Here is a 143,150-nt window from a genome sequence, read left to right on the forward strand (position 1 = left end):
AGCTGTAGTTGGTTCCTACCGTACTCCCAAATCATTTTGCACCAAAGATGTATCTGGAATATAGACAATGACTCTTTACGAAATGGAATCGTCCCCTGGGACTAGCCCAATATCTTGGAATCTTGCTCATGAGAAGCGAATTTCAAAATGCGCTTTACGTGGAAATGTCGCTTGTGAGTGAACTTTTCGCTTGATTGGGGTTCATGAGAGGAGGGGCTCAATTTCTGTATCCTGTTTGTGGATTATACGGAAACGTTTGTTGATACTCGTTATGTATGGAAAGCAGGGTGGAATAGTCGTATTGCTTTATTTACACTATTTTTCGACTATATTAGTCACGGGTAAAAACTTCATTCAAATCTCTATTACTGAGTCTCGATACCCCAGAACTAACATCACTGTAATGATATCTGAATGTCTGTCATAATTTGAAGGTATGGTTATAATATTTCATTGCTGTGCCAAAATCTAGTCTAAGTGTTCTATCAAAATGTGTCTGTGCCATTCCATCTGAAGAAGAAAGAATCATAATATCAACCGGAACCCATTAACAATATAATCTCAAATTCTAACGCACAATATCTCGCTTCCCTGCAATCCAACAATACTCCGCCCCACAATTGGCATTTAAGAATGCTTCCTCATAAACATAGGATGGGATCGATCAACCTCTGCCCGCAAGCCTTGGTCGCACGCCAGATGTACAACTCAATGACTTTATCAGAGAGATCATACTTGTTGTTCCCCCTCAGAAACTTCTCATTTCCATTCACCAAGAAATTCCTCGTCGGTGACACATTCAGATCCTTCCACTCCGGAGTAAATCGAAGTCGAGAAATCCCTCTGCTGACCAGTTCATCGGTATGCGCATACCAATATGCTTCGGCTTTTAGGATATCATCTTCGATCATGTCGGCCCATTCGATAATTTCCTTAGATGTTGCTGCTTCTTCGGTTGTCTTGGCGCCAAGTGGAATTGATAGAGGAAGCTCGAAACAGAGAAGTCTCTTATTGTGCGCGTACTCAGCATATCCGGTCTCTGGGACGAAGTCTTTTTTGACACATGCGTTGCATGTACAAGTGAATTTCCATCTTTCAGAAATGTTCGTCGCTCGAAAAGAACAGGTGCCATAAACACCATAATTAATGGTGATTTCATCTCCTTTCTTGATATCCCGCATTGCGCGGATCGATATACTATGCTCAGAATTGAACGCACGAGAACAGTTGGGTACACAAGCATGATTAATCCGACATGCTTTATCGTAGATACAATTGTTATTAGTTGTATCGCCAACTTGAAGAAAAGGATTCATCTCGAAGGAATTGACGGCCCAGCGTTTCATGAGGGGGGTCTCGAGACAAAGTTCGGGTTTCTTTCCGCAAATGCACATTTTGGAAAGAGAGTCGACAGCTGCCTTTTTGGAGGACCGAAGCATGTTGTATGCTGCTTCGCGGCCGGGCCAGGTAGGTCCCCCGAGAATGAGAGGCGCTTCGCGCAGGATCTCGGTGTTCTTGGAGATGATCTCGGTGGCGAACATGCCGAGTTGTTTTCCTCCCATGGTGGGTTTGATCTCGAAGATATGGGGAGAGAAGGATTCTTTGGGGTGTGTTAGTTGGAGCTCAGATTTTAGGAAGTGGGTGGGGGGAGATTAGATGTTTACCTCGGGTGACCACCTTCTCTTGGAGTATTTCCTCCCTTGGAGCAGGACCAGCATTTCCATTCGTGCCTGCGTCTTCATCCTTGGATGGTTTGAAATTGTCGTTATCCGTGCTTCTAGTGACGGGTTCCTCATTACGTCTACAGTACTAGTCAACTGCTATCAGCCGAAATCCATTTTCACACCAAAAATCGACATGTTGCTATATTTTCAGATTCAAAAATCTTTATAAATAATAACTTAAATTTATTAAAACTTTGCTTTTATAAAGTTTATATAATAATAATTGATATTTTCAATATTTTAAAAATCTAAGAAATTTCTAATATTAAAATTTATAAGACTGAATTAAAATATTAAAGAAGTTGCTTGATTTTCGCTTATTTTACTAACGTGTTTTATCAGTGTGCGGGTCATATCAGTATGCGGGTCATTTCGAAAACCATCTAAATCAAGCTTTTTAAAATATTAATATTTTAATAACCAATCATTATTTTCTTGAATAAAAGATCTTAAAAAATAATTAAAATCTAGGTTTTCTATTGATCTAATTTTTATAAAATAATTTCATTATTTTCTAAAAGAAAAAGGAAATTGTCACGATTTTCGTTACAAAAAAACTATTTTATAATAACAACTTTATAAATTCGAATTTCTTAAAATTGATTAGATTTTTAAAATTTTTATATATTCAAATATTTTGTATCAAATTTTCAGAAGATTATATCCATAAATAAAGAAAGTGCACGGTTACACACAGACGAATTTTGTATGTAAAATAAGTGACCCGCATACTGATATGACCCGCACACTGATAAAACACGTTAGTATATCTAATCATTTTGAAAATACTCTAATTTCTAATCTATATAATATAATCAAAAAAAATTATAAAAATATTTAATCTTATTTTTATTAAATTTCTTATAAAAACAAATCAATTGATATAAGAAAATATTTATATTATATAATTTATTATAGAGAAATTTATAAATATAAATGATAAGTTTTGATGCGAAAACGTGTTTCGGCTGATAGCAGTTGGCACTTGCTGTATGTTGGGACAAGATTTTCCCATTGTCCCTACTCATCTCAACATCTCCGTCCTGTTTCTCGACAAAGGCTTTCCTACTTTCTTCGGCTACGAGTGTAGCTCCTGGGGCCGACTGAGTTGCAGAAGTCTCTGCTGCGGCTGCGGCTTCTCGAATTTATTGTATAGGATGATCACATAGATTGAAGGAGACGCAATGTATAAAAGTTTCTTCCTCATCGAGAGGGGGTATAGATATAGCCTCCGAATAATTTTATATAGGTACTTGTTATGAAATCAGACAGCTACTTATTCGCTCTCATTATGTATTTTTTTTCTTTTTCATCTCTTCGTCTTTCCTCTTGTCCTTAAAACTCTATTGAAGATTTCGACGCTATAACCGCAGGTGCGTATGGGCTCTAAACTTATGTATCTGATGAGAAGTCTTGATCAATTTTGAATTGATGATTCTAGTTCAGATATTGGAGTGGGAACTTCTGATTCAGAGTATGAGATGTCTTGTTGGTATTGAAGGCGTTCTAAATCTAATTGGGCGTCGATTGTTGTTTGGGATTGTGAAAACAAGCTGATATATTGCTATTCTGCACGTCCTACTGAAAATCAAACATTTTCCAATATTCCCCTTTCAAAAATGGTAAGAACAATATTTCAAACTCATCAATCGATATTCTTACCTGAGAAACGTCCAAAAATCTTATAAAAGTCGAGATCTCATTAGAAATTGAACTATGATTTATTTAAAATTTAAGATATAGTAGTCCTGGTGGTCAGAAAATTTGACAGTCAAGATTCAACTCAAAGAGAAGTTCTGTATCTATTTATGGATGAACTCTAGCAAGTAAGATTGTAAATACTCAAACATTGATCTTTATTTCATTGCTAGTTTGACAATCTTATCTGGTAGCCAGTTGCATAAGTGTATGAATTGAAATTGCTTTGCTGAAGTCGAATTATATGATTGAACAATTAGATGACATTCAACCATCTCATTACGGGATCTTCTTCTGAGGTGCCATGCATTGAGGAGAATCTCATGACCTTAATCAAATAGCTGGATATGTTCATTTTCAAACGCATTTGGTCTTCTATACTAGATTCTGCCTTACATCCAGTCTAGTGTTCGGAAAGTAGCAAATTCGAGCAAACCTCAAATGAAAACGGTAAGAAATTTCGGGCCAGAAGGATTTTGTGTTGGGCATTGTTTGGAGTCTTTGTAGATGATATAATACCACTGCTTGAATAGATTCCTAGTCCCATGACAGATTTTAATCCATGGATATTAAATCTCTGGAGATAGCTTTCTCAAATGATCAGGCCAGCGTCCTTTTTGTTCGTTTTCAGATTCTCAGACAGAAAAACAACTAAGTTTTTGTCAAATGAAATAGCTACTTGCTTTTTTTTTAAACGAGAAAAGAATATAGTAGCTCAAATGAAGTCCCAACCCAGTCAGCTGCGATATTTCCGCCTAATGATCTATCGCACTATTACTTGAGGCTTAGCTCGAGCTTGATGACCGCTAATGTGATAAAGGTCTGGGTTTTGAGTGGCGTACATGTCAAAAGGTAATAGTTTTGTAAAATTGAGATGCACTGTTGAGATTTTATCCCAAGCGTGACAGGAATCAATTTGAAGGTGCACGTCCGGGAATTGGTAATAGATATTGTATGATCATCTGGTAGATGTGTGAATAAGAATGAAGAAGCATTTTTTGGAAGCTCGATAGACTAGACTACCCTTTGATCGCGGCTTCGAGTTACGTATCTTTCTCAATCTCCTACCAGAATCAGACTTATGTCCGTTGTCTTCTGAGGTCTTTGCTGGAATATTCTTGAAGCAGATATAAAAAGTTCGTTCTTGTGTGGTGTGACATTCTCAATGCATGCCAGACACCACTCTCCTGCCCATATCATTGAATCAGCCGGTAAATGAAGAGAGAGTAGATAGAGGAAAACACCCAAAAACTCGGGAATCAAGATCTAATCTACAGAAATGTTTCGGGGCAGCAAGACACTAGTCATCAATGCCCAGTCAATCAGCATGACTGAAATTCGAGACAGTATCAGAGACATGTAACTCTAGCTTTCAGCTTCCGAGACAGATATAAATGTTCAAAAGCAACATAGATTAGACTTTGCATATTCAGCAATGCTCAGCGAGAAAACTTAACCCGGGTTTAAGTTGCTTTCTTCGAGCTTCCCTGATGATTGTAGCTATTTTTACATCGCAAATGTGTGTTTCTCAATCACATATTTTACGAAGTTTGAACAGAACATGTTCTCCTACTGAAACTGAGAATACTCCTTAATCTTCAAGTGAATTATTAGAGGTCATGAGATAGATATTAACAGAACTCGATTTCACTCCGCCTCTGACGTTGGAATTATAAACGCATTAGATATCATCAAGTGAATGCTGTTACCCCAATTTTCTTTCGTTCGCTATTATATAACTTGCAGGTCTCTGGATCTAAGAACATCAACTAAGCTCAGGGAAAAAAATACAATTCCTGGCCAGACTAAGCTTTCTGGTTTTGTGATCAACCCCTGATACAAGATCCATCCCCTGAGTCCACTCAGATCTGGTAGTATCAGCAGAGTATGACGGTAGTTGACTGATATGAAGAGGCAGTATACTGATAACGACAAAGAATTCAGCTGATATACGATTTCCACTGTCAATTTGACATTCAAGTGCATTATTGTGACTAATATCTCGACTCATTTACTCATAGTTGTTGTTATCCAAGACTGAGCTCTAAATCTACCCAACAGCTTTTCACCAAATTTTGCTAAAAGCAAGAAATTTGATGGGAGGGCGAGATCGAATATCCATAGTGACTTCAGAGAAGTATAAATAGTGCCGGAGAGAAAATACAGTTCCATGTGCAAGCCATTGATGTCAGGGAAAATTCTCTGGCTTTCCATAAATTCTCTGAAGTGAATCTAATCACTTAAATCTCAGCCAGCTCTCTGTCCCTCGATTCAGAGATCTGATCATGCGGATTTCTGATTCTGTCATGTGCTAATCCAAAAACCAGTGAATTGATTCATTACCTCTCTGCATTAAATACACAAGTGAGTCTCTAGCTTTCAAGTTAATGAGGTGTAGACACAGATCAAGGTCTCTCATGGTCATTCAAGAAGGGCGTAATATAAAAGTGATAGTCAAGGGGGGCTTAGAATGAATAATAGACCAAATTCCAGCAATATAACTTCCTGAAGTATGTCTGTGGAGTGAAGATCGTTACACAGATTATCTCTCCAAAAGGGTTCGGACGATATGAGCACAAGCGTGCTAATAGTTTAGGAATCTGGAGTAAAGCATGTTTGAGAAACAACAGCAACAAAGAAAAAGTCGACAATCAAAATACCTAAAAGACAACAACAAGAAAGACTAACAAAACATCATACAACATCATTCTCGCAGAAACTTTCTCCCTCCTGGAAACGAATTTCTGATCGCATTTAATTTTTCACGACTTTGACTATCCTAGTCTTCAGACAACTGCAGACAAACGTAAGTGGAAATTGCGAGAATTCCACTGATTTAGATGTTGAGCAAAATTACCTACCTTTGATCTCTTATGTAGCCCAAGAACGTTTCCTCTCTGGCCCCAAAAGATGCTATCACGGAAAATATAACTCCGCTGGCCAAGTGATCTCTCTAAAATCTGCCTTACTTGAGAATTCACTTGGACTCCTGAAGATACCGAAGTCTACCCCTCTTTCTTGTAATTGATTGTTGCATCTTCACCCACAATTACCGCAGTCTATATATAGCAAGAAAATTGTAGACTGCATTCCACAGATCAAGTGAATACCCAAGGGGCACTACCCATGCCACCATGAGAGTTTTTCTTTGCAAGTATTATTTAAGGAATCAAAAGGTCAATTAAAACTCCCATGATGCTCGTCAGCACTGCATCTTGCGCACGAGACAGATCATTCTCATCAATCCTCTCCACGCGAAATGCGTAGATACGAACACCGCGAGTTCAAACTGGGCGACCTGGGCAAGAAATGCGCCTGTAGTAAGCTGAGAAATGTGAAGTTACCCGCCTGATGGACCAAGATTTACGGGTTATTGATCAGTTGTAGTAAAATAGAAGTCAGATGAATCGACAGTATTAGTAGAGAGATGACAACCAGATGGTAACGATGACAAGAAAAACCTACCAGAAACAACAATTGAAGTAGGTGGTGATGATAATTATGGTGGGGCCGAAATATTTCAGATGCGTTTCTACAATTGGGTCGGTAACCTTACATAATCGAAATATTTCGAAATATTTGGGATCCATTGATTGCATTGGCTCGCTAAAGTAGTTAGTCTCAAATATTTCGGATCCGTTGATTACATTGGTACACCACATCACTAGCTTGAAATATTTCAGATCCATCAATCGCATTGGTCCGCCACATCGCTAGCTTGAAATATTTCAGATCCATCAATCGCATTGGTCCGCCACATCGCTAGCTCGAAATATTTCAGATTCATCGATCACATTGGTCAGCCACAACACTAGCATGAAATATTTCAGATCCAACGAATTGATTGGCCAGATTATGTCATCGAAATATTCTAGATCCAATGTGTCTATTCACACCCGTGGACCCCAGGGAATCTCAATAACAAGTTCAATCCAACACTGAATCGTCCTTGAATACTTTCAGACAGGTCATCTATGATCAAACACGATCCGAGAGTGTTAGGTGCGATGACAAATGATATGGCATTGTCTCCAGAAGATAAGACACCAAATTCCAGCACCGAAATCAAGTTCTTGAATTGCTCGAATACGTGTACAGCGGAGTTTTGATACCTACATGAATTCTGTTCATTCCCCCTTGAAATATCGCTGAATTATCCTTTACTATCTACTTTTGACACTTTGATAGTCAATTCTTTCTTTTTATCGATTTCTATTTTGAAAGATCGAGCTCCTGTTATAGAGAGAATTGGGGTTCTACCGCCTCTCTAGGCTTCCTCGGCCTACTCGTTCTTTAGTATCTCAATAGATGGTAACGCGGGTATGATGAGTTTAAAAAATCTGAGATTGATCAAATTCACTAACGGAAACAATATCTGTGTAACACATTATTAGGACTCTCAAATATCCGATGATGAACATGATTCGATTGACGATCAAATCAGGTCGGAGAACACCTATTGCGCAAACACGAACACCAGACTTAGCAGTACCAAATGAAGCTTGTATATTTCAAGATCTCTCTGCCATCTTTTCATCTTCTTTCATAAGTTTCGTTGTCAGCTTATTTAAAGAGTTTTTATAATCTATTCATTAATCAGTAAAGTTCATGCATTGTCTACGAGTGCTGTAGTCTGGTCCTGGCTCTGGTGATATAGTAATGCACTTAGATTAGTTTATGGTAAGCAAACTCACTAAACTTCAGTCCGTTATTCATTCACATCGAGTTCAAAGGGTCTTTATGCTGTTGAGGTCTAGCTCTCTTTATAGACTAAATAGTCTATAGGAGAAGGAATAAACCTAGTTCTTCGAGCTTCGTCATACCCTTCTCCCCTAGAGTTCCCAGATTCTTAACCAACCATCCCCATCCGACTTCTCCCCACTCAATATTATCTTATATCTCATGCTGTTATGATCACCATTTAGATCTTGCATCGTCTCACCTGGGCCCTCGAAGTTCAAGCCATGATTTATGATAGGTGCTGAGGTGGAGCTCTGAAAGCCGAAGAATTGCTTGCGAACCCCTCGATTATGAACCCCTCGAAAGACTAAGCCTCTTTTATATTCATTCATCATGGTTGAGTCCTGCGACATAGGCGCCTCATCATACACCTTACCATCGTAGTGGGCTAAGACACATCAACGTCCATTGATCAATTTTTACTTCCCATTCACCAACATCACGACTACAATGTAGATAACGCTGGGATGTTTAGTGCTTTAGTGTGACCTCATATTATTGATAAGCTACCAATAATAATCAATATGACTTCTCTCCGCCTATCGATTCTCAGGTGATAACAATTCCTTTTTCCTGATTATGGCCGAGAGATATTACGGAGTCATGAAAACTCACGGTCGAAGTATTGATTACTGCGGGGTATTGTGAATTATTTCCATTGAAACGAGTGAACCAATGAACCGTCCAAGAAATTCATACATTTACTGAGATCAAAATTGTAAAGTAAATAAGTGAATGGATCATCTGAGTGTGACTGAATCTATCTTCACCATTCATGCTCTAAACTTCGAATCCAACGATGCTGGGGTATATAAACACGACACCGTCAATATATATGCTCTCCATGTTATTAAATATACATGACTATTTCTAAATGTATAAGGTCTCGAATTCTTGGGACAACCTGCAGAGATTTAGCAACTTCTGTCTGAAAATGTCATGGAAACTGAAATCACATGGGTGGAAGAGGGTAGAGAAGGACAAAAATGGTGAAAGTCGTAACAATGCGAGCTCAAACAGTAACAGTAACAATAACAAGAAAACGATGAAGAGCTCAAAACTTTGACAACAAAGAAGAGGAAGAATAGCGCTATCTTGTATTTGCATAATTTGGAGTATAGTCATTTGAAAAGTGCAGAGATCATACCAGTATTCCAAATGATTTATCAGGTTAACTTGAGTGGTCCAAGGTTTAATAAGCAATGCAATATCTTCAACATATGGAATCATTCCAGGTTTGTTTCACTTTAGAATACCAAGTCAAGATCTATAAAGAGAAGAATCTTATATACCAAAATTTGTGATCGTTTTAGTGGCTTCCAAGTTTGCGTCACGCTTAAACTTTCTGGGATGATGTCACGGCTGCTTGGGCAGGGATCTACGGCTTCGGCGATCATAATACACAAAAAAATTGGAGATATAGGAATAAAAAATTTACTGTGAGATAAAGTTGGTCTGGCCTTCATTAGTGGACCCTTGAGACATCAGACTCAACTCTCGACATGAAGTTCAGAATCATGTAACTCAACCTCAGACTCTTGAATCGCCTCCAGAAATCTCATGAAAAAGGAAGCCATGATCTCACCGCGCATTTCGCAGCCAGAAAAACATCTTCTAACATGAAATTCAAGCTAATCACAAGATTCATTGCATGGAAACTCCAATTACATCAAATTCAAAGTAGCAGCTCACAGCACCAGACCATCGACTCTACATCTAGACTTTCATCTTTATTTCAATATTCGCGCAAACACCGACAGATAATCAAGTATCAAGATACTCCAAGTCATTTAAAAGTATCGGTTAAGTTACCCAGTGAGATTCAAAGATAGTCCAAGCCCCCAAAATCCGTAGCGAACTATAAAAACCGTGACATTTCCAACCTTTCTTCTCCCTTCCAACATTACAAGTCCTTTCGATAAATCTTCTGATGAGAGGTAGCAATACTCCAGTAAAACTCCTCCTGGACTTTCACTCAGAGAGCTACGGGTGTAGATGTATCTCTTAACCCGATATCTCTCCAAAAGTAACATCGCAAAACCACCATCCTGACGAAATTGACGATAAGTACCTACTTCAATATAGCATAATATGAAAATAATAACAACAAAACTTCTCGTTCGATAATCAAATTTTGAATATTATAAGACCAACGAGGAATATTCATGCATTATCTGTCGAACTGATACTTCTTATAGAATATTATCAGAACCATCGTACCCACGAGTTGGGACACTTGGATTGCCAGGACAATCCATGACAACTTTATCAGCTTCTGTTTGTTTGCTGCTGGGGGAATGAAATGAACTTCTGGACGTTTCTTATATGGACCAGTCCTTCCTCCCTAATCCACTAACCTCTTTCTCTAAAGCTTTTCTAAGTTTGAAATGAGTGAATCCATCATTCACAATCAATACCATAAAAACATCGAGAACTACCTACCACTCAAGGAAATTGAACAAGAAACTTTCACAATGTAGATGAGTTACATCTGCGGAGTTATAGACTGATACCCATAACTGCTTCCCCTCTCATTCCCCACACCCAAATCTCTCATCAAAAACTTATATAAACACCGTCTTCTCTCTCTACAATTTCTCCATACAATTTCTCCATCAAAGAATATCAAGATTGTTTCGAAACGATGATTGGGTGGTGGGAATGTGTCAACAAAGTATCCAATTTCAAACATCAAATTAACTTTCCAATATAATATCTCTCTCATTTCCCATCCATCCAGGAAAACTTCTCAGCTTCATCATCTCGATTCTGGAAGTGTAGAATGGAGAGTATAAATGTAATTTGTAACAATAAAAATGAAAACAATAGCAAGAGAACAAATCCGCGACAGCAACAGCAACACACTCTCCGAGCCCCTAGTGCCTAGCCCCTAGTGCCTAGCCCCTCCCCCTTTACCATCTCAGATCGCTTCTTTATACTCACGCCATCCTCTAGATAAGAACAAATCCTTTCTAAAAACAACAGCAACAACAGCAACAACAACAACAACAACCAAGAAAAATCGTCCCTCCTTCCATTCTCCCACTCTCCTCTTCCCCCATTCCCCCCTAATACAAAAACAAAAAACCTCTACCACTCCACCCCATTTCATACCAACCTCCAATCGATTCTCAAACACCAGCACCAGATAGAGAACTACGCATTTTCTTAGAATCCTGCCATATTTTGATCAACATATTTTTACAAGAAAAGAAAATCTGAATGGAGAGGAGAGGAGAGGAGAAGTTTATATAATTACCCGGAAGTTTCTGGAACTATTTGAAAAGAGGGGGAAGGAAGAAGAAGAGGAATGATTCGAGGGTAATGAGTTGGATGGAAGTGAATCGATGAGTGAATAGTTGAGGGTAGAGGAGTTGGTACATTTAAAACATATATTTTTAGGGGATGGAGATGAAGTAGATAGCTTTACTGGATTTACTATATGTTTCCAGGTTTGTATTGGGTTGTGTTGTGTTTGTACGGTTGAGATTGAGATATGTAACTTCGTATTGAGTTATGGTGGAGGGATGGTTAGGGGAGATTGTACGTATATGTATGTGTGTGTGTGTGTGTCTATATGTATGTCTATGTCTAAATGAGATAATTGAAATACCTATATCAGTATAGATTTACGACATATGATCATCTTATGGAAAAAACAGAAACAAAAATGCGAAATGGAATGGGAAAGAAGAACAACACATCTCCATCCCTCTATAATTTACACCTACTCATCTTAATCCACACAATACCTTTTCATCCCACATCATACACCCATGAATTCAAAAGCCATGTATCATGAATAAGCTCTTCATTAGGTATCTTATCATTATCCCGAGATCCTTCATCCCCTCATCTGCAAATTCTCACAGAAATACGAAGGGAGAAGATTTCGATTCCCTGGTTCTTGATATCCTAATCTCAGTCCGCTATGATAATAAAATGCTATGATGCTGTTGAAAAAAAAAGGGCTCCGTATTTTATTTCCACCGAGTTATCCATTTCGTGTCATCATCATATTTTCAGATGCCGAGTTCTTCCTGGAACTTGAGCTTTACAACCCACTCCCCAATATCAACCCTCACCCCTTACTTCCTCCAACTTCCTCTCTCCCCCTGCCCCTCACGCTCACGCTCACGCTCACAAACAAACAATCCCAACATCAAAAATCCCCTCTTCCCCCCTCAACTCCTCCTCCACCTCCCTACCCACCACCCCATCAATCCCCAATATCATCAACGCCTCATTTTAATCTCCTCACCCTGCATTCTCTCATCCCCATTTCCACTCTTCCCTCCCTTCTTATCCAAAGCCGCTACACTCATAAACCTCACATTAATCCCCGCTCTACCCAGAATCCCCCCTACCACTCCAATCTTCCCGGGCTCATCATTATTCCTCAACAAACACAATGTTCCCTCGGGTGCAAAACTCGTATTGAAGCGATCAAGTCTACTAATGAAAATTCCGCGATCACTTACATAACCACTTATAATCTGATGACCATTTCCATTCCCATTTCCATTTCCCGCACCCCCACCCTCAACCTTCAACGTCACCAAACTCGCATAAACCAGATACTTACTCTCACTAACATGCGTCTCACTAATCACAATCCCCCTCTCCTTCGCCAACAAACTCGCATTCACAATATTCACATCTCTTCCTCCGCGTTCACTAATACTCCCCACCAATCCCTTTACCAACGCGGCAAAAAGCGGACGCGTATTAGCTATCCCCGCAAGTTCCCCCTCATAAATCACCTCGAATTTTTTGCCTCCCACGCCCTTTCCACGATAATGTTGCGTGTACAAGCCTCCCATCTTCTCCATCAATTTGACAAACGGTTGGAGTTTTTTGTATTCTTCAGGGAGAATCAGAGGTGCGTTGACAGCAGAAGTAGGGAGACCTCCAGAGAGAATAGCACGAACTTGTGTGCACACATCCACCGAAACCGATTCTTGAGCTTCGATTGTCGAAGCGCCGAGATGAGGAGTTGCGACGACTTTAGGATGTTGAGTGAGTTTTTGAGCGGGGGAGGAAAGGGTTGGAGGTTCGGATGTGAAGACGTCGAGACCTGCTCCTGCGATGATACCGGCGTCGAGAGCATCGAGGAGAGCTTGTTCGTTATAGACTCCTCCTCTTGCTACATTGAGTACCTTTGCAGTTTTCTTCATCTTTGCCAATTTCTCTTTCCCGATTAGATCCAACGTACTAGCAATAAGCGGGGTATGAATCGTCAAAAAATCTACCACCGGCAACAACTCTCCCAGCTCCTTCACAAGAAGCACATCATTTGCCTCCGCAATCTGCGGACTAGCATACGGATCCATCGCCCAAACCTTCATCCCCAACCCCACCGCCATCCTCGCAACTTTCAATCCCACCTTCCCCAGCCCCACAACCCCCAAAATCTTCCCTCCAACTTCCGTGCCTACAAGTTTTCCTCTCTCCCACCCTCCATTCCTCAACGACCTATCCCCAGCCGGCACATTCCTCGCCACCGCCATCAAAAGCGCAATCGTATGTTCTGCCGCCGCCGCAATATTTCCACTCGGAGAATTAACCACGATGATTCCATGTTTCGTCGCAGCTTCTACATCAATATTATCCACACCTACTCCTGCTCTCGCTACCACCTTGAGATTTTTCGCAGCAGCGAGAATCTCAGCTGTAACTTTTGTTTCTGATCGAATGATGAGAGCAGAGTAGTGAGGAATTATTTCTAGAAGATCGGCAGGTGACAGGTTTTTAGGTTGATGGATTTCGAATCTATTACCTAAGAGAGTAAGACCATCGACTGATACCTTTTCTGGAATGAGAATCTTGGGACGATTTGAGGATTCGGAAGAGGTATTGTCGAGATTTGGTAATGTTGATGGTGCCATTGTGAAGTTTTTGTGGTCTCTTTTCGAGTTTGATTAAAGAACAATTTTAAAGATTCTCGAAGATTGTATGTATAGTGACCAAGTAGTATTTGGGATATTCCACAGTAGGTTTGTTGAGTAATCGTAGATACTATGTACCTTGCACTTAGTGCTCTTTCTTTGTTTGTAAAGGTCAGTATAAAAGAGAATTGAAAAGTCAAGAAGTCAGAAGAAGCAGAGAAGAAGCAAGGAAGAAGCAAGGAAGAAGTGAATAAATAATACCAAAAACAAGAACAGGAAAGGTTGGTCTTTTGTATAGTACCTACCACCAAGAACGAAGATCAACTCCAATTCGTTCATGAAACTTTCTGAGATCTGATGAGATGAGATGACACGGAACCCCCCACCCCGCAATTGAACCCCGCATTACGCTAATGTACGTTATGCGGAATGTCGATGAGAACCCGGCCATCTAAGGAACCTGATTCGTGTGAAATCTAATCATAATTGGTAAAAAGAAGATGTCACAGAAGTTGCAGAAGTCACATGAAATGATAGAATCTGTACTGATTCGTCTTCTGTGGTTGATAATATAAAATAGCTTCAATTTGCTATGATATACTAGATGTAAAAGTATTGATATACCCCCAATCCTGTAATCTACTCGACTATCCCACTCAAACTCTTACCAATTAGCTCTCTCCTTCAATTTCTCATTTTGAATAACCTCAATCCAATAATTATCAGGATCAAGAACAAATGCCACGTGTTTCATACGACCATCAGTCAATCTCTTCTTCCAGTTAACTCCCATTTTCTCAAATCTCTCGCATGCTGCATCTAAATTATCAACCGACACGCCTATCATGAAATTAGTCTAGCCCATATGCGGAGAAGAAATCATTAGATAACTTACAGATGTGACCAAAGCCTTGTGGCTCATCATTACCGTTATGATATTTGAAGTTTTCTTCTTTCTCTGTACCGTAGTTCCAGGTCAATTCCAACAAACCTTCGCGATTAGATGTAGTTGATGATGTAGGAAGACCCTTCTCTCCAGGATACCCAAGGAAGTAAAGATCGAAGTTGGCACCTGGGTTTTCAGCTGTTCGCATGAGTGACATTCCCATAATTTCTTGATAGAACTTCAATGACTTTTCTTTATCCTTGACACGAATCATAGTGTGGTTCTACAATTCTATTAGTTACACAGATGTCATTTTGTAGAGGAAAGCAAAGATTACCATTCGATATGTCTCGGTATCAGTAGTTGTGATGTTCTCAGTCTGTTCAATAGGATTTTGCCCAATGATCTCAACCCAATAATTATCTGGATCCAACGCAAACGCAATATGCTTCATACGTCCATCGGATAATTTCTTTTGAAATTTATATCCGGCATCTTCAATTCGTTGACAAGCTGCTTGAAGATTGTCGACAGATATGCAGGTATGCCCAAAACCTTTGTGGGGTTCAGTGTTTCCGTTGGAGACTTTATAATCGGCGTCATTCTCAGTTCCATAGTTGTGTGTCAATTCGATTAATCCTTCGCGATCGCTGAAATCGTTTCCGTGTGAGAGAGCTTTGGGGGAATCGTAACCCATGAAGTAAAGGTCGAATTTAGCTTCGGGTTGTTCAATCTTGCGAATCATTTTCATGCCCAAGTGTTCGTAGAATTTGACTGGATAGATAGTTAGGTATTGTAACTATTTGAGTGCATATATTTGAGGTACAAACTTACCAGATTCCTTAGGATCTTTCACTCGAATCCTTTTGGCGGATTAGCATCATCCAATTGTAAAAGATGTTAATGTTTATTTTGAATTCGTACATCGAGTGATTAAATTTATAAGTGTTGGTATTGGTAGCCATTGTTGCGTATGATCTACTTGCTGTAAAAGTACTTGAGTATTAGCAAACTGTACAAGGTGGAATTGAGAGGAGTGATTGAGCTGATTGATGTATCCTCGATAGCGCTATGGAGAACGTACCTGAATCTACAATTCTTTGTCGTAAATAACTTGGTTTAATGAGTCTGTTTAAATTGCGAAAGGAGTACATGGAATGAAATGCGAGAATAGTTGACGTTGTTATGAATGGATAGAGACAATTTATATTGAAGAGGGGTACAAAAATACTTCGACAATAATGATGTTCCCACGCCCCTCTCTTCGGCTAGTCTAGGGAATTATGACGTGGGGGGGATTGTGAAAGGTCCAATATAATATTTCTAAGCAAATGATATCTTGTCCGATGGAAAGCTATGGATTGAGCATATATCCGAGCTGCAGCATTTAGAGAGTATTTCGGTACCGACTGCTTTGGATAGGTATCAAAGCGAACCGGATTCTCTTTTGCACGAGTTCAAATAATCCTATCAAAAGATTATACACACTCAAGTTCGTATGTATATCTAGGTAGATGACCTTCTCATACGCTTACTCACACCTAGGTACGCAAAGATATTCTGGACCTTACCATCACCCAAGCCTCGAGCTCACATGAAAGTTATCCCCCCTTTCAAGCTTAGGTTAATGAAAGAGCTCTTCTTCGAAAAAATCAATGAGATCGCTAAGCTCTTCAACTACCACCACCATGATATATTTAAAACCAAACATCCATAAGGTATAAAATGCCAATGAAAATAAGAGATAATGTAATGAAGGGGTCTCGGGCGTATACCTTTCCATCCAATTTTCAAGAATCGTCATGTTTGCCGATGTCGATGCTGCCTGTCTGTCTGTGCTTGTAATAATTCCCGTCGAAATTGATACTGTCGAGAATTTGTGAACTATCTATGGATCTTGCAAAGAAGGGAGGGTTATTAAAGATTAACTAAATGATATTAAATAATAAAGTAATATTCTATTTTGTTAATTTGATACAATAAAGATCTCAGTAGAATAATTGAATACCTAGTACTTGAGTAGAGAAGAGTACTTGGGTATTTATAGTAGACACAGAAATCATCAATTATCGATTTGTGGGTGCTAAATGTGACCGACACATTTTAGTACTCTCTAGTAGATTGCCTGGTATGTATACTTCACAATAGTAAGTGCATAACGTAGTAATAAGTATATTCAAACCTTACATACAAACTCTGGAAATCAAAACCAATCATCAAGTCAATCTTCATGACATATATACTCGAGCGCAGCGAGCTATGGGGGTTTGGGGGCTTGCCCCCATAATTAAACCGATTAATGAATGGAAATGACGCTCCGCTGGCCCTCTGGGGGCTACTGCCGTGGAGGCAGAGTAGCTTCTTCAAACGTATCCATACATAGGTATTCTCTACTGTTTGATATAATATACAGATTAGATCATTTCAAATAGATGGGCGTGAGATGTGGTTTCAAAAGTATGAATTTAAATGTTTGTCTATAGAATTCATGGTACTATACGTAGGTACTTGCTTGGTATTGACATTTTATATGAGTCTATTCATACATACAAGTTTCATATTCACAAACTCCAACCCTTCTGTGGAAACAATGAGTATTGTATTGAGTCATGATGAGTTACAAAATTGTAAGATCCTACCACCCTCTTGCTGCCATAAATATAAATTCGAAGTTGTAACTATGAATCTTCATGGCCTAGACTTTACCGAGATCATCTACAGCTATACTACTCAGACCTTCCCCGCCCATGCCGAGCCACTGAACAACCTCTTATCAGCTCAGAATTGCAATTCACTTCTTTTTATTATTATTATCCTATTGTTGCTCACTCGATTACTTTCACTACAGCTGATTCATAATATTGTATGTATTGTCCTGAATTAATCCAATTGATTTTTTCCATCTCTACAAACCTTGGAAGACAAAGACAATCAATCTCATACGAGAAATCTCTACTAACAATATCTCATTCAATAGAACAAAATATAACCAGACCAGATCAAACAATAACCATGACGTCCCATCCACCACAAAGTCAAACCATGCTCCTGAGCAAAAGAATATCCACCTTCCTACAGAACAACATATCACCACATCTGCATACACTAATGCTGCTGACACCCACCGGCAAGCTTCTGAGTACCTCTTCCAGTTCTCCAGCCTCAGTACTGCGTCATCAAGGTACTCTCGCCCTCTCACTCTGGACACTCTACTCACCTTTCCCGGCGCAAACCGTATCGGACGCGCTTCCTCCCAATGGCGAAGCATCCAATGGTCGCACTCCCAAATCGCGAGAAACAAAAAGTATATTGATACAAATGGAATTGGGCATCATGGTGATACGACTATTAGCTTGTGGATTATTATTCGTCGCGATCGGACCAACACCCGGTGCATCAGGAACCACCACACCGCAGATTCAAAGAGAAGGGGGGTTGGTTTCGATATCGCAACCAGCATCACCAGATGGAGGGCACGAGAGGGAAGTTATCAGGAGTGGAGAAGGGAGCGAGACGGCGAGTTTGAGGAGTGCGAGAGGAGGTGGAGTGGGTATTAGCGGTATGAGAAGACAAGCAGAGGAATTGGGAAAATGGTTAGAGGGTGCATTAGACGGTTTGGTGTTGAGTACAGCGGAACGATAAATCCAGCGCGATTGATAGATGTGGGTGTGGGTAATAGGAGAAGCCACTCAATCGCATTCCGACCACTTTGCGACAATTTACCATCGCGTCGCAGAACGATCAGGGGAAAAAGTTTCAGTAATCGATCGATATCATTCGACGGAGCAAAAATAAATATCAAACATTAATTGGGTTGGGTATAATGGAATAAATGGACACTGTGCATAAGATGGGAATCAGGACATCAGCACTTGGATTGTACGGATTATTCATCAGAGGATTGGTGTCAGGGGATTGGAGTTATGATACCACAGCATTCGATTCTGGTATACTTTTTTTTCAATATATATCGATTCTCAAACATATAATTAATCTTGTATCATATTGAATAGTATTGGTTACTGATGCGATTGTGATTATAGGGGCGTGCGGCTCCGCCAAATTGGTGATTGATCTTTCTCGATGAACAAAATATCAATAATATTCATGTTATTTCGAGAACCAAAATTGACTTAACAGTCACTTATAGATCTAATAATTTAAATCTACAACTCCGGCCCGTTCAATCCAAATTCAAAATCATTGGTTTTGATTTCAGACCTCTCTTCACATTTTCGATGTCCTGCAAAAAATACCTTTCCCTCGAGGTCATCATCACCATCATTCTTCTCACCAATTCCTCACATTCATCCTCCAGTTACATACCATACCATCACGACAAAAAGAAGCGCCAAGAGAAAATCTTTGTCAATTCCTTCCGGTTCCACCCATCATCTCCCCGCGTGTCAGAAATGCGTCTTTGTCTATGTGCCACTAGTGTTGGTTTTGCTAGCTGTAGGGGTTTGGGGTACAAAGAATGAAAGAATGAAAGAAAGGAGGGAGATGAGGATGAGGATGGGGATGGGGATGGGGGTTTGGAAGGAGGGTTGTGAAAGAGTGGTCGTGGGCTGTATACGTATACTACTGATCTCTGGGTGTATGTGGTGCTTTGATTAAAACAAGTTATTGAAGAGAGTAGCAGGGAGAATTCTGTTATTTCTCGAAGTTTACTTTTTTAAGAGATGAGATATGCGGATTGAGCTTTGGAGTTGATTAGTATATCATATCGTTCTTCGTTATATATTGTACACTTTCTATTTTATCCTATCCTATCCTATCATACCCTTTACCCACTACCCCACACCCATACACCCCAACCCTCTCAACAAACAAAAATGTCCTCACGAACCCCCAACCCCTTCCTCATAAAATCCCCTTTTTCCTCTCCCTCCCCCTCCCCCCTCCAAACCCACAACCACAACTTCAACCTCAACTCCCCTCCCCCTCTCCCAAGGCCTCCTCCTCTCCTCCTCCTCCGACCCCCTCGTCCCACTCGAACTGCGTCTCGTCTCCCTCCTCTCTTATCCCTGCACCGCGATCGTAAATCCGATTTCTCAATCTCCGGCTGCATATCCGCTTATGCGCGCGAAGGGTTCGATGACTGGGGTTGCGGATTCTGGACTCGTGGATTCCGGGCTCGTGGACTCGCCTTCCAGGATGGGTATGACTATTGGCACAGTGACACCACAAATAAGTCTCCCAGGCCTAATCGATAAAACCGCCAGGGAGGATCTGGCAAGATGGAGGGAAAAGAATTGGAAAGAAGGATTGAATGCAGGAGCGTGTGGAGTGAGTGGGAGTTTTGGATTGGGTAATGGTGCTAAAGCAAAGATTGGCGAGGGGAAGAAAAATGGGAAAGCGAGAATGAGAATGAGAGAGGAGGAAACATGAGAGACCGAAATTCATTATTCATACGCATGCGCCGAATTTTGCGGATAAAGCGTATAGTACGCCGTTGGTGAAACAGTTGTTGGTTAATTGTTATCGGGGGACGCTGGTGGAGGCTATGGGGATTGCAGAGAGGGAGGAGGAGGAGGAGAGAGAGAGGATAAAGGGAGGAGATGAAAAACAAGAGGAGGAGGGAAGAGGGGGAGAAGGAGAAGGAAATTGCTTCAGATATTGAAGTGAAAAAAATGGATGAGAATCCAATATTCTCCACGAGTACAGGCGAAGATACAATTATGGCGGATACAGAGCCAAACACGGATGAGAAAATGTCAGCAGAGCAGGAGACAACACCGGAGATATCAAGGAAAAGAGGAATAGGAAGTTTCGGCACCGTTAATATGGCAGGGAGTGTGAGTGGTCCAGCAAGTCTGGCGAGTCCAAAACATGTGGATTTAGATGCGTTTGGTGTTTCGCCCATTTCGTCTCCGTCTATTCTGCCAAGTACATCTATCCCGTCGATTTCATCGATTCCGCCAATACTACTCCCATCATCCATATCATCCACATCCGTCCCTTTGATTTCCCATGGCCCTTCGAAGCATCATATTCCGCAATCCTCTCCTAAACCTGCAGGTATAACCATTGCCTTCCCCGCCATCTCCACAGGTCACAAATCCTTCCCCTATCGTCTCGCTGCTCGTATTGCCGTAGGCACTGTAAAGGACTTTCTGCATCATCCTATTTTTGGCGCCGCACGAAGAAAAAGGCTCCGGAAGGTTGTTTTTTGTGTGTGGCCTGTTGATAGTCCGAATAGAAAAGCGTTGCAAGTAGCATTTGGACTTAATTTTCCACCACCTTTACCACAGAGTGCACCATTGAGTCCGGTGAGTAATCAGCTTTCTACGCCGCCGTTCTCGCCCAGTGTGAAGGGAAGAGGGGGTTTGATTTTAAGTTAGGGATGGCGTTGCGGGATTTTGAGGGGCAGGAGAGCGGGGTGCCGAAGATTGTGGTTACCCCACCGGTTACGCCGATGGTGGGGTCTGGTCTGAGTTTGAGTTTAGGTTCTGGGGAGAGAGATATGGATTCGTCTGGTTTGGGAAATTTGGAAGGGAAGAGATTGAGTATGGAACATGAGGATCTGGGAGATGAGGGAAGTGAGATTGTGGAGGATGTGGGAATGGATGTGGATGTTGATGTGGATCCGGAGAAGATGAAGGAGACTGAGAAAGACTTGAACGTAGAGACGGGAAGAGAGACGAGTGAGGGTGATGGTATTGGTGTTGATAAGAATCTGACAGCGGAAGTTGGGCAAGGAGGAGAAGAAGAGGAACAAAGAGAGAAATTGAGACTACACAAAGCAGAAGTAGGAGATGAAGAGAAACTGGAAGAGGAAGAGAAACAGAGAGAGGAAGAAAAACAGAGAGAGGAAGAAAAACACAGAGAGAAAGAGAAACAGAGAGAGGTGAGACTACTCAAAGCAGAGTTGGAGGAGGAACTTAAAAAGGAAGTGAAACGACTCAAAACAGAAGTGGAAAAGGGGGAACTGAGAGAGCAAGTGAGACGACTCAAAGCAGAAATAGAGAAAGTGCATGGACGTGGAGATAGTCGTGGTAGAGATAGAAGAGGGAGAAAAGAAAACATACAGACAGAGAAAAAGGCAACAAGGGTTGAGATTGGCTGCTGCGATGAGAATGAGGAGAGAGAGGGAGAGGGAAAGAGGGGGGAATAAAGGATATTTGGGTTCGGGTGAGAGATGAGAGTTGGAGAGAGGGATACGAGGACACCAGAAAGGATGCCAGGAATTGGTGATGGGAAGACAGAGAAAAGAGTGGATGAAAGAATAGGAGAGCAAGAAGTAGACTCAATGAATGTGGCTGATGAGGGTGTTCGAAGACCTGAAGTAGGAGATGATACCGGCTCACCCGAAAGCAAACTAAGCATCGGAGAAGGACAAGCAGAAAGAAGTCAATCTAAGGATGATGAATCACAGGAGAATATAAAAGTTAGTGGATATATCCGTCGACATGGAGGAAGCGAAACGAGAATCAAACAAGAGAGAAGATATCCGGAACAAGTTGGTGGCGGCGATATTAATGTGGGTACAAAAAGAGGAAGGACAAGTAGAGTAGAAGGAAGACGACCAGGAGGTGTTGATACTGAACGACGTGGAGGGAGGCAACTGAGAAAAAGGGGGAGATAGCGATGGGAGGTTGGTTTAAATGGATGGAGTGGAGTTAGTCCGAGGGGAGTATTTCATAATTGTGTAAATGAAATTCTTGTTGAGATTGGGGCTTATAGTTATTTACCCTTTGTTGGAAGTACGATGGAAGGTAAAACAATCATAACCCCCAATCTACAAGCTTGTGATTCGAGGGGTGTAAAATGTACTCGTATTGTCTGACCTTTTGTAAGAGAATGGATCATACAATAGAATAAGAGTCTGCTGTTTGATTGTATGGATGATGAAACTAAGATAAAGAGATTCAAACTTATCGTAGAGAATATATTATTCATCCTATTGGATACTGGATTCAAACTCAATCAAACCATGATACTTTCATGTGATAGATGAGTTAAGTTGCCATATGAGACATCGAAACTGTACTCTCTTGCCAATATCCAATATCAACTCTAACACTCGGAATCAAAGTTTCACATGTCTCTGACTAGGAATTAATTCAATTACAAATTATTAAAATCTAGGTGCTCTCAATGTGTACTTCTATTTGATGATTTGATGTCGGATATCTGTCCACAAGGTTAATAATAAGATATCTCCGCGAAAGTATTCCACACATTCCGTTTGCTACTGAGCAATTCTCTAAGAAAAAATTTCCGACATGGAAGGACAGCGCGTATCTTCAAGAGCGCTACGGATACTGGGATTTTTATCTGCTGACTGACAGTCATGTGTTACATCACTCCTCGTCTTCGGGCACAAGACTTTCATGTCGGAAGTGTGCTTTATCGTCAATTAGCTGGAGAAACAAGCTTGATTTAGCTATGGACTTGGGGCGACAGGAATGTTCTGGAAATGACGAAATCACTGCCAGTACAGAAAGTGATTTATTGTGTTAGACTTGTGCGCAGAGTCTCTACTTAGATGACGCATGTCCTGGGAGTACTCTTTCTATGTGCCCAAAGGATGGCAAAGCTGGACTTCATTTTCGGACCTGGATATCTTCCGATGAATCTTTTAAGGGTGGTAGGCAAAACAAAACCCGTCCTGTCACCTCGCCATTTTTGCCAGAGCTATCAGATGAGTGCAGATTTTGCTGCAAGATCAAAGCCGAGTTCGACAAACCTTCCGGTCCGTTGGATCCTGGTAGTTACCAACAGAGCAGCCCAGCTTTCAGGTGCAATATCTATGGGTAGAATAGTGCGAAGACTATCGAGACACAAGCTATTCTTCGTACTGCAGACTAAAACGCTCAAACTTACTCTCTATCATGATCATCATTCTCTTGGAAATCACCTAGTCAAGTTCTTTAATGCGGTATCGTCTTCAGGTTGGTAATGGCACTGGATTGTATATCTATGCTTACTTCAGTGATAGATCTATGTCGAAAATGGCTACGCATCAATAGAAGCTCACTAGAAGTAGAAAGCAGGTTCACGGAAAGGAAAAGTGAAATTGTCCAAGATTCGGTCGAGACATGCATTTTTGATTAAGATTGTTCCGGGATTTTGACCCGTTTGCGTCATCATTTATTCCCTCTCAGCTACTGAGTATCGGAGTGAAAGACAATAATGATTGAATGATTTTCCTATCAGATTAATCGATACAAAGATACTTAGTTTGTCAAAATATGCTCCTCAAATCAAGTCTATTGGCTTGAGCTAATGCTGGGGCACTGATGGACAACTCCTCAAAACCACCCATGAGAAGATGGAAAATACAAAAAGAACATATCCGGCAATTCCAACATGCCACTAGTTCTCCGCTATGCGATATCGGTGGCTAGGAAGCTTGACGTCCGATGTCTTTGGATTGATTACCTTTGTATTATTTAGGATGGTGACAATGGCCGATACTAAGCTGAGAAATCAACAAAGATGAGGGATATTTTTATTCACGCATGGATGACCATCGGAGTTGCTGCGCCATCTTCTTACCATGAAAGTCGATATTTAAACGAGACAATAGGGAAGCCAAGATATTGAGTGACAGAACAACTAACTTGAACGCGTCTGTATTTACAGATAGCCCTTCAGAGCCATACATACCTGGATTTTAGCTTGTAAAAAGTTTCGCTAGCCATTTCCTCCGCTAATGGAAAGGACCATATTTCAAACGCCGCTCTTCTTCTTAGCCCTCACTACGTCGTCCAAATAAAGCCCATCCCATATGTTTCATACTAAATTACCAAAAAACCAACAGAGTCGGCTCAGGTAGCACAGCCACAATTTCTTTGGCCTAGAATAGTTTCATCTTCGATGACACCAGGAATTTCAGTTAAGCGAGAGCAAATTGTTGGCGTTGGATAATGGAGGAAGAGGCAAAGTCTAATTGTTTGGTTTGCTATTGCACTATTATCACAACTTTAGAAAATTTGGAAGACTGAGGAGGGAGTTTTGTTTTCGTTATGCAGGTGGAAAAGTTGATGCCTGTTTTTATGTTTCGTGGGCTCTAGGGTTCTAAGATTTTGATAACGGGAATGAGTACTGTGCCTCAGGGCTGGGAGTCAGGCTTTCTGATCAGTGTAGTATGTGTGTGACGTGTGGACTTGGCGGCCAAGGGATATTGGTGTAAAAGGAAAATCACCTCCTATCATTCTGATGGAGTTAGAGATACTTTGAGGAAGTTTATAGTGAATCCGACATTTCCATGTCCACTACTCTTTACGATGAAATTGGATTACGAGCTAGTAGAATGAACTTCTCATTCATGAAATTGATAGCACTAGCTACTCTTCTCACCTAATTCCACGCTAGGGACTGTACCTTTATAAATAGCACCACCATTTTCCGCGAACCTGCTCAGATTACCAATCTCTTCAGCTGCGATACCTTTCCCACATCCGTTCAGATCTCTTCCATCTTCTCAGGCACATTCTCCCTACCCAATATTATCAATATCACAGGCTCTATATGTATCTACAAAGAACTTGGTCCGCCTACTTTGACTTCTATTTTTCTTGATGATTTACAATTTCTGGGTAGTCTGGATCTAAACCAAACAACCTGGAACCTGGATTTTGTGTCTATGGGAGCCTTAGAAATGATGGGGAATATAACGATTAGTTCGATTGAGAAGAGGATCTTGAGATTTCCCGGGCTAAAGAGTGCGGGAGTCGTGACGTTGAAGGGGAATGTTTCTACGTATGTGATTTTGGTTGGTATTGGTTGGATGTTTGAAGTTTAAGTATTGGCGGGCTATTTGAGCAGAGTTCAGGTGCCAATTTGAATTTTCTAACATAGTATAGATTTTGGATCCTTGATAAACGTATCGCAGATTACTATTCGCCAGTCGGTCCTTGTAGGTCAATTTGCCATAATATAGATGCCGGCTCTGAACGTTGCATTCCCAGCTTTGAAGTCTTGTGGCTCTCTCACCGCATGGGGAAACATATCAGAGTATATATGCTTGAACTTCTCTTATCTCTCTCATATGTATGTAAATAAAGAATTCTCTGACAAAATTACAGACTATTGATGCCCAACTTCATCGGTGGTAAAGATACACACGAACCCATCTCTATCGATGTGCAAACAATCTATAAATCGTCTGTGCCTATCAACTTCGACGCTCTCACTAATGCCGCCGATATTTATGTTAACAGTTTCGTTGAACCGTATGTTTTCTGTTCAATGATACTTGCTTTCTGAATCTTCAAAACTAATATTGACAATTTCAACAGTCTCCACATGCCTGTTCTGGCAAATGTGAGTTCAATCTCTGCGGCAGTAAATGGGGATGTAACTTTTTCCAGGCTGGTTAATGCTACAGATATATTGGTCCAAGGTCAAGTTTCCTCGTACGTGGCTCTTTACTTTTCTCCCTTCAGATTCATAAACTACCTATTTCGCCCCCCCTCCCCTCTGCCTTCTTCAATTCCAAAATCTAACCAAATTATAGCCTCTCCCTCCCAGCCCTCCAATACCTAAACGAGTCCCTTCGAGTATAAAATATATCGCCCTTTCGACTGCACATCTCTCCGTGCAGTCTTTGATCACACTTCCACAATATTCGCAGCGCAGAATGGTTACAACTCACCAGAATATGAAAGTCGGGTATTTCGATGTCAATCTTATTTTGTGGGAGAGCCAAAAAGGGGCTTTCCCAAGATGTGCAAAATAGACTAGGGTTTGGACTGGGACTTGGAGGGGGGCTAGCGGCAGTTATAGGATTTGTGTGGTTGTTGAGATGGATCAGGAAGAGGAAGGCTGGGAAATCACCCAGAAAAGAAGGAGATAAAGGAGGTGAGAATGCTGAAGGTCAGATTAATGCCACTACGAGGAGCGAGACAGAAGGTGATAGCAATGAGACCACTAAAGTGGAGACTACTGTTAGAAGCTCACGTGAGCTAGAGATCAGAGTTAATAGTATAGAGGAAGTGAGTCGAGCGGTTTGAACAACTTTTGGCCTAGAGATCGATATGAGATTTCTGCGCTGATAATCCATAGAACAGTTTCGACGAGCGAAGTTCAAAAACGGGTTACCTGAGAATACTATTCACATTGCCCAAGTTTATGACCAACATTTACATTATTGCCTTCTCCTGGTCACAGTTTCCAATAGAAATATACTCATTCAACAATTTTATTTCAGATTGGATTGAGATTTCCTAGTGATCAGAATTTAGAGTAATAACAGTCCTTGGCACCATCTACGAGGTGTTGATCATGGCGCTAGGCACGTCATATATTTTACTTACACTAAATCCTCCATTTCCTCACCACAAAACTTCACAAGTAAAGATGATAATACCTGCTGTATTACCGACATCGACAACCCCTGGCGAGATTCTATGCAAATCATCGCTCTCGTTACGTTAGTTGTCTTGGGAATCTACAGTTTTGTCCACCTTATCATTTCTCGGTACGAAGTACATAAACTTGAAAAGAACCTTTCTAGTTTGAGGTTTGAGACGATGGACGATCGTGTAGAACAACTGAGGAATCATGAGCGTAAGATTAGAACGACACTCTTCGAGGACTATTTTCAGCAAGATGCATCACAGCTAGCGCAAATACGGGATCTTCAAAATACAACCATTGTCTTTGAACGAGGAGCTATGAATCATTTTGCGGACGGCTTTGAGGCGGCTAAAAGAGAAGCTTGTGAAATATTACAACGGGAATTCTCTAAAAGATATGAAGTAGAGCCGTCTCAGGTCAAAAGAAAGCGGCATGGGGGATTCGGTCCGGTTCTGAAGTATAGTCAAAGAAATCGTCCTCTAATGACAGATTTGATGGATGTTGATGAAATATTTGATAGTCTGTAACGATATCGAATATTGATCACGTCAATGTTAGAGAGGGCACGTATGCTGTTGATTTTGATCTGAATACTCATTCTTTCAGATACGAATTGTTTAAATGTACCAGATTACTTCGTGGATCTGAACCTAGAATAACAATATACACAATATCAATCAATACATTAGTCCTATTATGCACCGCAGGGGTGATACCCATAGATTTGTTAATTATGTGAAATGCACATTGTGACCAGATGATTACTTATCAACTAACTCACCATAAACTCACAATAAGACAAGGTAGAGTCTCTCATCGTTTTCCAGTTCAACCAGCATAATAAATTGTCTAATAAATAGAGGTTCTGATTGTTCCGAATGATTTCAAATATTCCTTTAACTTGATCATTTATTTCCGCCTGAGATTCCGACTAAAACATCCCAAACTGATTCGTCTCTCCGCCCTCTCAAATTCCAAACTTCTCCTTAAACCTCAAAATTGCATCCGAAATCTCCTCAACGTTAGTCTCCAAAGCGAAATGTCCTGCATCCAAATACTCCACCACCACATTCTTACTATCCTTCTTGAACCCCTCTGCCCCAGCCGGAACAAAAATCTCATCATTCTTTCCCCAAACCGCTAGAATCGGTACATTTGACGCTCTAAAGAATTTCTGAAACTCCGGATACAAGTCAATATTCGTACGATAATCGTAGAAAAGATCGAGTTGGATTTCCGTGTTTCCCGGACGGGACATCAGAGCATAGTCTAAGGTATAAGACTCTGGTGCAATTTTGTGAAGATTAGCTTCTGGGGTTCCGGTAACGTATTGCCATTTGGTAAAATCAAGGGAAATAACTCCTTTGAGGGATTCTCTGGATGAGGCGAGTTCTTCAGCTGTTTTGGTTGCCCACATCTGTTCAAGAGGGGCCCAGAAACCACCGAGTCCTTCGGTATATGCGTTGCCATTCTGGGAGATTATTGATTGTATGGCGTCTGGTTGACGAAGTGCAAGACGTAATCCGATTGGACCGCCATAGTTGAAGAGGTAGATTGAGTATTTTTGAACTTTTAGTTCACGTAAGAAAGACTCAATGGAACTGGTTAAAGAATCAAATGTGTACTTGTAGTTGAGGCTTTCAGGAACTGTAGTAAACCCAAATCCAGGGATGTCTGGAGCTAAGATGTGGAATTTTTTAGATAGAAGAGGAATTAAATTGCGGTATTGATGAGACGAGCTAGGGAAGCCGTGAAGGAGAAGGAGCGTAGGAGCATCAGAGAGCCCAGCTTCTCTGTAGAATATATCGACGCCGTCGGCCTTAATAGTTTTGAGGTGTACGGCAGTCATGCTTGAGTATCGATGCATGATTATATCAAGCAGATGGAGATCGATTATGTGGCTCATGTCTTAACATTTATACACGTCCGTCTTCAGAATCGCGGGGTACATTCCGCAACCCATGTCTAAATTATGTCAATATGGAGAGCATATAATGGCCAGAGTTTGTTAAATCTGAAAGCAGCCGCGGACTTCCATTCTTTTGTCTTTGTCATCTGCTTACAGGACGCTGACGACTTGGTGATAAGTGCGTATCTGATTGGTTGATTTGCCGAACAAGGGAAGGAACAACAAATTTAGAGCATCCTTGATTGAACTTCTCCGGCGAACTCAGGTCTTTCTCGAATATTTATTCGTGTTCACATGGCATTGATCAATGAGAAGGAGCAGAGCTTCGAATATCGAAATATTGCACAAGATATCACAAACTCGGTGATTAAGTAAAATTAGCTCAAACGCCGAATGATATCATTCAGCCCAGATTGGGACATCCATGGTTTATGTTTGAGGTTGAATGAGCAATGAAAGTTGCCAATAAGATAACGAAAGGATTGTTTCCACAATTAAACAATCAAGGCTCTGCGAATGGGATTGTGCTTCATGCAGAGGCAATGATACTCACTCTACAAGGCAGCCCACCCTCCATGGGCAAAGTAAGACTATTCCTACTAATTCTCTCTTTCTGGTCGATCAACGAAAAGTTAAAATTGACAACTAATGTTGCAATTACTTGAGCAGCCACAGCTTCTGCCATTTTTTTTCCTAGACAAGTACGCGGTCCCCCATTGAATACTGGATACTCAAAAGCAGTCTTCGAAATTATGACGCCGTCTTCTAGCCATCTCTCAGGTCTAAAATTATCAGCATCCTCACCCCAAATTGACCTTGACCTGTTCATTGCCCATGGACACCAGACTAGTACAGCGTATTTAGGAAGAAAGGTTCCATCGGGTAGTGTAGTCGCTTGCTCGCATTGCTTGATTTCGAATGGCACCGGTGGATAAAGTCTCAGTGCTTCATAGAAAACAGCCATAGCATACGGGACAATTGTGGGCTTGTATGTCGTTGACTGTTTGCGGGTACTTCCGTTAGTAAAAGAGGCTGCTTCTTGACGTACACTGTCCAAGACTCTTGGGTGACGCATTAGAAGATAAAATGCCCACGTTAAAGCTTGTGCAGTAGTATCACGGCCTAGGCATCATCAGCTGAGGAATGGATACACGACCATTCGATGTGATACGTACCAGCAGAAAGATAATTCAGGGCTGCATCTGCTACCATTTGATGGTCGTCAATTGAATCCAAGAGAGAATTGATTAGACTGCCGGAAATAGAATCCAAGGAGTTTTGCTCGTTGTTCGCCCGAGACTTCTCTTGTCGGGCCTTAACAGCATTCGATACAATCTCAGTACCAAAGGCTTTGACTTTTCCTATTGATGATCTAAAACGACCACCAAATACCATCTCGGTGACAGGCCAAAGGGGATTTTGGAACCTTTCTCCGGTAGCTCCGGATGCGTATTCGAAAGCTAATGAGAACGGGTCACCTGAACGCATGTCCATCTAACACTATCAGTGGAGAGCCCAATATCTGAACTATGAAGGTTACAATCCTTACATCGTATGCCATTCGACCCATAAGCTTCGTAGTCAATTCATGAAATACGGCCTCCAAATTGATGGTCCTGCCATTTCCTGCATTCCTAAGCTGTACCAGCGTCTCCTCTAGATATTTTGGAAGTGCAACATCGGTAAGAACTTTCAGATTTGAAGCATTGAGAAAATTCAAGCCAGCTTTTCGCTGAACTTTCCATAGATCCCCATCAGCATTGATAATTCCATTGCCAAATAAATCCCAAGATCTGCTTTTGAAGAAGTCCCCTTTTGCAAAAATGTCTTCATTCTTCAAAACGTACTCGAGATTTTTCGGATCATTTATCACAACACCGGGTGGCAATGAAGGAACTGAAATTTCGAATGTTTCCCATCCAAATTTGCGCTCGCACTTGACGAACCAGGAAAAGAGCTTGTGACGAGCTTGGAGAAAGAGGATACCATTTCCAACTAATGGTAACGTATTTGGTGGTCGTCTGAACAGTTTATTAGTTTGATAGGTGAGCGGGGAAAGACCTTTGATGTAAACATTTGTGCGAGATTTGCCAGATGTCAACACGAAGGGACAAATGAATGTACACTCGTACGAAATTCCAATGTGATGTAGTATCATCACTGAAAAGATGCGCAACCTCGTGATTTCGTGCCAAGTTCGCGTTCACGTACCTCAGTTTCTTTCCATTCCTCCTAATCTCCGAACCTTTATACAAAGAACTCCCCAAACAAATCGCAATGACAATTGATATAATTATCGAGATGAACATCCTCCTTCAATTCCGTACGACATCAGACAAAGAATCATGAACGTGAAAAATGTGGTGATGCAATATGCATAAGAATGGAATGAAGGAACCTGATTTTGGGCTAGTGCTACTCGAGTAGCGTTGTGAGGATAAGAGATAAGCTTCCTGTCTCATATTTGGGATACGACATCATTCATCATTCGCCTTTTACAACTCGACATTATTCAATCGACGGCACTTATCTTTGACCGTGAGATACATATTGTGATCCAATTGAAGATACGAGGAATAACAAAGGAAACATGGTACTCATTTGTCCACGACTTCATTTATTTGAGATCAATGATCAACCCTGGTATGTTGGCCCTTGCAGCTCAAGACGAGCTCTCCAAGGTCCACACTTCTCCCATCTTTCATTGATCCTTCATCGTCATCCCACCTCTTGCTACAACTAACGACGCCTCTTCACAGGTTTCCCCAATACCTCCGTCTAAAAGTTCAATCTTGCCTAACCCTCTGCTGGACCTTCCGCGTCCCCATCATCCAACCCTCCTCCCCCGCCCAACTAGTCGCCACAACCCTCTCTCGAGTGCTCTCCAACGACGTCACATCCTATACTTATGTCGATTTCTGTGCCGGGGCCGGGGGTCCCACCCCTTATATCGAAGTGTACATGAATGCACATTTAAATCACTCCTCTACTTCTACTACCAATGCCTCGACCTCATCAATCGCAAACCATGAAGTCTCATATGCCGAAGTCGCAGCTACGCCAAAAAATCAGATAGACGGACTCGCTCTGCGCTCACCACGCCCTGTTAATGGCGATGATAGATATGGAAAAGTACAATTTGTTTTGACGGATTTACATCCTCATATACCCGATTGGACAGAAGCGTCAAAACGCAGCGAGAATCTCAATTTTATATCTGAGCCTGTCGATGCAGCAAATGCGCCGAGAGATCTATTGAAGAACGTCAACGGCGAGACAAATGGTGTACATGGCGAGACCAAAGTTTTCCGATTGTATAATTTGGCTTTTCATCATTTTGGTGATGAATTGGGAGGCGATATATTGAAGAACACGGTGGAGACTGCGGATGGTTTTGGGTATGTTTTCCCCTGCTTTCATCTCAATATTATTTTTTCCCATTGTTATTGCCGAAATTTCTAACACATGGGTGCAGTATATTCGAGCTCCAAGAACGCACTATTTCCTCCCTAATTACCATGTTCGCGATGGGCATAATGATACTCGGAATTACTCCCTTCTACTTCTGGCGCTCTCCCGGTCATCTATTTTTCACATATATTATACCGATTATTCCTTTCGTGCTAGTGTTTGATGGAATCATAAGTTCTGTAAGGACCAGGAGTGCAGGTGAAGTGGAGGCATTGATGAAGAAGAGTGGCGGTGATACGAATGGGTGGAAGGTGTTGAGTGGGAGGGAGAGACACACATGGCCCACGGGATATATGACTTGGGTTATGGGGGTTAAGGAGTAGCGTGATAGCGATGGATTCCGGGGTTCGGGACACAAGGCCGACCGTAGTAAGGTTATTATGAAATGTCTGAGTTAGCCTCCAGTTTCTTTGGAATCGTTGCATTGCAGCAGTTGTGGTTATGAACCCACTGCTACGATCAACGAACTTCTTTCACTCGAGGTGGGATTCGTTAGGAGAACATATGGATTGTGATCCGGAATTGTAAGATGGTTAGATAAAAGTAATGAATGTACAATTTATCATACTTGCTCTATATATGATTCTATTGTGGAATAAATCCACCACCCATATCATCGTCATATTCATCATATGTATACGTATCGCTCAGCTCACTGCTATCATCGCTCTCCATAATCTCATCTTCTCTTACGAAACCACCCCCTTCATTCCCATCATCATTTTTATCCTCCTTCACGAATCCACCCCCATTCTCTTCCTCGTCATCTCTCACAAACCCACCGTCATCCATCTCGGGTTCCGCTTCCTCCTTCTCATCATGAGCCCCGTCCTCTTCATCAACCTCAGCATCGTCCTCCCCTTCCTCATCATCAAAATACCCATCCACCGTCTCCTTGATCCTCAACCCCAGTAACCACTTCCTCCAAAGCCTCAACACCACTTCCCTCTTTTCCTCCTCTATCTCTCTCTCCCTCTCGTCCCTAAATCCCTTTACGACCTCTTCTACTGCCTCTCCATACTCTTTCGCCACCACAATTCCCCTTAAAACCGCCGTTCCATGTCTCCCTCTAAATTCAAATCCCGTAAGCGCGGCTGCAAAATCTATACCCAACAACTTTGCCGCATATACCGATTCCGGTGCTGAGATATGAACGCCCCCTTTAGGAACCATAGATGGTACATATATATCTATATTTCCGAACGAGTTTTTGGGTACTCGGCCATTCACTATTGGGGGTGGAATGAAGAGTTCAGTTTGTAATTGCGTGTACAGGGATGTGCCTGCTCTTTCTTCTCTTTCTTCTTCGTCTGCAAAATCGTTTTTTCGTGGGTTTCGAGATGGCACGACTTTCACGGGTTCTTCGCCCATCTTGACCTCGCGACCAAGTCGATACCATGCATCTGCACTTTTGCATATGTGAACGTCTTTCCTGCGATATACATTTTCTAATTTCTTGATTCCACTCGCATTCGCATTCCCGGTGGCGACTTTTCCACTTTCTCTTTCCGCAACGATAACTTCATTTCTTTGTAAATGGCGTTCAAGTGCATAAACAGGGTGATCCTTGAAATCCTGTACGTTCTTTGGCATAGGTTCTCTTCCTTCTAACGCTGCTAATTCGCCATCTTCGATTTGTTCCACATCTGTTTTCCAACCCCGGGAATAGTGGGAGAGGACTTTGTTCCACCATTTTTGTCCTCCAGGCGTGGATTCGATGCGTTGTTTGCGGGTTTTGGAATTGGGAGCCTTGGCGTAACGACGTGTTACGTCCCGTGCGGATGAATCTGAGGAAAAGGCAAGGACATAAGAGAGCGCATTTTCTTTATCTGTGAGAGGTGGCTCAAAGGAGCGGGGTTTAGAGATTGTTTCTGTGACTAGGGGGTCGATGGGAATCCATTTCTGGTGAGCAGAGTCGAGGACTTCGACCCAGAATATGGGGAAGGGAGATTCGCGAATAGGTTTTGCTTTTAGGGTGGGTGGCGTTAAAGGTGCGGGATTGATTGTAGGAATATTGTAGCCGGCGGCCCCGGGATGTCCGAGACGACTGCGTGGATTTGAGAGAAGGGTTGAGTTACTGGGTCCTGGTGAGGGTACGGGTGGAGGTGGAATGGTTGGTCTCACTTTCGGCTTGGGTGGTTTGGGCATGGATGGGCCGCCGGTGGTGAAGGATAGGGGTTGTAAAGAACAAACTAAGCGGGCTTCAACATCTACGCTTCGTAATAATGCACAGAATAGTTGTGCTCCTGAGTCTCTAGAGCCTTTTAGTTCCGTCGCCGCGTTCCTAAAATCTGCCCTCTCATATGAAGCATCTGCATCTTCAGGCAATTTGTACTGTAAATGTGTCAGATTTTTTCTTGAAAAAAAAAAGCGAGAAATCTTACATTTTTAATATCGTCCTCATTATCCGCCCACAGTGCCCGCCTCAATCCCCTCTTTGTAATCTGAAACTTTGTCCTCCACAAAACAGCCACCATATCCAAACCTTTTTTCAACGATTCAGCTTGACTGAATTGCGATAGATCCTTTCTCGGCCTCAAAAATGACAACATTTTCCTATTTAAAAGCGGTCTAAGAGAATCCTGAACTTCAGAATCGTTACACCATTCATTTCTTCTATGAACATGTGACAGTAAACATAAAAGATGCAATTTGTGAATCTCTAATCGAAGATTTCTGTCTCCTTGAGTGAGAGTTTTACGTCTGGGGGTAGCCGTTTGACGTTGAGGTGCTGGTCTGGTAAGAGTTAATTCTAGATCTCCTGATGGTTCATCATCTTTAGTGTTAAAATTAACATTTTCCCAGTCAATTTCCACATCTACATCGCTCTCGTCTGTTTCTTCATCCGAATCTCTGTATGCAGTCTGCTGAGGCCCATTCACGTCCTCCTCCGGACCTTCACCGTTGAAACTCGTTGGTGCCGTCATGACATCCTCAAATTCGACATCTTCATCATCTTCAGCTTCGTCATGTGACTCCGCCACAGAAGGTTTCGAAGGCCCTGCTTCTGATGCCGTAACTACAGCATCTCGTAAACCAACTCTCCGTCTCTTTAAAGGTCTTTCGGGTACTGCTGACTGCGGACGGTATGGCCTCTTCCAGCATATCACGATATACATCTGGGACTGCATTTTGACTCGCAGCTTTGCCTTTCCCCTTTGCTCTTCCCCTGGTTTTTGGAGGCATTTTTGTTCGTCAGGTCTTGTGATTGGAATTTCAGTGGATGTTGATATCGATTGCGTATATGCGTCGTGCTTGGTGATCTCATTGTCCGAGAAAAATGTCCCTAGAAAGTGTTGCTACCTGGTTTGGTCGCGATGCCTTATCAGGGCTTTGTGGATTAATGATCGATCATAGAAGGTACGTTAAAGCAAGAGAATGTCAAGTTCCAAGCCATATATAATAAATCGGCAATCAATGCCCGTACATAAACTTATGCTCGAACAAGAGTCTTTACAATGTTGGAGCACGCCGAAGCAAGTAAATTCAGGAACACCAGAACTTGGATGTTGATTAATAAGCATGAGGTCGTTACTGGTGTACTCAGTGTGTATATTAAAAGTGGGGATGGGAATTTATCAAACTGCATGTTCCGCGCCGACAAACATCTCATCCGAAGGCATCATTCACGTTTGAAAGCACACCGAGGATATATCAAGTACATGATGGTTCAGCGGGAGCTAAATGTTTGCTTCGTCGATTTCAGCTGTGACCTCCATCTAATTTTTCGGTACTTAAAATTCAAACATCAGTATCATGGTCGGGCAATGTTTAAAAAGAATTATCAATAATATCAGTAACTAACTATTGACATATTAAAGCTACATTCAGCAGGTCGAGCGAGTTGCTGGATTTTCCTCGGTTTCGTCTATATGGTCGAAAGACTACCTCCCATTTGAACGTTGGTTGTCTTTCTCTCTTTCACACAACATTCATGAAATGCCCAGATCCATATGAGCTGATTTGAGACATTGAAATGATCTGATATATCAACAAATGATTTGATAGCAAAGGTACGACCGAATCGAATCTCGTTCCTCACAACTTACTTTCCTCATTGCTATTTCCCCTTCTCAATGTATGTGCATAATGCCAATCATCTCGTCCAATATCCATGCGTACCTTGTAAGCTTCTTCCGCGTCTTCTAATATTTGCATGTCTAGTTCTACCACATTCATTCCTTCTTCTCTTCCCATTTTTCCTAGAGCTCCTTGGAATGGTACGGTGACCTGGCTGATTCCCAAAAAGCCAGAATTCTCTTTCCCCTTTCCTACAGGTGCTCCAGCGTTGCAGAATATAATTCCACACGTATTTTCAAAGGCTCTAGATACTAGTGTAGATTGAACGAACAGTTCTTCAGAAAGCGAGTTTCGTGCCAACCCTGCGGGGGTACAGTCGCTGAGAGTCCAGAAGGTTGGGATGATGATGAGTTTCGCGCCTTGAGAGATGAGCTCTCGGAATGCTTCAGGAAATGCGGCATCCCAGCAAATAAGCATACCGACTTTCCCAAGAGGAGTATCGAAAGCAGTATGTGGATCATTCGTAGACGAGGTTAGATGTGGACGTTCAGGATGCCAGAGATTTTTCTTGGTATAGGAGGAAAGTATTTTGCCCTCAGGGGAAATGAAGTGAGCCGTGTTGTGGAGATTAGAAGTCTCGGGGTGTAAAGTGCAGATAGTTCCTGGCACGATAGATATTCTGAGTTCGGAAGCGAGAGACTGATAGCCAGAGAGATATTTAGATGTGATGTCGTGGTGACACAGTGGCAGGAATTCAGGTTCATCTGGAACCCATGATGTGAGGTGATATTCAGGCAGAACGACAAGGTCGCAGCCATTGGAAGCGGCTTCTCTGATAAATTCTACTGCTTTTTTATAATTGTAATCAATAGCTAGAGGCTAGTAGAAAAATATGAGCTCGAGTTCTTTCAAGAAGTTAGGAAATCGTGGATATCGCATGTTGTGAATATCACATGCGAAGAGCAATCAATGAAAGGAAAAGAAAGAAGCAAAGCGAGTATTGTCGAACAATATCCCTCTTTTGTATCGAAATCGCTGAAACGAACTATATAGCAATGATGACCGAAAGCCAGAGCCCCCACATTGAAACCTATCTTGACTGGCTAAGCTCAAACAGTGAGAAAATGAGGGACGGAGACGCCTCTAACTGCTTCTAAATGGCACCATTGTGATACAGATCCATCACTGACAGATCTCTTCCAAAGAATCTAAAACAGGAATGCCAACAAACCTTTGGGCAGAGCTGCACCAACGCGATCTTATATACTGACGCCATTTTCTGTGTTTTAGTGTTCTTAAATTTCTCTTTGCTTTATCAGTGTTTGATCTTGCTGGGCAGAAGTCAATACTTACGAAGGAGTCTGCTTTACGTTTGCTGTTCGCCAAAAACCTCTCAAGTCGGCTGGCTGACGATAGTCTTGAGAGTAGAAAGCAACAGAGCGACGAACGTGGGGGTAGGGGAGGTAAAGCGGGCGCTAGCGGAGAATTTTCGCCCAATCGAAACTAGCGCAGTGTTACGCTTGCGGGCAGGTAAACTCACAGACTCATAAATCTTAACGACAAGAGGGTCCTTGAGAAACGATTCATGACAGGTTCTCATTAAAAATGATATTGCTGGATACCTAGTTTATGTTTGCTATATATCTGTAAACAAAACGATGGAATTCCATCCTGGGCGTTTTGGTATCTTTCGTTATTAGCCGGGGCTTCATTTGGCCGATGGAAATGATGACTTTCGTGGAACATGTCATGGGGGTCAAATCCCGCAGCCTTCTTACGACATTGATGTTGTGGTACCTGTAGCTGAACCTCCACTTCTTTTTAAAATTCTCATCACTAGTTCAATATCTGTTCTTCGTCATCACAATGATGAACCCATTAGACGCGTTGTCATTGGCAGGAACCATTATTCGATTCGTGGATTTCAGCTCGAAGGTGTTGGCTGGTACTAATGAACTATACAAATCGGGCGCGGAAGCTTTGGCCGTTCACCAACAATTGGGTCTTGTGGTGGATGATCTAGCTAAGATGTCCAAGAGGCTCTCGGATTCATACTGGGGCTTATCTGGGATGGGAGTCGTTTCTACACCATCAGATGACGCGTTTATGTTCATATGCAGAGATGCATCAGAATTGTCCATTGAACTCAGTAATAAGCTAAACAGTTTAAAATTGACAGCCATTGGCAAGCGTAGGAAATGGGAAACTGTTAAGCAAGCGCTGAAGTCTGTGTGGACTGAGAAGGACTTGACGGCTTTAACGAATCGACTGGCATTACTGAGAGATTCTATTCAGATGCATATCGTCGTGGATCTTCGGTAAGTAACTCAATGAAGTCCTCTATCAATAGAAAATGACGAGCAGAAGAGATCAGCTCGATTCGATATCATCAAATCAAGGAGTTCGCTTCGATCACCTCGAATATAGTACGAAGACTATTATTACTGCCCTCCTCACACATCAGGATGAAGTCAGCAAAGGGGTCCAAGATCAAACGATAGCAATTACTCAGTTACTCGGTAGAATTGAAATTCTGGCTGAGAAGCACACATTTCCATCAGGTATTGTGCAGCAGATTGACAAGATTGAAGTAAATCAGTGAGTTTATTTGGTGTTTTTTTTTTCAATTCGCATTATTCAATCCCAAGCCATACTTTCAACAGTCCAGATTGTTGTCTGTCAACTAAAGCCTCTCGACCCGCGAGTCGTTTAAAACATTCGCTCATTTGCCTATGTATTAGGAGCCAAAGTTTGATACTCGCCGAAGAACAAACATCTCAGAATCAGGTTCTGCACAACCATGAGTGGCACGAAAAAGCACTCCGCTTGCAGATTGCTCAATACCTTGTCCAAAATTTAAAGTTCCCAGCATTGAAAGAACGAGAAGAAACTATCGCGGATGTATATCGAGGAATATTTGAGTGGTTATTCAATGATAGCCATGAATCTACGCGGTGGCCTAGTTTTGTCCATTGGTTAGAACATGGGTCCAGTATTTATTGGATCAATGGAAAAGCTGCTTCGGGCAAGTCAACACTGATGAGATTCATATATGATCACAGTAAAACGAAGGTACTTTTAGAAAAATGGTCTGCTCCTTTACCCATTGTTATGGCCAAGTTTTATTTTTGGAAGAGTGGGACTCTTGTACAGAGGTCTCTAAGTGGTCTTCTTCGAGCTCTTCTTTCCCAAATTCTGGGACATCTTCCTGATCTTATTCCTGTCTGTTTTCCCCAAAGATGGGCCAAAATCTACACTGATTCGGTTAGACCGTTCTCTGAAGTACACCAAAAGTTTCATCCGATGGAAATGGAGTACTGGAGTTTAACCGAATTGCAGGCCGCAATGCGGAGCCTCGTAAGCCAAAGCGTACAGCACTTCAAACTTTGTTTGTTCGTTGACGGTCTTGACGAATATGAAGGGGAACCTTCAGCTATAACCAAATACTTTAGTATGCTCGCTCAGGTACCGTGGCTAAAAATATGCGTCTCCAGTCGTCCTTTACTTGGATTCGATGATGCTTTTGGATCTGGACCATCACTTCGGCTGCAAGATCTAACACGTATCGATATTAACCATTATGTCAAGTCGAGTCTCCAAGAGAATGTTAACTATCAACGCTTATGCGTAGAACAGCCTGTTCAAGCATTAAATCTCATCAAAAATATTGTATCGCGAGCAGATGGGGTAAGCTTGTGGGTTAAGCTTGTATTACAGGAGATTGTAAGAGGTCTCGACAATAGAGATAGCCTGCAAGATTTGCAGGAACGTATGTAAATATTGCCGCAAGATCTAGAGGAACTTTTCTCCTCGATGCTTGGAAAGATTGAGCCCTTCTATAGTAAGAAAGCTGCATCAATTTTTCTCATTGTCCGAGCGGCAAATGTACATCAGAGGAGCGTTAAATCATTGGACACACTGATTCTGTCCTTTGCTCTTGATTACGGCACCAGTCGTTTCGCAGATATCAAATTCAACTTCAGGACCTGGAGCTGAGAAACAAAGAGATTAGTGATCATCTAAAAGTGAGATGTGCAGGATTGCTCGAGACCGGACCGAAATACTCCCCAGGATTTGAATATCTTGGATATCGCGTCACTTATTTGCATCGCAGCGTCCGAGAATATTCAGAACGTTCAGATATACATCAAAAATTCATGAAACATAGCAATGGAAGAGGCTTTGAGCCCCACACTGCCCTTATGTGCTCATACATAAAAGAACTTCAGATCTCCGAACCTCAGAAAAACATTTTAACCCAGCCTTCGGGCCTTCCTTTATTTGTGGCAACAGTCCTCAACTACGCCCACGATGCTGAAATTGCGGGATCAAATGCTTACGTTGAACCATTGGATACATTTGCGACATTGACGCACAGTGCGAGGTCCAAAAGCATCATTTGGGCACCGGCGAAGTTCTCTTCTTTTCTACACATCGCAACCAAATGGAATCTTTGTGCATACGTCAGAGTTATTTTAGAGAGACTCGCCTCGGAAACGAAAGGAATTGTTGCTCACAACTTGTTAGCATATGCGCTTGCGGGAACAGATGAATACTATGTGCATGGCATGGAGCAGATGGAAAACTCGGATTATCGGCGAGATCGATTTCCTCCTAGTAATCGCATGATAGGATTACTGTTGGAACATGGAGCGCAGCCTAACAAAAAGCTAAAAGACTTTCCAGCTCTTTGTTTTGAGATGGCCGTCCGTGATGTTTGCGCAATCCTACCGCCGGTGGACACGGAAGAAAGTGAAAATCAGCAATTTTCCGAGGAGGAGAAATCTTTGGTCTCAAACCATTTGGCAATTGTCAAACTCATGCTAGACAATGGGGCAGATGCGAATACAACCCTCAATCACCAAGGACGAACAATCACCTCCAGAAAGTTGCTGACTGAGACTATGAGAAAATATTGGAGAAGCAAGGAGTGGACTGTAGATGAAATGTCTAGAATGAAAGGTGGTAAATTGGAGCCATCGATGATTAGGAAGTGGATCATGACTCTACAAAGACTTTGTTCAAAAACTTGAAGCAGACATAAGATTAAATTGCAGGAACTTAGATTCGTCCTTTATGCAAGCCTGCAGAGAGAGGTCCAGAAGCTCAATGTCCCTTACAGAAATGGACTAATGAAAAGCCGCGCAAGACGTAACTTTCAATATTTAAGGGCGTAGCGAAAGAAACTTGTGCATCGGATTTTACGGAATTTTTGTATAGTGTAATATAGATTATATTTTCTATACCTAGGAATTCAATTTGTATATGATTAGATTTGTATATAGTTATATAATATCTTTTATTATGAATTCAATTATATAAAGAATTGAATAATAAAAGAATTGAAAAAACAAAGAATAATGTTTATCTTCAATTCTTTAATATTAAAGAGTTATTAGTAACTTACTAAAAACTTATTATTCTTTTTATTCTTTTTATTGTTTTTATTGTTTTTCAATGAATAATCTAAATTATCTAAATCACCTTGATCATTCAAATAATCTAAATCACCTGAATCATTTAAATAATCTAAATTATCTAAATTGTTTAAATTATCTAAATTATCTAAATTGTTTAAATTATCTAAATTAAAATCTAGAAAGAATCATTTCTATTATTTCTATTAAAACAATAATAAAAATAAAAATAGTAAAAAGAATAGAAATAATAGACGCTCTAAAAAACTGGCGAGCTAGCTCGCCCTGAAATTTTGAGAGATGTGTCAATATACTCACTGAAGCGTTTACAACACCTCAAAAGTCAAAGATTATGTTTGATTTAGATATTCACTCACAGTACCTAGGCTGTTTTGGGTACTCCGCTCTATTGAATTCTTGTTACATGAAGAAATTGGGCAAGCTACCTAGCGGACTATTACGCTTTCCACCTGGTTTCTTAAACGCAACCACCTGGAGTCAGCTTCAACTTTCTCCCATAATCAACCTCCTTTCGACACCACCATTCTTCTACATTGATACAGCTTCTTCAACTTACGTCGGTCTGCAACGACAATTTGCAATCCCATTTCACAGAGGATGCAGTTCCTCGATTTAGCACCCGAGTTGGTCCATCAGATTTTACTCGAAGCCGTCCTTACTCGCGGGATCCATAGATCTATCATATTAAGACTTGTATGCAGTAAGTTTGATCTTGTACTCGGATTCAAAAATTCTATCCCTGACACTGTCGTGCAGAGCGGTTTTATCATGACGTCCAATTTGCGCTATTTAGATCTCACCTTCTAGACGATTACAAGACCAACAGACTCTTATGCCTCTGGGAAATAGATGGAAATAAATGGGCGAACACATTTTGGCACTCCTACCTTGTATACAGAGTCCAATATAACTCCGATTCCTGCCCACCCCATTTTCGCCACATCCGCAGACTTGTCGAAACTCTCTGTGCGGAAACGGGCAACGACGTGAGAACCACCATCGAAAGACTTTGCTGGCCGATATTAATCGACGCAACACATCGTGCCAGTTCCAATTTGATTGATTTAAACTTCAAGTTGGATCTTTTATGTGCCGCAACTTATCTCAATATCATCCCTGTAGTAAAACGCTTACTCCAAGAAGGGTACCCACCACGGACTATGCGCGATCTCTTCCTTCCACCTATGGCATTGGCTGCATTGGCAGGAAATAAAGATCTACTAGAATATTTGCAAAAGATGGTGATTGAAACCCAATCAAGTCACGATTCAGAAGCTGAACGCTTCAGCTCGATTATAACGGCGGCAATGAGCGGAGACATAGAGATGGTACGAACTGCTTTGTATCCGCCATCGTGGTCAACTATCAATGATACAAACTTCATAGACGGGTCATTTATCCCCCTAGAATCATCCGCTTCGTTTTCTCTTTGGAAAGCGCAAAGGTCCACAGGGAATCTTGAAATATACAAACACATTGAAGGATTCTTTCCAAGACCTGTAGAGCAACCGAGCAAGAGTCTCCTAGTGTTGCATATTCGTTTAGGAAATTTCGAGATAGTAAAGTACATCTTCGATACAACAGGAACGTTTTTCCGTGGGGTTCGGGGTGCCGACGGAGCAAAGCATCGAGACATGATTGATCTTCTACTTGAATACGGCTTCGATAGAAACTTCTCTCGCTTAGACGGACAGCAATCGGAATAGCTAGGAAATAAATCTATATCCATTGAAGCCCAGAAAAGAAACATGCTACTCGTTCACAAGCTCTTCGATCGTGGGGCCGGTATAGACGATGTAATAACGGCCAAAAGTGCGCTAAAATGGGCGATATCAAGGGAGGATACGGTTATGGTGGGGATACTTTTGGCTTCGGGAATCGATTTGGCAAGTTGCGGAGGAAGGATGTTGAAATTGGCTGTAACCCTTGGTCTTGACTCGATGGAAGACATTTTGCAGGCGGAGTTCTTGAAACTTTCAATGCCTCAAAGGGCGCGTTGGATGATGATATCAGATGGCAGGATCGATCCAGAGAAACACGAACAATGAGATTGTGTGTGGGAGGCTAACAATTCAGATATATCTCTTGAGATATTAATTTGAATACTTGAAGTGCAATGTAAAGTTTCATTACAGGTTGAACAATGAAAAAATGGATTTCAATGTCAAATAATTGAACAATGAATTCAACAGAAATAATTGTGATGATTGTCATAATGGTGGCAAACATTGATTTTATGAATATTTATTCCCAGGCATCTTTTTACTTATCAATCCTCAGATGTGACTTCAATAGATTATAATTAATGCTGAGAGTTGAAAAATTCTTGAAAATAAACTTCTCGTTTGCTCGGTCATCAATGTAGTGGTGGAACACTAGAATGAGTTGTGAGTCAGCATTTATGTAATCACACTCGCTAATTTCAAACGTCAAATTCAACGACATGCGTTCCAAAGAAATCTGCATTGTACATGAAATGATGCCCAGAAAGGTAATTCTGGAAGGTCTGTTGACTAAATACTGAGCCTATTGATATGATGATATTTTTCCGGAAAAAATGTCTCTTGGATTGGTTTCAAGCAAAACCTGCCCATGATTTTTCTTCTCGGGGAAGGTCTTCAGCCCATTGCACGATCAGATTTAGAACTTTCACGGAGTGTACTAGACGAAATGGACACGTTACTAGTGACTCTTTCTGTGAAAGTTGTAGCTAGATACATCTCTCTTCTATTTGTACATGCAATGTGTAGTAGCGAGGCCGTCTCACAGCGCAAGTTTGTCTCCGATAAGGGATGTAGGTCGTTGCAAGTGCAATACCAATGCCAGTTGAATCACGTAATCTCCTCTTGAACTAAAACCATGAAGATTCTTTGAAACCTATTTTCAAAGGATTGTTGCAATTGAAGGACTCAAACTTCTTGTCTAACAATTTTTTTGATTCGTGGCCATTCCCCAGAGCGAAATTGTCACAAGCTTTGCGATAATCCTTCAAGTTTTCGGTTTGTATGTTTATACCATGTCGTCCTGTGTTCGCTTCTGCGCTTTTATCTCGCCTTCAACATTTGAGACGAATACTTTGTGCCTGGCCACTTGAAAGCCAGTTGCAAAAGCCAGGATCAGCTTGCGCCCCGACGAAACCAGCCATTCTGACATTGAGCAAGGGTCAGAAATTCAGATATGCAACATTACATCCTCAAGGTTATTCACTATTGCTGTCAGCCCTACCGGCATGGCCCGCGCGTGGCTCAGGCGTGGAAATACAGCTCAAATCTTTTGTTGCATATCTGAAAGTTTGAACTTTTTGTTAGCTCCATTTGAAATGGTTGGCTCTCGTTGAGCGCAAAGGAAAAAAAGTGACCTGAGTTTTGCGCTCGTCAAGCTATTGGGCACATACAACTCTTGAACACTTTTGTTGCATATCTGAAAGTTTGACCGTTTTTTTAGCGTCTCTGAGAATGGTTGGCTCTCATTGAGTTTAAAGAAAAAGAAGGGAGGGAATGTTACCAAAGCTTTGCGCTCGTCAAGCTATTGGATCTCTCGAGAATTTTGAGTAACTTTGTTGCATATTTGACGTTTCATCTTTTTTGTTAGCGTCTATGAAATGGTTGGCTCTCGTTGAGCGCAAGAGAGAGGAAGGTGAACAGAGCTTTGCGCTCGTCAGTCCATTGGACAAGTCAATTCTTCGGAATATGCGAGATCTGATCATATCTCAAGTGCCGTTGTGGAGTTCCGCAACTCCCGACACGTGGATTCACTTTCATACAACATACTATTGGAAACGGTTTTAGAAACAAGTGGTGTATAAGCTTTGCCTTTTTTAACCATTGGCGCGCCTCTGCTCACTCATTGGAAGAATAATTTTGAGGAATATTTCTAACATCGTGGTAGTTCAGATATGCAACATGTGCCGGCTTCCCCTCAGATTGTTGTATTCACTATCAGGGCCACGTGGAAAGTTCAACTCTGGGCGATTTGTTGCATATTTGAAGGACATCGAAATTGACGTAAGCAATCTCAAGGAGCCAATAGCATGGCGAGCGCAAAACTCTAGATATATTTTCAAGTTTCTCCATGTGGGGTTGTATTCAAGCATGCTTTGACCAATTTGTTTTTTTGCATATCTGAAAGACATCGAAATTGACGTAAGCAAGATTAGGTGACCAATAACCGCGCGCGCGCAAAGATTGATGATCTGTATTTCAAGGGGAAAGAACCACCAGCCTCGTGAGCGCATTTTCTTGCCTGATTACCCTAAATTTGTATTTCTGTTGAATTATTTTTCATTGATATCGCTCGCATATTACGATAAATCCAATGTCTGGCACCACCAGTGGGTGTACAGACGGGAAACTGCAAGAATGGACTTTTGAATATCTCTTGATATACCAAGTTCTATATGTTAAGAATTCCTACAATTGTTCAGTAGAGATGAAACAATCAAATCATTGAAGAACAAATTTGTTAAAACTTTCGAAAGTTGGGAAGTGTCCCGTCAATCCATGCACCCACTGTGCTTCCCGAAATATCTACCCGCTACTAATATTAGATCTCCTTGGTAGTGAATTTCAGAGGCACTGGATCATCGAGCGTAAAGCTTAGGCCACAATTTCAAAGAGTTTTGTTGCATATCTAAAAAAAATCAAGTACAATTTTAGCCAGTAGATCATCGAGCGCAAAGCTATGGTAAATCTGATATAAAGCTTTTGTTGCAAGTCTGACGATTGGAAAAGTTCTTCCTTGTCAGCCCTACATACTAAATCCCGCGTTCTACCCAGAGGTAGCACATAACCATGTGTAGGTGGGCCCTCGAAAGCCAGTCTAGTGCCCATGGCCAAGCCTAGACCACAAGTTGAAAAGTTTTGTTACATATCTGACATTTCATCTTTTTCTTAGCGCCTTTTGAAATGGTTGGCTCTCGTTGAACGCAAATTTTGGGACTCTTGATTGTGTTGTGTTTTGACTGGAACAAAAGAGGCTTTTGCATCTTCGGGGTTTCGACATGTCTTTAAATCTAGTAAATCGAAACCATACTGGTTTTTACTCAGAGACACAAAAACAGTAGCCCGAGGCTTGCTCCTAATTTACATATCTTTGAATAAATCAACAGAATTAAATCGTTGATCTCACTCCCAGAGGCGCATAGGTTCAAAAGGATGGGAAGCTGTCTCAAGGCGCCTATCTTGTCATCTCCCAATGTGACGCTCCCCAACCGTATCTTTATCGTTTCAAAAGTGAGTGAACAAGTGCCCTTAACTACGCGACCCTTTTGGTCGGTTCAGAGTCCTGGATTTCCTGAAATACAAAATCAACATTTAAAGGAATTTTCCTCTCTTGTAACAACTTGAAGGTGACTTGACCCCCGTAGAATAATTACCTTAATACTACACGTGACATTCGGGTATTGCTGGCGCACACAATTACCTTTGCGAATATTGAAGCTTTCAAAAATTAACCTTCAACTTTACAACCCGATTCAATCAACAACTTTTCGATTATAATCATCAACCAACAACGCGCCAACGCTGGATTCGGCTTCATATTTACGCTCTGTTTTTAGTCTAACGGACTCTACATGGTAAAATTACTACGGACTCGAAATAAAAATATTGGCTTGAAATAGGATGCGTGCGCCTTCGAGCTGGAATCTAGAGGAAACATCACATGGACTTTGTGGAAGGGAGGGAACGAAAAATCGAATACTGGATCAACAGCTTTGTGTGCTTACTTGGATTTCACTTGGACGGTCATCCATAACGTTGAAATTTGTATACTGATTTTTGGCTTGAGATGGATAGGTCGAAAACTCGACTTTTTGAACCGCCCACATTCTATTCCACAATCCTAGACGAAACAACGCCTTGGGATATCGGACACGGGCAATGAATATTATCTCACTTTCAAAACAAAAAATTTGAGATCGACATCCAGGACAGCCGGAGCGGCCAAGGAATTGTTCAAAATCGATTTGATCAATTGAAGCACAGGATTGGAAGAATTAATAACAGTAATAGGAATCGGAATTGAGTATGTATTCTTTCATAAATTCATAACTTGTGTCGTTTAATAGTCTAGGATCAAATGGGACCAGGGATACGACAAAGAAAAGGAAGAGACTTTGGGATTCAACCACGAGGGAAATGGACTTGGGATATTTCACGAGGGATACGATAATCGGTATTGAAAGAGTGTGACTTGGCAGAGAGACTTGGGATTCAAACACGAGGGATCAACTTAGGAACTTAGGTCATTATCAAAAAAGGATTGAAAATTGGGACTCGACAACGAGGGATCAACACAAGAGCCTGGGATACGATCGATACGGAGATGAGACTCGGGATATGACAACAAGGGGAGAGACTTGGGATTCTACCATGGGGCAACCGGGGAGAGAATTTGGGATTCAACCACGAGGGAATTGAAGACAATTCGGGATTCGATCGCGAGCGAACTAATAAGGAACTTGGGATACGACAACGAGGGATATGAGACTTGGAACTCAACCACGAGGGATTAAAGAGACTTGGGATTCGACAACGAAGGAATGAATAAGTGATTTGTGATACGAAGACGAGGGATAGGAGATTACGGATTCAACCGCCAGGGAGAGATTTTGGGACTCAACGAGGGAGCTAAAGAGACCTGGGACTCGACAACAGGGATTAACAAAAGACTCGGGATTCAATCACGAGGGAATGAGAATAAGACCAGGTTTCTCAACAAACTTGATAGGCTAAAAGCATTGGGTACTAAGGGAGAAATCACCAGGCCTCGTACAACATCGGCTCAATACTTATGGCCTGGGTAGGGGAGGGGACTTGAGAGGAACACCGGACCAACAACTGCAAGCATGCACACACGAACGACCTGGATTTTGCGCTGCTTACTCCTTCTATAATGCGTTTGTGACTTTTTATGCGACGAAGAAATCTATTATCACTGTGGAAAGAAATAATGATGAACTTCAAAATTCCTCCAACTGTTGAAAGCGCTGTGATTCATAACGCTTTCCGTGGAAGATTTTCGATGTCTGAATTTCTGTTGATGATTCCGCGGTAGGGAAATAGAGATACCGATGATAGATTATTACCACAAAGTGGCCCTCTTCACGATCCGGTTGAGGTCTTATATTTGTGGAACTGGTTATAGAGGTGAAATTGTATCAATGGAAAAGATATCTTTCCTAGCGGCTTGATGGCATGTTGATTCCGGATTCTGAAGAGCAGGTTTTCGAGTGAAATTGAGAGATATGCTGACATTGAAGCTCACATCAAATAGTTTGGTGGTAATATAACATTCCTAATACCAATCAACTTATTCTATTCCAAGAACATATAATCCTTTCGATCTTTAAATTCACCACGACATTTCGTTTTTCACTTTGCCATCAAGGGCCAAAAATGAACTGACATCTCACAGCAGTACTCCTGGAAAGAATAACTATGATACAGGACAATGTACTAGTATAGGCTCCATGGCAACGTACTAACATTTGAGAAGAAGACTGAACTAATGCGTAAGGTGGCCTGGCACGACAAGATCATTATTCTAGCGTTTAATTCTGGCATTCTTAACTATAAGGACACTTACAACTTCGGAGACCCTTTTCTATCTGTGATGAGTTTCGAGGCAATTTGGATTGTTTGTGTGTTGATAGTATTTGATGAAAGGGTATTTACACGGAACTGAAGAGTGGACAAACGGGGTAGGATGGTACCAATGGAAGTCAAATACAGTACTTTCAATATGGATTCGGCTCAACTGTAATATTTGTAAGATCTTACATCTATGATAATCCTATATTGTTTCGAAATCTGATAACCCGTCAATCATATAATATAATCGAATCCTAACAACCCTCTTATTCATTGTCACTATTATCTCGGACTCTGTTATTGGCAGTCCTGAGCACCTATGCCCGATAAACCATAGATGGAGCAATAGTTGATGTCCTGGAAGACCCGAAGCAAGCTAAAGATCCATCTTGCTTGCTCATGCATACCATAGGATGGCGATACCGATTTTTCTTGCGTCGTTTTTCAAATTGCAGTCCATCACTCAAAGACTATTTGTTATTGGCCCAATTCAAAGCTTTCCATTAATCTAGGAGGTTGAATCTGTCTTATAGTGTAAATATTCTTCGTGTACAGAAATTTTTTGATTGTTGGATCGCATCTTGGACTATGGGGGACCACGTTCTCGTTCCAGCACCGATTTTCTATCAATGAACTCCCGCACTCTTCTTTCATTGACAGTCGCCAGCTCCTGGGTCTAGGGTAGTTTGTAGTAGGGATCGGTCAGGTCCCATCCAAACTTCTCACACATCTCTACCCTGTCCCTTTCATCCGCTACAGGGTCATTCCTCTCCACTCGCATTCGTTTTTCTACCCTTAGAATGCGATTCAATAATATTTTCATATTCCATTTCAAGTTTTTTAGACTCCAGTGGATGCTTTACCGACCATTCTACTTCTGTAGCATACTTCTCTTCAAATTCGAGAATTAATATCTTGAGTATCTCTAAATCCGTAAGTTATTTCTGTCCATCTGTAGCTTCGAATCGAGCATAATTGTTGGTATCAACTTGGTTGATAAGTGTAAAGTACTTTAGTCTATTATGGTTGTATTCGTTCTTGATCATTGTTATCTATGGGAAGCTAGTAATTAATATAGTAGAAGTGCTAGCGCTAGTGCATACGCTAGTGCAATACGGTGCCCTCTTTAGATCACATGATCGATATCCCGACAATAATCATCGCTAATGTGTACCTCATCTTTTTCAAAAAATGGTTCCTAGCTCTGCTTCGAAAACGAAGGATACGGGAGAAATCGACCAATTTCTGATCGCGGTCTTTGACCTCTTTATCGTACGCAGCTTCCTTTTCATCTAATTTTTTCAACTTTTCTTTCAACTCCGCGTATCTTAGTTCCCTTTCCTTGTATGCCTTCTCATACTCAGCTCTTCTGGACTTGGCCCGTGGACTTTCCAACACAAGGAGAATCGTAACGCAGATAATAACCAAAAATAATACTACCGGCACAGCTAAGAAAGGCATCCACCAAGAATTCGACCCATGGTGTGTTTTTTTGGTTGTTGATGTGGTTATGTTCGATGAGTTGTTTGTGAGAGAGACAAATTGCGAGATCAGGGTATTAGTATTGCCTACTAAGCATAAATTTCGCGAGACAAGTAGCAGAATGAGGAGTCAATACTCTTTGGGGAAGCAAAAGGATTATAGGCATGAGATACAAAAGCAGAGGGAATTTGGGCAATAGGGTTAGTCAGTCAACATAATGAAATTATTGAATCATCTATACTCACAGGTGAAAATGTGGATGTTGTGCCGTTGATTGGAAAGGTTGGTGTAGCATTAGCGATATTTGCAGTGAGACTTTGGCTGATGACGGTGCTTAAGGTAGTTAATGAAACGATGTCATATAGGGTCTTAGTCACAGTGATTGTTGCCGTCGCAGAAGTGGGGGTAATGAGGAGCGCCATTGTGTGTTGTTTTCCAATGGAAGTTGTGTGTTAAAATCTTTCTGATTACTGGGGAACGAACATATATATACTAAGGAGGTTGAGTTTAGCTTTTGGCCAAGAATCTCGTCCTAGGAATGACTGAACCCGAAGAATCTTGGCTTGTCTTGATTTATGAGGTGAGTGTGTTAGGCAGATGACTAAGGCCAAGAAGTTTGGTAACCGATCCAATATAATGCCTTGATCTACTCACTTGAATGATGATGCCTGTCATAGTTTGATGCTTAAAATCATCTAAACCACCGTAGTGCTTTAGGGAGCAAACAAATGGGTCACGAGTAGCTTCACTTGATCTTGATTGGAAACCTCGCGATAGATTTCTTGCTCTACAAAATAAATAACAGGAAGTGATCTACAAAAAACTACTTTTCTAGAAGTGCTAATTCCTCTGGGTGAAAGATATGTGATAGTTGGGGTTAGATCGCAGGGAAAATGGATATATTCTGAGGCTAAGACTCTTAGTACTTGACTAACTAGAACAATTCCAAACTTTAAAACTTGTGAACACATATACCTTGGGGGAAAGATCAAATCATGCCCAGCTGCTAAGAATTGGAACAGAATCCAGCTAAACCCACACAATCTACCAGGTTGGGGGTGCGCATTGCACACGTTGTCCTGGAGGCCTGGGAGTGGGAGTGGAAGTGCAGATACCAAAGGGAAACATGTTGTGACCTTCACCTCCCCTTCAAAGCCCTATGGTTATCCCAATTTATATCATTGTCCCAATTCACAATATTCAATCACTTTCATTCTATACTACCATACAAATCCTCGTATACAACCATATAATTTGATGATTAGCCTGGTGTACGAAAACCCCCATTACGCCATACAGCAACTTTTCCGTAAAAACTTGGCACAACGATTTTCTCGCAGGCTCTATAACATTCCTCCAAAACACAGCTTCCGCCCATTAGTTCCACAGCTCCAGCTTATATTGCCATGTTCATAAACAAATGCAATTAATTCTCTCCATACTCCTGGAATCATGCCGCCAAGTTTCAAAAATGTGGTCAAATCCCTCTATATGCGTACGTCATTCATACCGTCGTAGAATTACACCAATTGCTCGCGCTGTGCATTCAATTTTTATATATATCTACTTACAACCCTCACCAACTTGGCCGAGTAGCTGACAGATATTGCTTAATAGTATTCAGGCAATGCGCTGAAGCTCGGGACTGTTGATGAACATTTGAAGTCTGGATCGTATGCTAGCTTTGGCAGGATGCCGGCTGCTAATCCTCTTTGGTAGCCTATTCGATCAATCTGTTAGCAATCATCCAGTGATATTTTCTGTGCTTTGGTTCCTGATGGCCCCTTTCATTCCATTTTCCGCCAACGGAATCGTAGGTGTGGGAAAGAAGAATCCTTCAGATGCGAGGAGTTAGAAACTTACTCCATTGTGTGCCACCACCCTCACTAGTCTCCGTAGTCCAAGTCCAATAAAACCAGCCCCAGCCTAGCTCGAAACTATACATCTGCGCTTCGGCAAACATTTTCAAAAAGCTCTTATATGTATCACTATAAGTACTTGGATCTGCATTCGCACTGGTACAACTACATGTGTTGTCCTGTGTTGGACAATCTGGCGTCGTTTGTTGTGTCGATGAGTCTCCAGTATTATATGTTCCTTCCCATCTATTTCCTTGATTGACATTTGTGAGATAGGTCGCACAATCCGTATCGGCTTGAGACCATTCAGCAACCATCGTGGGCCCAAATCCTGTACTCGTGTTCGTAGATATCTCCGTTTGTTGAGTCCAACCACTACAAGCATAATTTACTTTCTCTGTATGGTTATACAGAATCTGTCCGCTGTTGAAAATGACATATTGATGAACATCTAAGATTAGATTATCATAACCTGTCAAATCGCCCTGCCAATTCTCGAGTCCCCGGAATCCATCTCCAATAACGACATACGCGGAGATACCATTCTTCACGACCATATCAGTGACGGTAGATGTCCAGTTTAGGACATCATTGACGTCAAGAGATGTCATTCTAGGTTCATTAGCGAGGCCATAGAAACTAATAATGTTCTTATAACGGTCTTGAGCGAAGAATTTAGAGAGCCTATCGTGGATTTCGATACTGCGTTGAGCATTTAGGTCGCCATCAGTTCCATTCAACCAACCAATAGCTCCTTGACGGCCGGAGTGATTCCAACCATTTTGAGAACCTGGGAGCGCATGAAGATCCAGGTTAATACGGAGACCATATTTTCGAGCCCATTCTATACCACGAAGAAGATAACGCCATGAGGTGCGGAAAACATAGGGGTCATCATCGTAGGTTATCACAGCCCAGTACGAGTATGGAATGCGAACGTGGTCCAGTCCAGCAGCGGCAATGTCGGCAAATGTTTGTTCGGAAACGAAGGTTGCATAGTGTTTCTCAAGGGTAGATGCGGCAGCAGTGGGACCCAATTTAGTAGTCAATGTCCACTCATCAATGATTCCATCTGCTGATGAATATGAATTGAAAAGAGACGGAGTGATGAAAGGTTCGATAGAAAGCCAGCCACCTAAATTCACACCTCTAGCCGGTCTTGAAGTATAAGCTCCCCATTCCGCAGATAACTTTGGTGCCTTGGAATTTGGTGCTACATCATCGCTGTATGAGATATTCAAACCCATAACCGGAAGATCTCCAACAGTCTCATTCGTGTATGTGACATTGAAATCCAATGTATCGTACCATGTAAATGGGTCCAAATATGTTCCTTGGGCTGCAACCGGGATATCACTTTCTGACATCCCATCAAGATTTGAATTTGAAGGAGTTCCACTTTCTGTTGCGGGGGCTGTAGACGAGGAAGAACTTGAAGTGTGCTTTTTGCTGGTGCTCACTGCAATTGCTATTATAATTATCAAAATTACTATGCCAATGCCAATTCCCATCCCTAAATACATTATCAGCTCTCAAAATTGACTCCTTCGACCTTGAGTCTGAGAACTCACAGATACGTTTCCGCCTTTTTCTGAAGTCTTCGTCACTTTCGACGTACTTCTCTGGATAGCTTGATTCAGTAGGCGCATATCCACCTCTCAACCCTTTCAGATGTCTCAGATCATTTTTCAATTCTGCGCCACTAAACATTCTTCGTTGCTTCAACTCCCCTTCACCTTCTTCCAGAAGTGCTCCACTGACAACTCTCCGTTTCTTTCCTTTTGGCTCTTTCCAAGGTTTCTCATAGACAGTCTCGTCGTCTGTATATGTGTTTGGTATTTTCAAACTCCGTTCTTCTTTACGCGGCGCATTTGACTTCGGCTTCGGCTTTGGTTTCGATTCGGGGATGCCGTTTGGCTTTCTTCTCTGCTTTTGAAGTCGTAAAGCTGTTTGTGCCGCTGTCTCATCGGAATACTCTCTAACTTTCTTATCTTTACCAGGGTATCCAGATTCATCATCGGTATATCCCCTTTCTTGTCTCCTTCTGTCTTTTCTTGGCGAACCGGATTCATCATCGGTATATTCGTTTCGTCTCCTTCTTTCTCTACTTGGTGATCCAGGAATCTCATCATAATCTCGTTCTCTCCTTCTGTTTTTAATCGGCGAACTAGAATCCTCAGTCGCATAACCGCGCTCTTTTCGTCTTCTATCTTTACTGGGCGAACCTCGTTCCCTTGATCGTCCATGGTCTTCCTTCACTGGTGGTCGCGATCTTGATTTCCTCCTCTCCTCCCTCCTCTTCTCTTGTTCAAGGGAATCCTTTAATCTTGCCAGAGAATCAATTGATAAAGTTTGCGATCCAGTTGGTTCAGAAGCCGCCTCTGATTCTGCGACAATAGCCCTCGTTCGTCGTTCTGCTCGTCGTTTTTCGTGCAACGTACTCTTTCTATGTGGTCGTTCAGTCGCGTCCCCAGCCATTCTCTCCTCCTCCAGCTTTCGCAGATTATGGGTGAAACAGATTTGCCAAAATAGATAAATTATAGAATCGACATGGTTTATATGTACAACGAATCGTGCTCGTGCTGATCATGCATCAGAAAAATCTGTATGCTCAACATACGTATGCGCATCGAATTTCCAGGATTATTGTCTTGTTTCCACAGCAACATCCTCATCCGCATAAATTTGGGGGCTGTTCTATAATAGCTTGGCGCTTAGATCCCGTCACTAAACACGTGCTACGAGATCTGTCGGTTTATCGGTTTATCGATTAAACGCTTAGATGTGGCTACAAACGGCTACCCCAGATTTCTCCGCGTTTTGTAACTGTACATCAACAATGTCGTTTCATCGCTATCATGGAATTTTTTTAATACAATACATTCATTTCATCCAACGTCGTAGAACGTCGTACTTGTGATCATAAATCCTATCCATCATGCGAATAACTTCCAGATTATCGACTTCCTTGGTCAAACCATTAAAACCCTTATGTGTTGTCCACAATTCGAGATTCCCAAGATCATATTCCACACATCCTCCGCAAGCAAAACTAAATAAGCCAATTGATTATGGATCAACTGCTATCTTAAGCCATACTTCATCTAGTGCATTGCAGAACCCAGAGCTTTCACCGGAAATACGAAACGGTGCCACGAAACGAATGAACCTATTCCAATCGATTAACGATGCATTATCACTCGCATTATCCAAAGATGAAACTACTATGGTTTTTGGTGAAGACGTAGGATTTGGAGGAGTATTTCGTTGCAGTACGGGACTTGCAGAGCAATATGGATCAGAACGAGTTTTCAATACGCCATTGTGCGAACAAGGCATAATAGGATTCGCGATTGGAGCAGCTGCGGAAGGTATGAAGGCTGTTGCAGAAATCCAGTTCGCTGACTACGTATATCCGGCTTTTGATCAATTGGTCAATGAGGCAGCGAAGTGGAGATACAGAGATGGAGAATATGGGAGAGGATTGGGTGGACTCACTGTTAGAATGCCTTGTGGTGCAGTGGGACATGGCGCTTTGTTCGTTTTTACTTCCATGATCTATTTTGACGCAACGCAGACTGATGAAGAGTTTTTAACAGATATCACTCTCAATCTCCCGAATCCCTATTCACGCATATTCCCGGGCTTCGAGTCATAATGCCACGATCGCCAATCCAAGCAAAAGGTCTTCTTCTCTCCGCCATACAAAGTCCAGATCCATGTATCTTTATGGAACCTAAAGCACTGTACCGAGCAGCTGTCGAGCAGGTCCCAGTAGATGCGTACACACTACCTCTATCAGTGGCAGAAGTGGTCAAGCCCGGAAAGGATCTGACGTTAATATCTTACGGTCATCCTATGTATACATGTTCCGCTGCACTACAAGCTGCAGAAAAGGATTTCGGGATAAATATCGAATTGATCGATCTGCGAACCGTTTATCCATGGGACAAAGAGACGGTATTGAAAAGTGTAAGGAAGACTGGGAGATGTGTGGTAGTACATGAAAGTATGGTAAATGCCGGCATTGGTGCGGAAGTCGCTGCAAGTATACAAGGGGATAAGGAGACATTTTTGAGAATGGAGGCACCTGTGGCTAGAGTCGCCGGTTGGGGCATCCATATGCCATTGATGTTTGAGAAATTTAACGTACCAGATGTTGCTAGTAAGTTCAATGAACTCTCTGGGATTTGATTCGATCGCTGACAATTATAGGGGTTTATGACGCTATCAAGAAATCTATACAGTACTAGATGGGCCTCAATGCACAGGGGGGTGTAGACTAGAGCATGATAATGATTTCAATGAGAGTTAAGCAGGCGTTATAGAAAGCAGCTATTCAGTTTGCATATCTAAATTTGCAAACAGTTACTAGAGGAATTCCTACAGCTTTGTGGGTATCTATCAATCAACCCATGGCCACAGTTCCAAAAGGTTAAATTTCCTTGACTCAGAGTTCCATATATCGATTATTTGTACACATGCAATGAGAGTTTTTCACTGTGCATATTGGCTTTATACTTTGAATGATGTCGTATATGAACCACTACATGACGGTGAGATCCATACAGTGACAAATCGTTAAGCTTCTCTATTCTTGTCATGCAAACAGGGTAGCGCCCCGTTCTGGAATCCTTTTAATTACACCCAATGACTTGGGCCTTTGTTCCAGCTGGAGGCTCACAATCACTGCTGTCCACGTTCCTCTGTATTTAAAATCTATTCAATGTTTACACGAGAATCAATACTTTAAAAAATATTAAGTAATACGGCTGACGAAAGGGTTCTTATGAGCAGAGTGGTTCGATCTGTCAAGAGCCCTTAAGTAGAAACTGTGAAAAGATTTGTCATTAGAGCTATCATGAGGACTATGTTGATGATTATCAGAATATAGAAGTGGATATTGTGTTGCGTTAATTGTAAGGACTGGCGAAGCTTATATCATTATTTGCACTCCGAATGTGACGATGAGGTATCATATAGAGGTTTGAGATCGGCCAGCGCAACACTGCGCTGCTCTCCATTTTTCAGCGTTGAATCACGTGATATACAAGACACTCGGATCTCGGCAGCCCCCCTATCCGAGCCGAGAAACAACACGTGGAGTTTGGAACATCAAAGTCACCCAATCATAAGGGAGTCATGTTCAATGAGTATATGGTAATTTTTCCAAGCTAGTCTGTAATCCACAACCTGAGTCTTTCCTTCTTTTGATGGTGGAAATATAGCGTACGAAATTTCGAACTAAATGGCGTACAGGACACAAGAACAAGTTAGTCAGCTGTTAAAGAAATATATTCAAGGTAATGGTACTCACAAAAGATTTCCCAACAAACAACCCCCAAGATTAGAGCCGGCTTTCTTTCGCTTCTCCGGGTTCCCCAGAGTTTATACTTACACTTGCAAGTACATTCTCCGAGCGATCTGGTTGGTTCCCCAGGTTCGGGCTTTCTTTCGCTTCTCCCGAATTACTCAGAGTACACCCGAAGGTGACTTTGAGCGATATTCCCTCAAACTGAGAGAACGTGTTGATTGAAAAAATAAAGAGTGATCACTTAGCTCCTCGTGAGAGGGTACCCAGCTAGCACGACGTGGACGTGTGATCAAGGCTAGCCTCCCTACACACAAAAGTTAGCATTTATTCATCAGAGGAATTTGATCACCTTGTCGTCGTTTGGTCTACCCCCCGGGCAGGTAGAGTGTCGTCGATGCCTGGTATCCTAGCTGCGAACTCTAGGTAATATTGGCTCCCATATTCCTATTTTTAGAGTGCGGGATGGGCGCTGGCGATGCCGGGTATCCTAGCTGCGTAATCTAGGTAATATTGGCCCCCATTGTGTCTGTATTTATAGTGCGGATGAGGCACTATCGTCGATGATGCCGGGTATCCTAGCTTCGAACTCTAGGTAATATTGGGCTCCCCATTTGTGTCTGTATTTATAGTGCGGATGAGGCACTGGCGTCGACTGCCTGGTATCCTAGCTGCGTAATCTAGGTAATATTGGCTTCCATCGTACTCCGAAGAGATCGTTTGTGTCTGAGTCGATTCGCCTGGTATCCCGGTCGACAAGGCCGGGTAATATTGGCCCCATTGTGTCTGTATTTATAGTGCGGATGAGGCACTGGCGTCGATGCCTGGTATCCTAGCTGCGTAATCTAGGTAATATTGGCGCCCATTGTCGAGGAAGTTAGAGACCACACTCCGAAGAGATCGGTCTTGTCTCGAGTCGATTCTCCTGGTATCCCGGTTGACAAGGCCGGGTAATATTGGCCCCATATGCTTATAGTCACACTCCGAAGAGGTCGGACTTGTCGATGTTATATTGAAGTGAGATGTATGAAGTGAAATGTATTATATGAGATGTGTGATGTGAGATGTGCGATATGAGATGTGTGAAAAAGAGATAAGTAAGAAAAACAAAAGTCTGAAGATGTCGAGATTCTACGGAAGGAAAAGAAAAGAAAAATCCAGAGGAAAGAAGAGACCCTTATATACCTTTCGAGGCCTTAGCCTCGCTTAGTAGTTCATAAGAAAATCATCAAACACCTTCGAGCTTTTTCAGAGATGATCTGGCTTTTATGATTCTAGCCGTTTCGATTTCGTAGACCTGGAGTAATATTGTGTAGATCATTCGTATTTTTGGGATCACGAGCACATGTAATCAACAGTACAAGATCTTAGTCTATTCTGCATGCAAATCCGGGGTAAAATTGACTCAATGTCACAATCTCCCCCACCCGATTGGAACAGATATTCATGTACTAAGGAATTCGATTCCAAATCCAAGATCAATAGAACAGAGTTTTCATATGCACTTGGTACGATTTGGAAGATTTTTACTGTTTCAGTCTCAGCTTATTAGGACTTTAATGACACGATTCAGATGCCGATTAGAAAGTATTGATATGAAAATTATTTTCACACATGGATTCAGGAGTCTAACCGAAGAATTTTCTCATCAACTGATCAAGTAGTAATAAAATGTCGGCAAAATAGTCCCATTCCATATACCAGATATCTTGATCCGGCCCGGAAGTCGTCGTCTATCGGAATCGGGCTGTGTTGGATGTGAAACTTAGTTCTTTTTCTCCTAACTATGGAAGCTATTGAAGATGCTTATTACCCCAGATTTTCAAAAAGACGCTCAAACCTAAATGACTCAGAATCACTTAGAATTTTCCACACGTCTATACTCCACATAGTTCAAAATACTTCCAAAGATTCTAGGTCTTCGTAAATGGCAGTATAGACAAAGGTTTACTCCGCCCCCTTCCCTCATTACCGGCTAAGATGGCATCATTTTAGCAGCAACATGTCCCGAAATTCACCTAGAAAAAGTTCTCCCTAGCCTGGATAAGAGACAAATTCATTGCAGGAAGGTACGTGCTTCGATCAAAAACTAAGCGTATTGCTAGAAGTCAAATAAACGAGAACACGAAAGCTTAAAAAGGAAAGCGAGATCCTCAATAGATCTTTCCATCTCCTTTGTAATAAAAATCGCTTACTTTAAGCTAGTCTTGAAAAGAAGTAAGCGTATTGAGTAAATCACATAGGTATCCATGTGTAATTTGTCACAATAACCATCTCATCTGATATTCTCGTGTTCCGCTTTCCGGTCTTCGCAAGCGATGATCGTATACTCACGTTAAAAGTTAAAATCAAAAGTCGGAATCAGATTAGGAATCCAATTGTCCAGTATGCAGTTCAAAGATCAGAGTTTGAATATTTAAAAGTAGTTAAAAGTTTGAAAATAGTTCAATATTCCGATCAAATTTGATATCTCAGATGACTTGAAGATTTTTTTGATTTGGGAATTTGATAATCTTCGTTGTTAAACTGCAATTCGGACTATTGAACACTCTGTATTCAACCTAGTAGCTTCGATCACCGCTCCTTCCGTATTCACACAAGAAAGCCCTCGCCGATCATCCGGCATTCTAGACCTCTTCAAAATCCAGATCTCCCTTACCTCTCACCTTGCTCCCTTTCTCCTCCCCCACAAAAAAACTACAAATCCAATAATCCCCCCTACTATTAGGAAACCTCTTAACTTTTTAGATCATCTAAAAGCCAGCAAGTCACTTGATAAGCCGACCTCTAATCAATACTCAAATCTAATTAATCCCCTCACTATTAGACACCCGTGGACATCTCAGTTTTTCATCATCCAGATTCCCAGAAGACTATTCAATCCTTCAACAAACCTACCTCTATTCAAACACCACCCCGTACCCACTCCCCCAAAATCTCATCGCCACTCTCCACTTCCCACACCTATACCCATCCACGCACCCTACACATCCCCAGAAATCCACTGTCCCAAATCCAACTACCTACTCCTATCCTATCCTAACCAATCATCCAATCATCCAATATCCATCTTATCCACAATATATATAACACAACACACATGAAGAACAACAAACAAAAAGACTTTTACAAAATAAAATAAAAGTAGTCTATCCTTATAAAATCTAACTACCTACCCCTATCCTATCCTAACCAATCAACCAATCAACCAATCAACCAATCAACCAATCAACAATCAACCAATATCCAATATCCAATATCTTATCTATCCTATACACAATATAATATAACATAACATAACATGAAAGAACAACAAACAAAAAGACTTTTACAAAACAAAACGAGAGTATCCGATCCCTATAAAATCCACCATCCCAAACTCAACCATCTACTCCTCTCCTATCCTAGCCAATCATCCAATATACACAATATACACAATATACACAATATACACAATATACACAATATACACAATATACACAATATACACAATATACACAATATACACAATATACACAATATACACAATATACACAATATACACAATATACACAATATACACAACATCCACAACATCCACAACATAACACAACACAACACAACACAACAAAATACCAAACACCCAAAAACCCATTCACAAAACAAAAGTATCCCTCCCATCTTCATTACCCCCTCTCCAAAATCAACCCTAACCCATCCCATCTCATCCATCCCAACCAAAATTTCAATCCAATTCCCCACCCACTACTTATCAATCCAGCCAACAGCCCCCTAGAATCTACCATTTCAATTGACACAATTAAATTTCGAATCTTCCATTGACCCAAGGGTAAACCGTACAACACTATTCATTATCCATTACCCTGAGAAAGAAGCGAAGCGAAGCGAGGGAGCACGGAAAAATGTTGTGCCTATGCTGGAAAAAGATATTTATAGTGATAACAAAAGAAAAGAGAAGAAGCCCACAGAAGACAATGAATGCACTTTCATTTTAACCGTCGAGCTTCGTTCAATACATATTGCAATGCCGACACTATCGACACGTAACTTCACACAAACATACAAGATAGAGGGGACATGCTAAGTTGCTATTTGCTATTTAAATGCTTATCGATTCTTGTACCATATCAACCATACCATGTCGACCATACCAGACCATTCATTCATATCATCATTCCCGTATCCATTTCCTTTCCCTTTCCCTTTCCCACCATGCAAATCATCTTCATCTCACGGCACTAGGATAGAGATCGGTCATTCCCTTCAACAGCGAACCAGGTTGAAATGAATAAGTCAACAATCTACTGTAAACTTATCCGTCCCGAACCCGTTAATCATCAAACACTGCAAACCACTCCAATCAACAAGCCAATGACCAATCAAATAAATCCGAAAAGGGTACAAAACCAGGTAACCAAATTCCCATACCAAGCCCCCAAAAGAAAAAGAGAAGAAACAAAAACCAATCCAGGTCCATGAGATGTATCATGACCATATGGGCGCCAAAAACATTGCTTTGTCCTAGCAAAATGTTATCCTTAACCATGATCCGACCTTGTGGTCATTTTAATGTGTTTGCAACGCCATTCCGTTCCAATATAGGTATCATCCCAAAATGTATATCCGATCGATCATTCACGCCTTCTTGGCCATTGGAGAGGTCATAGAGTCGCAGCCTTGAGGGGCATAATTCTTCATGATTTTCTGGAAATCGGATTCGTTGACGACGGCACCTGTCTCCGAGCATTTAGCTTTCTTTTGAAGATCCTTGCAAAGACCATCAAGGTCAAATTCGCCTTCCTTGACCTTCGGACAATTTTGGAGACGATCCCTAAAACATCAATTAGCAAATTTATCAACTATCATCGCAATGCAGCAGTCTTACCAAATGGTGTGGCAAGTAAGCATCGTCGATCTATCTTCGCCTGGGACTACCTCATTATCTTCGTTCTGCTTTTCATCAATTTGTTGTACAAGATCCTTTGTTGTAGTTGCGGGACTTGGAACATTGAATGGAGTATTGAAATCTGGCATCTCAAATGCATCTGCGAAGAAGCCATCATCAAGAGCAAAAGGATCGTTCGAAAGAACACTATTTTGAGGTTCGCGGTAGTCACCAAAGAGCTGAGGATCAAATTGGTTGTTGTTTTGTTGAGCGAACCAATCAATACCGTTGACATCGAAAACGGCAGTTTCTACATTTCCTGAATTGATACCGGGTTCAGACATTGTACGTGGAATGGGATTGTTGTGATTGCCGCAAGCCATGTTGAGCTTTTCGCAGAAGGACAGCTCACCTGGTGCTGAGTTGCTGTTGCTACATGTATTCTCTTCTCCAATTGTTGTTAACGTACTGTCAATAGCTTTGTTGTATGGTGACTGCATGTTGGTAGGTTCTGGAGAGGTTCCGCAGGATGAACTTGCTCCATTGTTAGAGTGCGAAGAAGCCGACGGTGAGCTGTATGACGTACTTTGACCATTGGTGGAGATGTTGGGCGAGCCGTTACTTGACATTGAACCATTGGTTAGATTTCCGAAACCGTCGAATGGTGAGCTTTTAGATGCGTTATCCAAAATTTCAGGGGAAAATAAACCAGAGAATGAAGACATGTCATCACCGCCAATCTGAACTGGAGTTTGAGTCAAACCAACACCAAAAGTGCTCGCATTGGATTGATTGCGAGAGCTGGTTTGACTGTTGTCAGTTGGACTAGGTGCATTCTGAGTAGAAATTGGGGAGTTAGATGGTCCGACTAATGAGCTTCCATTAGTGATAGGGGGTCCGGGAAGGCGACCAAATCTTGGAAACTCGAATTGAAAATTGACGTCATTTGGATTAGCAGATGCAGATGGAAGCCCTTTGCCTGCGAGATAAGCTGGAACGTTGCCATTTGAGCTTCGGTTGATACCACCAGTGAGAGACAATCTCTTCTTGTATTCCCTCAATTCCATCGACATTCGTTCGATTTGCGCTCTTAGAATACTATTCTCATGATTGGCAGATTCGGAAGCCTTCTCTAAATCCTCAACCTTCGTCTCAAGATCCTTTAGATGCTTTTCTTTTCGCTCACGGAACGCACGTTGGGCGGCACGATTTTGAGCTTTGCGTTTCTAATTGAGAAGTTAGAAGCCATTCAAAACAACGAAAACACCAAGAAGTACTCACTGAAGTGGGTTCTGATGTAAGAGGTTTTCTACCGGGCTTCTTCGACGATTTATCATCGCCTTCTCTTCGTTTACCACCGCCTTCTTCATCATCATCGTCGTCTGGATGACTTCTCTTTTCATGATTATCAGCATCACCATCCGACGAAGTTCCAGGTAAGTTTCCAATCATTTGTCCTTGTGAACCATTGGTAAAGTCGAAGTTGAAACTATCATCACCTTCAAATTCGTAGTCGTAGTCGATAAAGGGACTCTCTTCGAATCCGTTTAATGTACCCGAACCCGGAGCTTGGGTTGGAGATTCGTTGAATGCGGATGTAGATGTGTTTGGAAGGCCATTGTTCTGAGCAGAAATTGAAGTATCCATATTGTTTGAAGATTTGTTTGAATTGAGAGCAGCGAAAAGTAATTCCTCTTGTCGTGGAGATAAGGTGAAATCCGGATTTATTGGATTTGAATGGTTGGTACTGGTGGTAGCCATTGGAGCCTTATTATGTATTGATTTGTGGTTCTGACGTAGATAAGAAGAGAGCGATAGAATTCCTTTGTATGATGAAATGGGAGATTCTTTCAAGAAGAACTATCTCACATTCCCTAGATATCAACTAAAATAGTATGAATCAAATGGCGCCAATCGAAAGCGAAGTTTGAGTTCGATATCAGGTACGGACAGATTGTGTGTTGTAGTTGAGTGAAATTTGGTTTCGAGGTGGTCGGAATAAAAGTTCGATTGACTCTTCTCAACCGTAAGCTTATGCAGGACAATCAATCCCACTTCGGCGGATAAAAGAGAGGGGCCAGATGTCTTGGGGGAGTATCTTGGGGAAGTATCTTGGAGAGAAATGAGGGATGGGATGCGAAAAGTGGAGGATGTGTGCGGTGTAAGGTGTATGGTGTATGGTGTGTGGTGTATGGTATTGTTGGAGGTGATGGGTTATTGATGGTTGACTACCCTTTTGATTCTGGAAGCCTCGAATTCGTGGCCTCAATTGATATATGGGTGGGATGAATGGATGGATGGATGTCCAGGTCAAATTGATTGATTGATGTTACTCTGTACTTCGTACTCTCTCCAATATGTATGTGTATGATGTAAGTAAAGTCGCAATATCGTCCTCGGATTGAAAGAAGGAATGGGATTGGGGAATACGATTTACTCGGACTGAGTGATAAACTTTCTCCCCAGCTGATTTCACGATTTTTGGGCAGATGGGCAGATGGACAGATTCATTACTCCCATTTCCCCTTCCTCGAATGATTCTTCAAGATTCCAGGGATTCTAGAGGGGCAGTGAATTTTTGAGTTTTTTGATTTCTCAGCAACAAAATTCGAAAAGTCCGCTAAATCCGTATGTGATCTAGTCCCCTTTGATGGGATGCTCAAGTCGTTCGAGAAGGGAAATAAAAGTCTTTACATATATACACCAGTACATATTGAGTAACTCATGGACTAGGTAGGTAGGGACAAGTAGGTCCAGTGTACACAAAGGAGAAAGATTCTCTTCTTTTTGCGATACGAGCGAGGCTCTTCTACGAATCAAAGCAAGGTTTCTTGTCTTTTTGCACAAGACTTGGTGTGGCGTATATGTATATAGGGACGACCCAGGCTCAGGTAGGTATCAACACAACACGTTCGTTCATGCTCGATCGTTTATCGTGCAGCAATTTACTGCGATTGTGTTGGTCTTGAGTGTTACCATTACTGGACGAGGAGAGCATTTTCTTTAGAAACATGGCCCATAGTTTTACCGTAGTAGTTAGATGCTCAGTTCATCTTTTCTGCACAGAGTGTCTACTGTGTCCACTGGTCGGACTACTGTGCCTAGGTATGAGTCAACAGCATAAACAACGCAAGTGGTGGAATTAAACTCTTTAATGCTCCAGCTGCCTTCGATATTGAATTCTTAAACTTTGAACAAATCAATGGATGAGAAGTTGAAGTTTCTATCCCAGCTTTGCATATGCACTATTCTTATCTAACACCTAACTTGTACCTTTTTCGGGGGCTCCCATGTTGTGGGCATTCCACCGGGCTACTTGGGTGTAGTCTTGTCTTTAGCATATGTCCATCTGAGAAGCTACCGCTATTCATCTCAAAACTCCACCCAAAGGCCATAATACAAGAAATCAATGCAAGAGCCAAGTTGCCGGATGCTACTACCGAGGCCAAGGAAAATGTGTGTACCTAGGAGCCTAGGTATGTACATAGCCTCAAAAGGACCCCGAAATTCGGTTTTGACAATCATTCGCCGGATTGGAGGGGATCCTTAATCGACCCTTTGACTTATCATCATTCACAAGTTGTCTCCGCCTGTGAAACAATCTCTAGAATCTACACATCTGCGTAACCGAAAGATTACCCGATTAGACAAATTGCACATGACTTTGTGGCTAGTGTGCCATTTCAGCCACAGGTCAGGTGAGGCTTGAAAGCGAGCGGGATATGTATTATGGTCGAATGATATGCGAGGTTCCGCTCTGCTTGCAGATCAATCACAACGTACTATTGCTCCACTCTATGGAGTATTATTCCATGCGTAAACAATTTGATAAACTCCCTATGAACTTTTAAATTTATACAGAATCATACCGCCTGTCTTCCTGTCAAGATGGATCTCGCATATGATCATATCCAAGAAGAAGCTCTCCAACCCGATCAGAACAAGGAGAAATCAACAGAGCCTGCCCCAACTCTCAATGCCGATTTCCAAGAAGCATATAAAGCTATCTCTTCAAGTCCTTGGGGTGCGAAATTAGGTGGATTCTTTGGAAGTGTCGTCAAACAGGTAAGAGATTATGGTTGGCAAACACATGAGTATTTTGGCTGAGTATATCTATTTGATCTACAGGGCGAGAATGTCTATAAAGAGGCTCAACAGGAGTTCAATACTGTTAGTGAGGAAGCTACCAAGGGATTCACCGACCTAAGATCTTCGATCATTAGTCGCACACGAGGACTCACGATTACACAAGCTCAAGAGGATGAGAAGGCGGCAGCAGGAGGGTCCGCAATCAAAGATGGAGAGTCAACTTCGAAAGATCTCACAACAGACGAGGCATTAAAGGAATCGGAAGGTGTTTTAGCAAGATTAAAGACCGAGGCTGCGAAGAGATTAGTAGAGATTCAAAAGGCGGAAGATGCAGCAGATGAAGCTCTCCTAAAGTTTGGAACGAACATTCGAAACTTCTTGAAAGATGCTGTTAGCATTGCACCACCTACTTCAAATGCTGATGGACAAGCCAATGCCGTCCTATTTGAGAGTAAGGATTCTCAAGGGAAAAGAGTTATCCATACTACACGATTCGATGCGCAACTTCACGTTATTCATTCTACACTTGATAGCTTCACCACCGATCCAGTCAGCGAGGAATTCGAGCCTTGGGCTAAGACTTTCAGTGTTGACAAGAAGACTGATGATATCGCTAAGGACTTGGAAAAATATGAAGAGTTGAGAAGTTCAATGGAAAAATTGGTACCAGACAAGGTCAAATATGAGGATTTCTTCAAGCGATACTATTTCCTTCGTCACAGTATTGAAACGGCCGAAGCTAAGAGGAGAGATTTACTCAAAGGTATGGTTACTTGTGATACCCCAGAAAGTATAAGAAAAATGCATTAACGATATGAGAAGGCGCTGCAGCAACCGAACAAGAAGAAGAAGTAAAATGGACATCCGATTCTGAAGACGACTCAGAAGAGGATTCCGATGACGATGATTCTGAAGATGAAGATGACAAAACTGCGAAGGTCAAGACAACTTCCGATAGACCAGCTTCTGCCGAATCCTCTACCACTTTACATCCCGCAACACAAGATAAGGAAAAGTCCACCGCTACATCTCCAACTCCTACCATCAAACCGACTGAACCAAGAAAATCCAACGATGAAAAATCTCAAGCAGATAGCGATGGTAGTTATGATGTTGTAGGCGCGGCATCAGGAGCTCCTAGTCGGGCTCCTAACAGTCCAAAGGAAAAGGCTGTAGGTGCAGGAGCAAAGAAGGAAGAGAGCGACGATGAGGACGACAGTGAGGAGGAGGACTGGGAATAGATGTTTTGAGTGTGTTAAGGGAATTGAACATATCTTGATGATGACACAGGCGTTGTGGATGATTTGACATGAGGAGTTTTGGGATTGGATTTCTCTTCTTTTTGTTGTGTTCTTAGCGACCTCATTCAAAAGATGCATTTCCTATGCCTTTCTATGCTATTGCTATTGCTATTACTATGCTTACAGATATCCGCATTAGGTCTTTAGACCTGTGGGCAATAGAACATATTTCTTCATTGATTGACATTTCTGATACGTTTCATCTTGTGATGTGGATTTTGTTTACATTGTTTGTGTGGGTATGAATCGTCGTTTACCCCCCTTAAAAAACGATATTTGCTTCAACAGTCTAGGTATCTAGGCTACATCGTCTACTGTGAACCCATCCATTATGGATAGTTTGAGTTTGTATGTATATATGTATTAGTATAATATCTCTTGTACGTATACTCTCCAAATCGTTGGTTTCTTATAGGGATATTTACTGGTTGTGATGGTTTTGGCTGTATATATTATATTTGTAGATGTAGATGTAGATGTAGATGTAGATGTAGATGTAGATGTAGATGTAGATGTAGATGTAGATGTAGATGTAGATGTAGATGTAGATGTAGATGTAGATGTAGATGTAGATGGCTTGGAACTTGAGGGGTTTAGGATTTCTTGCGTCTTTGAGATGAGATGGGAGAATGAGTGTGGGTTGGGAGGTGGAGATGGAGTTGAGTTGGAGTTGGAGTTGGAGGGTTATTTGATATTGTGGGTTGATTGGGCTTTGAATGGGGGGAATGGGGAGAAGGAGGGGAATGGGAGAATGGGGAGAATGAGGAGAATATGGAGAATGGGGGAAATGGAGAGGAGGGTTTTGAAATAGAGATGGAGATGAAGATGGAGATGGAGATAGAGATGGAGATGGAGATAGAGATGGAAATGGAGATGGAGATGGAGATGGAGATAGAGATAAAGATGGAAATAGAGATAGAAATGGAAATGGAGATAGAGATAGAAATGGAAATGGAGATAGAGATAGAAATGGAGATAAAAATAAAATAAAAATAGAATGGAGATAGAGATGGAGATAGAGATAGAGATGGAGATAAAGATGAAGATAGAAATGGAGATGGAGATGGAGATGGAGATAGATATTTGTTAGTGGGTGTTAGAAATAGGAGTGGGGAGTTTGAGAATTAGAGAGATAGGATAATGAGTGTGGAAGGGAAGGGTGAGCTGAGTCGAGGGTGTGAGGAGTGAGAAATGAAAGAGACGAAGGGTTTATAACTTGGTGTGTGTTTGGGATCTTGGGCATTGATGAGAGGGGTTGTGTATGAGTGTTATATTGTGTAGTTTTGCGAGATCGAGGAGATGTAGGAGGGGAGAGAGAAAAGAGGAAAGAGGGAAGAGAAAAGAAATAATTGTGGATGGTGACCCGGACTCTGGAGATCGCGTGTAAAAAGTGCGTTTTCTTTTGTTTTATTTTGAGATTGCGCTCTTTATTACCGAGATGTATAGGAGGTAGGATGTTGGGACTATATATATAGATCTTCTCTCGGTGCTCGGAAGGCTTCATAGGGGGTTGTTCATACTCTTACGTCATGAATATTTCGTATTGGGACATTTAGGGGTTGAGATTTGATATGGAAATCTCGGGTGTTGGCGATTTCATCCTTAATTTCATCCCTCATATACATTAATCAGCTCATCACAGTAATTAGGTGTAGAAGTTTCTGGGGCTTGGAGAGATGGAGGGTCAAATTGGTACAAGCATCAAATATCCATGGAGAGATGACTGGCGTGGTGGTACCTATTAACTCAGCAGGATAGAACTAGGATAAGAAAAAGCAAAGGGAGTGATGCATTTGATTGGATTCTCTAGCTAGTTTAGTGGTATTTGCATTGAACATTTCAAGGCTAGGATCTATATAAAACCTCGTCCAAGCAGCTCTGCTCACTCGAATAGCCCAATATGAAATGAAGAGGCCAAAAATCGCATCCAAGGAACTTCGTTGTGAGTCCTCCGTGCTGAGGCATTGAGGTCTCTCGAGCTAAAAATGAGATTGAGAAAACCTTCCACACAATAGATGATGCTAGATTTTGACAGAACTATCCATCTTCATCAAATAGATTTGCCTATGTATTCGAATTGTATGTGATCCCTGAAGGCTATCCCTCGCCACCTCCGCGAATTCATCTTCATCGTGATCCGTCAGCTCTAGAATCCTCAACAAAATGAGAATCTCAGGATGTTCCACCTTTATTCCAATTGAGACTGTCCATCGGCCAGTCAAGCCTTGCCATTTCATGAACATCTGCAGAACTTCAACACCTCCTACATCTCCTCTCTATTTCTTCTTGTTTTCTTGCCAATTTCATCTTCTCTTCTTGGTAACCATAGTAAACCCATCCTCATCCACCTGAGGCACAACTGGTTCCTTAACTCTCACCAATTGTGGCGCCTCGTCCATATCCACATCTCCATCCTCATCATCATCCCCACTCGCTTCCGAATCCGTTTCTCCTTGGTCCTCTCCTTGCTGGAACTGCGCTAAACTGTCACTCTTTCCCCCCTTCGTCTCCCATGCCTTCTCCAACTTTCTGCACAAACTACTTTCCTCCTCCCAAGCACCCCTCTTACATTCCTCTCTACATTTAACAATGCCATTGGCAACTTCCATGGCGCTTCCATCGTCGACATTTACTTCGAATTCGTCAGACATGAACTGTAGCAGAATTGTCTCGATCCAGTCGGCTTCTACATCCTTGTTTTCCTCCTCGGAGAGAAGATCAATGAGAGTACCGGCAATATATTCGCGTTTATCGGCGGACTCAGGACCTCCCCAGAGGGATGTTACGGCGAGGGAGAGAGAGGGCCAAAGGAAGATGGAGAGGACGATGCTGCGTTGAAAGGTTTTGAGACGGAGTTCTGGAAAATGGAGTTTAGTATTTTGTCGTTCAAAGCATGGATATGCGTATTTGTATGCATATGCGAGGGGTAAATGAACGTGGAGTATGGAAGTGAGGAATGCGATCGAGTAGGAAGAAGGAGAGGAAATAACATACCAGGAGAGTATACCCCATTTCCTCCATTTGATTGTGAAGAAGCCATAATGTTTTATTTCTTTCTCCTTTCTCTATCTCTTAATCTGTATTCTCTGTTCTTTTGCGACTCTTCTTTCACAGTTTTTTCTTGGATATTATAGCCTCGAGGTTGTTTGCGACAAGAAATCCAAATACTATTATCGCGGGGTAACCTTCAATCGCAAAATTAACAATTTTTTATCCCCAGCATAATTTGTGCTACGCTAAACTTTAAAATTTATGTATGCACCAAGGATCTGATCTCTCCACCTGAACAACCATTCACGACGCTGGAAATAAATTACTCGTGTTCATCAGCTACAATGTGCGAGTACGAAAATCCCCATGACAAGAAAGAGCCGAGGACGCCGCCTACCTATGACGTTCATCTACCCAAGTGTGTACCGTGTACATGCAATTTGGCCAAGAAGGTAACAAGATAGGGTAGGTTCACTTGGTGGCAGTTTTGTTTTCAATTTCATATCCATATCCTTTATTTGTACCAAGTATTATTCGCACATCAATTATTGATTAATTGCCTCTCCTTTTTCGAGTATATCTTATACACTATCCGTTACTTTGTCGTGTTGTGTTTGAGACGTGTAGAGTGAAAGAAAGGGGTTCACGTCCCAGGGAATAGATAAAACTGTTAACAAAGGTTTTATGTTTATGGTTGTTGACGGGGAGATCTTGAATCTTCTACTTGTTCTTTAATATACATACACAGCTAATTAGGACTCTCATTCGTTGGTGGAAGAAGATTCTGTGTGATCGAGAGTGAGGAGTTGGAGATTTGATCTGCAATTTGGTTTGAAGGGATCGAAGGTGCGAGGACTTGCGAAAGAAATACCACTTAATTCGATTCGAGACTATATCACAAACAACAACACCAAATTTCAAGCTCGCAAAGTCCAGCAACTATGGGACTTAGTACACTTTCGGTCGGGACGGCAGTTGCTCCTGTTGTATTTCAAACATTTGTTGCTCACGTAAGTTTCCCCTTCCTGTACATTTATTTAACTCTCTAAGAAATCATTTCACAGTATCTCGGAGATCGCTCCCGCAAAAAGCAAAAACCTACTGCACATATCTCCTACGATGAAGGTCTTCACTTGATTCGCAAATTCCTGCTTTATGCATCTCAACATACAGTCGAAGATATTCAAGCCTTCACCTCGCAATGGGTACCTCACCCTCCGTACGTTAGCGTGAGGGAAACAACCATTGCAGAGAAGCATATACATGAAGCAGAAAAGTATTTGTCGATTCAATTGGAGAAACAGGGAGGGATTGGGATCATTGGGGGGCATCAATGGTGGAAATGGAGGCGACCAGGGAATGAACTCAAGTCGGAAACGATCGAGATGAAGGCAGATCTTGAAGAAAGGAATCAGAAGGGAGAAGATCCCAAGAGGGTCATGCTGTATGTCCATGGAGGCGCTTACTTTTTCGGAAGTACGGATGAACATAGATATCAGATGCAAAGACATGCCAGGAAGTTGAAGGCCGTGGTCGTAGCACCTAGATATCGTTTGGCACCTCAATTCCCATTTCCATGTGGTCTTAACGATTGCTTAGCAGTGTATCTCAGTCTTCTTGATGATTTGCAACCATCCAGTATTATCTTTGCAGGGGATTCAGCAGGTGGTGGTATGGTGTTGAGTATGCTTGTCATTCTGCGTGATAATGGTCTACCTTTACCTGCGGGTGCTATTCTTATTTCACCATGGGTTGATTTGACTCATTCTTTTCCGAGCGTTGCTGCAGATAATCCTTTGGATTATATCCCACCGCATGGATTTCACCACCGACCATCTCCGGCCTGGCCACCTCCAAACGCAGATGATTTGGCGGATATAAAAAGAGGCGTTTCTAACAATACTTCAAGGAGGGAATGCAAGGCTACATCTAAACAATCGGAAAGGGATGCAGTTCGGGGATTCACGTCTGATGCTATCCCATCACCAGAGACGCATAATAATGCTGCTGCTGCCACTGAACCTTCATCCAACAAAGATGAAGGGCCATTGGCAAGTTCAATTCCTAAACCTGGATATGATCTTTCAGTCATGATTGATGGAAAGCTAGTTGTGATAAAAGACCAAATTCAAATGTATACCACAAACCAGCTGTTATCTCATCCTCTGGTTTCTCCGGTCCTCCAAACTTCACTTGGTGGTCTTCCACCCCTACTCGTTCTCACGGGCGGTGGCGAGATGTTACGGGATGAACAAATTTATATTGCACACAAAGCTGCCAATCCAGTTCGATATACACCCGGGGATGCGTTTTGTGATCCACAGTCTCGTCTACAGGCATGGGACAAGTGGGCACCAACGGATGTACAATTACAAGTTTGGGATGATTTATGCCACGTTCCACCAACGTTAAGTTTTACTCGACCCGCTAAACATATGTATCGATCAATAGCACAGTTTGGAGCTTGGGCTCTAGCCAAAGCTCAGCAAACGGGGATTGAGATCCTAGATGATGATGACATTTCGGTTATCTCAAAGTCTTCAGACTCTGGCGAGGATGCTCAAAAGGTATTTTTCCTATACCAATTCTTTCACATTTGAATTAGCTGAACTAACAAAAACTAGGAAACACCTGAATCTACAGAGGGAATAGCCGGATCTATAGGAACAATAGGCAGGGCAGGCGATCCCCTCCCTCCCTTCATAGATCATATGATCCGTCAACGTGTCGACCGTCATGGCAACATATTTCCCCTTGACCCAGCCGATAAACTTCCCGCTTGTAATATCTCACCCAATGATGTCGGTGTCGTCAAACCTGGGCCAGTCAAGAAATGGATGGCTGTAAAAACAAAATTCGATACGAAATACTCTAAGGATAAGCGAAAGATACAAAAGAATAGGGCAAAGGAAATTGCAAGAGGATATGAACAATTTCTAGACCTACAACAAGTACCAGAAATGCCACCCCCTAGTGCATTAGCCGGGCGTAGAATGGTTGGTGTTGAAATCGACAGGGAAAGTGGGGGCAAGCAAAAGAAGAGTTGGGGGCTGTCGAAATGGAGTACATGGGGTAGTAAACATGATGAACTTACCATAGATCGCGGAATCGAAGCAGAAAGAGCAGGCAAAAATGTCGAGACTACGACTGCGAGTGCAGAACACGGGGCTGGGGCCAGGGACATACACAGTAGAGAGACGAATGATGCTATTGCTCATGAGACCGGTATTGTTCACACCGAGCCAAGATTAGGAGCTCCTGTGGTAAATCAGCCCGTCAAAACGCCGACAAAGACTAGAGCGGGGTTCACTGAGATGAAGGCGAATAGGAGCGGAATCGCTGATATAGCGGATGAGAACGCTGATGTGAAAAGAAAATCGGGCGGGGAAATTAATGGGGAATTTTTGACCACTTATTCTGATATGCAACAATCAATGAGGACTGTGGACGATCCTCTTTTTTCTACGAAGGAAATCGCTAGTCCCCAGGTTGAAGAACCTACTCCTCACTCAACCTTGGCGTCAAGAGCTCCTGCTGAAGAAGCGAATGAAGTGGGAGGTGAACCAGATGTACCAGGAATAACAATAAACCAACCGATTATTGGAGTCGAAAATGAAGAGGGGGTAGTGAGGTATACTAGTAATGGGGAGGAAATGAGGAGACCTACGGCACAAGGTATAGCTTTCCCATTTTCCATGCGCATGGGTGGGGAGGGGGTAGATGGGATTATGAAAGATGGTGTTCGGGAGAGAAATGCGCGTAATGGTAAAATGGGGAGAGATGCTAATGCCAGCACAGAATCACTGGTTGGCAGTGTCAGGAGCGTGGTTCCAGAAGGATATGAGCGGAAGTACGATGACGAAGTAGAGGATTATGTAACAGTGAAGATTGCAGAGGATGGAGTAAAGGGGAAGGAGAACGAGCATTTAAGTGCGGGGGGGAATGTTGCTGGGCCTGATAGTTCACCTGTGTATAGTTCAGCGGATGGGATAAGCGAAATTGAAGGACAAGGGGGGCTGGACATGCTAGATACGCTTCAGAGGGGTGGCAAGGGCAAAGAAATTACAGAGAAGCCGAGGACAGCGATGAACTTGGATGGGCAGGATGATGTTAATCATGTGAGTCCAAGTCTTTCGGCTGTAGGGGCTCGTTCGCGTCCGGGACCGGAGAGATTTTACTCGGCACAGGAAATTCAGGAGGCTGAGAATGCCAAGGGAACTTAGAAGTGATTATATTTACATATGGTTTAGAAAGGCTAGATGATATTTAATGTCTGGAATGGATAGAGTGGGTCACTGGAGTTTTATTGCATTAACATCAGCACCATTGTGCAGAAGTCATTAGACTGAGTACTTGTATTAGTACGATAGCGTATACCAAAAAGCGATAGAGATGACTAGCAGATAACGAATAGATTCATGTTATAATCATTTCTGTTGTTGGTTTCTACATTTACTTTAGGGTATGCATAATATAAGAATGCTCATTCAAATTTTGAGGCTGTGAACGGCGTGTCAAGGAAATGGAATGTACTGGGTGGCTTCAAAAGTTCCAAAGCTGACAGTACATATGCAATTGTTCTATACCACGAACCCTTATTAATATCACGCTACGATACCCCTCTCTGAACTGTACTGAGCAGTAACGGGTAAATCGTCGAATTTGCATGAAGTGTCGTGATTCGCCGGTTTATAGATACTCAAATTTTCGTTGAGATTTTCCAGGCAATCTGATATAATCTTATTGATACGTTCTTCTACTCTATTTGATACATGTACAAAGTGGTTGTTGTTACAAACTTTCTGATTGGTCAATAGAGTCGCGGCTCCGATCCCCGATGTAAAGCGCGAGTTTGACAAGAACAAATCAACCTTTGAACTGAACTTCCATTTTGGAGACCGATATGAATCGGTGACAATGAAGGGAGCCGCGTTTGTATCCCTTTTATGGTAGATAAAGTGATGTTCCTTGAATCTTTGGAATTTGCATCTCGAACTTCATTTTTGCCTAGGCATTGATCTTGGCGCACCAACCTGATGTGGCAGGTCCCAACGTTATCATGCTCTCAGCTTCCTGAATGCCGGGCTTGGTATCGCGGCATTTGGATTGCAGATACTCAAGTGGTTTTTGTTATCTGAAGCTGATGTATCACTCATTCTCAACCTTCCTAAATGTCGTTTTTCGTTTTAAGAATAGAATTTTCAGCTACTAGATGAGTTTCTCGAAAGAGAAGGTAGCGATTTATGTAAGATGGCCAAGCTTGCCAAGTGGTTCGCAATCTTGAAGAACTCCTTTCACATACCTATTTGCGACCGAGGGGAAGCTACAAGGCCGAGATGAGGGGAAACAGTGAATGGGAAAGCCACGATATTGATACATATATATACTTGAGCATCATGGCCTACGTGAAGTTATCTGATCAGTTTCTTACTACTCAACTGGCACCATGAAGCTCACATCATTGTATTACATCGCAGCTCTCGCTCCCATTTTTTCTCAGGGATGTCTTCTCCCAGAAGAAAGGGAAGGAAAACCAAGAGTTGTTCGTCGTCAAACTAGCAACGGCGTACCAATCGGAACTGGTGATCGCTACAGCGCTGGAACTATTGCACCACGAGGTGTGGGATCTCAAACCACCACTTTCACCACACTCTTGAACGTCAACGAGATCTCAAGTGGACTCAAAGCTCTTGCGAGTGTATACGGTATCACCACTTTCACCACCCCATACAAAACATATAATGGCGCTTCCATCACTGGCGCTAAAGTTGGAGGTAATGGAACATGTAATGATGCAATTCGCGTGTATTTGAATGCAGCCATTCACGCAAGAGAGCGAGGTTCTTCAGATGGCTTGTTGCTCTTTATTAGTGATCTCTTGTATGCAAACAAGAATGGTCTCGGTCTGAAATACGGTTCAAAGTCATACACCAATGCTCAGGTGAAGACTGCCTTGTCGACAGGAATTGTTTTTATTCCGCTTAGTAACCCTGATGGTGTTGCTTATGACCAGTCCACCAACAGCTGCTGGCGTAAGAACCGAAACCCAGCATCGGGAACTGGTGCTTCTGCTGGTGTGGATTTGAACCGTAACTTTGACTTTGTGTGGGATTTGACCCGGTGGGCTTCAAGCGTTCGAAGTCAGGTTGCGTCTTCCAGTCCTTCTTCTGAAGTATTCCATGGTATGTACTTATGCTTCACTATCCCTGGTCCAAAACATCTCTAATCAGTCTCACCCTATAGGTACCGCCGCCTTCTCAGAGCCAGAAACCAAAAGCATCAAATGGGTGATGGATACATACTCCAAAGTTCGCTGGTTCATCGATCTTCACTCTTACACCGGTGACGTTCTCTACTCCTGGGGAAGTGACACAAACCAAGCCTCCTACCCGACCATGAATTTCCTCAACGCGGCCTACAACTCAGTCCGCGGAATCGTATCCGATACTCCTGGTTCTGGTTCTGGCTACGGTGAATACTCACCCACAGCCGAAGCTACCGCCAACAAAGCTGCAGCTACAAAGATCGGTGCAGGTATGAGTGCCGCTGCTGGACGCACATACTCTGTCATCCCAGCTGCGGCATTATACCCAACCAGCGGCGCCAGTGATGATTATTCATACTCTAGGCATTTTACCGATACGACCAAGAATCTTATCCATGGTTATACCATTGAATTTGGATTTGGAAACTCGGCATCTAGTTGTCCATTCTACCCTACCCAAGCTCAGCATAACCTCAATTTGCAAGAGATTGGAGCTGGGTATATGGAGTTTTTGCTTGCTGCTGTTAGCTTGGGATTGGGCGATGCTACGACCTGTTAAGGGGGTGTTGAATGGAAACATTCTTAGAGATGGAGATCAAGATCTAGGTCTTATGTTTCGGTCTCTTCGGTTGTGTATTTGGAAATAAAATGGCTGCAGTCAAGTGATGCATAATATAGTTAGCTTGGTTTATGAATCAATTTCAAATTCATTCAAGTGCTCATTCATTGCTCTTTGTTTCTAGTAGTCCCAATTTTATTGATGTGATGCTTGGCTTTTTTGAAAATTCCCCGGAGAATTCCCTACTCGAGGGTAAAAGTAATATAATTTCTGAGAAGTGAGCTCATCCAATACCATGCTTTAGTGGAGAATATTCAATTCGTCTTCAACATGATGCTATAATAAAATGACAAAACGTTACTCACTCATAGAATACATTTCGGTCACCATGGCGGTACAGAGTCTCCGTTCGGAAACCCCACAATATCCAATGACTTGCTCAGTGGACTAAGTTCGGCCTACCTGTTAGCTTCCCACTACCAGGGTTTCCAATTGGACAGAACGAAGTTTATTCTTGAGTGGTGTTTAATTGACGGATCTGTTCGTCTCTCTCGATCAATATTATTCCTACCGGGGTGATATGATATATTGGTAGGTGGGTGACAAGCGAGAGGCCAACAGTGTTAGAAAGGAGCTAGATAACAACCAAACCTACCTACTCGAAGCAGTAAAGCTATCACGTGTGTCTCATATCATTGGTTCAAAGCCAATTCAGTGAGGCTCAAACTCAAATTTCGAGAATCTGGGGAATATAGGGTGAAGCCACTCAAGTCCAAAAGAGGTTTGGTTGCAAAGCTAGATGGCCTAGATTCGACTAAGTCGGGGAACTAAGAGTAGAACTTTGGAACTAAAGACTGAAGGCCGCATAATTTTGGGGGATGGATAGTTCGTCATGGTTGATATGTATATTTTGTCTCGAATTTCTTTTTCATCTTCAACTTTGCATTCTCTCTTTACAATAAATTTGGACATCTTATACTTGCAATTCACGCTGATGATATACACTATTTAATACTATAACTTCTAATCTTTAATACCTATACAGACATTTGAAGTCTTTCAGTACTTGAGATTAATACATATATTCGAATACCTTCGGATTTATACAAGCAGTTACTCACTGTCGATCATCAACGCCGGCGCGAACATCCAGCTATTTGCAATATCCAGCACAGATACAAACATTTACCAACTCGCAATTTACAATATTGGCAGAAGCATAAAATCGCCCTCGATGTCTAACACCACCACCGAGATCGCATACCTTTCGATCTCCAGCCCCGGTAGAAATAATCATTCGTTGGGGAGCATAATCAGCACGGGAACAATAACCCAACAACCTCAACCTGACAATGTTGAATCGACTATACCAGCACCTGCGCCCATTCGAAAATGGCGTTGGCCAAAACCATCTGAGAGAAGAAAGAAAGCAGTAACATTAGATACCAATACCAATACTAACACTCTCCCACTACCTCAAACCCCTAGTGGATGGATCTGGTGGAACGATTCACCCCAACTAGCCTCTCGAGGCATTACTCCCTCATCCTCATCCTCACAATCACAACTGCTCGCTGCCCCAGACAAATCACCGCCCAATTCCTCCACCTCACCCACCCTATCTCTCACCGAGGGTTTCGAAAAATACTGGGAAGACATCTCCGACGAAGAAATGATTACGTATATCCCGCCCAACACCGTCAAGATCTGGAAGTGTATAATCGCACAGAAACGTAGGCATGCGAGAGCAGCGGGTGCAGAATATGAGAGAGCGTTGGAAGAAGAGCTTGAGGAGAAACATGGTGCGATGTTGGGGTATAGGGAGGAGAAGAATGAGGCGTGGTCTATGGAGGGATTGTTGGAGATGGTGGAGGAGTGTGATTTGTTTGGGTGGGTGAGGGAGAGGGGGATGGAGGCGTTTTGGGAGGGGGATAGGGTGGAGAAGATGGGTGATGGGAAGGGGAATGAAGGAAGGAAGAGGTGGGGGAGTTAGATATATATCACATGTTTCTAGCGATGAGGGATGGTTCACCTCCATGTCAATACTAAGCGCAGGTGTCTTCCTATATTACGAGATACCCAACCAAACTCTGTATAAATTGCATAATCATCAAAGACTGTGAATCAATCCTAGATCACATCATGCATCATATCCTCCAAATAATGTGACATGCTTTCGCCCTCCCCTCCTACCACTCCTAACTACTAAGTACACACACATGGTATATCAACCAACTACCAAATGATCTCATTATTCAAACACACCCATCTCTGTCCCTACTCAACATATAAACCCCAAAACCAAACCTCCCATTATCTATCCCCTTCCTATCCACGATCTCATCCCCAAAACCACAACTCTAGATTTCCGAACCCTCAACTTAGGCCCTTCAAGGATTTCAGATCCGAACACTCACTCAATTTCTTCCTTATATATTCTCTCCTTAAAATTCAAAAAAAACGAACCCTCTCTAAAAACAGACTCCTGAGCCATAAATACTACCCTACTACCCTATCACCCAACAAGCCTTCCTCTGAGTTTCAATTTCAGATGAAGGCTTCCATCATTTATCATTCCATACAATTCTCCCTAAATGATAACCCACAAATTCTCATTTCATCAACACATCAATCCTCTCACCGTCACCACTCTTCCACTTCCTCATAAAGAGATAGAGATACCACAGCAAATACTTTAGCGAAGGAAACGAATGTGTTCATTTCACATACCTAACGCAATAGGAACTTTTTTTTAGATGTACATGTAATAGTAAGAACTTGAAGTGGATGTAATTCTCTATTCTCTATTCTCTATTTCTATCCTTCATTCCAAACTTTCGAGTTCATATGAATATCTGTCTAATGTAATGAACTTCTCTTTTCGTTCATGATTCAAAAATATTTGTGTATGTACTGAGCTAATTCCATGCCTGCTGTGCTATGAAGCTTATCTCGAACCCATGCCTAAGTTCTCGCGCGCAAAAGTATATTATAATACAACGAAACGAAGAGTACCAAACTATTTGGCAGCGCTAGTTTTCTCCTGTGGTCTCCCCCTTCCCCGTCTTCCACTTCCACCGCCTCCCCCCTTAACGGGTTCTCCTCCACTCCCACCCTTCACAGACTCTCCACCTCCGCCACCTCCACCACCTCTCCCCCTACCTCCTCTACCCCTCGTCCCACCCTTTCCTCTCCCGCTACCACTCTTCGAACCACCTCGCCCAGCCCCACTGCTAAAAGCCTTCATCCTCTGTGCTTCTTCCTCAATTGCTCTCTTACTTTCCTGATCCCACCACTCCTGAAATTTCTGCTCCTCTTGAATTTCCTGAAGACTTCTCTTTGCAACTGCTTCTTTGATCACTTCTTGTTCTCTCTGTTGCATTCCAATGATATCAGCCATTGATAATTGCAGAGAGGGCTCTGCCTTCGATGCTGGCGCTTTATATGACTTAGAGTGAGGGATGAGTGGAGTAGATCTAGATGATGGTATTGGCTGTTTTGATGGACCAGGCGATGGGGTTTGTACTTTTGTGATGCTACTGCTATCATTCCTTTTCTGTCCAGAGAATCTAGTATCTGGAGATGCAACTCGGCGTGCAATCGAGGGAGTATTTGCTGGTGAAATCGCTGGTGAAATTGTTGACAATGGCGCTAGAGATACTGGCGAAGATTTATTCTCTTTATCAAGGATATCCTTAAGATTTGTTCTCGAACCGACACCCGCAACTTGCCAAGGAGACGATGCTTTTTCTTTGCCTTTACTCACGGGAGTCTGTACAGCTTGTTGAAATGCTGCCTGCTGTTTCTTGCGTTCCTTCTGCGAGAGTCTTGGGGTTGCCGACTTAGCAGTTGCTTCTTCGTCCTTGGCCTTTTGGGCAGAGAGGCTCAGGGATAAATTGGAAGTACGACTTGTTGATGCCTGGGCCATGATTTCTTTCATATCGAGCTTTAGTGAAAGATTGGGGGAAGACCATGTTTTAGTTGCTGATTGAGGTGTGTCAGGGGCGTATTTGATTCCCAAACCAGCAGAACTTGGTAGGTCCGTAGGAGACCCTGACTCTACAATCCTGGGAGTTGAGCTGCTTGTAGGAAACCTTGGAGTGGCTGGACCCCCCGGAGAAGCAGAAGTCAAATCGATAGTCAAGTTCAAGTCAGGTGGACTTCCAGGCAGTTCGTCGTCATCCATATCGAACATGAAGTCGGCCGCCACATCCTTGGGACGTATACTTGGGCTAAATGGTTCGTTCTTCGCCGCCCTGGATCTTCTCCTGGCTTTCTCATTACTGGGAGAGGACAAATTATCATCAATACTTCCCATACGCATCTTAAAGGACGAAGATAATCGACTATCCTCATCTTTAAGATGAGCACGAAACATCATATCTCCAAGCCTGCGACGCCTTTCCTCGTCTATATCCTCTGCTAATTCTGGATACTTCTCGTGTAAGTCCAGATCTGCTCGGCCACTTTTTGCAAACGGCAAACAATGTAGTTGATTATCGCGTACGACTTCATCCAATTCGAGAACAAGTTCCTCGTCAAGATCATCAAGTAGACTGTTTAAAGTTAGTAATGTACAAGACCAAATATTAAGATATTGCGGCTCATCAGAATTCCGAAAATAGACTTACTGATTCTCAAGCATTGATTCTAGCTGCAAGCACATGTACTCAAGACCAGCATGTTTAAGCTCGGTGATTGAGCAAGGTGCTATAGCATTAACAATATGGCAGGCATTGCGGGTAGTGACTTTGAGGATGTTAGTATTATTCGCAAAAGAATCTATGAGGAGTGAGGTGCGGAAAGAACATACCGAACCGGCCCAAAACGTGCTGACAAATTTGGGATAATCTATCGATCATCAACTCGTTTGCAACACTCATGACATCCAAGATAAGTTCCGAGAACTCATCGATGTCTGTGGAGACTATGTGGTCGAAAATCTCAGGCCCTATATCAACATATAGATAGCGTAATACGACCTCGAAGGTTTCTGGTGCAATATGCTTCAAATCGATCGTGATCGGACCTGTATTTTCCGCACGTCTACCAGCAAGCCATTGACCCCCAGACCGACCATTGAATAGACCATCAAAGAAAGGACATCTTTGGCATGCAAGCGCACTGTGAATAGGAATTTCTCCTCCATCCAACTCAACAAGAGCATCACAACCATCAAAGAATTTCTCGTCTTTGATTGCATTGTCCAAGTCAGTGGTTATTGAATCTGAGGGCCGTCTATGAGGCCCAGGCCCATTCAAGTATTCCATATTCAAATAGGAACCAAGTTCCATGAGTTGACCCCTAACCTTTCTATACCTGAAAGCCAAGTGTGGGTAGTAATTTGCAAAGTTCCAAACATCAGCAACTTCATCCTGGTAAAGAAATATAACAACGTTGACAAGAGTGATAAAATCCAGGCCGTTGAAAGTGATTCTTATCCTACCACTTGTACCTTTATGAATGTTGAGAATATCAGGTTCTGATTTGGAACGATCGGGGAGCGAAGCGGTTCCACTGTGACGGAACTCGGCTAGAAGTGATCTTAGAACAGAAGATCTACCTGCAACCAAGAAGCTATGGACAGGTATTGCGATGTCAGATGTGCTGCTACAGATCTCAATATCATAGCTGCTATCAAAATTCTGACCCATGAACAAGCGTTCGACGTCGCCCTCAAGGTCCGGAGATGTAATGACTGCTGCCATAACAGACCCATATTCAGATGCCAAATGTTCGAAGCGATCCTTCCATTTTGCATGCTGTTCTGCTGGATACTCTGAGGCAACCAGATCTTTGATGCTTGACAATGGTTCAAGATCCTCCAACAATTTCTCATCTTCAACCCTCACTTGAGTCCTAGTCACGTCACAGTCCTTGCGGATCGCCGCAAATACACCAAAAGGATTACTTCTGACAGCAACTACTTTGGTAAGTCCAGGGACCCGCTGGAATTTGAAATCCTTGCGATCATAATCACTATTCCCAGTGAAAGAATCCTTATTCTTAGCTCTTTTGACACGTCGCCACACGGCACCAGCCTGAGTGCAAACTATGACGGATCCATTTTCGGCAACACCAACAGACTTGATTCCATCCCAGTTACCCTTGCGGAGTGACCAGACTCGCTGCGGTTGTGATAGAGCTTCCTTGATTTTTGAGGGGTTGGTTGTTGAAGCTGCCGCAACCTTTGTATCAACCTTCCTTACATTCAAAGTGTATAAATCTCCTCTACCAGAAATGGCTGCAATTGTGTCTCCACCAGACTCAATATTAGTGATATTGTTAGACTCGTTGTCATATCGGGTTGTGAATGAAGTGCTTTGAAGGTAGTAGTTTGTGAAGCTTTCATGTAACGGGAATTTGACCATATTATAACCATAATTCGTAAAAACACAGACTGTATGGTTTTCCAGAAGGCAAATTGTTGCACTGTTGATAGCTGAAACTTTAACGATCGATGACTTGAATAGGGATGCCGCAACTCTGCGGGGTACTAGTTGAGCCTCCAAGGATCGGGAATCTGAATCCATAAGGCCTAGTTGTCCTTCGTTCTTCCCCCAACAGAACAGTGAGCTAGATGTATGAGCCACTGAATGAATAGCAGATGCAGCTATACCGACAATGTTTTCTCTTTTCAGAGGTCCAAAAATCTGGCGCGGAGTTGTGCAAAAGGGTTCTTCATCCTTTAATGCAGGGCGAGGTAGATTGTAGCCTAATTGGCCCCAAGTGTTTGTGCCCCAACTGAAAATCTCTCCTTCAGATGATACAGCAAGGGTATGGTTTTGACCGAGAGCAACGGTCGAGACTTTCTTCCCTGCTAAGCCACCCTGGTTCACTGGCACATAATTGAAGCGAGTGGTTTCATCTCCCATCCCTAATCTACCTCCAGGACCAAAGCCACACATGTAAAGGTTTGATTCTGGATCTGTAGTTAAGACAGCACTACTCAACTTGGAAAGAACGACATCTTGTATTATAATAGGCCTGTTTTGGATCATGGAGGGAAGCTCCGATACAGTGGTAGGAAAGCTTTCGTGGACCGCGACAGGATTGTCATGATGGACAGAGTCTAGGTAGTTTTCATAAAACTGAAAGAGTAATCGGTCAGGACGCTTCAGTGTTATCCTTTCCGGATACTGGCGATCATCCTGATCACCAAACCCCAGTGAAAAGTTTTTGTTGCTACCAAAAGCAAAAAGCTCATCCCCATCAATACTTTCGGGTTCTGACACATCAATCTTGAGCAGCTCAGAATCACCGTCATTAGAGTCGTCATCTCTTTCATGGCGGCGCAATCTTTGCTCTCTGATGTATTCCCGGATCGATCGTGGTGCGATGGTCGCATTGTAGACATCAAAAGGGGTGTTTCCCTCCCGATCTTTGATCTTGATAACTGACGAGTCCGGCTTGGCTCCTGTGTTTCCAGTAGCGCGGTCCTTTGAGTCCCTTTCGATGATTGCCCGAGCAATCGTGACGTTACCAAAATACAAAGCCCTATGCAATGCTGTCCATCCACTTTCTGTGTCTTGTATATAGAGGTCGATAGAGGGATGGTCGATAAGGGCGGTGGCGAATTCTATTGCATTCACCGCTGTTGAAGATGCAGCTCGGTGCAGAACTGTTAACCCAGCATGATCTCTGCTATTTAACTCCGCTCGACTGATCGCATTTCCCTGCCCTTTGATCCCATTTATGTTTCCAGCAGGACCAGAAGCCTTGCGACTCTTGCCGAAAGTCTTCGGTGACGTTCCCAACCCGCCAGAACTTCCTATTTTATTCCCAAAGCTACTGGAAAATGCCGATCCTCCGCCATGTCCTTTCAATGTATGCGATGGGTTGGCGACGTTTGCCAATATGCGTCGAAATTTATCGACGTCATCTTCGAGATAATATTTCCAGAGAAGATTGCTCATGTGTGGATAAGGGTGGCAAGAAGGATATCTTCCGATTACTTCAATGAACACCTAGCTGTGGCCTCAGAGGGACACGGCGTTTTTAAAGGTGTTATGAAGTGGAGGAAGACTCCTGATAAAATAGAAGAGAAATAAAGTCTGGTCTTGATCTGCCAGACGTCTTAATCGATAGTCCAAGGTGATTTGGGCGATTGTGCAGCGGGGGTGCTTATGCGATTGATGAAAGTCGTACAAGCTACGATACCTGTCGAGTTTGATTTTTTTGGCCAATCTTATGTATTCGATTGAAATTGGAATGAAATATGTAGTCTTTCTGTTAGTTCAAGTTGAAATAATTGAGTCAGTATCGATATGGTTATTGGAAATGTATCGCACAATGTGAAGACCGTTGATATTGTGCGACGCGATAAATGCCCTGGCCAATCGGAATCGCGACTTTAGCAGCATGCTTACGGAGTGACTTGAACGTGGGGCAAGTATTTGACGAGACTCATCGTGAGCTATTACCTCCCGTCATCACCTCTTGCCTAGATACGTAATATAGAATTGAAGATTTGCAGCTTCCAATTTTCAAGAATTAAAACAAGAAGTGTTTAAAGCTTGAGAGGAAAGTTAATATATTGGCATGAAGCTTTCTTTATGTATTCGTGCTTTAACTCCAAAAGCCATTTTCTGAAGCGGTGAAGGAAACGGACCCACATGTTCATGCAATTCTCAAAGCATTCTCGACATTCTCGACATTTTCTATCATAAATCGAATTTCAAAAGAAGCTAGAAGCACGCTGTATTATTGGTTGTTATGCTAATTGAAACCCCAGGTTATAAAGCACGTAATCTTGTGCTATAATTTTCCAATCTTGAGATTCAAATTTCTACGATGAACTTTATATGATGACTGTAACAATATGGGCAGGTCTTCAAATGTATCTGAACCTTCACTCGAATCCAAACTAGTTGTCTGTCTTCTGCTAGCCCCTTTTAACATAGCTACAAGCGAAGCTTTTGGCTGATGATGCCATCCCAGTGTTCTCTTAATGGGCTCATCATCGCCGGTGGAATATGATTCCCATCTTAATTGTTTTTCAAGTATGAGCAAACATCATCCATGATTTCGAACTTCTCTGTCGAGCGTTGGAGCGATGGCTGGACGAATCCGGTCCGGTGATTGAATTCCTTGATTCTGCTGTTCCTGATGGCCTGGTGATACCCTCGGTTTCGATGACTTCCAACCTCCGTCGACAGAATCTTCTAATGTGTCGGGCACTATTTGAAGCGTGACCTGTCATTTCATCTCAAGTCTTCAGGCTGTTTCCAAATGTCTCGTCTCCAGCCTCTGTCCAATCCTCCTCTCCTCTTCTTGCTCCCCAAAACCCTCTTCCATAACTAACCAAAATCTCCTCTCCCTTCTTAATCCCCTTCCACTTTCCCACACCCTTTCCCTTCCCTCCACCAGCCTTCTCCCCTAGGACCCAAACCCCCATACCTCTCTCTCCCCTCCCAGTATCCCAAATCTCTTTAAACTCAGCGTTAACCCTTGCCCTCTCCCCACCAATAGTCACCCCCCTGAAATCATTAATGAACCTAGCTTCATTCCCCTTTGCTTGTGCATCAACCCCAATACCTCCCTCTCGATCCAAACTCAAATCATAATCACTCTTCTCATGCCATTCTACCAGCTTCTTGATCTTTTCATCCGCCAAAGAACTCGGTGCATGCACTTCACCGATGTACTGCAAAATGAAAGTTCCAGGTTTCAAGTCTCTCGTAGCGAATAATCCACTCTGGCCATTGGCGGGATGAGAGGGGTCATTGATGGGCGTAATTTTGACGAGGGATGAGGGGCCTTTAGTGTGAGAAGTGGGAATGGGAAGCGAGTCTGCAGTCGGCGTGCGGAGAATTTTCAGATGTGAAGGGGTCATTGTTGTGCAGTATGTGGGAGTTATCAGATATGGGATCTGAGAGGGCCAATTTTTGGGTAGGGGTTGAGATGGTGCCATTTTCTTTAAGAAGAATTTGTGTGAAGGATTGGGGTCCAGTTTCTTGAAAAACTTCTCAAGGTGCGTCGACCCAAAATTGCAGTTATGGACACTTCAGCTTTCTTGATCCTAGAACTCTGTGACCAAGTATCTGTACACAAAGTAAACTTATCCCCAAATGATTTCTCTTAATCTCTGCCTCGTCACCTCAAATCGCTTCCCCCAAACCAAAAATCTTCCATCCTCAAACGCCAAGCCTTGGCGTCCGTTAGCGCCCGCCCCCACAAAGCCCTAGCAACAATGACGAGCATGGCGACCAACCCTGTGAGGATCATTCTTTCCTGGTCAAACAATATGGACTTTTTGATTCGTTACTTGGACTTAGACATTCACTTTCTTGTTTATGAAAGATGGGGTTTGGAAATGCCATGTTTTCCTTGATAGACGGTAGAATGCTCCTAATTGTGGCAGGCGACAGGGTACAAATGGCGTGGTAAAGAATGCGGAAATTGGATATAAACGGTTGACGGTGATAGGGCTGCAAACAGGTTTTTGATATGACGCAGATGCTTGCAATAAAATAGGAACAGTTGCTCCTTGCTTTGATTTTGTCTGGTTGTTTGCTCACGACAATGAGGTCATCTTCGATAAGTGACGCCACAAAGGTGAAAACGATGGATGCAGGTGGTAGCAGGTATAAATTGATAGATATCACCGCCACATCTACACAATTCTAGTTCTAGTTCAGGATATATTTAATCTATCTACGATTCAGTTCTATCGCAATCCAATTACAAATCAAATCAAATCAAATAGAACGACACGATCTAGCCCAGTCCAACTCGAATCAACAGCAAATATCAAAGCAACCATGCCTTCCCTCGTTGAATCCCTCACAAACCTCGTCTCCTCCATCTTCAACACTATCATCGCAGCCTTCAGCTCCATCATCGCCTTCCTCCAATCAATCCTCAACACGATTCTCGGCCTCATCAATGCATTTTTCGCAGCAATCGGTTCTGCTATCGCGGGTATTGCGCAGACGTTTGAGGGATTGGTGAAGTTCCTCTTGAGTATGTATACTCTTCTTCTTTCAAATAGTAGAATAGGAAATGGAAAGGCAATTGGAAGAAAAATAGGTGAAACAATCAAAACACAAGCTAAATATTTTCTTCAAACAGGCAACTTAGTTATCGTCGTCGCTCTCGGCGCTGCCTTCGTCACATACACCGTCTATCAACGTAGTCAAGGAAGACCTGTTACTGCTGCACCCGGCAGCGCCAAGAAGGCTTCTTAAACTTGTCTTCTCACGAATCTCGGCGTCCAAACGGGTGATGGTGGGATACAAAATAAAGAAAATAAGTGCTAGGAAACTTCCAGCAGAATAACCACATGAGATGCACAGGAGGAGTGCTGACCGGAAAGAAGGAAAGTGAAGGGGAGGAAATAATAAAACAATGAAACAAGGGCGGTTCACTCGCGGAGTATACTTTATGATACCTCACTACTTAGTACTAATACAACAATCAAACAATAATCCATCTTGGAGTGACGCACAAATGATGAACTACACATCGTGTGACATTTTCCACCTTTCAAGTGTATCTACCGGAATCGGAGTCCGAGTCATATCGTACAGATTCCGTACAACGTGAGTATTCCGCGATACTGTAGATTCCGTGGGGGCGCATTGATCTATCCACCTCTGCATTTCTGCTACCCATTCAAATGTTTCGTGTATAAAATATATGAAGTATACCTAGGTAGGTAGTGTTCGGTTACATGGCTCGCATGGAAAGGGGTTTTTTCGCTTTTTTCGCCTGACTACCTCAAGATTACCTATTATACAGGTCAATGCAAAGCACTAAGCATTTCCACTATCCAAATGAATCATCTCGGTTGTGCGTATTCTCATTGCAGATATGGATAATCCCGTTTCTCCAACTATAAAAACCATCAGCGAAGATCCTCGTGGGTATCTCCGTCCCGGATTTTTGGAAGCGAATTCGTAGGCTGAGGTTGCGCTCAGACTCGAGATCATTTGATGCCCGGGCAGGAGATGGATGGAAGGTATACCCACGCACGCCACGGTCGATGCGCATTGTAAGATCAGATCACACGTTTGATATCTCCGAGCAGGTGTCTAATCACCCAGTATGTGAAAATGCAAACGAATCTTGCTATACTCACGACAAGAAAATAATAGAAAGAGAGTAAGACGGGTATCATTATCTCGAGTCAGTGATGATGACATTACTTTTTACTTACCAGGTATGTAATCTTTCTAAATATACATCCAAACATAATCATATCCAGCACATACTTTCCCATCCTCCCATTCCACCTTGTGCACCCCTCGGAATCCGGAACTGATTCATCATCACCCTATCATCCACGGACGTCAATGCACCTACCGACCTACCTGCCAAAAAAGCTTGTCTCCTATAAACATCAATAGCGACGGCAATTGAACAATCGTCCTTCGATCTCATTCATAAAACCACTGACTAATTTACTAATTTACTATTGTCCATCAAGATCCAGATGGCTCTTGGTTTACTTGGCAACACGTGGGTTATTTTTTATTTGATAATTTTGATTTGAGTTTGCTGCCGCGGTCTTTAATTTCTTCGACCTAGTAGTGCAAATCTAGGACCCTTACATCTCCTTCTGCTTTTAGAAGTATGCAGATATGATTGGATGATGCACTGCACCTCTGAGAATCCAGGGTTTTCTCACTTGCTCGTAATCGGAAATGCTCGACCTACCTGCCGCAAGTCCACGAGGAAGGATGGATTGCACATGCAGTCCACGTGACACAAATGAGGTATTTATTCTATTGGTTCGTTTTACTTCGCAGGTCATTCATTTTGTCGAGTATCTCTGGCGGTGAGAACCTGTTTGCTTGCCCTGTTTGCGTGCATCTTGTTCGCGGAGGTCGGAGGAGAATACAGATTAAGTTTAAGGTCTTGAGTTCGAGGACCTTTGATGCGTGGGGTTGTGGTTTTGAAGCTTACAAGCAGGTTGCATCTGCATTAGTTGGTTCTGTAGGCAATGTAAACATTGCATATGGGAGAAGGATTGAGGACTATGGATGAAATTGAATTGAGAGCGGGTAGCGCGAGACTCGCGCGAGAGAGAATGTTTGATTGTTCTGATCTTGTGGTTTAATTTGAATACCCGGGTAGAATGTAAAATGTGGAAATCTGGGTTGTAGGTAGGTATTGAGGAAAACATTGGAGCTGAGTACCTACTGAAATCTCGTTCTCGGGTCCATCCCTTAATTTCAATTCGCTTGTGGGACGATCAATTCTATCAATGCAAGACTGCAAAGATACAACATGTAATGCATAGTTTAAGGAGCTCGATTGACCCCCGTAGCAATTTTGTACCTACAGCATTTTGTCATTTCAAAGTAAACAAACAAGAATAATCGATCCGTGTGATTGTTCAAAGTGAAAGAAGTGCAGGTGAGCAGATGATCATATTACACTTCAGATTCGGTTTTCATCACCATAGAGCATCGTGGCATCCGAGTATTGTACCACCAATTAAATGATGGTTGATATCAGTCATATTATGACGAAGAGGGCGCAGCACGCACATCAAATTTGATCGTTCCTCTGGATTTTCCTCGTGGGGTTGAAGTTCATTTGATATGTACAAGGAGCCAGGCGAGCTCCTCCCTTGCGCATAATTTCATGCAGCTGCCTTCGAACGTGGCAACTCTAAAATTCGTATGTTGCACGAAGTTTTCGAGTATCCCATAACTTCAGCGTTAAAATCCCAGCATTCTGGTGGGCTCGTCGACCATGCATTGCACTACAGCGCTAATGTGAATGAAGGCCTGTTTGTCATACCAAGTTTTTATTGAGGGTTCTTTAGTCTCGAGTTGAGGAAATTGTAAATTTCAAGGACTCGATCTCGTCTACCGACTGCCGTAGAACTAGTGACAAGATCGTCAAATAGCTAGACAAATATTTCGGGAGATGAACATCGATTGTGTACGTGCTATTATTATAGATTGTTTTCTCCGTTCAACCGTGGTGCGTGCGTGAGCCATGAAGTAAGATAGGAGGATATCATTCCCGTCCCGTAGAAATTCCGATTGTTCTTCGTCACCATTATTTGCATGCACATCATGTCAAGCCATATCAAATATGATACATGGAAGTTGGTGTAACGTCGACTATCTTGGGTTACTGATATTCCGGACCGTCAGAAAAACGGTAATTATACGGGGTGGGTATCAGTTTTGGGGCTGAGTCGTTGTTGTCAATGCTGATTCATGGGGATCTGTAGGTGTAGTGGGATGTGTGAATAGCTTGCATATCTTCCTTGAAGAATGTGTACAGTAACCATAAAGGCATTTATTGTATTCAAATGTATGTTTTCCAGGCAAGGCGTGAAAAGAGAGCGATTAGATGTTGATAGTGGGCCGATGAATACTCGATATTTTTCGATGGATTCCCAATGAGGGATGTTTGAAGTTGGCTGGAAATGAATGCCTTGATGGAACTCCTTCATTGACCGAATTAGACGAGGCTTTGCAATTCGTTCATGTGGTGAGCCAGTAATCGGGCAAACTGATCGGTGGTTGAATCGATTGTTGCAAAATAAAAACATCCATCCTCTATTTGCTTATCTGCATGTGTGAATGCTTACTTAGATTAGCTGACAAGAGAAATATGTATCAATGAAGTCAAAACCGTTTCCGGGGAAGTAAACTATGCTGGCTAAATGTAGGTTTTTGTGGATGGATTGTGGATTCCGATAATCTTTCTGCTCTGATTTGATATTATTTCTCTTAACCCTAATCTTGACCTGCCCGTATATGGAGTTCTCCAAGCCGCCATGCCACCATTAGGTTACAAAATAATTTGACGTTTTAAACTTTGGACCGGGAGACAGATAGTGAAGCCAGTCCTACTCTATAGTCTTCCAGATTGACTGTTCAGACTTCAAATCAAACGAAGAGGAGAGGAGCCACCGCCCAGAAACTGACGGCTGAAGCTTCGTACATGCAAATCAGAATTTGGCGCCGAGTAAGTACTGGGTCTTTCATATATTGAATTCTTGTAGATTGTAGATTGTAGATTGCAGATTGCGGATTGAAGATTGTGAGATATCTGCATGTGAGTAGTCGGATACGGGTAGTAAAGTACACATTGTACGGAGTAGGTGCTATGTGGTGTGGCATTGTAGTAGCCGCAGCTAATAAAGCAGGGGAATACCGGTAAAGAGAAGAATTCTTTCCAGCCTATATGACAAAACTATTGATGAGCAGAGGCAGGTGGTCATCATTCATCCTTTCTTTCGCTGGCAAAGGGTGCAAAGAGCACAGTCACCAAACCTGCGTGATGTGACTTGATGTGACTTGATGTGACTTGATTTGGCTCGACTTGACTTGACCTGACTTGACCTGACTTGACTCGACTTGACTCGACTCGATTCACGATCAATGAAAAGACAGGAGTATGGGTAGTAAAAGAATAATGAACGAATAATGAACTCGATGAATGAAATTGAAGTGTTTCGCTTCGATGAGACTAACCAAACAATTACTACTTTGTCGAAAATAGTGGGAACATTAGACCATGAAATACTTCATAAACCCTTACTACCTGGCTACCTACTCTTTCTTCCACCCACTCCTTCACTCCCACCACGACTCACCTTCACTCCCAACACCACTCCCTTTCACTCCCACCACTCACTTCTCCCGTCTCTCTTCACGCCCACCACGCCCCCCCTTGCAAGAACAATAAACACCAACCAACTCCTTCTTACAAGCACAAGCGATCAGACCCAGCCCACTTCTCGCCCACCCACGCAATCTTCATTACCCTCATTACCCTCATCCCGTACACGCTACACACTGGCCACACCATAAACCAACGAACTGATCGAACTGCGTCTTTGGTTCGTTTCAATCACAAACACCCAAATCTTAATACTGTGGGTTAAGGGTCACCGTATTCCTCATATAATTCATTTTCATCGCCCAGTTTTCTATCAATCTATTCACATTTCAACTTGTCCTCCAAAAAAAGGAACATAACCATATAATTTGGTAAAGCCAAACCGGCCTCGGTGTCCCGCTGTTCTAAGCCGGCGCCAGACGGTGCAAGGCTCTGCCATTGTAAAATAAAATAAAAAGCTCAAAAAAATAACAAATCTCCCCTCCATCTTCCTTCAATTTTCTGTTCTCGGATATCGCATCTTACCGGCGTTGGATCAAATATTCAATTTTGGAGTCAAAGGGCATATACCCCATATACCACGGCAGCGGCATTTTACTTTTATTATACATCAGAGCAATTTCTCATATTGCTCTCTTGACTTTTATTTACTTCGACTCGATCTATTATCGACTCAGCAATTCAATTGAATTGCATACAATTTCTTACAGATCTCATCTATCATCTTGAGGGTGGTTTTTTCCCATCTTGTTACCAGTGACGACTTGTTGACGGTCGTCCAACTTTATCCTTACTCTTACCTAAAATATATATCTCACGCTCGATTTATCTCTCTTCACGATGATCATCGACGGAGAAAAGTGGGCTTGTGATGCTTGTGTCAGAGGTCATCGTGTTAGCAATTGTCATCATTCAGACAGACCTCTGCAACACATCAATAAAAAGGTATACTAATTGTATTTTGTTGTGCCGATCTTGCTAACCAGACTTGTCTAGGGTCGTCCTGTCTCACAATGTACTCATTGTCGAACATTGCGCAAATCCAGAGCAGCACATGTTCGATGTGAATGCGGTTCAGAAAAGGCACATTCGAAAGGATCCTGTCCGGAGAATGGAGATACACAGGGTGAGCTTTTACGACAAACTCCTGGCACAACAATCTCAGTTTCTGACATGATTAAAGCAGATACCTGTTGTTGCAGCCATGGAGCCCGATGCACTTGCGCTTTGAAAAGTGATCATCTCCCTCCAGTACCCGAGTCCGACTCTGATGAAACTCCTTCGATGTCTATACCAGTATCCAAACCAAGACGACCCCGCGCGCAGACCACCCAATCGGAAAACAATTTGACAATATTTACAAATGGTCACCACAAGCCCGTACACAAGAATAACAATATGGCTCACAAATGTGGTCTTCCATACACCGTGCCCCGAGCACACTCAATCCATGGACAATCGTCATCGAGTCTGGCCAATAGGTCTGTTGATAATTTACCACACACGAACGCTATCGATACCTTACACAGCGAATCTCAAATCAAAGACTCTATAGTGAGTGCTCAGCAAGAGCAGCGAATGATCAAGTCCGAGCATGCATCGCCACTCGTCAGCCCAACAACAAATTTCCACCAAGTAAATGGTCAATTGCCACCTTTGGATATAACGAATATGTCGACCCCCGATTACAATAACATATATCAATTCGATGGATACGGTGGGGCAATCCAAGATTTCGAACAACCGATATTCTCCGCCGGAATCGGCTCCGCTTCTGTCGACTGGAGTAATTACCCGGGATTAAATTTCAACGATGATAATTTCGCAGCCTCTTCTTATAGCCAAGCGGCATCATTCAATGGATTCGACTTTTCTAGTATCGATCATCCAGCATTAACGACTACATCAACCTCTGGGGAGCAATCAGAAATCGAAGATTTTATGGGTGTTTCAGATCCTTCCAGACCTGCATTGATGAACAATCAAAATAACCAATACGGGTCTGATCTTGATGCATCAGAATTTGGTGGAGAAATTGAAAGATACAGATTAAGTACGACGTCATCCTATCTCGACGTGTCACAGATGCAGATGCTCGCAAGCAATGATGTTGGGACTTTTGGACTTGAGGAATTCATGAAACCAAGCTCCAGCGAATTTCTGCCATTGACACCTTCAAACCAAGGTCTACCTATGACAGGGTATCCAACCGAGATCAAGAATAATCTTCAAATACCATTTGACGAGAGCAGCACTTTTTTGCCCATAAATGTCGAAGAACCCGACAACTTTTGGATGACGGAATATTCTGTCGCAAACAACGTTGCGGCCAACAATGCGAATGGAGTACAGGATGAGATTGTTTGGAGACAATAACACCGGTGGAAAGGCAAATGGCCTCTGTGTGCAAATTCCTGATCTTTGGATATCGATTTCGATCACTTACGATGATCACTTTCCCATGAGTTTCAAGTACAGAATGGCGGCAACAGCGTTTGGCACAAGAAGTGCAGCATTTTCAGGTGGCATTATATTTTATAGACGTCTCTTGTGTGAATAGCGATAAATGACTTACATGACCAAAATATATCATGATGCATCCTGTGTATGCACTTGATATGAAATAACTGACTTTAGTGATGATTTCGCGTTCATATGTTTTTCCGTCCACAAATTGAGGACCGGATGCCAACCCATGTTACATAGGTGACTCTGCAGGCAAAACGGTTGTGCCGAAGTCACGATACGAAGAATACTTTATCTTGCATCAGTCGCTCCCAACATGCTTTACGCAATGTCACTATAAACAAGTCAACAGATCGGCTGATAGATTAGATGTTGACTTCACCGGACTGGATCCGTATTGTAAAAGCACGAAAAGGGTGGTAAGAAAAGTAGTAAGAAAGCGCTGACAGGGAAAATGGTGGCATCCGAATCGCAAATTTGATCGAACACGATCTAGATATGGAGGGGAGTTGTGACTATTGGTATCTCGTTATTGAAAGTTTATTAAAGATTGATCAAGTGGTGATTCGATACTAGGTGAGATTGGTGCGATTCGACAAGTCACTTGCACGCTTGTCAGATTGCATGGACGATTCATGCTACGTTCAAACAATAGGTAAAGTATGTTTCTTCGAAGGCGGAGGAAATGGGATAAATATCTTCCAGTTGTAACAGAAGGTCTCGGCATTCTAAAACATTTGACCGAGCCCCCCTCCTTTCTGCGCTGTAGGCGAAAGGGAAAATAAACGGAGAAGTTGGAGGTAAGAGGGATTGAGAAGATCCTGTTTGCCAAGACAGACACGTCCCTATTAATATTGAAAGGGTCACATCTTAGTTCATAATACGGCACTGATACCCCGCCGGTAAAGGCTGATGAGTGACTTGAACGTTACATCGGGGAGTGGAATATGGGCACAAGTTGCATTCTTAGGATTTACGTCGCATGATGAGATTAGGAGGATATCAATGGTGTAGACTCGAACGGAACAATAGCACTTCTTCTTCCGGCGAGATCAGACTTCTTTCGGCAGAGAGGAAGAGGGAAGTGGTGGAATTGTAAGTTCTTCAGGAATGGGTCGGATGGTCTGGGGTATTTAGGCTGGATAAATGCATGAGGGTGCTATGCAAGTGATCAAATGAGTATAGATTCCATCGGTTGTTTGGGGAAAGTTGGCAGGATACCATATGTATGCGTGAACTCGTCTCCAAAAGATTGAAGTGGAATTGGCAGGGCAATAGATGATAGGTCCAATAAGGAGAAGGAGATATGAGTACGAGGATATCCTCCCCAACCCTTCTGCAAGGGCTCCCGAGGGCTTACATGGAGGCTGGTCAGTCTTTGTAGATGTGGCCGATGGTGGATCAACAGGAATTTAAATAAATAAATCACGATTTGCCCTTGAGACTTCACTCGTAACCCTTCTCCGAGATACCTAGTTAACCCGGCCGTGGATATATTGTTCACACCCTGCTCCCCCACATTTCCACATTCGTAGCTCCCGTCCCCTCCCTCCCCCTTCTCCACAAGGTGGAAAGATCACCTGCCGAGGAAGCTTCTTTCAATTATGAACATGAACATGATCATGACTATGACCTACCTACCTACTGGTGAAATATGAATGGAAAAGGATGGAGGAATGAATTTCTTGATGCAACTGCAACCACAACATCGAAGATCAAAGATTCAAGAATTCAAGGTCAGATCAACACCTCTCTTCGTCTACGAAAGTTGGGTGTGTATAACCATGAATAGATATGGGAAAGCTAACAATTGATAGGTTCTCCAATTCTCCGAAGTGTTTTATTGTGATGTAGTACAAGCAAGGTATTTGTGAAACAACATCTTGAGTTGCATCTCTATCACGGAAGAGGGCGAGAGAGAAGATAGACAAAAGTAAAGAAACATCATTGAAGATACGGATACCGGACCACATATCATTCTGGGAATCGTTTCGATATTTGAGTGAGTGGCCAATCAATCCTTCCTTGGTCTATTCCTTCTATCTACCTATTGCACATTCATTCTCTTATGATCCTTTTCCCATGACTTCCATCATCATTCAAAAAGCCACTTCTTACTGCTTTCTTACTTCTCTCATTCTTACTCTAGGTCTAAAGTCAAACGCTAACAACTCCTCCTCGAGGGTTATCCGAAAGTTCCGCTTCAATTCAATTCGATATTGTTATTGCTTGCTTCTTGCTTCACTCAAGGTCCTGTGGGACTTTTGGCTATATGGATGGATGGAACATTGAATTGAATGTCAAACATTGAATGAACATATTTACCCCATCGGATGTTATTATCACCGAGGTATGGAAGAAAGCTCCACCTTATTTGAGGATTCTCATTAGTGTCTCGAGCTTGTGAATCTCATTGGACATCTTATTAATCCACAAACCTTTAATGAGGGACCACCAGGACCTTGACTGATAAATGCTTCAGCTTACTTTCTATCTTTGTACAGCTTCTCGGACAACAGTTCTTCCATCACCGAAAATTTCCATATTGATCATATCATCCAAAGTTACAATCTACAACTTCCGATTGTTGTACAGTGAGCATCTGCTTGTTTACTGTTCTGCAAACTAATTAATTGGAGTCGCGTACCTCTTCTCCATCAAAAATCCTTTCAAGTAAGTTCATTGAAGCCAATTTCGTTGTTTGAGAACGACGGGACTATAACAATAACCTACGTGCGGTAGCTATTGGGATCGAGATGGAAGTGAATAAAAGTACTATGGATAGGAGTTCTCTTAACTAACTTTTTCTCAATTAGGAACCTAATCAACGTTCCTTCCTTTTGCGCCGATGAAGTCAAAGTGAAAAAAATGAACCATAACGACGCGCCAACAATGCAATCCTATCCATCTCCTAACGCGACTGCTGCTGATAGTAGTGGTGGACCTTTCTATGGACCAAATTCCTCGAATCCACATCCCAATCAACATCAGCAACATCTACCCACTCCCGATGAGCTGCAACTTGCAGAACAATTATCTGCCGATGCTCAATTATCACGTAGTATACAGCCAAACATGGGAACCAATCGTGGAATGAGCGAAAATCCAGATTCTCGAGGTCAAGGAAATGTCAACATGAACCATCAATACCAACCAGATCATCAAATGCATGGAGGTCATACACCTATGAATCATGGACTTATGGAAGTGGGTCCTCAATATGAGGATGATTCAATATCTCCAGCTGGAAGAAAGAGATCAAAGGTATCAAGAGCTTGTGATGAATGTCGGAGAAAGAAAATCAGATGCAATGCCAATGAGCCAGGAAATGAAGATATATGCTCAAACTGTAAGAGAGTTGGTGTTCATTGTCAATTTAGCAGGCAACCTATGAAACGTGGACCAAGTAAAGGGTAGGTTGTGTAAAACGAGCAATCATGATCTTGAAGGAAACTCACTGACAAAGTAGTAGCTACATTAAAGAGCTTGCTGATCGGATCAATACATTGGAAGGTCAAGTGCAAGGAAGTGAGATGCCTCAATATCAACAGTCACAAGATATTTTACAAAGAAGACCTTCCGAAGAGTTTTCTCCGACTCCGAACCCTGAGCAACTTCCCCGCAAGCGCGGTTATTCTTCAATTTCCGGGGTCGGCGAATTTAATTCTCCGTATCAGAATCAACCACAGAGGTCAGCTTCCAATTGGATCCCTCAAGAACAGCCGCGTTCTTCAATTCCAAATTCATCATATCCTACCAGTGCATCACTACCTGGTACCACTCAACTACCTACCAGAGAGCAGAACTACTCGCCAAACATGACAGTACCTCAGCAGAAGTGGGTGAACGCGCCTGATGTTAGTGGTTCTGTTGAAGCAGTAAATCATACCTCCCAACCTCATACTGAAGATCCTGTGGACTATATTGACGATTCTCTTCTTGAAAAGTATGTAGTCACTTAGAATGTACAAACTGCATAATTACTAACAACATTTAGTTATTACAAATTCATACACCCAACTTATCCTATACTATCCCTCACTAAAGCCAGGTTAATTTCTCGGCTTTCTGCTTGTCCTACTCCTGTCAGGCATGCTTTTTGGGAGGCGCTATATGCTGCAATCAGATTATTTCCAACCGCAGTTTCCCTCAAGCCACGAGGTATCACAAACGCTGTCAGACTCATTCACACAGTTCAATATGATTCGCAAACCATCCATTCCCCTACTACTATGATCGCATACCTTCAAATAATGATGCTGCTTTCAATTGAAGCCAACAATCTCCCTTGTGATATTCAGGACGGTCAAATTATTCAGTTACCATCTGTTTGGTTGAGTACTGCTGTTGGCTTCGCATATTCTACGAAATTGCACGCACACAAACCAATTGACAAATCGAACAATGATCCGGATTCTGATGACAAGCATGCGAGGCGAGTTTGGTTCAGTTTGGTCATTATGGAGAGATGGAATGCTGCAGTGAGAGCTTGTCCAATACAAATTCCAGATTCGGTTGCACAAATTTATCCTGATGATCGAGCTATATTGGGTGAAGTTACATACCATTTAGTTCGTGAGTACAGTTCTCTCATCCTATCTGCTTGTCTGTTGCTAACTATATAGGTATCGCCGTCGTTATTGGAAACTACACAGAGGTTAATCTTGCTACAAATGACCTGCCGCCGCTCGCAGTTCATCGTGGACTTCACTCTCGACTCCTCAAAACCCAACTCGAACTCGTACGTCATGAGTTGAGTAATTCTGGTATCACACCGATCGAATCTCCCGTTCTTCATATCAATTATTGGTGTGCTTATCTCCTTATACTACTTCTTCAAGGACCACAAGAAGACGCCGATGAACAAATGAGAGCTACTCATTATATTATCAGCCAACTTTCTTTCAATCCAGACCTTAAATCTCCTCTAGTAAATTACTACAAATGTTTCGCAGCTCTCGCACTTCCAAATCTTCTTCAAATTGAGAATACAAAGAAAGAGGCAGAAACTACATTGAAAACTATGTTAGATGGTCGGCTTGCATCTTCGTCTTGGGATAAAGTGACAATGGAATTCTTGATCGATCATTTGGGAGCGCAAAGAAGAGGATCGATTGGTTTGTCTCAAGGTCAAAGTCAAGGAGCGCAACAAGTTCCAAGTGCAGTGGTGAATGCAAAAGTAGATGACAATCAACATATGATTACGGCTGCAAATCAAGGTCTTCAACGTTTGGCTGATTTGGCAACAGCAGAGACGGAAGATAGAGTAGAAGCTAGCAGTGGAGTTTCGACTGCGGAAACGGTGAGGAACGATAAAGACGGAAGTTTCTCGAGTGGGGGGTTGAATAAGGTATAGGTGGTATGTGATTAGAAGAGATTGAGGGGAGGGGTGGAAGAGGATAAGGGGGAGAATATATAAGATTAAGATGGTGTGTGAGAAGTGGGCATGGTGCTTTAAGCATTGAACATGGAGTTATTTGGGTGGATGGATTGATGGATAGGATAGGATAGGATGGTGGTGTTTTGGGACATTGTTATGTATCATAGTAAGGTTTTGTTTGTGTATACCCCCATTTTGAAGTTCTATTTTTCTGAAATTTTGCGGATGGGGGTTGAGAGGAGAGGAGAGGAGTTCGGGTTGGGGTGTGATGTGGTGTAGTATATGGGGTGAGGTGTGTGGTGATGGTACTTGAAGATGGAGAGGGGAAAACAAAATGGGACTAGACGCGTGCATGCATTTATAGGCGTTATTTTAGGGATTTGGGATGTTTATTTGGTATTGGTTTTTGGTATGAGGGGGGTGAGACTTGAAATTATTCAGGGTATTTGAAAAGATCGAATTTGAATGAGTGGAGAGCAAGAAGAGAGGAGGGAAAGAAAGTGGTATGGGGGTTGTAAAATGGATATATCTGTTTGTGTATTTGAGTGTTTGAGTAGAATGAATTGATGAATTAATGAATGGATGAATGAATGAGTGAATGAATGAATGAGTGAATGAATGAATGAGTGAATGAATGAATGAGTGAATGAATGAATGAGTGAATGAATGAATGAGTGAATGAATGAATGAGTGAATGAATGAATGAGTGAATGAATAAAGTTAGAGTGTGATTATAAGAATAACAAGAATAATAAGAATAACAATGAAAATAATATGAAATAATAGAAAATATTAGGCGCTCCGAAACACTAACGAGCTGGCTCGCCCCGAAATGATGTGTTGAGGAGATTGGGTAGAGAGACAGAGGAATAAAATGTATAGTTGTGTAATTATCTTATAGTTAATTGTTTATTGAGGGGGGGCTCTACGTAAGCGAAAAAAAAATAGGCGGAAATTGACCTATCATTCATTTATTGAATTATTAATTCAATTCAAAATGAATATTAAAATCCGAAAAGATCAAATATAAATTTGAGTCTTCTTTATATTGATAATTAGAATCTCTTAGATTTAATATTATATTCTTTCGAATATTGATTAATTCCCGTCGGTTGTTTCGCTGATGAATAAGAGGGAATAGATCTAGAAAAGCTATGTGGAAGAAAATTGAAGCACGCGGCATACCATATTGCAATAGAATGTATATAAAAGCTACCCTTATAGAATAAAGCAGCTTTCAAACAAATATTATATAGGAAATCGGAAAGCGTGCACAGAAACACTCAGAGGATTGGAGACAAAGGTACAAGTACACTAGCCATCGTTTGGAAGGCTACTAAGAATATTGAGACCCTATCCCTAGGAAAAAGGAATCATATAAATTAAAAGATTATCCTGCAGTTAGCCTAACTGTAATGCCCCCTGGGAGGCTCGCCTAAACGGCCCGGTTGAAAATTACTAATAATAATAATAATAATAATTTCGCTGATGTAGAGGGAGGTTAAGAAGCGAGAGGCGAAAATTGAGAATTAAGAAATCTGAAGTTTATGAGGGAGGCGAGGATGTGTTTGTATGATTGTAGATGGGGAATGTTATATTGTGAGATTCGAGTGAGTGGTTGATATTGGATGGTGGAGAGATGGATTGATGGATAAATTAAATTGATTGGTTGGTAGGGAAATGTATGTATGTATTATAAAGTAAAGGAGAATAGGATTAGAGAGATAGAGAAATAGATAGAGAAATAGAAAAATGAAGAGAAGAAAGGAGAATAGTATTATTGGATTATTGGATTATATTATATTGTATATAAATGATTATTGGATAATTAAATATTAGTTAGAGAATTAGGAGGCGAGAATTAGGAGGCGAGAATCGGGTATTATAAGATAGGAGGTGAGAATTTAGAGAAGGATGAGAAAAATAAAGTAAAGATATTAGATAGAGAGTGTAGTGATATAATGATTTGAGAATACTGAATAAGGATGAAGAGAGGATAAGAATAGGATGAAATAGAAATAGGAATAGTAATAAATGAATGAATAAATAAATAGATAAATGAATATATGAATAAATAGATAGATGAATAGATAATTGAATAGATGAACAAATAGATGAATAAAAAGAGACCAGAATAGAAGATAGTATTGATACTAATACTAATATCGATAATATCATCTTTACTGTTTTTGATCATATATAATATAGTTTATATAGTATATAAAGTATATATACTAAAACAAAATATACTTATTATATGCAATGCGTATAATAAGCGGGCACTGGTCCCCAACATTTGTTTTCACTTCCCTAAATCGAATATATCCATCTTTGTAGAATAAAAAGTTACCTGCTAGAGCCTCTAGAGGCTTAGCCGTCCTATATAGTCTTAGACTGAACGTGGACGTAAATGAAATCAATCAATCAATCAATCAATCAAAACAAAATATAATAGATTCTGAGCTTCTTTATATTGATCGATATGATATTTACTCATGATATAATATGAATCAACATGTTAATAGTTTTAAGATTATATAGCTAGAATGTAGATGAGTAAGCGAGTGAGCAAGTGAGAAAGTTGAGATGATGAAATGTTGAATGACAGATGAAATAGGGGATAGTAATAGTATATGAATTTAGATTTAAGAGATTTTGAGAGGACTTTGAGTATATGAAGTGGAGGGTGAGAGGTGGGATTTGAGGTATGTGTGACACTTTGCCTTAGAAGAACTGCAAGAGCAGAATACAATTTATCCTTAGAATCTACAACTACAGAATCGGGAGCAAAGTGCTTATAGAGCGCTCTTATATACTAGCTATATACACATAATCGTGTACATGCGCAAGCACGCATATAAACAATTACAATTGTGATTGAGTACGATCCATAACACTATCCCCCCTTTCGAAAAAGCTTGCCCTCAAGTTTTACAATTACCTAATCCGTAAACGTATTAGCGATTCTAATGAGATGTTGTTGTTTACATTATAGCATGATATGATAAACAGGTGTGTGCGCAAATTTTGCTTTTTTTGTGACGGGAAGGTGTATAGGAAACAAAGGAAACCGTTCTATAGCCTAACAATAATATAAAGCCTTTGAAACATATAGATCGCCCGAATTTCCCTTTTTTTTCTAAATCTTTTCTGATCACTCATCTTTTTTGTATCCCTCGATTAATAATCAATATGCTTTCTATACTATTAAGAAAACACAGTAGTAAGAGCAAATTGTTGTTAGTACAACTGAAATAGTAAGAGAATGTGTATATAGCAATAAGTTGTTTATTTTTCTTTTATATTTATTTTGTTAATATACTTCTTTACAATTTACAATAAAAAAAGCATTTGCCTCTTCTATTATGCAAAACAAGTGTTTTGTTAAGGAAGAGGAGAAATCGAGTTGTAGTAGGAATAATAATGATTCTGTTAGTAAAGAGAAGAATAATAAGGAAGATAAGTTGAATAACGAAGATATATATAAATAAAACTTTCTTTGATATCTCTAGTTTGCAATCAGCTTATCTAACAAGTGTGATTACAAATACTAAAGGTAATATACCTAAGAATAGGGTCGATTTTCGATATACTCATTAAATATATCCGTTCTATTATTTTTCAAAGCAGAATTCAAAGGAAGAATATAATTTTTTAATCAATTATATTAATAATTATAAAAAAAAATTCACTAACAAATTGATCACAGCGATATATTATTGTCACGAGAGAATATGCCTATATAAACCCAATTAGCTTAATGCTATCGGTGATATCACTTTTAGCGTGATAGTTATAAGCCCGGTATGCGTTTATAGTGTAGTGACATAATTCTTTACTTTATTATACTCTCTTGTAATGGTTTTTCGTGGGCTCACTTATAAGAGGGTATTTCAACAGACCCACATTAGTCATCTGATCTTAGCCTATTAGAGCTAATGTGAGGACCCTGCTCTGTTGCCCTACTATCTCCACTCAGTCTATTAGATATATCCAGAGAGAACCTAATACTAGTTATATCTAATCAAAAGAGAATCTAGATTTGGCATCACATGGAGATAGGAAGAGATTTGCGCATTTATGACTCAATGAGACTAGTACAGAGATTACTGCCTACAACCAGCTAGTCAGCAATCTCGGGGGTGTGTCACGAGAGAATATGCCTATATAAACCCAATTAGCTTAATGCTATCGGTGATATCACTTTTAGCGTGATAATTATTTTTGTGATTTCGAAAATGATAACAAAATAATTGAGAAAAACATTCTAAAAGCCTTACATCAAAATCAACCTAATTGCAAATTCGATATATCCCATCACAAAAACATTAGTTTCATTAATATTAACAAATAAGAATCTCCAAATAAAAGATCACTAAAAAAGACGGTATTACAATAAAAACAATGTATTCAAAAGAACAACTGGATTTATACTAGCTGTATATATAGTTGTATTTCTGGCAAGGGAAATAATATTTGCTATCAACTTCCTGGATAATTGTCTGGTTAATCTTGCTGTTTGCTTTATTTAGCTAGCAAGTATAAATATAAACACTTGTTTGATAAAAATATACACAAAATATTTCTTTAATATCGATTAGCTATTGCTAAGTATAATAATATAATAAAGATAAATTATAACTTTACTAGTTTTTAACAAAGTTAACTCTTGAAATAGCTTAATATACAAAAAAAGCTAAAGAATTGTATTTCGAAAGAAATGCTTCCTTTTATCCTTATTCGAAAAGCTGCGAAATATTGTATGGTAAAGATTGCAGTGCAGGAAAACGAATTGGAATAGCAATACCAGTATCACGGGGCAGGCGGGCTGGATAGGGTTCTAATAACTTTGCCCTAATCTGGCAAGGCTATACTGATTCGGGTAATAGATTTAGATTGAGGATTAAGATGTAGTTCAAAGAGTTACAATATAGAATCTTTTGAGTTGAAGATATACGGAATTCTTATAGCAAGCTAGTCTGATCGGGCTCTAGTTTGTTTGTATTTTGATATAAATATTCCTTTTAATCCTTTCTAATAGGATTAGTATATTATATGAGCTTATACCATAATATTACTTCTTTTCTAAGAGTCGAACTCTATCGAAACGGCACATTACAGTTTATAATTTATAGGTAGATAAGATCTGATTAAGTGGGATTAGGTTTATTAGAGTATTTATAATAAAAGTTGTAAATCAGTTTTTGTATGTTTTTCAGGTAGTTTATAGATTTTTTGATTAGTGTATTATAGTTGATCTAATGGATAGTATATTTCAGATAAGGTTCTTTACGATTTCTTCTTTCCTAGCAAAAGTTCAGGATTTTGGCAACCTTAAAACACTTGAGGTTGTTTATTTTTACAGGGGGTGGTAACAGATTATGCTATTTAGGAATAGGATTATTATATATAGGATATAGTAGGTTGATATAGAAAATAGAATGAATCTTTATCAAAACCAAAAGCTTTAATTTATAGGCATAGGGGTCTATTAGGTTTAGGATTTTGAAGAATCTGAGGTTTTTTTAATCGAGCTTTTTCTGTAGGTACAGGGTCTTAATATTTCTGGTATTCAGTTAGATCAGATCACTGGGCAGGTATCTATGGGTAGGGGAACGGTGGATATCAGCATTTTTCGAGTATCGGGCTTGACTGGCAGTTAGTTCGGTTTGTAGGTGTGAGGAGATGGCTTTCATTTTAGCGACAAATTCTTTGGTATCTTGTACGGTAGGATGGTTATTCTGGGACGATGCGGGCTCGAAGCCCAGGCGGGGATGGAACCTGTAATTCGAGAAGAATGGGGTCATTTGAGTGCTTTCAGATCAGGCATTGTTAATAAAGAATTCGGTGAATGGGAGTTATTTTGTTTAATCGTTTTGTAAATAGGCTATATACAATCGGAGGTATTATTCTAGTATTGTATTAGTCCTCTTAGTTTGTTTATTAGTTTTAGGATGATAAGCAATTGAAAGCTTAGCGACTATACCCAAGCGTTTGCAGATATGTTTCCAGAATTCAGAAACGAATTGAGCTCTACAATCAGATATAATGGTTAGGGGTAAGCCGTGGAGCTTCCAGATATTCTTTCGGAATAGGCAGACAATCTTTTCGAAATTATAGGTATTATAGTAGAGTAAGAAATGTTTTATTTTCATTAATTAATTGATTATTATTATAATAATATCGAAATTGATACTTTCGGGTAGATGTGTAATGAAATCTATTGAGATATCTTACCAAGCTTTTTGTGAGATCGGGAACGGGCGGAGAACTCTTTCCTAACTTTTGCGATTCGGGGCAGTATGGTGGCAATTATGGCAGTTATAAACCTATTACATAATATAATCGTAGTATCCAGGCCAATAATAGTTTCGGGATAGTAATTCGAAGGTTCGGGTATAGTGCGGGTAACCAGCAGTAGACGATTCGTGGTACAGATAGAGTAGATAGGTTTTCAGGGGGTTGTGGTTGGGAATATATAGTTTCCCTTGATAGTATAGCAGATTATTGTTTTCGATATACTTAGTAAGAGTGATTTTCGGGTATTTCGGGAATCCCTCTTATAAGGATTTCAGAATAGATTTGGGTACAGGATCGGTTTGGTAGTCTTTGTGGAATAGGGTAAGTAGATCGACAAAAAGATTTAGAGGGTTTTCTAGATTCTCTAATCATATCACAAAGTTGGGTATAAATATAGTATATGAGATTACAGACTTTATAACTTTACTATTTTTTAGTAAAGTTATGGTATTATCGGAATCCAAATAATTGGTGGTATTGGTAGAGTCAGGGTTTCTTTAGTTATAGATGATTACAGTGAAACATACTTTTTTAACAATCTTGGATTCAATTAGGGTAATAGTAGTGGAAAACAGATCGGAATTCAGGTTTTCTCATTTCAGGATAGTATAATTTTGGTGTAGAAAGTGTTTATCCCCTTCTTTAAGAAGATCTTCTGACCTTTTAGTCAGTGTGTCGGGTTTGGCACCTAGCTTTCCGGAGTGATAGGTAATTCGGAAATTAAATTGAAACAGAAATTCGAATTAATAGGCTTAACAGCGGTTCAATAGTTTTGTTGTGGTAAAGTATTTCAGATTTTTATAATTGGTGATTATTTAAATTAATGATGTGACGCTTTCCAACTTGGGATGCTATTCTTCAAAGCAACGAATAATAGCTAACAGTTCTTTATCGTAAATCTTATAATTGTATTTAACTGCTAAATGTTTTTTAAAAAAAAATACAACAAATCTAAATATTCCATTATCGTTATATTGGGAGAGTACTCCAATGGATACATAATCGGAGGCATCGGTTTCTATAATCACTTCCTTTTCCCAATCGAAGGAAGCCAGGATAGATATTTCAATAAACACTCGCTTCAATCGGTCGAACGCTTCTTAACAAGCAGAACTCTACAGGAACAGAATATTCTTTCTGATCAGATTTATCATCAAATTGATAATCTTCGAAAAATCTCTAATAAACCATCAATAAAAATTCGAAAACCTAATAAATGCTTGGATATCGATTATGCTAGCAGATGGTTTCCAATCCACAATTATTCGGATTTTTTCTGGGTTCATTCGGATATCATCGCTTCCTACAATAAAACCTAGAAACTTGATTTCGGATTTTAGGAATTTGCACTTTTCGAATTTAGCGAATAAGTCGGCTTTCTTTAATACTTGCAGGACCTTCTGAATATAACAGACGTGTTCCTTTCGAGTTCAACTGTATATCAGAATGTCATCCAAATAAACAATACAAAATATATCCAGGTATCCCCATAGGGAATCATTAATAAATCTCTGAAAAATTACGGGGACCCCTGTCAGCCCGAACGGCATAACTAAGGATTCGAATAGTCCAAATCAGATACAGAATACAATCAGGTATTCCTGCCCTTCTTTTACTCTTATATTGTTAAAGACAGAGATGATATCAATCTTATTGAAATACTTTATTTCTTTCAAATTATTTAGAGATTCTTTCATTAATGGCAAGAGATATCGATTCTTAACCGATAAGTTATTCAAAGCATGGTAATCTATATAAAATCGAAAACCTTCATCAGCCTTTTTAACAAATAAAACAGGGGAAGTAATAAAAGAAAAGCTTAGTCGGATAAACCCTTTTTTAAGATTCTCTTCCAACTATTTTTTCAAAGCTTCTAATTCGGGGTGGGATATGGAGTATAAGGTATCGAAAAGAGGAACAGTTTCTTTTTTAAAATAGATCTCATAATTATATAGTTGATAAGGAGGTAGTTTCTTTGTATTCTTTGGGGAGAAGATATCTTTCCAATTTCGGAATTCGGGTAATAGGTTTTTGGGATCGAATATTTTCTTTTTCTTATTTAAAATATTATCAATTTGTTTAATTGATATCTAAAACATTTCATATTTCTGGTGGGTGTAAGTCGAATAGACTTTTAGGAAGATTGTGGTTATATTCTTATTCTTTAATTCTTTGAAATAGGCAAGTAGGTGTACAGATCAGGCTTTTGGAGAAATATTTAGCAAAGCTTTTATGTGGGATGGGCAGGATGGAGTATTACAAAATTCGTAGCAAAACGAGCTATCAAATTGGAATAAGTTTGTTGTGAAGTCAATATGGGGATTGTGTTTCTTAAGTCAAGCTATCTCCAATATAATAGGATAGTGAGCTAATTTGGTTATATACAAAACGATCTTCTTTTCGATATAATCATTGATTCTGAGTTCTATTCGGATATAAAAGATAACTCAATTATTAGATAGGATGTTTCCGTCGAATCCTATAACTTCGAATATTGTAGACAATTGATATACTAGTATTTTCTGGGAAAATATTCAATTTCGATTTGTGAAGGCAATTTCTTTGCATTCGTTATTAACCATAGCGTATATCGGGAGGGTATCTTTTTCCAAGAATAGGGTGATGAATAAAATCATCAGATCCACACAATTGTTTAATTCATTTTTTAAAGGAAGGCTATAAGTAGTAGCAGCAGATAAACGAAGGATACACAAAGAATCATTCTGATTATAGTTTAGATTAGGTATATCCTGTTTCCCGAATTGATTGAACTAATCAATAAACAGAAAGAAGAGCAAGATAGGAAACGGATAGGGACTCAGTCCCTCGGAGGATTATTTGGTATAGGGCTGGTTCTCATAAAGCTGGTTGTAGTAGTAATAACTCGAAATTGAACAAAACAGATATCGGGATACAAATAGTCTCATATCAGATGGCTAGCAGAGTCACAGCAATAGCATTTGCTGTATTCCTGTTGCAAATCTAGATTCCTAACAGTATATTCCTTTTTTCCTAAGCTCAGGTCTATTGGATCTTTAGGAGTAAACTTCGGGCTAGCGAGTTATAAAGGCAAAGTAGCGATTATTCTTCAGAATAAAGTTTTAAAAGCAATAGAACAAATACAGTGGACTTATTATTGATGTTGACAAAATCGGTTATTGAGTTATTATAGATAATTAGTATATTAATGAAATTCACGGATTAAAGCAGGATTATATAACAGTATATCTTATAGTTCGTGAAAGATTTCTTGAAATAGGAATGGGGTTAGAGTATTATTAGATATCTCTCCTTTTAAAACAAGTTTTTAGAATTCTGTAAAGAAGGTATTAAAATCAAGGTGTTTTTGCTTCAGTATATATAGTTTATTTTGTACGTTTTGTATTCGATCAGGATTCCTAAAGATGTTTTCGAGATATTCGAGGAATGCGGTATAGTCAATGAACTGAAAAATCCCATAAGAGATTTTAGATAGTATAAACTTGTATACCTTTCTAATAAGTTTTCTAATAATATAAATCAAGCAAACAGAAATCATCGGGAATCTATCATTATTTGTATTCAATTTTCTGTATATCTATTAAACAAATCTGCGCAGGTTAAAACGAATGTTATCAAACTCTTTCGAATCAGGGATACACTTATTCAATCGAGTAATCGGAGCAGGTACAATAGATTTAGGGATAAAGTCAACAGGAGTTTCGAGGGATATGGTTTCTAAACGAGTAGGTATAATAAGCATAGATTCAATAAGGCAATCAAGTAGATAAACGTTTTGAATAGCAACCTGCTCGTATAGAGCGGCTTGAATACATTTGCAAACTAGAAATTCGGAAATTTCGTATTCAAGCGATCTATTAGTCTTCTTCAATTCGGTATAATATATAGATATTGATTGAAGGTATTGGTATTAAACCTAGGGGTCCTCCAATACAAAAACGCCAAATTCCAAGGAGTCCCTAAATCGGCCAGGCGGATACAGAGCAGTCATTGCAAAAGCGATATTTTAATAGGTAAAAGCTATATAATATCACAGAACAGGCAAACTGAATAGGGTTCTAATAACTTTGCTTTAATCTAGCAAGGCTATATTGATTTGGGTAATAGGTTCAGATTGAGGATTAAGATGTAGCTTAAAGAGCTACAATACAGGATCTTCTGAATTGAAGATATACGGAATTCTTACAGCGAGCTAGCCCGATCGGGCCCTAGCTCGCTTGCGCTCCGGTGCGAGCGCTCCTTTCGGTCCTCTCCGATAGGACCAGCATATCACGTGAGCTCACACCGTGACAACCAGCTTATTCTAATTCAAATGGAAGTAAAGCTTTCAGCAACTTGCAAGCGATTGGATACAATTAAGTGTAGGCTTAGCCTTGTTGTTGTACATACTGTAGCTAATAGTCGTTTTATCTTTCAACTTATAATTATCCTGTATATACTTATTGTTACTATTGGCTAAAGACTCAATTAATATTTTAATTTAAACTATCTAATCTTTGCTATTATACCTTGCCTAACTATAACTATTGATACCCATAGGGGCTTTCTTTTTAATTTGATTTAAATCTGCCGAATAAAGGAAAAGACTTTCTTTATTAATATTTTATCTTTATTTAATTGCTTTCAGCCTTTTATGTAATTAGAATTTTCTTTGTTATAATAATGAATTAAAGAAATTCTTTTTATCTTTTTTATTTATATATTAATTATTATCTATAAAATTATAATTATCCTTTTCATTTTCATAGAGACAAATCCATTTGATAGATATACAGGGGATTTTAATAGAATAGGATTTTATAGATAGAAGTCATAAAGGTAGTACAAAACAGTTTTTAAATTAGAGATGGGGTATTAAATGAGATTGTTATCAACATTCAGTCATAATACTTTATACTTAAGCTATTGGTGTACTTTCTTTATAACTAGAATACACTTCACTTCCTATTCAGTATTACTAGTAATATTTATTAGGAATAGTAATTCAAGGATTTGTTTAGAAAGTAGATCGTCTATTGCTTTGCAGAGCTTATTAGATAGAAATATAGAATAGATTTTTATAATAAATAATAAATCTAATTAGAAAGAATCTCCAGTTCAATCAATAATCTTGAATCTACCTTGAATAAGATAATCCAGTTTTTTGGATGGTTGTTGTATCGGAAAGTCCCTTATACTAAGCTATATATAGTTTCTCATATCGAAATCGATTGAATAGCAATACAAATTGACTAATCAAGATATTTTTTCTTGTGTATGTAAGATATTTTCTTTTGCTTGATTGAGTGCTAATTTATTATATTTAGTATATTCTCTAACATCGATTATATTCAAATTATCGATAGGTATAATAAAGTCAAATTTCTAATTTCAGGGATCGTCTGTAGGTGTAGCGAACCTACTTTGTGTTATAATATATTCTAGAAAGTAGTTATAATATAATTCATTTCTGCTCGAGATGTATACCTCCGGAGCCGCACAACCAATAGCGATTACTCTACAGAATACAGAGCATTCCTATTGTGCATACGATAGGCCAAAAGAGGGTACTGAAGGAAATTCCTTAATGAGATGAAATCAGATCGAAATCTGTATAGAGTAATCGGATAGCATAATCTGAGCTCTATATACCGCTTTCCATTAATCATAATAGGCGAATGTATTGTTATATCGAATAAAGAAAAGGCTGAGCTGCTATGCTTGGAGATTCTGCAATGCTTCAAAGCTATCGACGATCTCCCGGATTCCGGACACGATCAAAGTGGGGAAAAACTATTCTGGGGGAAGCTTATCTTTATAGAGGAAGTGGAACGTAATACTATAGGGGTCTCGAATACATCCCCGGGGACAGACTGGATTACAATGAGATTATTGAAAGCTATCTGGATGGAAATAGGCCTAATTCTATATATCATTTTTAATAAGTATTTACAGTTCAATTACTTTCTTATAGTATAGAAGTAAGTAAAGGTAGTTATACTATCAAAAGTGGGGAAAACAAATCGAACATCTCTATAATCATAATGGCCTATCACCCTTCTTTCTTGTATTAGAAAAGGTTTTGAAAGGATTATAGTAAGATATCTAGCATGAATAGTTTTAATATAAGAAATATTCAGCCTACAATATTACAATATCCTTCCAAAACGATTAGCTATAGATTTAATAGCATTATTCGTTTACAATACAGAAATAACATTTAACAAAGATTACAAGATTATAATAGTTATATTGAATGTATAAGGAGTATTCGATATTCTATTTAAAAACAGATTTCTGAAACAAATGAGGGGATAGAGATTCCTATAGAATCTGATTGTTTTAATTAACTTCTTTTTAATTCAAAAGCAATTTAAGATTAGACTTAACGAAGCAATAATTAGCTATAGTATAGTGGAATGTAATATTTTATAAGGCTTATTCCTTTTACCAATCCTGTATATACTTTATTTTGTAAAGCTATTTTAGCAAAACTCTAAATTCCGATTTGGGTATGTAGATAACATTTATCTATACTAATTATTGGCAAGTATTCAATAAAATGTTGTAATACTAATAAGAGATATAAAAAGTATATTTTGCTAAAAAGCTAGGAATAAAATAATCTTTATACCCAAAAAGATAAAAATGATTTATATAATATAGTATAAGCATTTTATTAATCTAGTATACAAAATAAACTGCGATTGTATTATCTCACTAATTACATTAGGATTATCACGGGGGCAGGCGGGCGGGATAGGGTTCTAGTAACTTTACCCTAATCTGGCAAAGTTATACTGATTCGGGTAATAGGTTTAGATTGAGAATTAAGACATAGTTCAAAGAGCTACAATACAAAATCTTCTGAGTTGAAGATATACAGAATTTTCACAGTAAGCTAATCCGATCAAGCCCTAGCTCACTTGTGTTCCGGTGTGAGCGTTTTTTTCGGTCCTTTCTGATAGGATTAGCATATCATATAAGCTTATACTATAACATTACCCCCCTCCTAAGGGTTGAGCTTCATCGAGGCAGCACATCACAGTTTACAATCTACAGGCAGGCGGGGCTCGATCAAGCGGAACCAGGTTTGTCAGAGTATCTACAATAAAAGTTGTGAATTAGTTCTTGTGTATCTTCCAGATAGCTCGCAGGTTCTTCAATTAGCATATCATAACCAACCCAACGGACAGTATATTTCAGGCAAGGTCCTCCACAACCTCTTCTTTCCCAGCAGGAATTCAGGATTTCGGTAACCTCAAAACGCTTGAGGTCGTTTATTTCTACAAGGGGTGATGGCAGATTACACTATCCAGGAATAGAATCATTGTATACAGGATATAGTAGGTTGATATAGAAAACAGGATGAATCTTTATCGAAGCCGGGAGCTCCAGTTTATAGACATAGAAGCCTATCGGATTTAAGATTTTGAAGAGCCCGAGGTTCTTCTAATTGAGCTTCTTTTGTAAACACAGGGTCTTAATATTTCTAGCGTTCAGCCAGATTAGATTGCTGGGTAGATATTTATGGGCAAAGGAACAATAGACATCGGCATTCTTTGAATATCAAGCTTGATTAGCAATTAGTTTGATCTATAAATGCAAAGAGATAGTTTCCATTTTAGCAACGAATTCTTCGGCGTCTCGCACGGCAGGATAGTTACTCTGGGACGGTACAGGCTCGAAGCCTAGGTGGGAATAGAATCTATAGTTCGAGAAGAACAAGGTCATCCGGATGCTTTCGAACCAGGCATTGTTGATAAAGAATTCAGTAAGTAGAAGCCACTCTACCCAATCATTCTGTAGATATACTACGTACAATCGGAGATACTGTTTTAGCATTGTATTAGCCCTTTTGATTTGTTTATTAGTTTCAAAATAATAAACGGTTGAAAGCTTAGCGGCTACACCTAAGCACTTGCAGATATATTTCTAGAATTCAGAGACAAATTGAGCTTTACAATTAGATATAATGGACAAGGGTAAGCTGTGGAGCTTTCAAATATTCTTCCGGAACAAGCAGGTGATCTCTTTGGAGTTGTAAGTATTATAGCAGGATAAGAAATGTTTCATTTTTGTTAATCGGTTGATTACTACCATGATAATATCGAAACCGGTACTTTCGGGTAAGTATATAATAAAATCTATCGAGATATCTTGCCAAGCTCTTTGTGGGATTAGGAGCAGGCAGAGAACTCCCTCCTGGCCTCTACGATTCGGGGTAGCGTAGTAGTAACTATAGTAGTTATAAACCTATTGTGTAATATAATCGTAATATCCAGACCAATAGTAGTTTCGGAATAGTAATTCAAAGATTCGGGTACAATACAAGTGATCGACAATAGGCGATTCGTGGTACAGGCAGAGTAAATAGGTTTTCAAAGAGTTATAGTCGGGAATATATAGTTTCCCTCAATAATATAGCAGATTATTATTTTCGGTATACTCAGCAAGAATGATTTTCGAGTGTTTCGGGGATCCCTTTTATAGGGATTTCAGGATAGATTCGAATACAGGATTAGCTTGATAATCTTTGTGGAATAGGGTAAGCAGATTAGCAGAAAGGTTTAAAAGGGTTTCTAAGTCTTCTAGTCATATTGTGGAATTGGATACAGATATAGTAAATGGAATTGCAGGCTCTATAACTTTACTATTTTCTGGCAAAATTATAGTATCATTGGAATCTAAATAATTAGTGATATCGATAAGATTGGGGTTTCTCTGATTGTAGATAGTTACAGCGAAGTATACTTTCTTGGCAATCTTGAGTTCGGTTAGAGTAACAACGGCGGGAAACAGATCGAGATCCAGATTCTCTCGTTTCAGGATAATACGGCTTTAGTGCAAAAGGCGTTCATCCCTTTTCTTAGGAAGATCTTCTGACCTCCTAGTTAGTGCATTGGGTTTGGCATCTAGCTTTCTGAAGTGATAAGTGATTCGGAAATTAAATCGAAACAGAAATTCGGATTAGCAGGTTTGACAATAATTCAATAACTTTGTAATAATGAAATACTCCAGATTTCAATAATCAGTAATAACTTAAATTGGGAAGGCAGCGCCTTTCAGCTCCAGGTGCCACTTTTCGAAATAGCAAATAATAGTTAACAATTCTTTATCGTAAATCTTATAATTATATTCAACTACCGAATATTTTTTAGAGAAAAATGTAATAGGTCTCAATATTCCTTTATCATTATATTGGAAGAGTACTTTGACAGATACATAATCAGAGGTATTAGTTTCTAAAATAACTTCCTTTTCCCAATTAAAGGAAACCAGGATAGGGGTTTCGATAAACGTTTGCTTTAATCGGTTGAATGCTTTTGATAAACAGGGCTCTATAGGAATAGGGCATTCTTTCTGATCAAGTCTACTATTAGGCTAATAATCTTCGAGAAATCTCTAATAAATTATTGATAGAAGTTCGCAAACCCAATGAACACTTGGATATTAGTTACAGTAGTAAGCGGTTTCCAATCTATAATAGTTCTGATTTTCTCTGGGTCTATTTGAATATCATTCCTTCCTATAATAAGGCCTAGGAACTTGATTTCGGATTTCAGGAATTTGCACTTTTCGAATTTAGTGAACAAACCGGCTTCCCGTAGTGCTTGCAGGACCTTCTGGATATAACGGATGTGTTCCTCTCGAGTTTGGCTGTATATCAGAATATCATTTAGATAAGCAGTGCAAAATATATCTAAGTATCCTTGTAGAGAATTGTTGATAAACCTCTGAAAGGTTGCGGGTACTCCTGTTAGCCCGAATAATATAACTAGGGATTCAAATAATCCAAATCGGGTATAGAACGTGGTTAAATACTCCTGCCCTTTTTTCATTCTTATATTATTGAAGGCAGAAATGATATCAATCTTATTAAAATACTTTATTCTTTTCAGATTGTTTAGAGATTCCTTTATTAACGGTAAAGGATATTGGTCCTTGACTGAAAGATTGTTTAGAGTACAGTAATCTATACAAAACTGAAGGTTTCCATTGGCTTTCTTGACAAATAGAATAGGGAAAGCGGCAGGGGAAGAATTTGGCTGGATGAATCCTTTTCTAAGATTCTCTTCTAGTTATTTTTTTAGAGTTTTTAATTCGGGGTGGGATATAGAGTACAAAACACCAAAAGGAGGAATAGCTCCTTCTTTGAAACGGATCTCATGGTTGTATAATCGATGAGGGGGTAGTTTCTCTGTGTTCTTTGGGGAGAAGATATCTTTCCAATTTCAGAACTTGAGTAATAAATCTTTGGGATTGAATACCTTCTTCTTCTTATTTAAAATATCATCGATTTGTTTGATTGATATCTAGAATATTTCATATTTCCAATAAGTATAAACCGAACAGGCTTTTAGAGAGATTGTGGTTATATCCTTATTCTTTAATTCTTCAAAGCGGGCAGGCAGGTATACAGGTCAGGCTTTTGAAGAAACATCTAGTAGAGTTTTTATACAGAACAGACGGGACAAAGTGTTACAAAATTCATAGTAAAACAAGCTATCGAACTGAAACAAGTTTATTGCGAAGTCGACACGGGGATTGTGTTTCTTAAGTCAAGCTATCCTTAGTATAATAGGATAATGAGCTAGCTCGGTTATATACAAAACGATCTTCTTCTCAATATAATCATTAATTCTGAGTTCTACTCGGATATAGAAAGTAATTCGATTGTTGGGTAGGATATTTCCATCGAATCCTATAACTTCGAACACTGTAGACAATTGGTGTACTAGTATTTTCTAGGAAGATACCTAGCTTTGATCTGTAAAGACAATTCCTTCACATCCGCTATCAACCATAGTGTATATCGGGAGGATATCTTTTTCTAAGAGTAGAGTAACAGATAGAATTATCAGATTTGTATAATTATTTAGTTCATTTTTTAAAGAAAGGCTATAAGTAGTAGTAGTAAATAAGTGGAGGGTACACAAAGAATCGTTCTGATTACAGTTTAGATCAAGCGTATCCTGTTTCCCAAATTGACTGAGCTAGTTGGCAAACAGGGAGAAAAGTGAGATAGGGAACGGATAGGGACTCGGCCCCTCGGAGGATTGTTCGGTATAGAGCTGGTTCTCATAGGGCTGATTGTAGTAATAATAACTCGGAGTTGAATAGAACGGGTATCGGAATACGGGCAGTCTCGTATCAAATGGCTGGCAGAGCCGTAGTGATAATATTCGCTGTGTTCCCACCGCGAATCCAGGTTTCTAGTGGTGTATTCCTTTTTTTCTAAGCTCAGATCTATTGGGTCTTTAGGAGTAGACTTCGGGCTAGCAAGTCGTAGAGGCGGAGCAGTGATTATTCTCCGAAGTAAAGTTTCGGAAGCGATAGGACGAATATGGTAGACTTGTTGTTAGTATTGACGGAATCGGTTATCGAGTTGTTGTAGGTGGTTAGTGTATTGACGAAATTTACGGGTTGGAGTGGGGTTATGCAACAGTATATCTTGTAGTTCGCGAGAGATTCCTTGAAATAGAAGCGGGATTAGAGCATCATTAGGCATCTCTCCTTCTAGGGCAAGTCTCTGGAATTCTGCAAAGAAGGTGCTAAAATCGAGGTGTTTTTGCTTCAGTACATATAGTTTATTCTATGCGTTTTGTATTCGATCAGGATCCCTAAAGGCGTTTTCGAAATATTCGAGGAATGCGGTATAGTTGGTGAACTGAGGAATTCCATGGGAGATCTTAGGTAGTATAAGCTTGTATACTTTTCCAGTAAGTCTTTTAGTAGTATAAATCAAGTGGGTAGAAGTTGTTGGGAATTTATCATTATTTGCATTCAATTTTCTATATATCTATTAAACAAATCTATACAGGTTGGAGCGGGTGTTATTAAACTCTTTTGGATTGGGGATGTACTTATTCAATCGAATGGTCGGAGCAGGTACAGTGGGTTCAGGGATAGAGTTAGTGGGAGTTTTGGGAGATACGGTTTCCAAACAAATAGGTATAGTAGGTATGGATTTGGCAAGGCGATTGAGTAGATGGGCATTTTGAATAGCAATCTGCTTGTGTAGAGTGGCTTGAATATATTCATGGACTAGGGATTCGGAAATTTCGCATTCAAATAATCTATTAATCTCCTTCAGCTCGGCATAATATGTAGATGTCGACTGGAGGTATTGGTATCAAATCTGGGGGTCCTCTGATATAGAAGTGCTAAATTCTGAGGAGTCCCCAGGCCGGCCAGGCGGGTACGGAGTAATCATCGCGAAAGCGATATTTTAATGGGTAGGAGCTATGTAGTATCATGGGGGCAGGCGGGCGGGATAGGGTTCTAGTAACTTTACCCTAATCTGGCAAAGTTATATTGATTCGGGTAATAGGTTTAGATTGAGGATTAAGACGTAGCTCAAAAAGCTACAATACAGGATCTTCTGAATTGAAGATATACGGAATTTTCATAGCAAGCTAACCCAATCAGGCCCTAGCTCGCTTGCGCTCCGGTGTGAGCGCTCCTTTCAGTCCTCTTCGATAGGACTAGCATATCACGTGAGCTCACACCGTGACAAGGATTAGCTTTATGATAGCTAAACATATGATTTGATTGCAAGCTTATATTCAAATAGCATATCGAAATACAAATAGCTAAAGGTTAAAAATTGATTTATTATATTCAAGGGCTAGTCTGGATTATAAATGGATCTTTAGTAGTATCTTTATAGAAAGTAGTGATTACTTGCTTATATCTAGTCTTATTTTATAGGGTAGAGGTATGGTATATAGAATAAACAAAAATCACTGGATAGTATTGAAATAGGATATCAGTAATAGTGAACGCTTGATTAAAAAAAGTAATTCTAGTTATCAATAAGGTTCTATAAATAGTAATTAGAGGAGTTCTTTTAGTCTGACAAACGATTCCGAATACAATGATAATGAGGGATAGCGCTTTCTTATTAGTAAAAATAGTATTAGAATAAATAAAATAAAGAGTAATTTTCTGTACCTAAATTATTAATTCAAAACACCTGCTTTATCACCAAGGAATAAAAGCCATCTACTTTTCCGGTAACAGGGAAGACCAATTGCAGCCAGTTAGAATAAAGGTTCAGGTAATCAGTTAGTGTTTTCCTTGAATCAAGGAGACGATTTTAGTAGGGTCCCATTATATACCAAGATGTCGAATGGATCCTACTAAAGGCCTTACAAAAGAGATAGTGGTAAAGTAGTTTCAGGAATGATAAAACAAGTGTATACACGATCAGATCATTATATTCTCTGATGGATTGGAACAGATCGATAAGGATAGTAGGCGAGTAGGATATGGATATATTGTATATAGAGGATAGACAATAATATGTGAAGGAAACGATGGATTGCATTATAATTCTTATGTATTCGATATGGAAGTGATTGGGGTATACCGAGACCTTCAAGCAGCGATCAGAAATATTATTGGTATAAAACAAATGGAAATCTATATATACATCGATAGCATATCGATGATATAGGGAATGAGAGGCACAGTCTTTATTATATTGTAGTAGGCTTTTCTCAAATATTATAAATTAATATAAACATATTCAATTCAGATCAAATGATTGTTAGATTATATAGAGATTGAAGGGAATGAGTATACGGATATATTTGTTAATAAAGGGATAAGAAAATCAGTCTTAGGGTATATAAATCAATCTATAGCAAGCGGTATCTGCTTTATAGCAAAAACTGTTATGGAATTGATAGTATAGATATAGTAGATCAAATAGATATTAATATTCTCCAAACAATATTAAAAATAGAATTCAAAAAGTATAAATAAATACCTTAAGAAACTAGAACTCTTATAAGCAACTCTTTATTATATACTAGTAATCTATTTAGTATATAACAATTTCGAAAATTACTATCAACAATTTAAATACAAAAAAACAATAATTCACTACTTATATAAAACATTCAAATCCCCTAAGCATATTGTATATTATCGCAAAGTCCTTGTGATCTATAAAATCTGGCCTTTAGATATCAAGTCTAAATACTCATTCTGCAATTAAGCAGCTCAAGAACGATTACTGAAACAACTAATATATATACCAGCCAAATTTGCTAAATTCATTACTATAACAGATTTTTATAAAAGCATATATTCTAAAACATTATCAGAAGAATAGAAAGAGAAAAGGAAAGGGATTGATTGATCTAGGCGAATATAAGTAGGGAATAGAAGGAGATAGATCTAGAAAAGCTATATGGAAGAAAATTGAAGTATATAGTATACCATACTATAATAGAATATATACAAAAGCTACCCTTATAGGATAAAGTAGCTTTCAAACAAATATTATATAGGAGATCGGAAAGCGTATATGGAGGTGTTTAGAGGATCGGAGACAAAAGTGCAAGTGCGCTAGCTATCGCTTGGGAGGCTACTGAGGGTATTGAGATTTTATTTCTAGAAAAGGAGGATCATATAAACTAGAAGATCATCCCGCAGTTAGCCCAACTGTAATGCCCCCTGGGAGGCTTGCCTATACGGCCCGGTTGAAAATTACTAATAATAATAATAATAATAATTTCAGGGATTGCAGAGTAGATAGTTATACAAGGTTTCATATGAGATTTGACCATCTAGTGATTTATAGGAAAGTATGAATTGAGCATAGTCTATTATTGATAAGAATTCAGACTAATCATCTTAATAATAGTTTATAAAGAGTCACAAGCATTATTAGAGATATTGATTATAAATCTCAATTTAACCATTAGTTTGCAGATAATAAGCAATAGATAACTTGATTTGCGTTTTTAAGATATTATTGAATTCTTATTAGAATTTGAATATGAATTGAGGATCACAATCAGAGATTATAGTCTCCAGAATATTATAATATTTATATACATGGTATAGGTATAAGTGGGCCTGATCTCTCGAATCGATTGATTTATGATAGAATATTGAAATAGCTTATTTAATCAATTAATCGATAATAATAAATATATTATTATAATTATATTTATCCTTATTGAAATTGTAATAATTCATGGTGACATATTGCTATACTTGTGTAGGAATCAGGAGCGGATGGAGGAGACCGAGAATGTGATCTTTTGGTATGGAGCTGCACTTGCATTTATAGTAATTCTATATATATTGATTAATTGTATCATTTATATTCTTTTAATAATATTAATTGATCAAAAGAGTATAGATTTTTTTAATATTAAGATATATAATAAAAACTGAATTGTGAACTTCACAAATTAAATAAATTCACAGATTTTCGGTATCCAGTATATAAAGTCGATTGTTATAAAGCAAGAGTTCTTTTTTGAGCATAAAATACTTATACAATTTAGTAATCTGAATGTGCAGAGCTTCTAAATTCGAATAGAATCTATTTGCTTTAATAATACGATTTATAATATCAAAAAGCAATATGATTATGTATATATCGATATTTGCGATTATGTTTAGATCTTATCATAAAGATTCGTATATAATCTTTATATCCATCTAATTATCTTTTATAAGCTGCTGAAGACAATTCTTTTTCTTAATACTATTCTGTTAATCCAATTTATTAGTATAGTATGTAAGTATATCTACAAATAGATTATTCTTTCTAATATAGTATATAATAATGAAATTATATTTAGCAAGTAGTTTTACCTAATACATTTATTAAGCATTTAGCTGTTTAATTGATATAAAGTATTCAAGTGCTTTATAATCGATATATACTTTAATCTGATATAGGAATCCGGTAAGTTTGGTTTTCTAGTAATCTAGGGATTTGATAATTACAAGTATTTCTTTATTATAAACTTTGTAGTTTAACTTGACAGTGATTATTATTTTCAAAAAGTAGGCAATTAATAATTATTTATTATTATACTTCTAAAATAGTATATTAGCAATTACATTATCAAATATATTGGTTTTCAGTATATAGGGTAATATATAATTGTAATACTACAAAAAAGGAGCGGAGATAAATTTGTCTTTGAGTATATCAAATACAATTTGATAGATTTTATCAAAATGGAATTTGATATTTATTTTTGTAAGTTTATAAAAAGGTTTTATTATTATATTATAATTCTTAATGAATCAATAATAAAAGTTATAAAAACTTAAGAACAATTGGATACTCTTTATAGTAATGGAATAAGTTCAAATAGCAATTACTTCAATCTTTTCTGGATCGATTTATATACTATTTATAGAAATAATAAAATTTAAATATTTTATATATTTGATATTGAATTTACATTTCTTGAAATCTATCTGAAGGTTAGCAGACTCAAGTTGTTTAAGGATATATTTGATATATTTCTTATATTTATTTTCGTTTTCAGAATATATAAGAATTGTTGATATCATCATGGGGATGGTGAAGTAATATAGTACTAATGATTTACACTATTATAATATTGCTCGAGGTTCTAAAAGCTAAAGGCTACGAACGTATATACTATAATGCGGGAGTACTAGTGTATATACTAGCGCGGTTAGTCATATAATCCCTATCCTAATATTAACAACTTTCTAAAATTGTTGTATTATGTTTTTTCTAGTTAATATTCTTTTCTCAATATAATTATCTATACCACTAATCTTTTTTAACCCATTCTATGACCTTAATCTTTATAGTATTATTATCGATCAAGTCCTTTAAAGCTTGATACAATTTAGATTTAGTCATTATATCTGTTGGGTTAGATTCTCTATTAATCCATTTGATCTCTACAATCTCCTGTTTCTTATATACCTTTCGAATTGCTATTATATTGATCATTAATCTCTTTTCAATAATTATACCAAGCTTTGTAAAACAATTGTATAATGATCTCGAGTCAATACATATGATTAATGGTATCTTGCAATTTGGGAAGATCTTATTAAGTATGCCTTTGATTGTTATACTAATATCAAAGCCCAAAACTATATTATAGAGCTCTGATGTTAATATACTTCTAGTAACTCTTTTATATTTGATTGATAATCAATGAATAATATTAGCTCTATTGAATTTGTCTATTAGAATAACAATATATTCAATCTGGGAGAACAAATCTTTATTGTTAGTAAAGGATATATCTATGAATATAATCAATTTGAGAGAGTTTATATCAAATGAAACAAATTGTAGTTTTTTTTTTGAATTGTTAATCTATTATTGGATATATTTATTGAGAGTATTAATATCTTCTTCTTTTGGGTTGATTGTTTATACTATATATGATAAGTCAAAGGCTGTTTCTGGTTAATATATAGTTACTATATATACTTTTCGAGTGTATTATACAATATATTAGTCTTTTGCTGTTGCTAACTTTCTAAGCTTACTATACATACTTTATATATTAAATGGTTTTGAATTAACTAGATAAAGGTTTTTGTATTATTTCTTCTAATTAAGATAGATTGTGCTATTATTCTATTAAGTAATTAGATTACTATTAAACTTAAATGATATATTTGGTATGAGTATTTTATACTCTTTTACCATGAATTTAGCATTTCTGAGTTCAGTTTGCTCATAATCTACAAATACTTTATTAATTATGATGAGTGTATTATCTGTTTATAATCCAACAATACCAAATGCTGTATCGTTTTTAGTTGTATGCAATAAATATAGATCATAGATCAATTATATCATCTTGAGAGCATTAATATAATACTTGTGATAGATGCTAAACTAGTGATTACCTGCTTCCGGGATATTATATAATAGTTGTACAACTTACAGGATAAAGCCCTCTGGAACATTTATTTCTAGTAGTGGTCGAGCATAAAACTTCCGAACTAAGTTTGATGTCGATTATGTATATACTTGTATAATATTGCAAATACTTATGATTACCTCGTTCTTAAATAGTATTGCTATCACTACTAATATAATACATTGACTAACACATTGTATTATTAGCGATTATATTAAAACAGCACCTTTTCCTTGATTTTTCTATACTTGTATAACTAATTGGGACTTGGAAAATGCTTTATCAATTCCTTTATTCTTAATCTCATCAATAAAACGAAAGTTAAAAATCCTTGTACTTATAAGGATATCCACAATCTTTATGAATTGAAAAACACTGTTTTCCATAAATCTATCGATCTCCTTTTGTTTTAATTTCACGAAAATTGTTAATGGTGAGATATTAGTAAATATTATATAGTATTCAATATGCTATATATCATTAGACTCATCTTCTTTTAATAGAAAAATCGACAAATCCAGTAAGTATTCTATAAATTCAATATTTTCTCTTTTTGCAAAAAGTATTAATTATATTGAAATTACTACTTAAGGGATCCATTATTACTGAGATTAGGGGTTTCTGGATATATCCAAAAGGATCTCCTTTGGATTCCTATTCCTGATAATAGCTAATGAGGGGATAGATATAACTTTACTAGATTTTAGCAAAATTGTTCTGCTTGTACTAGATATAGCAAATTGCTCTTGCTATATCAATCCAGCTTGTATAGATAATATTTATACTAATTCAACAGATGATTAGGATTAATCCTGAAGCTAATCCTGTACATCCTTTATATAAGGTTTAATCTAAATAATATGGAATTCTATTGGTTCGCTTGATAATCGTATTATACATATCTTATCTTTTATACTCAATAAATAATATAATCCCATCCATCCTTTATATTCTCTCTATATCTAAACCTTTAAATTAACAAGTAAATTGTATAAAGCTATTGTAAACAATCCATTTTGCTAACTTAAAACATCAGATATTTGTTATATCACTTGTAGTTTATAAATCTTATTTATTGCTTTCTTAATTACTAATTGCTATTATAGAACTGTAAGTGTGGGTAGGTCAGATTCAAATATCCGTGGATATACTTCAAAGACTAGAAGTATTGGAACTAATCCATTTAGTCCTGTAATATCGTTTATTGCTTTTACAGCTATTTGTAGTATTATCTCTTTTGTAATAGAGCTACCAAGCTTATCGGAAATGATAGTATACACTCTCTTGATAATTGTATAATAGCATTTAACTATGCCAATTAACCAATATACCTCAACTAGTATACTCTTTGTTCTTGTTGATATAGTTGCAGTGTATTAAACAAATTCCTTGTTTACAAAGTTCTTCCCAGTATTATATATAATAAAATCTGGTGGACCAGTGTAAGTATTCATTTAGCATTTTTGAAGTATATCGAAAGTGTGTTTTGCAGTGATGTTATCCAGCTATTATACAGTTTGGAATTGTATATCTTTATTAATAATATATAGAATAGGATGAGTATCAATATATATAATGTCAATTATTATTGAATAGTTGAAGTCAATATCATCTTATAGATTGAATTTAAATCGACCCGGTAATTTTCCATACTTTTGATAATGTTAACAGAACTTATTGAGCTTATCAATCTCGGCTTTTGAAATGTTATTGTGGCCAGCTTATTATAATACTCGTAAAAGTCTATATACCAATAGATGACCAAAGTGATAGTGTAGATGTTATAGTTCTGTATCGATAAGGTAATACTTATTATTCTCGATGATTTGTTGTATAAATTACTATATATTTATTTGCTATAGTAAAACTATATACTTATTGTATCGAATGCAAGGATAACTTTCTTCTGTTCTTGTAATGATAGTGTCGATGATATTATTATAGTATATGCCGAGACGATCCATATCATTAAGTGATAATAGGAATAATGTTTCTACATTTATAATATGAAATTCAATAGTTCCTAGGGGTAGATAGAATTTGACTGATCCGAAAGATTCAGCTCTTTCGATCCCAAATATCATGTTTGCAATTCCTGTTCTGCTTTTGTTTAAAATAATATTCTCGACAATTATCTTGTATACTATATATTGATTAAATCCTATTGTGGATTATTCCACTGCAATTGTATCAACGATGATGCTCTTAAACTCTTTGGAATCATATCTGTTTATGAATATGGTTTTCTTCTGAGTTCAATGTGTTAGGGTATAAATGAGTATTTTATTAGCTAATCTTATTGTGATCTCTTTACCATTAATAAGTCCGTTTTGAGTAATAAAGCTTGAATATAATTCTTGTTCTGATAAATCTTGAAGTTTATATTAAGCGAAGTAAGCTTTGATCTCCTTATCAATATCAATATCAGATTTCTTAATATTATCTTAATTAGAATCTTTATATTCAATAAGAAACTACTCAAAACCTTTATCAAAATTGTTATTAATACTTTTAAATCACTTTTTGTATTTATATTATAATTTGTTATACTCCTCCTTGCTATATCTGGTTAACCAATAATTATCCTTTTTGCAAACAAAACATTTCTTTTTAGTTGTAATTTGAATAATTATCAACCACCTCATCCAAATTCTTTATTCTAATTATATCCTCCTCCACATTGATATTTCTGGTCAATATAGAATATCATATTTTTGTTTGAATAAGCTAGTTCCTATATCATAATAACTGAATAAAGTTTTTCAAGAAGATTTGGTATATTATCAGCTAGATAAAAACAAACTAAAGAGTATACTAATACTAGTATATATACATTGATAATCTTTTGATAAAATAAATCCTTTATTCTAATTATATTACTGAATCCTTTATATAAATGATATAATCTTGTCATTATCTGTTGTAAACAGTGAATAATTGATTTCCCATTATTCTCTAGTTATACTATCACATTCTTTAATATAACAATTTCCTATTACTATATAATATTCCTCTTATACTCAGGGCCTTCGAATGTATTCACAAATAACTTGCGAATCTCCCATATCAATATCGGCATAGTCTCTAAATTCGTATAATAGAAATCAAATATTATATCGATAAGTATAGTAGGGAATGCTTTTGGAAATAGATTATCAGATAGATTAATACATTAGCAATTATTAAAGAATATATTAAATTTATATATAAAATTATTATCTTGTTCGTTATATTTATTATTCTTATTATAAAGTTTCATAAGATTTCTGAAAAGTTGATCGATATTTATAACTCTTAATAATAGATTTGAAAAGATCTCCGGAATATTATAATTATATCCTGGATTACCTTTTTTTTTTTTCCTATACTATCTTTGCCTCCACTACTACTATTCCCATTATAACTACCTTATAGGAAATTATTTCCTCTATCTTTATTACCTTCTTCTCCTTTTTCTTTATTCAAACCACTATTATTACCAAATGGATTACTAAATAGTTAACCATCTCTCTTTTGTAATAATAAAGGCAATTATAATAATGAAGGGTTAGATTATTGAAAAGGTATTTCGGATTGAAACTATTTATACTAAACCAGTCATAAAGATAATGATTTCTTTTAATTATAGAATAAGTATGCGGATAAGTTGAGTTCATTATTTTCTTATAGAAAACTAATATTAGATTAGGGAATAGATTTATAATAATAAGGTACTTGTAATTTTGATAATGCTTTTTGTTTAATATCAATACCCTTTCCTTTATCACCTAAAGGACTGAATTCTGAAATTGTTGCGATTTGAGATAAAATATTTGATAACTGCAATAGCCTATATTAATTAAAACCTGATAATCCAGGCTGGCTGTTTATTTGAGATACCTCGGGTTCTTTTAATAATATATATATAAAAGCTTGAATATCTTTTTTATTTATTTTTTTCTATATATTTTTCGATTGAAATATAAATCCTTTATCTGCAAATATATTCATAATCTTTTTATCTAACTATTTTCTATATAATAATTGAATTATATTAATTAAAGTATTATAAATAGATCATATCATACAAATCTTATACTTCATAATAAACATACTATATAAGTACAGTTTGTATCTCAATTTATATAAAAGATATATACCAACTACTTAAAAATATCCCAAATTGAAATATTCAAATTTGTAAAAGTAATTCAATTATAGCTTGCTATTATAATACTTCGATTATTAATATTCATAAAATTTGTATTTATAAAAATCCCTAATTTCTTTTATATCTACTTTCTTTATAAAATCAATAGGGTTATCCTATTATTGCTTAGCCATTATATTAAAATCATCAATTACAATAACTAATGATATAATCGATTCGGCTATGCTTCCAATATCATCGTCACGTTTAGACTTGTACTTCACGAAATTGTTTTTGTAAGATCCTACTATATTAATAGATAGCAGATAAATAATAAGATAAAGTACTTAAATATAACTTTACCAAAATCCAGTAAAGTTATACTTATTTATTAGAAGATGGTATTTAGCTCAAGCTGATAGCTATTGATTTGTATTCTTCAATACACATTGCTTTAAAGAATAAAATATAAACTAAAATTGATTGTAAGGATTGTTGTTATATTATTAACTAAATTCGGTTTGTTAGTATTAAACTATATTGGATTAATGCTAAATACAAGAATTGCTACTATATTATCGATAATTCTTATTTATATAAAAATAGATATCAAATCATATTGCTTTAATACAAGAGCTTATATCTCTTCAAAGAAATACTAATCTTAGTTACAAACTTATATTACATTTGAAATTAAGGTACTAGGCTTTTGATCTGTAATATCACTAATCAGTATTGATATCATCATAGGGATGATGAAGTAATATAGTACTAATGATTCACATTGTTGTAATATTGCTCGAGATTCTAAAAGCTAAAGGCTACGAACGTATATGCTATAGTGCGGGGGCGCTAGCGCATGCGCTAGCGCGGTCAGTCACATGATCCCTATCCCAACAAGAATATTATTAAAATAAGCAATACAAAAATCATTTAAATAATCAAATAGGATATCATTTATATATTATTAATAAATCATAGGGCTATTTATTAATTCAAAAGATAAAACTTTATATTTATAAAAACTATATTGAGTATAAAAAGTAATATATTCTTTGAAAACTAAATCTATATGGATATAATAAAATATTTATCGAATATCTAATTTGATATATACCTTTGTATTAATAAATTATGCAAATATCTTATTAATAAGAGATAGAGAGTATCTATCTTTATATATTAAAGAATTAAATAATCGAAAATCTATACAAAATCTTAAGCTTTTATTCAGCTTTTTTATAAAGAGAATCGATATTGTAAATAATGCTTAACTAGATTCTATAAATCCTTTAATAAGATTCTCTATAATGTATTCTTTAATAACCTCAAACTATTCAAGTAATATCTTTGTCACAGCGCCAACTACATGATCTATAATTGCCTTTGTGTCTCAGGTATAGTATATTAGTGTGCTCTATTTTCTATAAGTAGGGCTTCATTCTTCCATAGTTTTTCTACCCTTATGGTACAATATAAATCTTTACCTATACCTTAATAATTTGTATTATCTTTAAATAAGTTATTATAGTTTTATTTCTTATTTTATTTTCAAAGCCCTACCGATATCTTGTTCCGATCGTGTTGATTGTATTTATTGTTAATTTATTATATATCCTGCTATTAATATTTTGAGTTTCAAAAAGTGCTGAAGATGGGTAAATAAGTATTTGTATCAGAAGTGCTTATATCTAGCTTATCTTTGTAGTTCCTTTTTTTGAATTATATTTTCAATTCTGTCAAAGCTGATATCTTTCTTTTTATAGATTTATTCAATAATCTAAACGCTGTATACTTTGCTGTTGCTTAAATCATATTTGAATTGATCAAATTGATTATAGGCTTATTATAAGTTCAAGCTATTGTTGTTTAGATTTAAGCCATTAATATTCAATCAAAGATTATCGAATTGAAAGATATAATTGAAACATTGAAGATTACTATTTACAATAATTCGCAAGTTTCATTTTGTTGCAAGTATTTTGTTATTCTTGAAAAGTTTAATAGTAATGAATAAAATATTGTAAAGTGTTAAGATTAGTACACAACTTTTTATAGTATAGTCAATTACTGTTTGATTATAGATTACGAAAATGAATTAGAATTTCAGAAAATTATATTTCTTGTTAGCCTACTTTTTGGCTCTATTTATATAAACAATTAGATATACTTTAATACAATTATAGATAATGTGTATGATTTCGATCTTTAACTTTCTGGATAATGTACTGTAGTAGGTATCTGGTATAAATTAAATAAGCAATACCAGATTCTAGATTTCTTACACAAAGTTTCTATAGATTATAATAAATGTAAAATGAAGAAGACCCTATTTGATAACTTTATTATTGAATTTAAACAATTTGTTATTAAATACAAGAAGATTATTGAATAACAAATTATTGATTTTAAACTTAAAGTTTTATAAGAATTAATTAATGCTTTAGTTAATTGCTTTAATAAACCTTTTACCACCGATATTGATATGTGGGTAGTCTAGTGGCAAGATATCTATAATGATTTAAAGGAAAAGATTCATCTTGATAATCAATACAAAAACTAAGGTATCAATTTTAGTGATTAGAAAAAATCTAATGAAAAGAAGCCTGTTATTGCTATTGTAATACCTACACCTAATCCCTCTGAAAATCCTATATAACTGGATACTGCTCACTAAGACCAGCAACCCTTATTATATTACAATAAAAAATAATATCTAGATCTTGGCCTTTATCTTTATTACAAAAAGCCTGGTTATATCAAATTCAACTACAAAGAAAAGCAATATAACAATATAAAATATAATATTAATTCAGGAATTATACAATACCCCAATCATCCCCCTACTACGAATCAATACACTCTGAATATCCACCGTTTTCCCATTACCGATTATTATTATAATTCTAGACCCTATTATAATACTTATAGCCCTACTTATCAGAATACATTCCTATCTACTAATCGTTTTCTGATTGCCGCGGTATTATTTCGATATGCCTTTTTAGTTCCTATTGGTAGTAAAGATCTGGGTGGATTTGTTAAAGACTCTGTATATTTGAATAATAGTAGAAATTCAATTCTTTAGTTAAGTATGTTAAAAGACTAATCTTGATTTATAGTTGCAAATCGAAATTTGTTATAAAAAGTTTACCTTTATGGATTAAGAGATTGGTTATGTTTAAGAATCCTTTATATCTTAGAATAATAAATAGTAAATCTCTTAAAATCTCAACAGAAATTTTCCTTACGCCTAACGTGATTATCCCATTTATTGGTTTAATAAATAATGGAGTTGTGGGATATGGATTTATAGATAGAATCCTTATATCTAAGTTTGATATCCCTACACATCCTTTTCCTACTATCTGTAACCTGTTATTTGCAAACGGAAGGATTTTTGATATTCTATTTCAATATGTATTGTTAAATCTACAGATTAATAATTATAAAGAAATTAGCTTATTCTATATTACCAATCTTTTCGATGCGGATTCTATGATTCTTAGTCTTTTATAACTTCAGTGTTATAATCCTACCATTAATTGGGTAATAATAATTTTTAAGTTTATGTCTATGTATTGTTCTAAATATTGTTGTCTAGTTAATTCTGTTGTAATTGTTGTTCCTGATTATAACAATATACCGATCTCAGCAGATATAGTGCTCAATTCAATATTATGTACATCTGTTAGGAAATCTATTTTGAAATCTATTTCAAAGAAATCTACCTCAACTCTATATTGTGTCTTTACCAAAGAAATTATCAATAAAAGTCTTCAGACTCTTTCCTTTTTATTTCAAGATCAGTTGATACTTTTGGAATACAATCCTTCAACTTTAGTTGTGGAGAAGAATATTAATAGAAACTTCTATAATATAAATCCTGCTGATTTAATACTATTTGATTTAAACTATTGTTATATTTATTGAATTAATAGAAAAATAAAGATTTGTGTTAAAATAATACCAAATTGGCTGATTCTAAAACTGGTTTTAGTGTGGATTATCGTAGGCTCTAGGATATATAAAAGACCACCACAAAACTAAAACATTTTACTTTTATTAAACCCCCTATCGCTATAAAAGTCCTTTAAAAAATCAATTGATACCTTATGAAATATTCGATAGAAAATGAATAATATAAAGTTTCTTATAACTAATAGCTTTGTTTAATTTTATAAAGATTAGGAAGCTTATATTACAAAAATAATCTGGGATGAATTAGATAAAGCTTGTAAGTTATATTATATAATAATAAATGATTTTATTTAATTATGTTACAGTATTATGAAAAATAATATTAAGAAATTCATAGAAAAGACCGACTGATCTGTATTATTTATAATAGAGATTTAGAGTAAGCTACTACTCTGACTTTATAATCTATTCGTTAAATTTTTACCCTCCCTCGCCAACAAGTTTCTGTTATGATACTCTTGGGATTACAAGATTGAGATTATGTTAGGTAAAGAGTTTTTGTATAATAAAGATCGCCTAATATCCCCAACTAAACTCCAAATCATTCGCAAATGGCTCAATAATAACCTAAATAAAGGATTCATCCGCAAATCCCGTTCTTGATCGGTTGTCCTATTTCTCCTAACTGTAAAGCCCGAAAAGGGTATTCGAATTTGCCAGGATTATTGTAAACTAAACAATATTACTATTAAAAACCATTATCCACTGCCATTAATCAAAAAAACCCTCAATACTTTATGCTATACTAAAGTTTATACCAAATTGGATATTATCGCCACATTCAATAAATTACGGATCACAAAAAATCACAAATGGAAGATTGCTTTTATAATTTGTTTTAGTTTATTCGAATTCTTAATAATACCTTTCAACCTTTGCAATACTCCTACCTTGTTTCAGAACTATATCAATCATATTCTTTTTGATCTTTTGGATAAGAATTGTACAGCATACCTAAATGATATCTTGATCTACTCTAAGAATATTACAGATTATCGAAAGTAAGTTTGTAAAGTTGTATAGAAACTTATTGATGTTGGATTACAAATTGATATTGATAAATGCAAATTCAAAACAAGAAGAACAAAATACTTCGGTTTGATTATTACTCCTAATAGTATCAAGATGGATCCCGATAAGGTTAAAAACTATCCTTGAATAAAAGTTATTAACTAAACTAAAAGATCTTTAATGCTTTTTAGGGTTTGCTAATTTCTACCGACACTTTATTTACAACTTTTCTAAAATCACAAAACCTTTAAATTGTTTGCTGAAAAAAGAGAATATATAAAATTGGATTACTAATCAAGAGAATACTTTTGAAAATCTAAAGCATGCCTTTGCCTCCACTCTAATCCTTACAATATTGATTACCACTACTACACAATTATCAAGATAGATACTTCCAATTAAACTACAAGCAGAGTATTTTTTTAATATAACAATAAAAGCTGATTACACTCAATTACATATTTCTTCTCAAAACACAGCATTACTGAATACAATTATAAAATTTATAATAAAGAACTATTAACTATCATTAAGTTCTTAGAAAAATAAAAACCTGAACTATATAGAATTCAAAAGTCATTCAAGATTATTACTAATTATAAGAATTTAGAGTATTTTATATTAATAAAGATATTAAATCAAAGATAAGTTAAATAGACTAAATTCCTAACTAATTTTAACTTTTATATCATATATAAACCGGGTCTTAAAGTAATTCGTTCCAATACACTAAATAAAAAAACAAAAGATTACCCTATACACACCAATCTTAATAACAATCAAATCAAGAATTGCTTATAAACAATCCTTTTGAAAAGAGTATTCAACACCACTACATTCAAGAACCTCATTTGATAAATAAATAATAATATCAATTTTATTGCGGTACCTATAAATATGATTATTTTTGATATTGAAAAGCCAATCGATGATCTTATTGATAAAGTATATGAATTATTCGAATTGGTTATTACCATACATAAAACATTTTAGAATCCAATTGTTCATCATTAACCGTTATCGATTCAAAAAGATTTTCGAATTGCTTTTTAAAACTATAGATTAATTAATAATAAAATTTTCTATTGCGATTGTCTTTTTGTTTTTCCCTCCGCTAAGCTTTGTATTTAGATTATATATCGAATGTATTTTATTAATCCGGTAGAATATCCTGGTTGAGTTAAAATTATTGATTTTGTTTCCTGTATATACTAGTAATTTAATATATCAAGGAAAATCGAAACTTATATATAAGCCTATTAACTCTGTTTTCAAACTAAAGTCTCCCGTCTTACCACACCCGGATTTCTAGAACCCCTGTTAATACCATTCCATCCTTAATCCGATATCTTTATTAATTATATTACACCACTACCAATCAGCAAACACTATAGCAAAAAATATCAATATATTGTTACAATTATCTACCGTCTAACAAAAATACATCATTTCATTCTGATTATAGAATTATCCACAGAGGAGTTCGCCGATTGGTTCGTTGAAAAAGTCTATTGTCTATACAATGCACCTGACAATATAGTATCCGATAAAGGTTTACAATTTATATCAGAATTCTAAAAACACTTATCCGAACATCTATCAATCACTTTAAAACAATCCTCCTCGTTTTATTCCAAATCTGATGGATAAACAAAAAGGATTAATGCTATGGTAGAACAATATCTTTGGGCTTTTATAAATTTTTATCAAAATAATTAATATAATTAGTTCCCACTTGTAGAGTTTGCACTTAATAATATTATCTTAGAGATTATTGACATATCCCCATTCTTTATTAATTACGGTTTTCACCCACACCTCAACATTGAGCCCTCTTTATCTATTCCCCCAAATCTATCATATTAATGCAAATACAAATTCCTAAAGGCCAACGAGATTACAGATTGATTTGATATTATTTTAACAAAATTGAAAGCCCTAGCCACTCAATTTATTCAGAAATATAAAAATTATGTTAACAAGATTTGTATTGATGTTTTTTTATATAAAAAAGATAATAAAATATAGATTAATACTAAGAATATAAAAATTAATTGTTTGATAAAGAAAGGTAATAATAAATAAAATAGTTTCTATAAGATTTTAAAAGTTTATAAACGAGTTTATCTACTCCAGCTCTTTATTAATTTTAAGATCTTTTCAATATTCCACAATTTATTACTCCGACCACTCCACCACTCACCTGAATTAGCCGGTCAAGAAGTAATTAATAAAACTAAATTCCATCAAAACTAAGGCTGTATTCTAAAAAGAGATAATGAAATGAATGAGGAAATCAAACAGTAGGAATTTGATAAACTACTTAACTACCATAACAAGAACGGATTTTATTATCAAATCAAATAAAAATATTATCTAACATCTTAACAACCCGTCAAAAACCTTCACAACCAAGAAAACACAATCATCGCTTTCCATTTAGCAAATCCAAATAAACCAGAACCGTCTGTTTGGGTAGACTTCAAAAGATCTACTACTTCTAATCCCCCACTAATACTTATACCAAGTACACCCCCAAATCGAGGCCAAAACAAACCTAAAAAACTCCAGCAATTGATTACTATTTTTAAGAAAGTTTATTTTAATCTAATAGTAGAAATTAGAGTATTTTAATGTTATTTTGTTTTTTAAAAGGTTAATTAATATTGTAATTGTGGATTGATCGTTTTGAACAGGGGGTATTATCACAACGCCAACTACATGATTTGTAATTGCCTTTGTGCCTCAAACACAGTATACTAGCACACCCTATTTCCTATAAATAGGACTTCACTCTTTCATAGCTCTTCTACCCTTATAATACAATATAAGTCTTTACCCGTACCTTGATAATCTTATATAAGAAATTATATTTGAAAGCTTTTTTACTTTTTCCTTCAAATATAATTTTATAATTATATAACTGAAAGAGAGGTAGGATATTGGACTTGTATTTAAAGAACGCTCAATAATATTATTAGTAAACTTTGGGAATCGGAAATTCCATCTCGATATTTGTAATAATATAATTGAAAGCAGTGATAATTTTTGGTTTAGAATTATTTAAAATAGCAATTATAATTGAAATTCAATAATTGTTATTTTAATTAGATTTGTAAATCGAAATAACATTATCAATCTCTGTATATATAACTATAAAGATTTTATAATTCTTGCTTCTTTTATAGATAAATTGAAATTGAATTGGCTTGAATATATAGATATCAAATATATTGGAAATATAAAGCAAAAGGGATTTGTAAATAAATTGAATAGAGATTTGATTAAGAATAGATTTCTTCTTTAAATTAATTGAAATCTGAGTTTTGATTGCATTTGAGATTATTATATTAGTCTTTTAAAAAGGGATAATAAATATTTCAAATATAATCAATACTATAATCGATTATCCATTATCAAATCGGTAGTATATCTCTTCTAATCAAGCATTCCGATTATCAGCATCTTTTTATCTCAAATAACTAATTCTGGATTATTAAAGACTATTTCTGGTTAAAAATATATTTTTTGATAAGAAAACAGTAGAAGAATGCTCGGGAGACTATTCGAAATGTTGATTAAAACAATCGACTTTAATTCGGATCTTTGTTAATCATTTGTAATCTAGGATTACACTATATAAACCCAAATCGGTAATAAAAAATAACAAATAAGATTATTATCAAATATCAATTATAAAATTAAGAAATATGAAATGAATAATAGCTTTACCTTGTATACCATTATAGCTTTTAACTTTAATTAATAATTCGAATAGTATAAAGCGGAGTTTGAATATAAAGAATAATAATAAAAGAAGTATCTTATTAATAAAAGCGAAGCTATTTGCTTTGGAATCTATAAGAAATTGAGTATTATATAAATATCCGTTTTTCGAAAATATATATAATAGATTCATAGAATCACTTTTTATTAGTTTTATTAAATCAAGGAATCTCATATCCCGAATTATATTTAAAAGAAAACTTCTATCTAAACATATTGATTTAAATATTGGTTTTTGGTAATATAAGCAAACTTAATAGCTTCCGCTTGTACTTCTTAATTTATATCCTCCTTAACATTCTCTTTTACATTATAAAACTCTTCGTTTTCTCTAATCTCTTGAATCTCGATTATAGCATTTACATTACCTATACATAATATAAAATTGCGATTCACTCTCAATACAAGAACAATAATACTATAATTGAAATTGTTTTCTAAAAATAAAATATTATTTAGCTTAAAGGTTTCTATATAGTTAGTAAGAGTGCAAAAAGAATATTGAATATGAAACTGAGTAGATGGATTCGAATTACCTGATAAACAGAGAGTACTTCTAGAGATAATTAATAAATCAATATTATTAGATAGTTTTCTAAAAAGTATTTCTTTAGTTATTCTATAACGATTACATTCTTGAAATATAACTTTGAGTTTATCGATTTTAATAAACTTAATAATCAGATTCTTAATAATATAGTATTTGTTGATATAAAGACTAATAGCTTATTAGAGGAAATCGGATATTTTTCTTTCCAGATCGCAAAGGAGAATTGTCGAATCGGTGATTTCTGTCTGTATAACTAATAATCTAAATCTGCAATATTATATTAGAAAGTTTTCTTATTGAATGTTATTAGATATAACCCAATATTCGTATTCAGTTTGTGTATAATCAGCTTCAATCAGGTTCTTATAAATAACTACAAGCTGATCGATCAATTACTATCCTGTCAAACGGAGGACTTGAGTATATAATAAGAATATATATTCTTATACCTCTCTTTTCATTTGATTTATTATATAAGATTACTGTTATACTTTCAAGATAAACAAATTTTCATAAAGTTCGAATTGTTCAGTAACCAATAATTGCCAGAGGCTTACTTTCGGCTCTATATCATTTTTGAGTTTGAATAAAAGATTAGTGGGCTTTGGAATATACAGATACTTTATTACAGTAATAAATAAACAAAAATAAGATGTTCAATGAATTTGTAGATTGTTCGACAAAGCAATCGGGTTTGAAAAGGATTTGCTATCAATACTCGAAAAGGATCATTGCGAAGACTGACTTCGCAAGCAGGGGTTTTTCTTATTCTTCCTTTTCCCAATAATAAGAAATATCCTTTCAATAAAATCGATTGGAATATCAGGAATCTGGATTTTGTGATTCGTAAGGGAATCTGTATAATATTATTATCAGTATCTTGGAGATTGAAATAAGTAAACAATACTAAAACTATACTATAGCAATTTGTCTTTGAATCTTGCAATTTCGTTCTACAAGTTCTCAAAATCTTTAAGAATCAATACTTGTTTTTTTGTAATAGAAAAGTATACATCGATATATTACCCTCAAAAATTAATATCTTAATTGAGAAGTTGTTTTCAGATTGTTTACTCTTTCTATATCTATTAGTATTTACATTAGAACTATAAGGACTATAATCATTGCTTCGTTGAGATTAACTATCATCGGCTAAAAATATTCAGCCAATAAAAAAGAAAAAGCAATAAAGTTCTTTTGAAATAAATAGATCAAACATAATAGCAATACTTGTAACTCTGTATATTAGGGGTTTGTTATTTTCCATCAAATAGATTTACTTGGAATCAGCTCTCTTCCTATAAATAATATCGAATATCCTCGATATACCCAAGAAGGTATTATAATTATAAGGTATTATTTGATTGGCCATTAGATGGCTATGCGATTGTATAATGAATTATAAATAATATAACACTTTGCCTTAGAAAAACTGCGAAAACAGGATACAATTTATCCTTAAAATCTACAACTATAGAATCGGGAGCAAAGCGCTTGTAGAGTGCTTCTATATACTAGCTATATATACGTGATCGTGCACATGCGCAAGTGCGCACGTGAGCGATCGCAGCTGCGATTGGGTGCGATCCGTGACAGTATGAGGTGTTGGATTTGAGATTGAGAGATGGATGTAGAGAGGAGAAAGGGGGTGTATGGAGAGAAAGGGAAGAGATGGGGAAGATAGAATGAGAAGGAAGAGATGAAAAGGAGAAAGATATAAAAGAGAATAGAGATAAATGAATAGATAAATAAATAGATGAATGAATAGATAAATGAAAGAAATAGAATGATAAGTAAAGGGATAAAAAGGGAAGAATAGAAAGGAATAGAAAGGAGAAAGAGATGAAAGAGGGAAAATATATAGAGAGAAAAGGAAAGAGATAGAAGAGGGAAAAAAATATAGAGAGAAAGAAAAGAGATGAAAAAGACAGAATGAGAGGGGAATGAATGGAGAGTAGCTAGAGAAGATAGAAGAGGAGAGAGAGAGATGAATAGAAGAAGTAGAATGTTAAGCGAGGAAATAGTAAAAAAGTAAATAGGAGAAATGATACAAATCAGTATAATAACTTCAAAGTCCTCGCTTAGCTACTTATATACTCATTTACATGAACGAGATCTTAAGTTTTTAAACTACTACAATCTACTATATAAAAACCTTTCTATTTCTATCTTCTACTTTAGTATATCTAGTATATCTCTTTATTTATCTATAAAGTCGAATAAGGAAATCCTATAACTTAATTATCGTTTCTATGACAAAAAGACCATTGTCCTCCGCAAGGAGCCCGGCTGGTTCAGTGGTAAAGTGATCGGGCCACTCTCCCACTGTTTTACGATTTAAGGCTATAGTGACGAAATCTTTGTATATATAGGCCAATCCCCATCTTTAGGATCTATATGGATTCACTCTATATGTTGCCTTATAGGCCATCTTAGTGTGGACCTCATAACACAGCTCCTCTGAACTTCGACAATCTACCGCTAACCCTAATAGAGCTTCTCTATTATAGGCTGCAAAAGCGATCGATCAAGTGCTGAAAAGGAACTAGTGATCCCCCCTCCAGCCATTACCACTACGCCTATACACTACTCCGCTATTAAGCAGAACCATTGTTCCGACTGCTCCTCTTGAGCGACCTAATAGCTGAACCCTTTGCTCCTTTGGAGCATTATCATATATACATTTGTTTCTTTTGAAGCGGCACATCTATATACACTGCTTCTGTTTATAAAATATGATTCTATGATAAAAGTAATTATATAATCAAAGCGCTCCTCTTTATGAGCAGAAGGAAGCGCTAGGAATATGGGGCCAATCAAATAGCTCTATTTGCGATCATTACACTGGCTTGTTTAGGATATATAAAAGGAACTGGGTTTACCCTATGAGGTTTTATTAGTATACATATCAGCGCCTTTCTGTATTTGTAACTCTAGATCTAGCCACATCTTTCATACCCCTCGGGAGGTCCTCTACAAGACGTTAATCACTATAAATAAATAAATAAATAAATAAATTATCGTTTCTATCTCTTCTTATTTCGATTATTTCTTATAGCTATTAACTATATAATACTTATACTCATATTTATATCTATAGATAGATACTTATACTTATATTTACAAATATGTTAATAAGACTATAGTATAATTATTTATCTATAAAAAGAGAATATTAATATATATTTTTTGGGATAGGGATCATGTGACTGACCCGCGCTAGCGCATGCGCTAGCGCCCCCGCACTATAGCATATACGTTCGTAGCCTTTAGCTTTTAGAACCTCAAGCAATATTACAACAGTGTGAACTATAGTACTATATTATCTTCACCATCCCTATAATAATACCAATATTGATCAGTGATATTACAGATTAGAAGCCTGACACCTTAATTTCAAATGCAATGTGGGTTTGTGACTAAAGTTGATATTTTTCTGAAGAGGTATAAACTTTTGTATCAAAGTAACATGATTTAATACCTGTTTTTTATATAAATAAGGACCGTCAGCAACATGACGGCAGTTTTTACATTCAGCATTAATCTAATATGGTTTAATATTAATAAATTGAGTTTAGTCGGTAATGTAGTGACGACTCTTACAGTTAATCTTAATCTATATTTTATTCTTCAAGACAATGTATGTTGAAGAATACAAACTAGTAGTTACCAGCTCGAACCAAGTAAACACACACTTTTTACAAAAAGCAATAAGTTTACCAAATTTTGACAAAATTATACTTCAATACCTCACCTTATTTTTTACCTGCTATTATTAATATGATAGGATTATACAAAGACAATTCTATAAAGTACAAACTGAAATGTGAAGATAAGAAATTAGTTAAGAAAATAGTCAGATTACCCTATCGA

The 143,150-nt window shown here is 38.8% G+C and overlaps 27 protein-coding genes across 27 annotated transcripts; 14 read left to right on the top strand and 13 right to left on the bottom strand.

Moving 5' to 3' along the window:
• Nucleotides 1-641: 641 nt before the first annotated feature.
• On the bottom strand, nt 642-1,859 carry EAF02_001548 (uncharacterized protein; the record flags this gene model as incomplete). Its single annotated transcript, XM_038897596.1, has 3 exons — nt 642-1,600; nt 1,665-1,809; nt 1,845-1,859. 3 exons carry the CDS (start codon nt 1,857-1,859, stop codon nt 642-644), a joined length of 1,119 nt encoding a protein of 372 aa, XP_038762571.1.
• A 10,538-nt stretch (nt 1,860-12,397) lies between these two features.
• Nucleotides 12,398-14,050, bottom strand: EAF02_001549 (uncharacterized protein; the record flags this gene model as incomplete). Its single annotated transcript, XM_038897597.1, has 1 exon — nt 12,398-14,050. One exon carries the CDS (start codon nt 14,048-14,050, stop codon nt 12,398-12,400), a length of 1,653 nt encoding a protein of 550 aa, XP_038762572.1.
• Nucleotides 14,051-14,714: 664 nt separating this feature from the next.
• On the bottom strand, nt 14,715-16,090 carry EAF02_001550 (uncharacterized protein; the record flags this gene model as incomplete). Its single annotated transcript, XM_038897598.1, has 6 exons — nt 14,715-14,890; nt 14,946-15,219; nt 15,274-15,710; nt 15,771-15,799; nt 15,861-15,921; nt 16,021-16,090. 6 exons carry the CDS (start codon nt 16,088-16,090, stop codon nt 14,715-14,717), a joined length of 1,047 nt encoding a protein of 348 aa, XP_038762573.1.
• Nucleotides 16,091-17,948: 1,858 nt separating this feature from the next.
• On the top strand, nt 17,949-18,578 carry EAF02_001551 (uncharacterized protein; the record flags this gene model as incomplete). Its single annotated transcript, XM_038897599.1, has 1 exon — nt 17,949-18,578. The coding sequence occupies one exon, from the start codon at nt 17,949-17,951 to the stop codon at nt 18,576-18,578; it is 630 nt and encodes a 209-aa protein (XP_038762574.1).
• A 1,991-nt stretch (nt 18,579-20,569) lies between these two features.
• EAF02_001552 (uncharacterized protein) lies at nt 20,570-22,053 on the top strand (the record flags this gene model as incomplete). The annotated part of the gene is given in 2 exon segments (XM_038897600.1): nt 20,570-21,263; nt 21,281-22,053. 2 exon segments carry the CDS (start codon nt 20,570-20,572, stop codon nt 22,051-22,053), a joined length of 1,467 nt encoding a protein of 488 aa, XP_038762575.1.
• A 3,492-nt stretch (nt 22,054-25,545) lies between these two features.
• On the top strand, nt 25,546-27,772 carry EAF02_001553 (uncharacterized protein; the record flags this gene model as incomplete). The annotated part of the gene is made up of 9 exons (XM_038897601.1): nt 25,546-25,646; nt 25,751-25,803; nt 25,856-25,901; nt 25,973-26,119; nt 26,186-26,210; nt 26,404-26,558; nt 26,626-26,881; nt 26,952-27,049; nt 27,181-27,772. The coding sequence occupies 9 exons, from the start codon at nt 25,546-25,548 to the stop codon at nt 27,770-27,772; spliced, it is 1,473 nt and encodes a 490-aa protein (XP_038762576.1).
• A 440-nt stretch (nt 27,773-28,212) lies between these two features.
• Nucleotides 28,213-29,094, bottom strand: EAF02_001554 (uncharacterized protein; the record flags this gene model as incomplete). The annotated part of the gene is made up of 1 exon (XM_038897602.1): nt 28,213-29,094. One exon carries the CDS (start codon nt 29,092-29,094, stop codon nt 28,213-28,215), a length of 882 nt encoding a protein of 293 aa, XP_038762577.1.
• Nucleotides 29,095-29,683: 589 nt separating this feature from the next.
• On the bottom strand, nt 29,684-31,463 carry EAF02_001555 (uncharacterized protein; the record flags this gene model as incomplete). Its single annotated transcript, XM_038897603.1, has 4 exons — nt 29,684-30,276; nt 30,330-30,648; nt 30,704-31,175; nt 31,366-31,463. The coding sequence occupies 4 exons, from the start codon at nt 31,461-31,463 to the stop codon at nt 29,684-29,686; spliced, it is 1,482 nt and encodes a 493-aa protein (XP_038762578.1).
• A 281-nt stretch (nt 31,464-31,744) lies between these two features.
• On the top strand, nt 31,745-32,948 carry EAF02_001556 (uncharacterized protein; the record flags this gene model as incomplete). The annotated part of the gene is made up of 3 exons (XM_038897604.1): nt 31,745-31,797; nt 31,914-32,552; nt 32,630-32,948. The coding sequence occupies 3 exons, from the start codon at nt 31,745-31,747 to the stop codon at nt 32,946-32,948; spliced, it is 1,011 nt and encodes a 336-aa protein (XP_038762579.1).
• Nucleotides 32,949-33,210: 262 nt separating this feature from the next.
• Nucleotides 33,211-35,756, bottom strand: EAF02_001557 (uncharacterized protein; the record flags this gene model as incomplete). The annotated part of the gene is made up of 2 exons (XM_038897605.1): nt 33,211-34,959; nt 35,010-35,756. 2 exons carry the CDS (start codon nt 35,754-35,756, stop codon nt 33,211-33,213), a joined length of 2,496 nt encoding a protein of 831 aa, XP_038762580.1.
• Nucleotides 35,757-36,663: 907 nt separating this feature from the next.
• Nucleotides 36,664-37,921, bottom strand: EAF02_001558 (uncharacterized protein; the record flags this gene model as incomplete). Its single annotated transcript, XM_038897606.1, has 2 exons — nt 36,664-37,524; nt 37,877-37,921. 2 exons carry the CDS (start codon nt 37,919-37,921, stop codon nt 36,664-36,666), a joined length of 906 nt encoding a protein of 301 aa, XP_038762581.1.
• A 329-nt stretch (nt 37,922-38,250) lies between these two features.
• Nucleotides 38,251-41,678, top strand: EAF02_001559 (uncharacterized protein; the record flags this gene model as incomplete). The annotated part of the gene is made up of 5 exons (XM_038897607.1): nt 38,251-38,963; nt 39,010-39,243; nt 39,387-40,414; nt 40,436-40,545; nt 40,629-41,678. The coding sequence occupies exons 1-5, from the start codon at nt 38,512-38,514 to the stop codon at nt 41,676-41,678; spliced, it is 2,874 nt and encodes a 957-aa protein (XP_038762582.1). The 5' UTR covers nt 38,251-38,511.
• Nucleotides 41,679-42,680: 1,002 nt separating this feature from the next.
• EAF02_001560 (uncharacterized protein) lies at nt 42,681-43,789 on the top strand (the record flags this gene model as incomplete). Its single annotated transcript, XM_038897608.1, has 2 exons — nt 42,681-42,783; nt 42,840-43,789. 2 exons carry the CDS (start codon nt 42,681-42,683, stop codon nt 43,787-43,789), a joined length of 1,053 nt encoding a protein of 350 aa, XP_038762583.1.
• A 7,454-nt stretch (nt 43,790-51,243) lies between these two features.
• Nucleotides 51,244-51,579, bottom strand: EAF02_001561 (uncharacterized protein; the record flags this gene model as incomplete). The annotated part of the gene is made up of 2 exons (XM_038897609.1): nt 51,244-51,246; nt 51,403-51,579. The coding sequence occupies 2 exons, from the start codon at nt 51,577-51,579 to the stop codon at nt 51,244-51,246; spliced, it is 180 nt and encodes a 59-aa protein (XP_038762584.1).
• A 554-nt stretch (nt 51,580-52,133) lies between these two features.
• Nucleotides 52,134-55,645, bottom strand: EAF02_001562 (uncharacterized protein). The gene is made up of 3 exons (XM_038897610.1): nt 54,588-55,645; nt 53,021-54,529; nt 52,134-52,877 (listed from the first exon to the last, which is right to left on the bottom strand). Exons 1-3 carry the CDS (start codon nt 55,492-55,494, stop codon nt 52,768-52,770), a joined length of 2,526 nt encoding a protein of 841 aa, XP_038762585.1. The 5' UTR covers nt 55,495-55,645; the 3' UTR covers nt 52,134-52,767.
• A 309-nt stretch (nt 55,646-55,954) lies between these two features.
• On the top strand, nt 55,955-57,269 carry EAF02_001563 (uncharacterized protein; the record flags this gene model as incomplete). The annotated part of the gene is made up of 3 exons (XM_038897611.1): nt 55,955-56,553; nt 56,616-57,181; nt 57,232-57,269. The coding sequence occupies 3 exons, from the start codon at nt 55,955-55,957 to the stop codon at nt 57,267-57,269; spliced, it is 1,203 nt and encodes a 400-aa protein (XP_038762586.1).
• Nucleotides 57,270-62,962: 5,693 nt separating this feature from the next.
• Nucleotides 62,963-64,973, bottom strand: EAF02_001564 (uncharacterized protein; the record flags this gene model as incomplete). Its single annotated transcript, XM_038897612.1, has 3 exons — nt 62,963-63,158; nt 63,213-64,438; nt 64,494-64,973. 3 exons carry the CDS (start codon nt 64,971-64,973, stop codon nt 62,963-62,965), a joined length of 1,902 nt encoding a protein of 633 aa, XP_038762587.1.
• A 2,127-nt stretch (nt 64,974-67,100) lies between these two features.
• EAF02_001565 (uncharacterized protein) lies at nt 67,101-68,542 on the top strand (the record flags this gene model as incomplete). The annotated part of the gene is made up of 3 exons (XM_038897613.1): nt 67,101-67,277; nt 67,341-68,064; nt 68,124-68,542. The coding sequence occupies 3 exons, from the start codon at nt 67,101-67,103 to the stop codon at nt 68,540-68,542; spliced, it is 1,320 nt and encodes a 439-aa protein (XP_038762588.1).
• Nucleotides 68,543-70,295: 1,753 nt separating this feature from the next.
• EAF02_001566 (uncharacterized protein) lies at nt 70,296-71,768 on the bottom strand. Its single transcript, XM_038897614.1, has 2 exons — nt 71,597-71,768; nt 70,296-71,459 (listed from the first exon to the last, which is right to left on the bottom strand). Exons 1-2 carry the CDS (start codon nt 71,640-71,642, stop codon nt 70,906-70,908), a joined length of 600 nt encoding a protein of 199 aa, XP_038762589.1. The 5' UTR covers nt 71,643-71,768; the 3' UTR covers nt 70,296-70,905.
• A 766-nt stretch (nt 71,769-72,534) lies between these two features.
• Nucleotides 72,535-75,816, top strand: EAF02_001567 (uncharacterized protein; the record flags this gene model as incomplete). The annotated part of the gene is made up of 3 exons (XM_038897615.1): nt 72,535-72,603; nt 72,658-74,160; nt 74,218-75,816. 3 exons carry the CDS (start codon nt 72,535-72,537, stop codon nt 75,814-75,816), a joined length of 3,171 nt encoding a protein of 1,056 aa, XP_038762590.1.
• A 1,223-nt stretch (nt 75,817-77,039) lies between these two features.
• EAF02_001568 (uncharacterized protein) lies at nt 77,040-78,417 on the top strand (the record flags this gene model as incomplete). Its single annotated transcript, XM_038897616.1, has 2 exons — nt 77,040-77,775; nt 77,837-78,417. 2 exons carry the CDS (start codon nt 77,040-77,042, stop codon nt 78,415-78,417), a joined length of 1,317 nt encoding a protein of 438 aa, XP_038762591.1.
• Nucleotides 78,418-79,651: 1,234 nt separating this feature from the next.
• On the top strand, nt 79,652-80,410 carry EAF02_001569 (uncharacterized protein; the record flags this gene model as incomplete). The annotated part of the gene is made up of 1 exon (XM_038897617.1): nt 79,652-80,410. The coding sequence occupies one exon, from the start codon at nt 79,652-79,654 to the stop codon at nt 80,408-80,410; it is 759 nt and encodes a 252-aa protein (XP_038762592.1).
• A 1,026-nt stretch (nt 80,411-81,436) lies between these two features.
• On the bottom strand, nt 81,437-86,333 carry EAF02_001570 (uncharacterized protein; the record flags this gene model as incomplete). The annotated part of the gene is made up of 3 exons (XM_038897618.1): nt 81,437-82,973; nt 83,049-83,166; nt 83,231-86,333. 3 exons carry the CDS (start codon nt 86,331-86,333, stop codon nt 81,437-81,439), a joined length of 4,758 nt encoding a protein of 1,585 aa, XP_038762593.1.
• A 1,292-nt stretch (nt 86,334-87,625) lies between these two features.
• EAF02_001571 (uncharacterized protein) lies at nt 87,626-88,252 on the bottom strand (the record flags this gene model as incomplete). The annotated part of the gene is made up of 1 exon (XM_038897619.1): nt 87,626-88,252. The coding sequence occupies one exon, from the start codon at nt 88,250-88,252 to the stop codon at nt 87,626-87,628; it is 627 nt and encodes a 208-aa protein (XP_038762594.1).
• A 700-nt stretch (nt 88,253-88,952) lies between these two features.
• On the top strand, nt 88,953-89,856 carry EAF02_001572 (uncharacterized protein). The gene is made up of 2 exons (XM_038897620.1): nt 88,953-89,382; nt 89,491-89,856. Exons 1-2 carry the CDS (start codon nt 89,181-89,183, stop codon nt 89,604-89,606), a joined length of 318 nt encoding a protein of 105 aa, XP_038762595.1. The 5' UTR covers nt 88,953-89,180; the 3' UTR covers nt 89,607-89,856.
• A 4,995-nt stretch (nt 89,857-94,851) lies between these two features.
• EAF02_001573 (uncharacterized protein) lies at nt 94,852-96,387 on the top strand (the record flags this gene model as incomplete). The annotated part of the gene is made up of 3 exons (XM_038897621.1): nt 94,852-94,956; nt 95,008-95,137; nt 95,195-96,387. The coding sequence occupies 3 exons, from the start codon at nt 94,852-94,854 to the stop codon at nt 96,385-96,387; spliced, it is 1,428 nt and encodes a 475-aa protein (XP_038762596.1).
• Nucleotides 96,388-99,345: 2,958 nt separating this feature from the next.
• On the top strand, nt 99,346-101,833 carry EAF02_001574 (uncharacterized protein; the record flags this gene model as incomplete). Its single annotated transcript, XM_038897622.1, has 4 exons — nt 99,346-99,890; nt 99,950-100,423; nt 100,475-101,052; nt 101,103-101,833. 4 exons carry the CDS (start codon nt 99,346-99,348, stop codon nt 101,831-101,833), a joined length of 2,328 nt encoding a protein of 775 aa, XP_038762597.1.
• Nucleotides 101,834-143,150: the final 41,317 nt, after the last annotated feature.

This window comes from Botrytis sinoallii, assembly GCF_014898435.1.
Source record: "Botrytis sinoallii strain Bc 23 chromosome Unknown BSIN_002, whole genome shotgun sequence".
Taxonomy (NCBI): Eukaryota; Fungi; Ascomycota; class Leotiomycetes; order Helotiales; family Sclerotiniaceae; genus Botrytis; species Botrytis sinoallii.

Coding starts and splice junctions, on each gene's coding strand:
- EAF02_001562 (XM_038897610.1), bottom strand. CDS start 55,494: ATGGCTGGGGACGCGACTGAACGACCACATAGAAAGAGTACGTTGCAC. Junction 54,530..54,587: donor AAAAAGGCGGAAACGTATCT/GTGAGTTCTCAG, acceptor TAATGTATTTAG/GGATGGGAATTGGCATTGGC. Junction 52,878..53,020: donor GGGTGGTGGCACACAATGGA/GTAAGTTTCTAA, acceptor TTGATCGAATAG/GCTACCAAAGAGGATTAGCA.
- EAF02_001566 (XM_038897614.1), bottom strand. CDS start 71,642: ATGGCTTCTTCACAATCAAATGGAGGAAATGGGGTATACTCTCCTG. Junction 71,460..71,596: donor AAATGGGGTATACTCTCCTG/GTATGTTATTTC, acceptor TCCATTTTCCAG/AACTCCGTCTCAAAACCTTT.
- EAF02_001572 (XM_038897620.1), top strand. CDS start 89,181: ATGCCTTCCCTCGTTGAATCCCTCACAAACCTCGTCTCCTCCATCTTC. Junction 89,383..89,490: donor ATTGGTGAAGTTCCTCTTGA/GTATGTATACTC, acceptor TTCTTCAAACAG/GCAACTTAGTTATCGTCGTC.